The 130,382-nt window shown below is 64.2% G+C and overlaps 11 protein-coding genes across 18 annotated transcripts; 2 read left to right on the top strand and 9 right to left on the bottom strand.

The window, feature by feature from the left end:
* Nucleotides 1-25,414: 25,414 nt before the first annotated feature.
* Nucleotides 25,415-28,682, bottom strand: LCN12 (lipocalin 12). Its single transcript, XM_052649720.1, has 6 exons — nucleotides 28,566-28,682; nucleotides 28,126-28,262; nucleotides 26,804-26,883; nucleotides 26,608-26,724; nucleotides 26,397-26,498; nucleotides 25,415-25,443 (listed from the first exon to the last, which is right to left on the bottom strand). The coding sequence occupies exons 1-6, from the start codon at nucleotides 28,680-28,682 to the stop codon at nucleotides 25,415-25,417; spliced, it is 582 nt and encodes a 193-aa protein (XP_052505680.1).
* A 4,971-nt stretch (nucleotides 28,683-33,653) lies between these two features.
* On the bottom strand, nucleotides 33,654-35,490 carry C8G (complement C8 gamma chain). 5 transcript variants are annotated; one of them, XM_052649347.1, is made up of 9 exons: nucleotides 35,373-35,490; nucleotides 35,194-35,292; nucleotides 34,876-34,963; nucleotides 34,650-34,786; nucleotides 34,476-34,546; nucleotides 34,301-34,408; nucleotides 33,997-34,098; nucleotides 33,872-33,910; nucleotides 33,654-33,791 (listed from the first exon to the last, which is right to left on the bottom strand). In XM_052649347.1, exons 1-9 carry the CDS (start codon nucleotides 35,420-35,422, stop codon nucleotides 33,778-33,780), a joined length of 708 nt encoding a protein of 235 aa, XP_052505307.1. In that variant the 5' UTR covers nucleotides 35,423-35,490; the 3' UTR covers nucleotides 33,654-33,777. The 5 variants fall into 5 exon arrangements, with proteins under 5 accessions (XP_052505307.1, XP_052505305.1, XP_052505306.1 ...); XM_052649345.1 differs by having other exon boundaries at nucleotides 33,786-33,910; nucleotides 34,876-34,966; nucleotides 35,180-35,292; XM_052649346.1 differs by having other exon boundaries at nucleotides 33,786-33,910; nucleotides 35,180-35,292.
* Nucleotides 35,491-36,738: 1,248 nt separating this feature from the next.
* Nucleotides 36,739-40,105, top strand: FBXW5 (F-box and WD repeat domain containing 5). The gene is given in 9 exon segments (XM_052648089.1): nucleotides 36,739-36,894; nucleotides 36,897-37,122; nucleotides 37,273-37,430; nucleotides 37,696-37,870; nucleotides 38,008-38,156; nucleotides 38,229-38,646; nucleotides 38,860-39,007; nucleotides 39,079-39,291; nucleotides 39,374-40,105. Coding segments are annotated over 9 exon segments (1,872 nt in total). The 5' UTR covers nucleotides 36,739-36,753; the 3' UTR covers nucleotides 39,618-40,105.
* A 5,014-nt stretch (nucleotides 40,106-45,119) lies between these two features.
* On the bottom strand, nucleotides 45,120-62,297 carry TRAF2 (TNF receptor associated factor 2). Of its 3 annotated transcripts, none has more exons than XM_052648044.1 (11): nucleotides 62,252-62,297; nucleotides 56,413-56,629; nucleotides 55,964-56,042; nucleotides 55,718-55,816; nucleotides 51,869-52,030; nucleotides 51,657-51,731; nucleotides 50,414-50,488; nucleotides 48,855-49,181; nucleotides 47,207-47,384; nucleotides 46,677-46,825; nucleotides 45,120-46,276 (listed from the first exon to the last, which is right to left on the bottom strand). In XM_052648044.1, exons 2-11 carry the CDS (start codon nucleotides 56,598-56,600, stop codon nucleotides 46,058-46,060), a joined length of 1,551 nt encoding a protein of 516 aa, XP_052504004.1. In that variant the 5' UTR covers nucleotides 56,601-56,629; nucleotides 62,252-62,297; the 3' UTR covers nucleotides 45,120-46,057. The 3 variants fall into 3 exon arrangements, with proteins under 3 accessions (XP_052504004.1, XP_052504005.1, XP_052504006.1); XM_052648045.1 differs by lacking the exon at nucleotides 62,252-62,297 and adding an exon at nucleotides 62,065-62,172; XM_052648046.1 differs by lacking the exon at nucleotides 62,252-62,297 and adding an exon at nucleotides 60,595-61,515.
* Nucleotides 62,298-71,392: 9,095 nt separating this feature from the next.
* Nucleotides 71,393-74,735, top strand: EDF1 (endothelial differentiation related factor 1). The gene is made up of 5 exons (XM_052648664.1): nucleotides 71,393-71,575; nucleotides 73,184-73,235; nucleotides 73,568-73,728; nucleotides 73,993-74,086; nucleotides 74,499-74,735. Exons 1-5 carry the CDS (start codon nucleotides 71,498-71,500, stop codon nucleotides 74,558-74,560), a joined length of 447 nt encoding a protein of 148 aa, XP_052504624.1. The 5' UTR covers nucleotides 71,393-71,497; the 3' UTR covers nucleotides 74,561-74,735.
* A 1,253-nt stretch (nucleotides 74,736-75,988) lies between these two features.
* On the bottom strand, nucleotides 75,989-83,475 carry MAMDC4 (MAM domain containing 4). The gene is made up of 27 exons (XM_052649331.1): nucleotides 83,430-83,475; nucleotides 82,823-82,930; nucleotides 82,579-82,752; nucleotides 82,374-82,499; nucleotides 82,084-82,214; nucleotides 81,924-82,008; nucleotides 81,682-81,807; nucleotides 81,392-81,529; nucleotides 81,224-81,312; nucleotides 80,967-81,140; nucleotides 80,629-80,713; nucleotides 80,362-80,541; nucleotides 80,141-80,266; nucleotides 79,893-80,024; nucleotides 79,208-79,324; nucleotides 78,956-79,090; nucleotides 78,681-78,817; nucleotides 78,406-78,613; nucleotides 78,182-78,319; nucleotides 77,940-78,058; nucleotides 77,770-77,860; nucleotides 77,483-77,629; nucleotides 77,206-77,340; nucleotides 76,994-77,121; nucleotides 76,801-76,909; nucleotides 76,148-76,320; nucleotides 75,989-76,039 (listed from the first exon to the last, which is right to left on the bottom strand). The coding sequence occupies exons 1-27, from the start codon at nucleotides 83,473-83,475 to the stop codon at nucleotides 75,998-76,000; spliced, it is 3,399 nt and encodes a 1,132-aa protein (XP_052505291.1). The 3' UTR covers nucleotides 75,989-75,997.
* A 1,317-nt stretch (nucleotides 83,476-84,792) lies between these two features.
* PHPT1 (phosphohistidine phosphatase 1) lies at nucleotides 84,793-86,227 on the bottom strand. Its single transcript, XM_052649034.1, has 3 exons — nucleotides 86,007-86,227; nucleotides 85,548-85,672; nucleotides 84,793-85,066 (listed from the first exon to the last, which is right to left on the bottom strand). The coding sequence occupies exons 1-3, from the start codon at nucleotides 86,164-86,166 to the stop codon at nucleotides 84,974-84,976; spliced, it is 378 nt and encodes a 125-aa protein (XP_052504994.1). The 5' UTR covers nucleotides 86,167-86,227; the 3' UTR covers nucleotides 84,793-84,973.
* Nucleotides 86,228-88,051: 1,824 nt separating this feature from the next.
* On the bottom strand, nucleotides 88,052-93,545 carry AJM1 (apical junction component 1 homolog). Of its 2 annotated transcripts, none has more exons than XM_052649088.1 (3): nucleotides 93,465-93,545; nucleotides 91,740-91,885; nucleotides 88,052-91,664 (listed from the first exon to the last, which is right to left on the bottom strand). In XM_052649088.1, the coding sequence occupies exon 3, from the start codon at nucleotides 91,610-91,612 to the stop codon at nucleotides 88,697-88,699; it is 2,916 nt and encodes a 971-aa protein (XP_052505048.1). In that variant the 5' UTR covers nucleotides 91,613-91,664; nucleotides 91,740-91,885; nucleotides 93,465-93,545; the 3' UTR covers nucleotides 88,052-88,696. The 2 variants fall into 2 exon arrangements, with proteins under 2 accessions (XP_052505048.1, XP_052505049.1); XM_052649089.1 differs by having other exon boundaries at nucleotides 91,740-91,888; nucleotides 93,465-93,543.
* Nucleotides 93,546-94,826: 1,281 nt separating this feature from the next.
* RABL6 (RAB, member RAS oncogene family like 6) lies at nucleotides 94,827-113,524 on the bottom strand. Its single transcript, XM_052648586.1, has 15 exons — nucleotides 113,214-113,524; nucleotides 106,152-106,286; nucleotides 104,695-104,742; nucleotides 104,361-104,413; nucleotides 103,446-103,537; nucleotides 101,563-101,703; nucleotides 100,954-101,059; nucleotides 99,786-99,889; nucleotides 98,207-98,487; nucleotides 97,805-97,955; nucleotides 97,024-97,239; nucleotides 96,695-96,929; nucleotides 96,186-96,357; nucleotides 95,541-95,599; nucleotides 94,827-95,466 (listed from the first exon to the last, which is right to left on the bottom strand). Exons 1-15 carry the CDS (start codon nucleotides 113,341-113,343, stop codon nucleotides 95,272-95,274), a joined length of 2,118 nt encoding a protein of 705 aa, XP_052504546.1. The 5' UTR covers nucleotides 113,344-113,524; the 3' UTR covers nucleotides 94,827-95,271.
* Nucleotides 113,525-114,260: 736 nt separating this feature from the next.
* CCDC183 (coiled-coil domain containing 183) lies at nucleotides 114,261-122,358 on the bottom strand. Its single transcript, XM_052649598.1, has 14 exons — nucleotides 122,289-122,358; nucleotides 121,675-121,796; nucleotides 121,214-121,291; nucleotides 120,879-121,046; nucleotides 120,591-120,695; nucleotides 118,837-118,959; nucleotides 117,234-117,359; nucleotides 117,083-117,137; nucleotides 116,478-116,578; nucleotides 115,712-115,872; nucleotides 115,349-115,517; nucleotides 115,153-115,263; nucleotides 114,988-115,084; nucleotides 114,261-114,379 (listed from the first exon to the last, which is right to left on the bottom strand). Exons 1-14 carry the CDS (start codon nucleotides 122,356-122,358, stop codon nucleotides 114,261-114,263), a joined length of 1,605 nt encoding a protein of 534 aa, XP_052505558.1.
* A 2,283-nt stretch (nucleotides 122,359-124,641) lies between these two features.
* TMEM141 (transmembrane protein 141) lies at nucleotides 124,642-127,012 on the bottom strand. The gene is made up of 5 exons (XM_052649206.1): nucleotides 126,910-127,012; nucleotides 126,556-126,622; nucleotides 126,294-126,377; nucleotides 126,048-126,155; nucleotides 124,642-125,634 (listed from the first exon to the last, which is right to left on the bottom strand). The coding sequence occupies exons 1-5, from the start codon at nucleotides 126,961-126,963 to the stop codon at nucleotides 125,621-125,623; spliced, it is 327 nt and encodes a 108-aa protein (XP_052505166.1). The 5' UTR covers nucleotides 126,964-127,012; the 3' UTR covers nucleotides 124,642-125,620.
* Between the last annotated feature and the right edge of the window lie 3,370 nt (nucleotides 127,013-130,382).

The following is a 130,382-nucleotide window of genomic DNA, read 5'->3' as shown; positions in this document are numbered from 1 at the left end:
CCCGAGGACGCTCCAGACCAGCAGGGCCCAGGGCTGCTCCGCTGCCCCCAGAGAGGCCGAGGTGCTGCAGCGCTCTGCCCCAGGGAGGGGTGGGCAGGGCTCCGGGAGAGTGGCCTGCCCCTCACGCCCCTGCCTGTCCCGGCCTCCCTGAGCTGTGACACCCAGTGTTCGGACTTCCAGAAGCATCCAGCCTGGTGGAGGGTGGTCGGAGCTAAACTTGTCTTCTCCCCTGTGGAAGGCCGCTTGGGTGGTCTCTGGGAAGGCGGGGCCTGTGGGCACCACATCCCCTGGGGCATGCGCTGTGGCCAGGCTGGGCACCCCTGAAAGGGCCCCAAAGCCGAGACTGCTCGTGGGGTCTTGCACCTCCAGGACCTCAGGGGAGTCTCTGGATTATGGCATTTTTCTCTCCTCCATAACTTGACCGTGTCAGGCCGGCCTGAGGGTGCGCAGGGTCCCCTGGTGCCCTCAGGGGCCAGAAGGCTGCCACTCGGGTCTGGGCCCGGGGCCCTGGGCTGGGCACGCTCCTGCGGTGGGCGCTCCTGCCGCTCAGGGCCCCAGGGGTGGAAGCCCAGCGTCGAGCAGGGCCTGCAGCAGGGGGACCCTGGGGGGGCACTGGGCTCTGTCTGGGTTCCCCTGGCTCCTTGCTCCCCAGGCCCCTGCTGGGTGCTGGCGACGGCGGCCTGTGTGTGAGGAGGGGCCCAGCTCTCCTGGTCCCGAGAGCCCAGGACGGCCGGGAGTGTGCCCAGCCGTGGGGTGGGGGCCAGAGAAGAAAGCCTGACAACGGCAGAGAGGGCGCTCTGGCTCTGGGTGCCCCCGCAGTTTGCCCTGCGGCCAGAGCCACCCCGGCATCAGCCGTCGGGTGGTCCTGCCCCCTCCTCCCCGCACCAAACGCTCACTCCTGGTGAGGGTGGGTGTGGGCACCGATGGCTTCGAAGGACAAGACACCAGCAGGGCCTCGACCAATGACCAGCAGTGAGAGCGGGCAGCCCTGGGCAGGGCGGGCTCAGAGGCAGGGCACAGCGTCTCAGGAGAGGGCGGGCCTGGGCCATCTGGGAGCAGATACCCCGCAGAAACAGAGGCAGGAAAGAGACGGGGTGGGCAGACAGGCCCCAGAGGGCACAGGAGGCCTGGGGGGCGGGGGCCTCCGCGGGGAGGGCGCGGGGCAGGGGGACCTGAGTGGGGAGGGGGTTCTGGGTCTCTTCCGGGTCTGGGGGCAGAGTGCTGCAGGCGTCCTGGGGCTCCTCACCCCGCCCCACGTCCCTGATGTACTCAGTGAGGCCTGGTCAGGCCCTCTCTCACTTGCTGGGTTTCTTCTGAGGCCCTGAAGCTAATCTTGCGTTTGTAGCTTTAACCTTTCATCTTGAGAGTGCCCCCTGCCCAGTCCCCCAGCACACGTCCCCTGGGCCTGGGCCCTCCCTCTTCCAGTCACACAGATGGGCCCCTCGAGTCCAGTCCTTTCTGCCCTCGGGCTGACCCTCCCCTGACCTGGCCTCCTCCACCTGATGAGCTGCTCCTCCCGCGTCCCCTGCCCCCTGCCCCAGCCCCCTGCCCCCTGCCCCAGCCCCCACCCTCAGCCCCCTGCCCCCAGCCCCCACCCCCTGCCCCTGCCCCACCCCCTGCCCCACCCCTGCCCCACCCCCAGGTGCCCTTTCTGTGCTTGACTCTGGGGCCCCGGTGGCCCCAGTCCTGCCCTGGACCCTCTTCCAGAGCCACTGCACCCAGTCTGGCTGCCTGGGTCCTGATGGCCTCCTTACCAGGGGGCCTGGGCCAGGACACAGGGGCCTGGGGTCCAGTGTCGGTCCCTCCCCAGAGGACCCCACCCCACCCCACCCGAGCGCCTCAGCCCCTCGGGGCTCCTAGGCCCCCACCCTGCCCACCTCGGCCTCTCGGGGCAGGGTTTGGGCAGGAAGGCAACATGGTTACAGGTGATGCCCAGGCTCTGGACAAACCTGATGAATTTTCCCCTCAAGTTTGTTCAGCTCTTCCCTCTGCCCTGTGAGCAGGAGAGGTGAGCCCTGGGAGGACCCTCCCTCCAGAGCCCACCTTCTGCCCTCGGGGACCTGCCGCGACCTCCACACAGAGCGCCTGGCTGATGCCGACCACGTCTCCCCTCTGCCTCCTCCTACCGGTGAGGCTGCTCACCGCAGCCCACCTCTGGGTGCCCCCAGGCCTCCCCTGGCTGCCCTGTGACTGGGGGAGCCGCTCTGTATCCTTCCTGGGCGGGGGACCCACCTTTCAGGCCCCTGGGGACAGGGTGTGGGCTCAGTGCTTGCAGGATGGGGCCGGTGGGGAGAGGTAGGCAGAGGGAAGGGTGTGAGGCTGCAGCGCCTCAGGAAGGATCCTGCACCCACACGTTACCCAAGGGGCTGCACCCCTCAGGGGGGCATGGTGGGCCCTGAACTTGGGGTGTCCTGGATGAACTCAAGGTGTCCTGGGTGAAGTTGGAGTGGGAAGCCTGGTGGGTGCTGAAATCAGGGTGTCCTGGATGAAGTCTAGGTGCCCTGGGTGAAGTCGGGGTGCCCTGGGTGAAGTCAGGGTGGGAAGCTTGGTGGGTGTTGAAGTCAGGTGTCCTGGGTGAAGTCTGGGTGCCCTGGGTGAAGTCGGGGTGTCCTGGGGAAGTCAGGGTGGGAAGCCTGGTGGGTGCTGAAGTCAGGGTGCCCTGGGTGAAGTCTGCGCACCCTGGGTGAAGTCAGGGTGTCCTGGGTGAAGTTGGGGTGCCCTGGGTGAAGTCTGGGCGCCCTAGGTGAAGTCAGGGCATCCTGGGTGAAGTCGGGGTGCCCTGGGTGAAGTCGGGGTGTCCTGGGTGAAGTCAGGGTGTCCTGGGTGAAGTCGGGGCACCCTGGGTGAAGTCAGGGTGGGAAGCCTGGTGGGTGCTGAAGTCAGGGTGTCCTGGGTGAAGTCAGGGTGTCCTGGGTGAAGTCGGGGTGTCCTGGGTGAAGTCACGGTGTCCTGGGTGAAGTTGGGGCACCCTGGGTGAAGTCGGGGTGCCCTGGGTGAAGTCCCTGTGCCCCTGGACCCAACCCTCTGCCACCAGCCCGGGCCTGGGCGCCTCATCCCCCCATGGAGCTCTGGCTGCAGCTGCCTGGCCCCTCCCCACCGGGGGCTGTCGACCTTCCCACCCGTCTGTACGGCGGTCACCCCAGGCTGTCCTGCCCCCCAGCCACCCCCGAGCAGAGCCCGGTGATGGGAAAGTGATGGTCATCCTTGAGCTTGAAGATGGTCGAGGTCATCCTGAATCACGCTCGGTCCACCGTGAAGGAGCTGCCCACCGGGCCAAGGGGGGACCATTGGCTTTGAAACCATGGGGGCTGGGGCTGGGCCAGGTCCCGGGACCCCCGTCCATCCCGCCTGGGCGTCCCGGAGCCAGGGACCCTCTCAGCCGGCAGAGCCTGTGCTGGGGCTGCCCTGAGGCACCGGCCGGGGCCAGAGGCTCCCCGGGGTTGACAGGACAGGCTGACCCTGGCCTCCCAGAGCCACGGTCTCTCCCTACACGAGGAGGCGTGGAGATGTTCCTGCCTCCCCAGGGCTCAGACCCCACCTGCCTGCCCTGACCCTCTTCCTTCCATCCTGGCGGCTCCAGGACCCTCAGGCTGGGTGCCCTCTCGCCCCATCCTCCTCAGCTTGTGCCCGGGACAGACCTGGAGAGGCCCGCTGTGGCCCCGGGGTGACCGAAGCGCTGGAGCTGGTTGGGGCCCGGGCCCGGCTCTGAGTGCTCCCGGCAGGATGATGCCACCCACCGGAGCCCCAGGCTCCTTTCCTGAGAGGCCTGGGCAGCGGCTGCCCTGGTGGGGGGCCATGGGTCCCTCTGCCCAGCTTGCCCCGTTCTGGGTTCTGGTCCCAGATGGAGTGGGCGGGGCCCCTGCTGAGACCGCCAGCTCGTGTGAGGGTCTCCGGCCTGGTCTCTTGACATTCTGGTTCCCCCGCCCCCATACCCACGGTCTGAGTCAGGCACGCCATCCTGGACATCTGGGTCTCGTGGGCCAGGACAGCAGCTAGGAGCTCCCAGCCAGGCCTGGGGGCGTCACCACCAGCACCAGAGCTGAGGACACCCTGTGCCCAGCTGGATGGCCACCCTGGAACACGCGCCCGCCTGTCCTGGTCTGGCAGGCACAGCCGTGGCCCAGCCACCCCCACTGGGAGATGGCCCAGCCATGCTCTGGTCCTGGGGGCAGGTGGGTGGTGGAGACGGATGGTGTCGGGCCAGCTGGGCACTGACCCACTCTGCACCAAGGTTGGGTCTCAGCCAGAGCTGCCTGCGGCCACTGCCCTGCTCTCCAGCCCCGCCCCCAGGCCCAGTGGTGGCGGGGTCCAGCCCCGGTGGATCCAGGGTAATTTGAAGTGGGGACGGCGTCGGTGATTAGGAAAGAATTATTTAATTAGAGTTATAAAGAGAGATTAGGGAAGAATAGTGTAGTGAGAGAGAGGAGAGAAAATAGGGAAGAACAAGAGGCTGTATTCCTTGGTTTACATAGAAAGCCCATAAAGCCCCGAGACAAGGGACTTGCACCATCTACGTAGGCCACAGGCGCCCGCTTGAACAGCGGAGGGTGCCCTGCCATGGGCTCCCTCTCGCGTGGGTCTTAGAAGCCCAGGCAAATAAGTAGACACAGCGAGCCTCTATGCTCCAGACGGGAATTTAGCCTGAAAAGGAGAGAAAGAAAAGAACGACATGGGGGATCCAAGCATTGGTGCAAGACCCACAACTTTATTTTCAAAGGCAGCTTATATACCCCAAGTTGTACATAAAGAAATAATGGAATATGCAGAGTTATGCAGGGGCAGCAGTCCTGACCCTTATTGAGACCAGGCTTTCTTTTTGCATCAGTTTAGTTCAGTTCAGCCGCTCAGTCGTGTCCGACTTTTTGTGACCCCATGAATCGCAGCATGCCAGGCCTCCTTGTCCATCACCATCTCCCCATCTCCCGGAGTTCACTCAGACTCACATCCATCGAGCCCGTGATGCCATCCAACCATCTCATCCTCGGTCGTCCCCTTCTCCTACTGCCCCCAATCCCTCCCAGCATCAGAGTCTTTTCCAATGAGTCAGCTCTTCGCATGAGGTGGCCAAAGTACTGGAGTTTCAGCTTTAGCATCATTTCTTCCAAAGAACACCCAGGGCTGATCTCCTTCAGAATGGACTGGTTGGATCTCCTTGCAGTCCGAGGGACTCTCAAGAGTCTTCTCCAACACCACAATTCAAAAGCATCAATTCTTCAGCGCTCAGCTTTCTTCACAGTCCAACTCTCACATCCATACATGACCACAGGAAAAACCATAGCCTTGACTAGATGGACCTTAGTCGGCAAAGTAATGTCTCTGCTTTTGAATATACTATCTAGGTTGGTCATAACTTTCCTTCCAAGGAGTAAGCGTCTTTTAATTTCATGGCTGCAGTCACCATCTGAAGTGATTTTGGAGCCCCCCAAAATAAAGTCTGACACCATTTCCACTGTTTCCCCATCTATTTCCCATGAAGTGATGGGACCAGATGCCATGATCTTCGTTTTCTGAATGTTGAGCTTTAAGCCAACTTTTTCACTCTCCTCTTTCACTTTCATCAAGAGGCTTTTTAGCTCCTTTTCACTTTCTGCCATAAGGGTGGTGTCATCTGCATATCTGAGGTTATTGATATTTCTCCCAGCAATCTTGATTCCAGCGTGTGTTTCTTCCAACCCAGCGTTTCTCATGATGTACTCTGCATAGAAGTTAAATAAGCAGGGTGAAAATATACAGCCTTGACGTACTCCTTTTCCCATTTGGAACCAGTGTGTTGTTCCATGTCCAGTTCTAACTATGCTTCCTGACCTGCATACAGATTTCTCAAGAGGCAGGTGAGGTGGTCTGGTATTCCCATCTCTTTCAGAATTATCCACAGTTTATTGTGATCCACACAGTCAAAAGCTTTGGCATAGTCAATAAAGCAGAAATAGATGTTTTTCTGGAACTCTCTTGCTTTTTCCATGGTCCAGCGGATGTTGGCAATTTGATCTCTGGTTCCTCTGCCTTTTCTAAAACCAGCTTGAACATCAGGGAGTTCATGGTTCACATACTCTTGAAGCCTGGCTTGGAGAATTTTGAGCATTACTTTACTAGCATGTGAGATGAGTGCAATTGTGTGGTAGTTTGAGCATTCTTTGGCATTGCCTTTCTTTGGAATTGGAATGAAAACTGACCTTTTCCAGTCCTGTGGCCACTGCTGAGTTTTCCAAATTTGCTGGCATATTGAGTGCAGCACTTTCACAGCATCATCTTTCAGGATTTGAAACAGCTCAACTGGAATTCCATCACCTCCACTAGCTTTGTTCTTAGTGATGCTTTCTAAGGCCCACTTGACTTCACATTCCAGGATGTCTGGCTCTAGGTGAGTGATCACACCATCGTGATTATCTTGGTTGTGAAGATCTTTTTTGTACAGTTCTTCTGTGTATTCTTGCCACCTCTTCTTAATATCTTCTGCTTCTGTTAGGTCCAGACCATTTCTGTCCTTTATCGAGCCCATCTTTGCATGAAATGATCCCTTGGTATCTCTAATTTTCTTGAAGAGATCTCTAGTCTTTCCCATTCTGTTGTTTTCCTCTATTTCTTTGCGCTGATCACTGAAGAAGGCTTTCTTATCTCTTCTTGCTATTTGGAACTGCGAGCCGGCTCACTAAGCGCAGCCGAGAGGAGCTTCTTTTTGCATACCTTCCTGTATACAAAAGGTCTCAGGTGATTTACATTGTCTTCTGGCCAAGAGGCCTGTTAACATTTTTATGGCTCCTTTCCTAGGAAAACTCATTTTCCCTTGAAGTGTTTTTTTCTTTAATCTGCATCACCCTCAAAGTACTAAATAAAGTTACATCCCTGTAGAACAAAGGTGCAGTGGGTTATAACAAAGAAAGTGCTTAACTCAAAGGTCTGATGTTGCTAATGCCAGGGCTACTGCCTGTTATTTCTATATACCAACAAATAAAAGAGATGAAAACTTGGCAGCAAGTATTGGCTCAACAATGAAACCCTTAATCAGTTCTATTCTAATGATTTTGACTCCTCAGAAGTCCCTACATTCCTAGGATGTTTTAAGCTTCCTATGCCTCTCACGGAGGCTGTAAACAATCCCATGCATAGCTGTAAGAGTCTGGATAAACCTGTCAGGGAGCCTAGAAAGCCATCAGAGGGGTTTTTGGATTGAAACACTCTTATTATGCCCAGGAGACTTATTATCTAAAAGCTCTAAATTAACTTTTTCCAGGAAAAGGTGGTGAGGGGACAGCCCCCTATTAATGTCAGAGGAGTTGGTGAAAGGCATAATATAGTAAGGCAGACAGATTCTGGTTTGGGGGTAGATGCTCGAGTAGGTCCAGGGAGGTTCCCTCGAGATCCGACTCGCCTTTGCCTGTTGGGTCTCTTCCTCATGACCTTTGCCATGGGCGGGATTCCTCGTGCTGGCTCCCGGCACAGTGGAGTGGCAAGAGCCGCTGGCCCCACCCCACCCCCTGCCCCGTGGTGGCCGCTGCTGCCCATGGAGCCCCCTTCCCCTCCCCTAGTCCTGAAATGGGTGCCTCTGGTGAAGCAGACCCAGCTGGGGCCCCTGAGGGACCACAGACCCCTCTCTTGGCAGAGCACTGCTGTGGGCTGGGAGAAACCTGGGAGTTTCTGGGCTCAGGGCTTGGTGCCTGGACTCCAGGGCGCACCCTCACCTGTAGAGCTTGTCCCCCCACCGCCCCCGCCAGGCACAGCACCAGCTCTCAGTGGGCTGAGCCGTCTCAAGTGTTCCCGACTCCTGCCTGGTCTCTGCCTACATGCCCGAGGGCCCTGCCCTCAGCCGCCCACTCCCTGGCCTGCTCCAGAAACCTGGGGTCCCCTCAGGAGCAGGAGCCCCAGGCAGCCTGGCCTGTGAGGGGAGCTGCAGCCCCTCGGCTGGGGGCTGGGGGCTCAGCTGTGCCCCAGGCTGGCCAGTTGCCTGAGCTCAGGGCGCCCAGAGAGCTGGAAGAACCTTGTTCCTGGTGTGTCTGGGGGGCATTTGGGAGACAGCAGCCCCGAGGGCCCAAATAGAGCAGGAGGTGGGGGGGGGGGCGTCACTCGGCCAGCCTGAGCTGTGTCCCCCCTCCCCTGCCCACAGACACCCGTGCCCCCGGGTCTCAGGCACCCCCGAGTTCCCAGGCCTTAAAACTTGGGCTGAGTCACACCCCCACTCCCTCAGGCCCAGTGAGCAGACTGGGGAGCTTGTCCCTAGACTGGGTCTCCCTGCAGGCATCTAGACCATGTCCTGTGGGTCCTGTTCTCTGCAGAACACACCGGGGCTGTAGACAGCCCGGGAGTGGAGGGTTGGTGACTGACTTCTGGCCCTGGGGCTCTGGGCCAGCACAGAGGAGGAGCTGCTGCCCGGAGGGGTGGGCCTGGGGCGCGGGCAGTCGGGGCGCTCCGCGGGGCCGTGAGGACCAAGGACTAGTTAAACAGTAGAATATGAGAGCCAAATGTTGAGATTCAGGAAAGACTAAGAACAAGGTAGAAGCCCGGGATGATTGCTCAAGACACAGAGAGGAAGCGCAAATCAACAGGGCAGGAAGGGGCAAAAACGTCTATGGACACTCCAAGGAAAATGAGAGAAAACTTCCACGGAGAAACGGGGAATTTCCAGCAGACCCACTGAAAGGGATTCAAGCAGAAAAGCAAGCAGAGGCGGCCTCCGTCCACAAAGCCTCCTGCCGGCAGGCCTGGGGGCTCGCTGACTCGCGCCTCCTATGCCTGTTTGCAGTGTTTGAATGGTAAGATTTTAAAAAGTAAAAACTTTAGAATAGTTTTAGATTTACAGAAGACTCGTGGAGGTGGCACAGAGGGCTCTCTAAAGCCTCCAGGTCAGGTCAGGTCAGGTCAGGTCAGTTTGGTCGCTCAGTCGTGTCCGACTCTGTGACCCTGTGGACTGCAGCATGCCAGGCCGCCCTGTCCATCACCAACTCCCGGAGTTTACCCAAACTCTTGCCCATCGGGCCCCCAGCCCCTGTTATTAACATGTCATGTCAGTGCAGGGCGTCGGTCACAGGTAATGGATGAACGTTGACACACTGTTAACTGAGGTCCGTGCTTTATCCACGGCTTCCCCGATGGCCGAGTGTGAAGAATCGCCTGCTGTGCAAAGAGACGCAGGAGACTCGGCTCGACCCCTGGGCAGGGCGGTCCCCCGGAGGAGGGCTCGGCCCCCGGGCGGGGCGGTCCCCCGGAGGAGGGCACGGCAACCCGTGGGTCAGGACAGTCCCCTGGAGGGGGAGATGGCAGCCTGTGGGTCAGAACGGTCCCTTGGAGCAGGGCACGGCAGCCCGTGGGTCAGGATGGTCCCCTGGAGGGGGAAATGGCAACCCGCTCCAGTGTTCTTGCCTGGAGAATCCCACAGACAGAGGAGCCTGTGGGCTACAGTCCATGGGGTCCCAAAGGGCTGGACGCAGCTGAGCACGGACGTGGATACGGACGTGCCTATCCTACTTTCTCAGTTTTCCCCAGTCTTCCTTTGCTGTCCCATGTGACGGCTGACGATCACAGCTCCTCGGACGCTCTGGGCTGTGACTGTTCACACACTCGCCCCTGGCCTTCCCTGAGCTTGACGGTTGCAGGCTTGGGGAGGGGTCTTGCAGGCTGCCCCTCTGCTGGGATTGGGCAGAGAACCCAGCACGACTGTGGCTTAGACGAGACACGAGCCTGTTTCTCTCTGATGTAAAAGCCCGGAGGTGGTGGCCGTAGCCCACGAGCCTGGTGGCTCGCGGCCCCTCCCGCAGCTCGTCGCCTCTGTGGGTGGCCTCTGCTCCACGCTGCTGGCTCAGTCCTCCCCCCACCAGCGGCGAGGACAGGGGCCAGGGCGCGCCTCTCTCAGAAGCCTTCCGGGGAGGTGCAGAGGTCACCACACATCTCTGGTGCAGAGCTGCCATGTGGCCACGACCCGCTGCCCAGAAAGCCAGGAGCTGCAGCCTGCATCCTGTGGCCGTGTTGCCAGCTCCCTTGGGCCTCGCCAGGATGCGGCCGCGTTGACGGGGGCCCCAGGCCTAAGGGCCTAGCACCCCCCCTCTGGTCGGGCAGCCCCTAGTCCTGGAACCTATCCTCTGCGTTCTGTGGCCGACCTCCCCCAGCCCCCCCGGAGTCCAGACGCCACGCAGGCCTGGCGCTCAGGACACCCCTCCGCCCCTTGCACGTGCCTCAGCGTCCTCTGGGCTGTGACTCCGTGGCTCCCGGGTATCAGGCCCTCCAGGTGCACCCGGGCCCCTGGCGAGGCCATGCTGGGGGCGTGGCAGGCTTCCCCGTGCAGCGGCCAGCTGGGCTCCCACACTGGGCAGAGGTGAGGTGGGCCACTGTGGAAGGGTCTGCCAGGGCCTGCCTCAGGGGCACTCGGATGAGGTCCTCGGGGCACCCTAGGTTAGAGGGGCACAGTCACCGGATCCTGGGGGAGGTGAAGGGAGCTGTGGGGTGCTGGGGCTCCCTTGGCCTGCAGCAGGAGCAGAAAGGAGACAGCGGGGTCCCGGGGTGGATGTGAACCAGGCCCGGCGTCAGGACACATGGTGGCAGGGGTGCTGGGGGCCTGTGCCCGGGGCTCACCGGGCCCCAGCGTAGAGGAACAGGTTCTTTGGAGGCTGCAGAGAGGGGAGGCTGGGGTGGGCATGGGTCCTGGGGCCGGGAGGACCGCGGGCCGCGGGCCTTTAGGAAAAGACTGGGCCCTGGGATCCGAGGTCAAGGGAGGTCAGAGGTTACGGCCCAGAGCGGGGCGGTGGGAAGCAGGACCCAGGCCCTGCCCACTCCCGGGCAGGCGGCTCTTCTTGAGTGAGAAGCCTGGTCTCCGCCCCCAGCTGCCTCGGGGCCACCCGGACGGTCATGCCGGGACCCCGCCTGGCCGTGGGGGGAGGCTGAGACGCTGGCTCAGCCCTAAGGGAGGCTGGACCAGCTGGGGGGTCGGGCCAGCGGGAAGGCTGAGCGGTGGGCTTAGCGGGGTCTCACCACCAGGCTTGGTCCCAGTGGCCGAGATGTGGGTGCAGAGCTCTGGCCGGCTCGGCCACAGCTGGGCCCTCAGCGCTGAGGTCCTCTGACCTCAGGCAGGGCTGCGCGTGGTGGGGCCGTGGACAGGCCCTGCTGGAAGGATTCAGCTCTCAGTCCTGGACGCAGAGCAGCCTCCCCAGCCCACGGCTCCAGCCAAAGTCCTCGGTGCTGGCCCAGTTGCGGCCCTGCTGCAGGGGGAGGGACCCTGACCTGGGCTCCCCAGGGTGGGTTGGCGTGGGGAGCTCTGCCTACCCCTAGCTCCCTGTGGTTCGTCCTCAGCCCGGCCAGCAGCAGCCATGGGAAGGGCGAGGGAAGGCTTCGTCCCTTAGCACTGACCAGATGGACGCAGACACAGCTTCAGAACGTGGGGCCCTTTGAGGGCGACGGCCAGACCTCCCGGAGCCCAGGCGGAGCGAGACCCTCGTCTCTGCCCCGGGGGTGCTTCAGGGCTCAGGGGACGTCCTTGCTTCCCTTCTCCCGTTATCAGAACCAAGTCTGGGTCAGCCCCACCTCCTACTAGGTGTGGCCCCTTGCCCCCTTCCTGAGGAGACACACACATGCACACACCTACAAGCGTGCACACACACACACACCTGCTCACACACACCTAGGTGTGCACGGCCGCTCGTCCTGCACTCAGAGCTGCCGGGGTCTGCGATTCTGGGGTGCACATCCCTCAGCCCTTCCCCTGGGGGGCTGCAGGCCCCTCACCCTGCCCCTTTGCCTCCTCCCATCCTGGGAGCTGTGTGCGTGTGTGTCTGTGTGTGTGTGTAGGGTGCGTGTGTGTGCATGGGTGTGTGTGCCTCCTCACCACCAGGCTAGTTACCCTAGGGGATGACGTGGCCCCTCCCCCAACCAGCCAGGGGAGGGACTGGCGTGGGATGCCCCTACCCACTCCCAGAAACTGACAAGTCTGGGGTCTGGGCTCACAGCATCTTGGTCTGTGAAACTAGCAGGGGGTGAGAAGAGGGCAGCACCCACCCCCATGCCTGGTGCCCACGCCCCACCACGCCACGCCCATGCCCCGCCCCACCCACACCCCGCGCCTATGCCCCTCACGTCCCGCCCCTGCCCCACGCCCCGCCCCACGCCCACGCCGCTCTCACACCCTGCCCACGCCCCACCCTTGCCCTGCGCCCACACCATGCCCGGCCCGGCCCACGCCCCGCGCCCATGCCTCCCCCCACGCCCATCCCCTCGCCCCTCCGCCCACGCAACACTCACGCTCCGCCCCACGTCCATGCCACGCCCATGCCACGCCCACACCACGCAGCCCCGAGCCCATACCCTCCCACACCCAGCGCCCACGCCCTGCCCTCAGGGCTCAGCTGTCTCTGGAGGCCTGGCCCTGGGTGGGGGCAGCTCCCTGCCTCTGAGTCACCCTGTCCCCTCGGCCAGAGCAGGGTGGGCATGGATGCCACTTGGTGCTGTGGGATCCAGGGGCACACAGGCCTTGTGGGGGTGAGACGTGACCCAGGCTCAAGGACGCAGGGGAAGGAGGGTGTGGGATCCCCGAGACCAGGCCAGCTGGACACGCCAGAGTGGGGTCTGCTTCTGGGACCACCGCGGCCTCACACTGGTCTCCCCAGCCCACCCGCCCAGCCTTCCCCGGGGGGCGGCCAGGGGACCCCGCCATGGGCAGCGGCCTCATGGGACATCTGCTGTCCAGGGGCTCCAGTAGTTGCTAGAGTGGAAAAAACCCGACTCCCAGCTAATCCGCCCAGACCTAAGAAATACAGTAACTTCCTTCAAAACAAAACAGCTTCCCGCCAGAGCATTCCTGCCTGAGCCGCCCGAGCAGCCGCCCGCGGGGCGATCATCCCGAAGAGACACAAGAGACAGAGTGTCTGCAGGCGCGGGCATGCCAGTGCGCACGTGTGCACGCGTGTCTGCGTGCGTGGACTTGGTGGGAACGATGTGTGTGCCCTCCTACCCCCAGCACCCAGGAAACTGTGGCCTCCTCACCAGGGAAGGGAGGTGGGCCTCAGACCCCCCGGGATCCTGCCGGCAGTTCCCTGGGCCGGATCCGCGGTGCCCAGAGCCATGACCCTCCCCGAGCCCCACCCCCATTTCCCGTCTGGGAGAATGCTAGGGGGTCCCCAGATGGCTGCCCGGGAGGAGCCCTGCTGTGCGGGCAGCCATGGGTGATGGGTGACATTGGACACCTTGACGTCCAGCCGGGGACCCTGCTGGCTGAGCTCCAGCCGCCTGGCACCCTGGCCTTGCCAGCCTTCAGCAAGCCCCCTGGGGAGGAAAGAAGGGGTGTGATGGCTCCGGGGTACTCTGGGGCTGGGGTCAGGAGGGCTCTACCTGCTGAGTGGGGGCCTGTTCTCCCTCCCAGGGACTGTCTGTCCCTCTCGCTCCTGGGAACCGGTCAGCTTGCGTGGGGCGGGGGCAGGGGGTGGGGAGCCTGGCTTGTCAGCCCCGCACTTTCCTCCATGGTGGAGTCCAGGCCGCCCCGCCTGGCTCCCAGGTCAGGTCAAGGGTCTGCAAGGGGCCCCTTTCCAGGACAAGACTGGCCTGGAGGCCTCACCCAGCCCCTGTTCCTGGGGACCTGCCCCATGGCCACCCAGGGGTGCGCAGGCCCTTCACAAAGCCCCCCCTACACAGCCTGCCCCTTCTGTCTTCCCAGCAGAGGTGTCTGGAGGACTCCCTACATTCTCCCTGCCACACCTGGACGGGGTTCCCCCTCAGCCTGGACGGGGTTCCCCAGTCACATGGCACCATCCTCCTTGGGGGCCCTGTGTCCTCACTGTGTGTGTTGGGGGCCAAGGGGTGACTCCTGGGGAGTCAGGCAGCCAGGCCCAGGTTGCCCTTTGCTTGGGGGCAGCTACTGGGACAGATGCTTCCCTAGGGCCAGCATGGGCCAAGGAGGGCAGGCGGGGGTGGGGCTCCCGCTCAGTACTGCACCCACAGATCCAGTGCCCCAGGACCCCAAACACCCCAGCTTGCCCGCCCCCCTCTTCCTGTCTCAGAAAGCGGGCGGCATCAGCTCTGGGGGCCCCCAGGGTCTGGTCCCTGGCCAGCAGGCCCAGATGGTGCTGGGGGCTGTGGGGCCAGGATCAGGAGACTTGATCCGGCCGCCCACAGGGCCTGGGCCCACAGCGGGCCAGCTGCCCGGCTCCAGCCTACAGCCTCCCACGCCCCCCCAGGGCACAACATTCCAGGACTGGCCTTTCCTGGCCTGTTCTCCCCATCTCCCTGCCCCAGGGACCCGAGGGGGGGGCCAGCTTCACATAGCACCCCCCTGCGCCCAGGCCCACCCCACCTGACGCTTCCTCACTCTCGGCCTGGTCACGGGGTGGGGACCACACGAGGGGCAAGTGGGCCAGGCACCTGCCTCCCACCTTGTCCCAAGGTCACTTGGGTCCGGTGGTCCGGCCACGTTGAGCGGGCCCATATCCACCGTCGAGGCCCGCGGGGTGCCTACCCAGGCCCTGGCATCCTGCCCAGAAGGAAGCACGCAGGGCGGCCCTGCCGCGGATACCCGGTACACAGACCCTGTGCCTGGATCTGTGGGCTGGCTTCCCAGGGGGACCGAGGGCAGTGACCGCGGGGCAGCGCCCGGAGGACCCCTTCTGTCTCGAGGGACGCAGGGCTGTGTTCCACCCGGGAGCAAGCCTAAGGCGCCACCTCCCCGAGAGCCGGGGGACACGAACAGGGGTGCAGGGGTCCCGGTCATCAACACTTCCTGTGACCGCCTCCTGTCCAGGCAGCTTGCAGCCCGGCTCCCCTCCAGGGACACAGTAACTGAACTGGAGACTGTGGCAGCCCCCGGGCCAGGGATGCGGCTCTCGACCCAGTCGGGGGGGGGGGGGGGGGGGGCGGAAATGGGTTTCTGTAAGGGAGGGCCGGGAGGGCGGCGGGGAAGCACGGAGCTCCCAGAGGGCCTCCCGGGACGCCCACACCTGCAGAAGAGGCAGGCGGGACCACGGCCAGCACAGGCGCGGCTGCCTGCACACTGAGGGGCGGGTCCGTCCATCAGGTGCCGACCTGGGCCGATGGAGGGCAGGAGAAGTGGAGCCCCCGGGGTTGGCAGCCTCCCAGCCCAGACCCGGACCGAGGACCAGGCAGCCGGCCCTGGGGCCCTGCCCTTGCCGGGGTTTCCTTCGCGTTTTTCCTTCCTCCTTAGGGTTTTACATCTGTGTCCTTGATTAACTTTACAGGTTTATTTTTTTTTTTGAAACAGAGCCTTCAGTGGGCCTGTGGCTGAGCGCAGGAAGTAGGTGGTTCCACGGGGACCCGGCAGCCCCTCAGGTGAGGAGAAAGGGGCACCTCCTCAGCTGTGCGGCGACCCCGGTTTCCTACGGGGGAGACTGCCCTTCCCCACTGCCGTCGAAGTTCGCGTGTGCCTCGCAGGCAGCGGAAAGGCCCTGCACGGGCGCCCCGTTCATCAGTGTAGTGCCTCTCATGGACATCTGCCCTCCCCGCCCTTTATTCGGAGGAGCTTCTCCCCTCGAGCAGGTCTTCTCCGGTGCGGGCCTGACGTGGTTCGGGGGGCGGTGGAGGCTCTCCCTGGCGGGCCCCGACCCGGCCTGCCCTCGCAGCCTGGCCCCGCCGCAGCGGGGGTCCCGAGGAGCTGCCCCCCGCCCCCCGCCCCGCAGCCCCTCGAGTCCTGGCAAGTGCGGCAGCCGCGGGCTCAGGGGTCCGGTCTGCAGTTCCAGGGGACACAGCAGCCCTTCCCGCTTTCCGTGTCCTCGTGTGACAGTTTAGGAGGCATTTGTTTGGGACTTTTCTCATTTCATCTTGGGCGTGTGAAGGTGCCCGTGATGCCCTCTCGTGACCCTGGACGGTCTCGGGCAGGCTGTGCAGCCTGGCGGTGGGTACCGCCTCTCTCCTTCCTCCCTGCTTCCTCATCCCTTTCCCTCAGGCAGCCTTGCCTGTCGTCCGTCCACTTGACCGGCCGCTGCAGAAACGCCGGGGACGTTGCTGTCCGCGCCGCTGTTTTCCCGTTTGGGTCTTGGCCGGGCTATTTCCTCCTGAGGCGCCCTCGGGCGAGCTGCCCTTTTCTCCTCGTCCTGACCCAGGCGGCCAACCCCTCCGCCTTCCGGCCCGCTACCACACCACGCCCCACCCCGCCAGCCCCAGGGGCCCGGCGCTCGCTTTGACAGAAAGTGTTTCCTAATGTGTTTAGTGAAAAATACCTTCAGGGCCTCCCTCGTGCCTCAGTCAGTTCAGTTCAGTTCAGTCGCTCAGTCGTGTCCGACTCTTCGCGACCCCATGAACCGCAGCACGCCAGGCCTCCCTGTCCATCACCAACTCCCGGAGGTCACTCAGACGCACGTCCATCGAGTCGGTGAAGCCATCCAGCCATCTCATCCTCGGTCGTCCCCTTCTCCTCCTGCCCCCAATCCCTCCCAGCATCAGGGTCTTTTCCAATGAGTCAACTCTTCGCATGAGGTGGCCAAAGTACTGGAGCTTCAGCTTTAGCGCAGTCCTTCCAAAAAACACCCAGGGCTGGTCTCCCTCGGGGTGGACTGGTTGGATCTCCTTGCAGTCCAAGGGACTCTCAAGAGTCTTCTCCAACACCACAGTTCAAAAGCATCCATTCTTCGGCGCTCAGCCTTCTTCACAGTCCACCTCTCACAGCCATACATGACCACAGGAAAAACCATAGCCTTGACTAGACGGACCTTAGTTGGCAAAGTAACGTCTCTGCCTTTGAATATACTATCTAGGTTGGTCATAACTTTCCTTCCAAGGAGTAAGCGTCTTTTAATTTTACGGCTCAGTCACCATCTGCAGTGATTCTGGAGCCCAAAAAAATAAAGTCTGACACTGTTTCCACTGTTTCCCCATCTATTTCCCATGAAGTGATGGGACCAGATGCCATGATCTTCGTTTTCTGAATGTTGAGCTTTAAGCCAACTTTTTCACTCTCCTCTTTCACTTTCATGCCTCAGTGGTAAAAAGTCTGCCTGCCATCGCGGGAGACATGAGCTCGATCCCTGGTCCAGGAAGATCCCACCTGCTGCGGAGCAACCGAGCCGGGGAGCCGGAACTATTGACGCCAGGTGCCTAGAGCCCCTGCTCCACAACCAGAGGGAGCCCCCACACTCCACAGCCAAGGAAGCCTGGGTAGCAGCTGAAAGGTCAGGGCGAGGTCAGGATGAAAGGTCAGGGAAAGGTCAGGCGTGTTGAGGCATGCCCGGGCATGTCGGGACATGTCCCGACAGAGGGCGCTGCAGACAAGCCCCGGAGACGGGCCGGCAACCAAGCCGACCAATCAGGAGCCGACACGAAGCCCTCGCCGTCCAATCAGGAGCTGACACGGAGCCCTTGGACACCAATCACCGCTGAGCCCGCGTTTTCTTCCTTATATGGGAGCCCCGGCCTGGGCTATAAAACCCCTTCCCCACCCCTCACACCTCGCAGACTCCGCAGACTCCCTTTACCCCCGCTGACTCCCCTTGCTTCGCAGACCCCCCTCGCTCCCTTGCTTACCCGCCCCCGGGAGTTCTGCCCGAGAGCGACCGCCCAATAAAAGGCCCTGTTCAACGGTCCATAGGGGTGGTTCCTTCTTCCCGCGGCGTTTCTTACAGCAGCCAAGACCCAGCACAGCCAGAGATGAAGAAAGAAAGAAAGGCAGAAACCGATCTCTGATTGCCACCTCTATTTCCTCTTTAATTGCTCATCAAGTGTTTAGAACTTTCTTACCTCCTTTTTTCCTTTTTAAAAATTCAACTATAGATAATTTATAATGTCCTTAGAAGCACATTTCTTAATTACCAGAACTGCAGAGATTTGTTTTTAAAGAAGATTTGATTTACAGTATGTTTGTTTTGTGGTCAGATAACATTTATCACTCCATTTAAAAATTAAAAAAAATTTTCTTGACCATGCCGAATGTGGGATCTTAGTTTTCCCACCAGAGATTGAACCCCTTGCAGTGGAAACGTGGAGTCTTAGCCACTGGACCACCAGGGAAGGCCCCTACTCCTCCATTTTAATCTGTTTATGGAAACTCGCTTTGTGGTCCAGTAGTTGGTTAAATTTTGTAAATACCCACATAAACTAGACTTATTGGTCATAGTAAAAAATGTAACTGACCTGAGCTGAAGTGGAAAACTGTAAACACTTGAGACGCCCATCAGGGGGCAGATGTATGACCAGCTTTTGGTGCATCTGTGCAGTTAAGCACTCAGTTCAGTCCGACTCTTTTCGACCCCAGGGACTGTAGCATGCCAGGCTTCCCTGTCCATCACCAACACCCGAGGCTTGCTCAAACTCATGTCCATTGAGTCAGTGATGCCACCCAACCATCTCATCCTCTGCCGTCCCCTTCTCCTCCTGCCTTCAATCTTTTCCAGCAACAGGGTCTTTTCCAGTGAGTCAGTTCTTCCCATCAGGTGGCCAAAGTATTGGAGCTTCAGCATCGGTCCTTCCAATGACTACTCAGGACTGAGTCCCTTTACAGATTGACTGGTTGGATCTCCTTGCAGTCCAAGGGACTCTCAAGAGTCTTCTCCAACACCACAGTTCAAAAGCATCAATTCTTCAGCACTCAGCTTTCTTTATAGTTCAACTCTCACATCCATACATGACCACTGGCAAAAACATGACTTTGATTAGATGGACCTTTGTCAGCAAAGTAATGTCTCTGCTTTTTAACATGCTGTCTAGGTTGGTCATAGCTTTTCTTCCAAAGAGCAGGCGTCTTTTAATTTCATGGCTGCAGTCACCATCTGCAGCGATTTTAGAGCCCAAGAAAACAAACTCTATCACTGTTTCCATTGTTTCCCCATCTATTTGCATGAAGTGATGGGACCAGATGCCATGGATCTTCGTTTTCTGAATGTTGGGTTTTAAGCCAGCTTTTTCACTCTCCTCTTTCACTTTCATGAAGAGGCTCTTCAGTTCCTCTTTGCTTTCTGCCATAAGGGTGGTGTCACCTGCGTATCTGAGGTTATTGATATTTCTTCCAGCAATATTCCAATATTCCACAAGATTCCAGCTTGTGCTTCATCCAGCCCGGCATTTCACAAGATGTACTCTGCATATAAGTTAAATAAGCAGTGTGACAATATACAGCCTTAATGTATCCTTTACCAGTTTGGAACCAGTTTGTCGTTCCATGTCCAGTTCTAACTGTTGCTTCCTGACCTGCATACAGGTTTGTCGGGAGGCAGGGCAGGGGGTCTGGGAGGCCCGTCTCTCAGCAGCAAAAAGGAATGGACCATTGATTCAAGCAACAATATGGATGCATCACAAGCTTATTTTTTGTGAGTGAAAGAAGCCAATAGAAGTGTTTGCTCTGCACGTTTCCACTCAGATGAAACCAGAAGGTGCAAACTTACCTGTAATAACAGCAGTGGGTTGGGGGGGGGGGGGGCGGTTCAAGGAAGCTTTCAAGGTGACGCACTCACTTACTCGGCTCCATCGTGATGGTTGCATGGACGTACACGTTTACCAGCTTATCAGTGTGTCTCCCGAAATGTGTTCCGCTTGCTGCATGCCAGCTTCAGCTCAGTAAGGTTGTCGGGAAGACCTCCTTGTGTCCTTGGGGAGAGGGTATGGCGTTCGGCTGCTGAGCGCATTGCCCTCTGCACACCCGTGTTACTCAGACCTCCTGTCCTTAACGCCCCGAGCCAGCACTGCCATCTAGGGAGGGAGGTCCGGGAAGCTGTCCCTCGAGGATTGTGGGCTTGTGCCGCCTGTGGTTCTGTTATTTCTTGCTTTTGTTATTTTGAGGCCATGTGACTAACTTCATACAAATGGAAATTTCCTGTACGTTCTGGACTCTGCTGTCATCGTGAAATAACCCTTTAGTCCCTGGTAATTCTTCTGTCCTAAAGTCTTCTTTGTCTGGTATTATTATAGCTTTCACTGGACCTGCATTCACCTAGGGAATTTTTTTCCTTTACCTCCTAGCATTTTGTTGTTGTTGTTTCCCTTTTTCTTTTTTTTCCTCCTAACATTTATTTACCCTTTTGTCTTAAATGTTCCTCTCATAAAACAGCGTATGATGCATTAAAAAAACATCCTTGTCTGGGAGCTTCCCGGGTAAAGAATCCACCTGCCAGTGCAGGAGACATGAGTTTGGTCCCTGGTCCGTGGAGCAGCTAGGCTCATGCGCCAAAGCTCCTGAGCCTGCGCGCTGCAGAGCCCGTGCTCCGATCAAGAGCGCCACTGCAGCGAGAAGCCGGGCACCACCAGACGAGTAGCCCCTGCTCCCCGCAGCCAGAGGAGGGCCTGGGCAGCAACAGACTCGGTGCAGCCAGAAATAAATCAGTTAATTAAAAAAGTTTATCTGATGAGCCTTTTAAGACGTACTTAGTTAACTTTGTTTAATGTAATAACTTATATTGGGATTTAAATTTACTTTCTCACTTTGTGCTTTATATCTTTCCCACCTGTTTTTTCCGTGGGCTCACAAAGAGTCAAGACGACTGGGCAACTAAACAGCAATGTATTTGTGTGTGTGTGTGTGTGTGTGTGTGTAGTCGTGTGCATACATGCATGGGTTTTCCTGTATGTACACGTGTGTATATATGTGCATGTGCACACATGTACGTGTTTGTGGGCAGCGTCTATTAACTCTAGACATGGGATCCCTACGATGCAGCAGCCTCATTCCGAGCGCGCAGCTCTGAGCCACTTTTACAGACAGCACTCTGACAGCAAGCGGGGCGGTTTCCACCCCAGCCAGTTCTCTGGTTCTCGGCACCAGCTGGGGGTCCCACAGTTTGATTTTGACACTAACTCCCTGGTGTATGTGCAGACCCCACAGACCAAGGACTGCGTCCCACAGGGCTGTCCCCTCCCATCGGATGCCACCACCTCACCAGCTATAATCAGGGGCTCCCGTGACCCCTTCCTCGGCTCAGTACCAGCTGGGGCAGCCCACACAAGCAGGCCCACAGTTCACTTGCTATTTGAAATGTATCCTGAAGGTACAGGGTGGAATCGGCCGAGGGCCAGGGTGCACGGCCTTGCCGGCACCTCTGCGCGCTCACCGAGCAGCGGACCGCTCCAGGCCTCACAGGCGGGGTCTGGGGAGGCTGCATCAAGCAGGCAATCAAATGACTGGCTGTTAGTGATGTGCTCCCAGGAGGTCCGGCGGGGCCGGAAGCTCCCCCGCCCCGAGCCACGCCTTGGTCTTCCTGGATTCCAGCCCCCACTCTGAAGCTACTTAGGGTTCCCTAACCCCTCCGCCCCAGCCCCCAGCAACCGCCGCTCCACCGGCTGTCTGCGGATCTGCTTATTCTGGACGCTTCATGTAAACGGAACCACGCGCTCTGTGGCCTTTTGTATCTGGCCTCAGTGTCCTCGGGGTTCACGCTGGTGCAGCGAGTGTCAGACTCTTCTTTTTTGTGGCTGAACGTTGCGGGGCAGGTTCACAGCCCCTGGGGCTCTCCTGCTGAGGCTGGACCTAGCCCCGAACGTGGACAGGGAGGGCCATCCAGGTTGGCAGCTTTCACGAGCACGGGATCGTCCTCACGAGGCGTGTCTTGGGCCGCAAAGACGAGCTGCTCTCCACACCCGCCACCGAATCCGAAGGCTCACCTGGGGCCTGGCCACGCACCGGCAGGTGTGCAGCCCGGTGGTCCAACCACCCGACGCTCTCTCTAGGCTGCGTCGCAGAAGCGTGTGGGCATGGAGAGCAGAGCGCACACCCCGGGGCAGGAGGCGTGAGAGCCTTGATCGCCTGCTCAGCGGCTGGTACCTCCTCCCCTGACCTCCTCCGGCATTTCCAAGGCTGGGATCTTGTGTGTCCCTTCCTGGATGGCGGGCGCTGGGCTGGCCCTGTGTGGGGCTGCCGCGGGCCTCAGACTTCACAGCTAGTGCCCGCAAGTTACCAGGAACAAGAGCCTTGTGGGCGCGTGTGCAGGGGGCATGTGTGCGCCTGCATGTGCTGTGTGTGTGTGTGTGTGTGGTGTGCGTGTGACACGTGTGCGGGAGGCCTGGGCAAGGCCAAGGAGGTGGAGGCCGTGTTTCAGCATCGCCCCAGCCCTTCCCCACCACAGCGGGGAACTGTGGCTTCCTCACCAGGGAAGGGGATCGGGGTCAGCCGCCCATGGTCCCGCCCTCTCCACACCCGCCGGCCCTGCAGTGGCAGGAGCCGTGTGCCCTCTTCCCAGCCCCCAGGCGTGCAGCTGTCCCTCTAGCTGCCCTGCCCTGTCCCCCATCACATGGTCAGACCCAGCAAGCCCAGTCGCAGACATGGGGCCTCAAAGGGTCCTGAGGCCTCAAGGGCCCTCTCTCCCTGGTGGGGGCTGCTCTCCCTGAAATGGTCCCCCAGGGGCTGGGGTGGTCTCTCCTGCGCCGGGGCAGTCACTGCGGCCACCCAGAGCCAGACGCAGCTCCATCCTCCCAGTCATGTGTCCCCTCGGGGGCCCCCAGACCTGGGAGGAAACAGAGCTGCACTGACCCTCGGGTTCCCGGACTCTACACCCCCACCAACGTCACGGCCACAGCTCAGCTGGGCCCGTGTGTCCACCCGGCCAGCAGGATTAGAAACCCACGACCGGGACTGGGGCCTGGTCTGGGCCCTCGCCCACGTCTGGCCCTGCTGGCAGGCGGCCACCACACTGCCCTGCCTGCAAGGGGGCTTGGTTGAGAGAACCGCAGGGCTGAGCCCCCCAGGGGGCTGGGGTCTTCTGACGTCTTCATGCCTCTAAAGGCTCAGGTGCCAGTGAGTCTGCATCCAGGGACAGGCCCCCGCTTTCGACTTTACAGGGTTTCTGCTTGTCAGAGGGCAGAGGTGGGGTTCCAGGTGATACTGACCCGTCCTGGGGACAGGCTGGTAACCGAGCCACCCAGAGCCGTCCCAGGGAGGGACGTCCAGCCAGCCTCAGAGAGAGGCAGCAGGTGGCATGGGCCAAGGGCATGACCTGGACAGACGGCCAGTAGGACAGCCGTGGGAACACTCGGGCCAGCGGGGGTAGGGGGTGGGCGGCTGCAGTGACCCTGCGCAGCTACGCGATGACTTTAGCCAAAAGCAAGCCATCTGGGCCTGCCAGGCGGGGCCATTGCCCCACACCCTCCCATGGGGACAGGCAGAGACCCAGCCTGGAGGACAGGGCCGGGCCGGAGGGCGGGGCCAGGGAGGGGCGGGGCTGGGGACACCCTGCAGGCTCCGATCACTGATGGGCGGGGCGTGGAGGGCGGGGCCAGACTGGAGGGCGGGGCCATGGCGGGGCGGGGAGGGGCAGGCCGGAGGGCGGGGCTGCGGGACACCCCGAAGGCTCCCAGCGCTGCCGGTCACTCGTGGGCGGGGCCTGGCAGCTCAGAGTCAGAAACTGCTCTTCAGACGGTTAAACAGGCCCTTCTGTCTTCCCGCAGAGAAGGAAACGGCAACCCACTCCAGTGTTCTTGCCTGGAGAATCCCAGGGACGGGGGAGCCTGGTGGGCTGCCGTCTCTGGGGCAGAGTCGGACACGATTGAAGCGACTTAGTAGCAGCAGCAGCAGACTTTAAATATCAGAGAATGCGATGGCACCCCACTGCAGTACTCTTGCCTGGAAAATCCCATGGATGGAGGAGCCTGGTGGGCTGCAGTCCATAGGGTCGCAAAGAGTGGGACACGACTGAGCGACTTCACTTTCACTTATCACTTTCATGCACTGGAGAAGGAAATGGCAACCCACTCCAGTGTTCTTGCCTGGAGAATCTCAGGGATGGAGCCTGGTGGGCTGCCGTCTATGGGGTCTCTCACAGTCGGACACGACTGAAGTGACTTATTTTATTTTTTTCTGTCTTCCCACGGAGATCAGCGGGGCAGCCGCAGGCCAGACCACATCCTTCCAGCATCCGTCTCTGCCCAACCCCGGCTCAGTCCCCTCAGGACCAGAGGGCCTATCCATCCCCAACCCTCGCAGTGCTTCCAGGCCAGCTGACAGTGAACCTCAGGCCCACCCCACTGACCAGACAGGAGGGGCGTGCGGGTGGCCAGAGGTCTGGTGACTCTGCCAAGGGGTCGGGCAGCATCCTTGAACCTCAGTTTCCTCATTTGTGCAGAGGCACCAAGGAGCACCCCCCGCCCCTCACAGGGCTGTGCAGGGTTAAGAAGAAGGCTGGGGGCCGAGCGGGGCCCCTCCTCTCTGCCTGCGCCTGGGGTCCGGACCCCACCCAGCTGCTGTCCCCTGCCTGGCCCGCGCCCCAGGCCGGCGAAGGCTTAGACCTGCCTCTAAGGATGGCCCCTGTCCATGGAGAACACCATGGGTCAGCAGGGGAAGGACAGAGGAAGGAACACGGCGGGGCAGAGAAGAGACCACGGCAGAGGGTCCAGCCTGTGAACCACCACCCGGTGGCCAGTCCACAGAGGAGAGGCCCATCTTCACTCAGGAAGGATGCGCCCCACAACCACAAGCCCTCGGTCAAAAACACAGCCACCCTCATGCCCACCTTCTCCACTCGTCCTCCCACCAGCCACCCACCTGCACACCTTGAGCCCTCTGCTCACCCCCCCTCCCTCCATCCGTCCATCCGCTCAGGGCCCGCCCCCTGCCCCAGCAGGCAGGTCTTCACCGCCTCCTCTGTGTCCGCTGCCTTTCGGGGTCTGGGACACAGCGGCGGGCAGAGCAGGCTTGTGTCTGGACAGCCTGAGCTGTTGGAGAGTCAGATGCACACAGAGATAATCAAACCGTGACCACAGGAGGCCGTCACACGCTGTGCCCCTGGGGTCTATTACGGGGTCGATCTGGGTCATCAAGGAGGGCTTCTGTCCCAGAACCTGCCTGGTTTCTGCGACACCCTGCTCGGTGGACATGTCTGTGGGACCAGGCTCCACCGCCCAGGGATGCTGGAAGGGCTGCTTTCAGAGGAGTTTTAAACGAGCCCCACCCGGAGTTCTCCTGAGGGTAGATGCGCCTGGAGGCCAAGGTCAGGCACAGCAGGGGTCTCTCTGGATGCCTGTTGCCCTCTCCTGGGGCCAGTTCCACCCTGGCCCTGGGCGCACACTACACCTCCTGGGCGGTAGATCCGGGGGTACACCGGGAGGAGACTCAGGAAGGGGCAGTGCCCTGGTGCTCAGACTGGGGTTGGTGTCCTGGCTGGCAGGTCTCTGTCCTGCAGTGTCCCTGTCTCCGCACCCTCAGTGGCAGGAGGCCCAGCTCCCCTTCCCCAGCCTGGGGCCTCTGTGTCCGGTCCTCCGGGCCTTCTGGGGGCAGGGAGGGGCCTTTGAGGGCCCCCAGCAAGGAGCTGGAGGATGAAGGGCCTTGTCCTGGGAACCACCTAGTACTGCCCACAAGGACGTACAGACACACTCACGCTCTCGTGCGCACGCCCCTGGTGGGCAGGGGCTGGGCACGGGTGCTCCGAAAGCAGCCCCCACCCGGGTGCCTCCCCACCTACCCCAAGGTCACGGTCGCTCACACTCCTAGGCCCCAGCACAGCGCGTTTATTTCATGCTGGGAGTGGAGGTGGGGAGAGCGGGTCAGTGAGGCCGGGTTTGGCGGGGGGTGAGGTGACTTCATCTTTCAGCAGTTGTCAGGCAGGACTGACCAGTCTGATGGAGAGACAGAGCCTCGGGACAGAGGCCAGAGGGGACGGGGGCAGAGCTGGGAGGGAAGCTGAGGCAGACACAGACGCACGCACACACGCACACCCTGACACACGTGCACACACAGAGACACACGGACATACAGGAACACACATGCACACACACGTGATCGCGTACACACCAACATACGTGAACACACGTGCACACTGACACGTACACACAGCAAACACTGACACACTTGCACACGTGCACACATGTGTGCATGTGCGCGCAGTCGCTTTCAGGAGGGAAAGGGGAAGAGGCAGGTGGGAGGGAGTGGGCAGGGCTGGGGTGGGGGCCAAGGCACCTCGAGGGGCTGCCCTGCCGCCAGCCTGACCTCCAGGGGGGAGTGCCCATGGGGCCAGACTCATTGCAGACCTCGGTGGCCAGGCATGGTGGCTGTGCGGTGGGCGTGCACGTGCTTGTGAGCGAGTGTGTACCCGAGGGCATCCTCCCTGTGCACGTGTGTATGCATGCGTGCATGTGTAAGTGGTATATGTTCAAGCATGTGGCTATCACGTGTAAGGGCAGAGGCAAGAAACTCAGGGGTGATGGGAGGGGCACCTGGCAGGGGAGGGGGGGCCTGGGGGAGGGGGACCCAGGTGGGAAGGGTTGACCTGGCAGAGGGGGACCTGGGGGAGAGGGGTGACCCGGGGAAGGGGGACCCAGATGGGAGGGGGTGACCTGGGTGTAGAGGGGTGACCTGGGGGAAGGGAGACCCTGGGGGAGGGGGTGGCCCCGGGGAAGGGGACCCAGGTGGGGAGGAGACCAAGGAGCAGTGAGACCCCCCAGTACACACTCAGGCTGAACCCTGGGGTAGCTGGGACCCTACACTTGGGCCCCAAGTGTGGGCCGGGCTCCAGCAGGGCCCCACAGGGCTCCGAGGGCCCGGGCAGACCCCAGCCGGGGCAGAAGCCCACCTGTCAGGTCCGGGAAGATGATGTTGTCGTCCGAGAGGCCCTGAGCTCGGACCAGGCAGACAAACTTGTCCAGCAACTGAGTCTGAATGGCCCATATTCTGCCTGGGGGCCAAGGAGCACGGCCTGGCTTCAGCCACGAGGCGGGGGAGCACAGGCTGGCCTCCCCGCCCCCCACCCACCCTGACCGGCCGCGCTGGGGCGAGGGGCTCACACAGCAGGCTGACCCTGAGGACCCACTGCAGGCCCGACTGCTTCCTGGAGAGCAGGAGGGCAAAGGATGCGTAGTCCGTGTCGTGCACGTGGATCTCCTCGGGGTCCGCCCCGGGCTCTGGGGGTGCAGCCTCGTCAGGCCTCCCCACCAGCCCCCACAGGCTGCCCCCTCCTCCCCCCACCCCCCACCCCCTCACCTCCACTGTGATCCACTGAGAACACCCCAGGCTGGGACTGAGAAATAAGCTCGTACGACCAGGTGATACAGCGCTGGCCCCTGGGGAGGGGGACGGGCAGGAAGAAGGTTCCAGAACCTGGCCAGGCCTTTCCCAGGGGCTGCCCCCAGGTGGACCCACCGGGAGGGCCCACTCACGAGCCCTACGCAGACCTGGGGCTTTGCCCTGTGGAGGGGGACCTCAGCCTTGGGAGCTCTGATGCCGTGTGGCCCACCCACCTGTGGCCTCGGTCTGGACCATCCATTGACCATTCCTTGGCCTGGAATCAGACCTGAAATGCACCCGAGGCGCACGCTCGAGGGACGGTGTTTCTGGGCCGTGACGTGCCTGGGAGAGCTCTGGGTGGGCCCTGGACTTGAGCTGGGAGGCAGGACCTGGTGCCCTGACCCTGCCAGGCAAACGCACTCGACTGACAGCAACGGCGGAGGCTTCCGGAGGTGGCGTTGGCACTGGGTCCCAGCCCCCAGAGGGATCGGGAGCGGGTAAGGATTTGGAGACTCCCCGCTGGGGTCTGGCGTGGCTGGGCCTGCACAGAGCCGGGGCAGGGGGCTGCTGTGTGCCCTGGTGCTGGCCTCCGGGCTTCCTGTCTCATGCCGGGATCCAAGAGCCCCAAGCAAAAGAGATCTCTGGGTGGGTGGGTGGGCGAGGAAGGCCACAGGACCTGCTGGAGGAGCTGCCCGGGTAAGGAAGCCTTGTGGCTTCCCCATCTCCAGGGGGGGCTGTGCACCCCCAGGGGACCCCAGGGCTGTCCATCAAGCCTCCCCACTTCTCCCCAGCCAGTCATCCTGGCCGGTCCACCACAGTGCCTGTCACCCTGAACAACACAGCAACAGGTCCAGGGGAATGCAGGACTCAAGAAGAGCCGATCAGACACCATGGCCAGGCTGGCCTGGATGTTTCTTCTGTTCTGGAATTTTGATCCTGAGGAGGTCAGTGTAAGCCACCATCTTATCCCTGTGAGGGGAGAACCTGCCTGAACGGAAGTCTAGGGCAGGCAGAGCTGAGAGGAGAGGGAGGGGGGTGAGGAGCCTCTGATCACAGTGTCTGAGATCCTGGATCCCGTGGAACCTGGCATTACCAGCCCTGGGCTCTCCTGAGTCTGTGATCTAGTCCGTGCCTCCCCTCTTTTGAAGACGGCCCCCCAGACCCGGGTGAGGTTGTTAGCAGCTCGTGCTGGACATCCAGTTAGGAGGAAGGCCCTGGGAGAGTGCGGCCGGAGCCCTCGGCGGAGCGGCCACGGAAGCATCGGCCTCTGAGGGTTTGGGCCCCAGCCCCTCACTCACCGGAACATGGCGTACGCCACTTCTAAGCGGTTGTTCTTGTTTAGCGTGAAGGTCGCTGTGAAAGGGCTCAGCAGGGACCTGTCTGCTACCGTGTGGGTGTTGCCCGCCAGGCCGAGGACAAACCACTCCCCCTGGAACTGCAAGGGGCTGGGGGTAGGCAGGGGCCAGGCAACGGCTCCCGGTGTTCGTTCATGCCCGCAGGAGCCCGAGAGAGCCCGGGCCCAGCAGGGACTGTGACGCTGGCCCGGGGACCTCTCTGTGCAGGGGGACTGAGACGTTCCCCACAACTCTGCAGGGGGAGGTGGGGACTACGGGGGAGTCTAGGGTTCTCTGCTGCTGGAGGCCAGGGGTCTCCATGGCAGGGGTGCCCAGAGAGCTGGCTTGGCTGACTCCCCGCACCCGGGCCTGGTGGGCACCTCCCGTCCCTTCCTGGCCCTGACCTTGCTGTCCTCGAAACTGTGCAGAACGGAGCTGGGGGCTGCCCGGGTGTGTGGGTCCTGGCCCTGGAGGGCTCTCGGCAGGTACAGAAGCACCCACAGAGCCACCCACAGGCCCATCCCAGCAGGGACGGGGCAGGACGCGCCACTGGTGTTGCTGACCCCAGGCTCGCCCACCTCTTTATCGGCCGGCTGGGCGGGCGCCCCTCCCTAGGGGTGTGACCCCACGACGTCCTCCTCAGAACCAGGCTGGGGGTGGGCTCCAGGGGCGGGGCCCAATCAGGCCCTGCCCACCAGAGATGAGAGCATCTGGGTCACAGCCTGGACAGCGTGGGAAGCCAATGGGGCCGGTGGGGTGCCCACTGGGTCCAACCCTCCCAGGGAGGCCCCCGAGCCAGCCTCCCGGGCTCGGCCGCCCCTTGCCTCCTCCGGGTGCCTCCCCACACTGGCCCAGCTGCACCAGGCAGAGGACAGAATGCTCTGTTCCAGGCGGGAGCCCAGGGGTCGGGGTCAAGGCCAGGGTGTTCTCACTCTGGAACAGGCGGGGCAGCAGGAGGCTCCACAGCCCTGAGGCCAAAGCAGGGCCAGAACAGGGCTGGGGGAACCTGAGTCACCGCCCGGGAGGCGGGCAGAGGACGAGGGGGCAGGGAAGGCTGGCGGTGGTGGGGGGCGGCCCCACACACTGGTCCTGGGGGCTGGAGGGCAGCTGTGGAGGGCGTGGGTGGCCTCAGACACCCCTGGGGGAGGACAGAGCCGGGCACTGGGTGCTGGGCTCCGTCAGACATGGGAAGGACCTGTACTCGACCCCCGAGCTCGCCCTGGGCCACTTCCGTCCACCCTTGGCCTCCGGGCCCGAGGCTTCAGGCCTTGGCTCAGTCCCAGGCCGCCTCCTCTCCTCTGGGAAGGGCCTGGCCCTGGTTGGGTCCTTCCTCCCAGCTAGATGGGGTAGGACGGGGGATCTGCGGGCCCTGCCTTGACCTCCCTGGGCCTGGCCGGTTAGCACAGGTCTTCTGCTCAGGGACTCTGGCCTCAGTGACCTGGTGGTCAACCTCCCAAAGGACCCATCATGCTCCGCCTAAGCCGGGGGGCAGCCCCAGCCCCTCTGAAAGCTCCTATCCTACGCCCCTGACCCTACCGGACCCTAAACCCGGCCAAGGCAGCACCTGGCCTCCCGGGCTGGGGGCACTCTGCCGCGCCAGGCCCAGTTATCCTGCCACTGCCGCCCGGCCAACGGGGCCCTCCGGGGGGATGGGGCGGCGGTCAGCAGCGTGTCAGAATGGAACAGCCCGCCCCCCAAGTGCTGTGTGACCATCGGGCCTTCCGTGGTCAGCTCCTGCAGCGGCAGAGGCCAGGCGGGGGCTCCACCCCCAACCCAGGCCTGAGTGGAGCCCCAGGCCCAGGGCTCCCACCGGCCCCCCCGGCCCTGTCCCCCTACCACAGGCTCTATCCCCACTGCAGGCCCTGTCCCCCTCCAGGCCCTGCCTGACCCCGCAGGCCCTGTCCCCGCCACAGGCAGGGCGGCCTCCGCCACGTGTGCACCCAGCAGAGTAGGAACACTGCTGCAGGGGAGCGGGAAGGGTGAGTGAGCCCCCCTGAAGCCCTCTCACAAGCTGGGGGACTTGGAGGCCCCTCTCCCCACACGCAGGGGCCTGGCCCGCCGTCCACCGGAGCTCCTCGGGGGCAGGGGCAGCAGGTGCCCACCAGGAAGCGCCGAGCACAGGGCGTGCCCTGGTGGCCCAGTGGCTCGAATTCCCGGCTTTCACCGCCACAGCCCAGGTTCAGTCCCTGGTCTGGGAACTCCCGCCAGCTGCGTGGCCAGAAAACGCAGAGCGCCCGCTGGTGTTGCAGCCTCTGCGGGAGCGCGGCACTGGAGGCCGGGGCGCGGCAGCCTCATCCCTGTGGGGCTGGGGGGTCTGAGTCAGGCATGCACGGCCCTTCCAGGCTCCCTGACCAAGACTGCCAATCAAAGTCCCCTAAGGTTTTCAAGGTTTCTCTTCCTGATAAGATTCTCCGGGCAAGAGTGCTGGGGCGTGTTGCCATGCCCTGCTCCGGGGGATCCTCCCCCACCCCAGGCCTGAGCCGCAGGTTCTTTACCACCCCCGGGAAGCCCGATAAAAAGCCAACTCTTACAATTAAAAGGCAAAGCTCAACCATAGTCGATAAACACCTTTACACAAAACGACTCAGGGCTCCCCAAGTGGCGCGGTGGTGAAGACTCCACCTGCCGTTGTAGACGTGGGTCTGACCCCTTGGTCGAGAAGGCCCACTGAAGAAGGAAATGGCAACCCACTCCACCACTCTTGCCTGGAAAATACCAGGGGCAGAGGAGCCTGGAGGGCTGCAGTCTGTGGGGTCGCGCGTGTCCGCAGTCGGACGGGACTGAGGGTGCGCATAAAAACGACTCATCTAGAGCGACTGTCGCAACTGGATTCTGAAAACAGTTCTTTAAAAAAGCGTATTTGGCTATGCTGGGTCTCGTGGCCACCAGGATCTTCAGTTTTCACTGAGGCACGAGGGATCTTTAGTCTCAGCGTGTGGGATCTGGTCCTCCGACCCGGGATCAAACCTGGGCCTCCTACGTTGGGAGCAGTCTTAGCCACCGGAGCACCAGGAAAGCCCCTAGTTTTTTAAACTATAAAGGAGGAGAAGGGGGCGACAGAGGAGGAAATGGCTGGAGGGTGTCACAGACTCGAAGGCCACGAGCTGGAGCAAGCTCCGGGAGATGGTGGACAGGGAAGCCTGGTGTGCTGCGGTCCATGGGGTCGTAAAAAGTCGGGCACAACTGAGCGCGCGCCTAAAGATGACTCACCCAGAAGTACAGTTGCTGCACCTTGCAAGCGTAGCCAGAGCTCATCACACGTTTTAGTGAAAACAAAATACAGTGCGGTTGTAGCGCTCGCTCCGGTGTCCCCGGCCCTCAGCTCCGTTTTAACAGCTGGGGCTGGGCTGGGCTGCCCTCGAGAGGTCCTGGCGCAGCCCCCGGACCCCCAGCCCTGCTGGAAGCACCCTTCCTTGCCCAGAAGCCCGAAGAGGCTCTAGGGAGCCTGGCCTCCTGCCCGCAGCCGCCCACACTCAGGGCAGAGACCCTCCTTCCTGCCTGAGCACGTGCAGCCAGGCCTGCGGGGGCCTCTGGGCACTGCCAGCCCGGAGCCGCAGCCCGGGTGACGAGGTGCCCAGCTTGGCAGGGTCGTTGCCTTTCCCCTTCCCGCCAGCCCCGTCTGCCTGCCCAGCTGGGAGTCTAGCACTAAGGGACATGGTCCCTGCCCACTGTGGACACTGGGCCCTGCAGGGCTGTGGGCTCCTCCCAGCAACCGCACCCCCTGCCCAGGTCTGGACGGATCTGCAGGGGGAGGAGGAAGGTGGGCACACGGAGGTGGGCCCAGGGGTCTCCGACACTGCTCTCCAGGGACCAGATGGAGGTCCCTCCTGTTCGTGGCCTGCAGCTCCCCCAGGGTGCCTGGCCTCCCTGCAGCCCAGGTGGGGAGGTGGGGCGGCGTCCACCTCGCTGCACCGACTCTACTTCTCCAGTGTCGGGGAGTGGCAGGCCCTGGACTTCGGCTCCCAGGGGCAGGGGCCTGGCACGCAGTGGCCACTGGGCAGACACTGAGCCTCCCTGGACTAGGCAGCTTTGGCCAAGCTGAGGCCCACTCCCTGACCTCCTGCCCCGGCCTGGCCCCAGCCTGGGGGTTGCCATTTGCCCTCAAGCCTCCCCAAGTCCTCTTGAGGGGGACTGCCCCTCCTCCTCATGGGGGGCACAGTGGGACGGGGTAGGCTGGGCAGTGTGTGTCAGGCACAGCTGTCTGCAATGCCCCGGGGACGACTAGCAGACATCACATGGGCCAGGCTCTCACCTGTCATGGGGTGCTGTGCGGGGAAGAAAGCCAGCCTCCTGTGGGGGTGGGGCAGGGATCTGGGGGCCCATCAGAGCACGGGCGGGCGGGCCTGGGGCAGCTGGAACTGGCCCACATCCTCTGCGGCTTCACAGGATGGGCCAGGGGGCAAGCTCTCACCGGTGGGCTCGGAGCTGGGCGCCCCCCGCCACCAGTAAGCCTGGCAGGGGTGGGGCAGAGGCCCCATCAGAGCTCCTGCCCTTCCGTCTCTGCTTCTCGGGGGTCCGCACCACGGGTTTTTTCTTTGGTGTCCTCTCCGCCGTCAGGGACATGGATGAGGGTCCTGGGAAGCTTCCCGGGACCCACATGTGTGGAGGGCGCCGGGAGAGGCCCCATCCCCACACTTGACCTTCTGCCAACAGCCTGTGGTCGCACGGAGGAGCCCCTCCAGGCAGAGGCTGGGGGGCGTCCCCAGACCTCAGGGCTCCCACCTTCCAGAAAGTTCTCCCCTACAGACCAGAGATCATCTCGTGGTCCCTCGTGGCTGGTAACCTTGGGCAGACCCTGGGTGTGGGCTCCTGGGGGCCACACCATCTGTCCTGAGCCCCTCCCCCGGGCACTCTGGGCCCCCTGCCGGCCCACCCACGTGGTCTCCCCCAGGGGTGCCTGCTGCTCGCCGCCATGCACGGACTCGCCCCTGGGGGCAGTCCTGTGCCCTGCTGGCCTGGTCCACCCCTGGAGTGGCCATGAGGGCCATGCAGCCTCCCAGCTGCCCCAGATGGGCCCCAGACCCGGGAAGTTGGGGGGGGGGTTTCCCTGCCTGCTCCCCTGAAGCCACGTGCTCTTCCCCAGGAGCCCTTTCTGCCTCAGCCACGGGTCCCTGGGGCTCTGGGCCCTGCCTCCCAGGAGGAATCTCAGGAGGAGGCAAGCAGGAGCCCTGCAGGGAGGGCTCTGGAGAAGGCCGGGGTGTCTGACCAGCAGGGCGGCCCAGCGGGGTCACGGGGTAGGCCTGCTCAGAGCCAGGGGGCAGGAAACACAGGCGCCAACACAGCTCGGGGGCCAGAGCAGGGCACACTGGGGTCCGAGGGCAGGGTGCCAGGTGCCCTAGGCCATGGCCAGGAGCCGTTCCCCTCCCCCACCACCCTGGGGAGGGCTCGGCACCAGGAGGTGGGCCCCCGCCCTCCAGCCCATCAGGGAAGCAGAACAGGTGGGCACACGCCCCGGCAGGGTTCCGTCATGGAAAGGAAGAGGCAGCAGCTGAGGCTGCAGCGTTTAATGAGCCCACGGAGCTCCCGGGGGAGGGGCAGCTTCCGGGGGGCGGTGGACGAGGGGTGGCAGGTCCAGCTCCGGGCCGGCTCCTTCCTTGCACAGGGCAGCCGCCCGCCTCACCTCCGCACTTCTGCAGCACAGACGCGTCTCAGCCGGGAGGGGGCCCTGGGCACCTCCCCCCCACACTGCCCGCTGGAGCTGCCCGCTCACCGTCCAGGGTGTGGAACTGGTCCGCGGCCTCGCAGAAACCTGGGGGCCAGGCCAGGGGTCAGGGGCAGCTGAGGGTAGGGGGCGGGCGGCGAGCCGGGGGGACACGGGCAGGGAGGGACACTCACCGTACTTGGGGAAAAACAGGGTGTGGTCCTCGGTCAGGTTGGCCCCCTGGACCCGCTGCTCAAACACACTCAGGAAGGAATCGCCCACGGGCAGCGAGCGGACTGTGCGGGACACAAGGGCTCCTGGGCACCCAGGGGGCGGGGCCTGCGGGGCGCTCTGGGGGCTGCAATCCGCCCCTGCTCCCCCACTGCCCCGTCCCGTTCTGGCCCCACGTTTGGGCCGGAGGGCAGGGGCAGGGAGGAGGGAGGAGAGAGCCCACCCAACAGCCCTGCGGGCAGGCAGATCCAGGCCCCCGGAACGTACCGTACAGCTTCACTGACAGCTGCCGCGCCCGCTCCAGGTACAAGACGGCGAAGCCGTGGTAGTCCGTGTCCCCGACGACCACGTCCACCGGCCCGCGGGCGCCCCGGGCTGTGGGGAGCCGGTGGGTCAGCCCCACCGTCAGCGCTGTGCCCGCCCCCAGCAGCCACCGCCTCACCTTGGAGCAGGAAGCGCCCCGGGCGTCCCGTGTCTCCGTACAGCTGCCGCACTGCCCAGCAGATTCCATCCCTGGGAGCACGGCCGGCTTGGGAGGATGCCCAGCATGCTGGGGCACCCCGACCCGGGTGAGGCCGCAGCTGAGGGGGGCTCAGGGGTCCTCGCTGGGACTCACAGCTTTCGGAAGGTGCTGACAGTCATGGCTGAGCCCTGAGGAGCCGCGTGCAGAGTGGTGGCCTCAGCCCGATGGCCCTGCTCCTGCAGGTGGCGACACGGGGAGGCCACGGCCACCAGGAGCCAGGTCCCTGCGAACTAGGGAGGAGGCCGCGTGAGGGCATGCAGGGATGGGGGCGTCAGAGCCGGGTGGGCCCAGGCCCTGCCCCACCTCGGCCCAGCTCTACCTGCTGGGCGTCAAAGTTGGCCTTGGGCTGGATGGTGCTGATAGGGGATGGGGGCCGCAGGGGTCTCCGTGCCCGCTGACCCAGGGAGCTGCTGGCCAGGAGCAGAGTCAAGAGGGCTGCAATCCTGGGGGTTAGCATGGCGATGGCAGGGACAGGGCAGGACGGCCACGTCCCGGGTCGGAGTCCGCTGTCGGCTGCTGCCCAGCAGCCCCGCCCAGGAAGTCTGCCCACGCTCCCGCAGCCAGAAACCCCTGCCCTGGGCCAGACAACCCCCCGCTCAGGCTCCTCGTGAACTCAGCCTCACCCCGGACATCTGACCTCGGTCCTGCGCTTCCCGGCAGGGGCCCGTCGCCATGTCCGGGGTCCAAAGTCAAAGTTGACCTCTGGTCCTTGTCCACTGGGTGGCTCTGAGTCCACCTGCAACGCGGGAGAACCGGGTTGGAACCCTGGGTAGGGAAGATCCCCTGGAGGAGGAAGAGGCGAACCAGGATTCTCGCCTGGAGACACTCCATGAATGGACAGAGGAGCCTGGTGGGCTGCAGTTCATGGGGGTCGCAGGGTCGGACACGACTGAGCGACCTTCCCTTTTTTTCTCTTGTCCACAAACGCGGTGATTTCCACTGCGGCGGGTGCTCACCCCTTTGTACGTTCATCTCCCCACAGCGGAGCGAGGGCCTGTGAGGCCGCGGAACGCCGGAGCTCGGTCTCGAACCCGCGGCCCTGAGCCTCGCCCGCAGCCCCGCCCACGGCCGCCGCCCCTCCCGGCCGCCAGGGGCGATGTGCCAGGGGCGGCCGGGCGCGCACAGGCACCAGGAGGCGCGGCCCGGGCCGCGGGGCCCTAACGCGCAGGCGCAGTAACGGCCGACGCGGGCGGCGGCGCTCGGCCGGCGACGGTCATCGATGCCTCGGGGCTCGTGGCATCAGCCTGGCGGCCTCCGTCATAGAGACGCGGCGGCCGGAGCGTCGACGGAGGGCGGAAGAGGGTCCGTGGGCTGAGGCCGGGCGCCGGGGCGGGGGCCGCGCATCCGGGCGGAGGCGGCCGCGGTGAGTGCGCCGGCCCGGGGAACGTCGTCACGGCGGCGTCCGGACCCCGGCCCGGGCCCTCACGGCCTAGCCCGGAGAGCGTCGTCACCCCGCCCCGACCCCTGGCCCGGCCCCCCACCTCCCCGGACGCGTCCGTGGCCAATGAATGAATCGCCGAGGCCGCCGGGACCGCGGTCGGGGCGGGGGTCCCGAGCCACGGCCCCGCCCCCGGCGGCCCCTCGGAGGGAGGGTGGGGGGCGCTGGGCGGCCCCGCCCCGCCCCGCCCCGCCGCCGGCTCGCCCGGCTGCGTCCGCGCTGGCCTGTGGCCGACTGGCAGGGGTCCCGCAGGCCAGAGGGCAGAGGGCAGGGCCGGTTGGTGTTCCTGGCGGCGTCTGGGACGGGCGGCCGGGCCGGCCCTCGTCCCGCCGGCCCGGAGGCTCTCCTGGGAAGGACCTCTATCCCATGCTGACCGCTCCGAAGCCTGGGGCAGCAAGGTCAGAGATGGTGTGCAGGGGTCACCGACCCTTCCCTTCTGGGCCTCGGAGCGGTCACCAGCTCTGGCAACCAATATCTCCCCGGGCCCCTATGGGGGGAAGTCAGAGGGCCCCACCCGGAAAGCCTGTCCTCCTGAGGAGAGGAACTTTTGGGGTGACAGTCCCCCGAGCCCATGGCAACTCCAGCTCCAGCTGGACCAGGCCGGGAAGCTGCACGTTCAGGGAATCACTGGGCCTTGTGGGACCTCAGGAGTGCAGGGTCCGAGGAGCACGGCTGTCTAGGGGGGCTTGGGGAAGCTCTTGGCTCCTTGGCTGTGCAGGCAGTGCCAGCCGGCCCTCCGCACATGCTCAGTCCAGTGGAATGCCCAGCAGGGCAGTTGGTGGGGCAGGAGGAGCACCCGCTGGGCTGGCTCGGCTCCGCTCAGCCCCGGGCTCCTGTGCCTCTCTCCTTGGGCCTGGGGGCCAGTGTCTTCCCTGGTCCCACTGGCAGCCAAGGGGCCTGTGTGTGTTTCAGGGCCGCCTGGGCAGAATGTCACGATGGACGAGGGGGGCTCACCCCTGCTTCCAGACAGCCTGGTTTACCAGATCTTCCTGAGCCTGGGCCCGGCCGACGTGCTGGCCGCCGGGCTGGTGTGCCGCCAGTGGCAGGCCGTGTCCAGGGATGAGTTCCTGTGGAGGGAGCAGTTCTACCGCTACTTCCAGGTGGCCCGAGATGTGCCCCGGCACCCAGGTCAGCACCAGCCCTCAGCTGGCTGGGGACAGCCAGGCTGGGCCTCCCAGCACTGGGCCTGGGAGCGGGGCCAGAGGGTGGGCAGGGCGGCCCCCGGCTGCCAGGGCCCGGGCTCCGAGGCCTGCGGCCCCAGCATGACCCTCCCCACAGCGGCCACGTCCTGGTTCGAGGAGTTCCGCCGCCTCTATGACGCGGTGCCCTGCGTGGAGGTGCAGACGCTCCGGGAGCACACCGACCAGGTCCTGCACCTCAGCTTCTCTCACTCGGGCTACCAGTTTGCTTCCTGCTCCAAGGACTGCACGGTGAAGGTGAGGGCGGTGGCCCAAGGGGGAGGTTAGGGCTGATAGTGGCCCCCGGAGAGGGTCGGAACCTGGACGACCACCCGGGCTGGGAGGCCGGGGCTGGGCGGCCCTAACTGCCTACAAGACGAGCAGAGGGCCCTGTGCGCAGCTGCGCCAGAGCAGGCCGGAGCCCCACGCAGTCATAGGCCTCGGGTGGTCTGAAGGCCAGAGACGAGGGACCCCACCCGACGGCAGGCTCACCAGGCATGCCTACTGGGCGCCCCCTGCGCAGATTTGGAACAACGACCTGACCATCTCGCTGCTGCACAGCGCGGACATGCGGCCCTACAATTGGAGCTACGCCCAGTTCTCCCAGTTTAACCAGGACGACTCGCTGCTGCTGGCGTCCGGGGTGTTCCTGGGGCCCCACAGCTCCTCCTCAGGAGAGATCGCGGTCATCAGCCTAGGTGAGAGAGGGCTAACGCCCCTAACGCCCCGCCCCTAACGCCCCCGCCCGCCCCGCCCCTAACGTCCCACCCTCCGCCCAGACACCTGCGCCCCACCCGTCCAGCCCCCGCCCGCCCCTTCCTGCTGCTCCCCCCAGACACCTTCGCTCTGCTATCCCGGGTTCGAAACAAGCCCTACGATGTGTTCGGCTGCTGGCTCACGGACACCAGCTTGATCTCGGGAAACCTGCACCGCATCGGGGACATCACGTCCTGCTCGGTGCTCTGGCTCAACAACGCCTTCCAGGTGCGCGCGGGGGGCCCTGCGGCCGGCGCGGCCTCCCGCAGCCCGCGCCTACCTCCGCACTCCCGCCCCCAGGACGTGGAGTCGGAGAACGTGAACGTGGTAAAGCGGCTCTTCAAGATCCAGAACCTCAACGCCAGCACCATCCGCACCGTCATGGTGGCCGACTGCAGCCGCTTCGACAGCCCCGACCTCCTGCTGGACGCCGGCGCCCCCGGCACAGACTCCAGCCGCGTCTTTGACCTGGGCAGCGACGGCGAGGACGAGGAGAGCGACCCGGGCCCGGCCCGCGCCAAGGGCCTGCGGCGCCTCCTGGACGGGCTCCTGGAGGGCCGGGCACAGCCGCCGCTGCCGGAGAGCAAGCTGGAGACTAAGGTGGCCGAGCTGCTGGCCCAGGGCCACACCAAGCCCCCCGAGCAGGGCAGGGCCGCCGCCGGGAGCAAGCTCCTCATCTTCACCACCGGCTGCCTCACCTACTCGCCGCACCAGATCGGTGAGGGGCCTGGGGCGGGTCTGTCTGTAGGCGAAGTCCGTTCCTCCGCTTGTCTGGGGTTGGGGGGGTGGGGCACGCTGTAGTCCAGCACTGCCCCCCACTCACCCCTGGGCAGGCACACGTTCAGATCTGGGGGTGCAGGGCAGGCAGCACCCCAGCCATCTGGGAACTGCCAGGCACCGAGGCGCCGCCCCCACCCCCGCCCTCCTGCAGGCATCAAGCAGATCCTACCGCACCAGATGACCACAGCCGGGCCCGTGCTGGGCGAGGGCCGGGGCTCCGACGCCTTCTTCGATGCGCTGGACCACGTCATCGACGTGCATGGACACATCATCGGCATGGGGCTGTCCCCTGACAACAGGTGGGCCTCTGTGGGCGGCCCGGGGGCGGGCAGCGCTCCGTGGGCGCACACTGAGCCGTGTGCCGGCGCAGGTACCTGTACGTGAACAGCCGCGCCTGGCCCAGCGGCTCCGTGGTGGCCGACCCCATGCAGCCGCCACCCATCGCCGAGGAGATCGACCTGCTGGTTTTCGATCTCAAGACCATGCGGGAGGTGAAGCGGGCTCTGCGCGCGCACCGCGCCTACACGCCCAATGACGAGTGCTTCTTCATCTTCCTGGACGTCAGCAGGGACTTCGTGGCCAGGTGGCAGGGTGATGCCGGGGCGGGGCGGGGGCGGGGCGGGGCGGGGCCGGGGGCGGGGCTCACCGCACTGTCCGCTCGCCAGTGGGGCCGAGGACCGCCACGGCTACATCTGGGACCGCCACTACAACATCTGCCTGGCCAAGCTGCGGCACGAGGATGTGGTCAACTCGGTGGTCTTCAGCCCCCAGGAGCAAGAGCTCCTGCTGACGGCCAGCGACGACGCCACCATCAAAGCCTGGCGCTCGCCGCGCACCGTGCGCGTCCTCCAGGCCCCGCGCCCGCGCCCACGCCCCTTCTTCTCCTGGTTCCCCAGCCAGAAGCGCTGAGGCGCCGGTCCCGCCGAGCACGCCCGGGGCCCTTTCCCAGGGCTGAGCGCCGCCCAGACTGCACAGGGGCAGAGCAGCTCGCCACAGGAATGCCTTAGGAAGGGGGCCGGGAGGCCGCAGGGAGCGCGGCCTGGCCCCCACCACGCTAGCGCACACACACTGCCTCCCACAGCTGTGCTGCTCAGCGCCGGGCAGCCAGGGTCACCTCTGACTGGCCCGGGGTGCACAGGACACTGGGTCCCCCGCCCCTCACCCACCCCTTTCCCCTGGGCCTGGGCCCTGGGCCCGTCAGCACCATGTGTCCCCTGGCAGCCCCTGTGGGGCCTGGCACTGTTCATGGCCCAGCCTTGCCCAGGGAGCCGGGGCCCCCTCCTCTGGGAGCTGCCCAGCATCAGGGCTGCAAGGCAGTCAGGCCGTCATGAGCCCAGGGGACCTGCATGTCACTGGTCACCTGTTCAGGGTCTGAATAAACAGCTGGCAGGAGCACAGCACTGACCAGCCTCTGTGCAGGGAGGGGCGTGGTGTCTACTCGGGCCCTTGGTGTACTTGCTGGATGGGGTGGGGGGCCCCAGGCCACACGCTGGAGCTGCCCTGAGCCGGCCAGCGGGGACTCAAGTGCGCGTCCCCAGCTGTAGCCCCCACCGCGTCTAAGCAAGGCCCCCGGCACTGACTCCTGCACAGGTCCACTGTGTGCCTGCTCCCTGCCAGTAGGGGGCACAGGAGGAGTCTGACGGCAGGCCGGTGAGCCAGCCGGTTGGGAAACCGGAGCTCTGCCTGCCTGGGTGCCTGTGGAGCCACCGGCTCAGGGCTTGGAGTCCTCAAGGGGGCCTTGGCTGGGGCAGCGGCAGAGCCCTGTGGCGCCTGGCACGTGGCTGGACACAGCAGAGGGGCAGGGGTGGCCCCGGCCTCTCCCAGGGCTCGCCTGGCCCTTGTGTCGTCTGGGGGTGCTAGGAGCGGGGGCTCTGACGTGGCGGCAGGCCTGCTGAGCAGCCCCGCAGGGAGCGGCGGTGCTGGACTGTGGTCGGCCCCACACGGCACCTCAACACGATGGTCGAGAAAGGCGTGGACAGGCCCTAGGGGACCTCACATCCTTCCAGCCAGAGGCAGCAGTGAGCAGGGGCCGGCCCAGTCGCCTGCGGGGTCACAGTCAAGCCGGCAGCAGGGAGACGGGCCAGGCAGGGCCAGGCGCACACAGGCAAGCTAGCCTAGGAGGACTTCAGACCAAAGGGCAATGTGCCCGGAGGAGGCAGCCAGCAGCACAGCGGCTCCCCAAGGACAGACCCCAGTGCCGCGTCTTGGAAGCAGGGGCGCGCACAAATCACATCCCTTGATTTGTCTGCAAACCGCTGGACCCGTGAGAACAGGGGAGGGGCCCCAACAGCGGCGGAGCCGGGGTGCACCGCCCTGGAGCCAGCAGACCCCATGGACGCTACTGGCCCGGAGGAGCTGCAAGATGAAACAGTTTCTGGAAAAGACCGGGGATATGTTTAATTGAAAGCCGTCAAGGAAATAGGAAACCTGTGCAGCAGAAGCAGCAGAGCAGGAACAGGCAGGAACTGACGTTTAAAAGGGAGCTGGCAGGGAAGACGTGCAGTGACCGGGCTAAGCGCTTCACACAGAGGGGGCTGGGCCTGGCCCCGCGGCTGCAGAGTCAGACGGCAGAAAGCAGAGCAGCAGAAACCTGCCAGAACGGGAACGGGGCGCCTGGGAGTGGCTCTGCAGAGGAGACGGTCCCCAGGGTGCGAGCAGAGGTCTGACGGAGGGCAGGAGCCCCACTCGAGCCTCCAAGCTCAGTAGGGAGCAGCTCGAGGCCCCGCCCCTCCCAGGCAGAGCGCGGTGGGCCCACCGCCCAAGGCTCTGCAGAGGGGACCAGGGCAGCTGGGCCTCAGGACCGCAACTCTCCCCAGCGCCCACCTTCAATTGCCCGGCCTGCAGCACGGCCGCCAGCCCACCGAGGGGCGGGAAAGGGGGCTCATGAAGCGGACTGAGTCCTGAGAGGCGGGGTCACCCCTGAGGGCTCTGTGGCCCCAGGTGCGGCGCCTGAGGAGAGGCCTGACGGCCAGGCCACAGGCGCCAGATTTCAGGCTGGGGGCCAGACCGGGTGCTGGCAACCAGGCCAGAGGGAGCGGCTTGAGAAACAGCCCATGCAGGGCTTGTGAGGCCCAAGAGCCCCTCGACTGTGGGGCTGGTCCCGAGGATCTGACCCAAGGCCTGGTGAGCTCACAGAGCAGTGCCTGCATCCCCGCCCAGGGCTGGGGGTGCACACACAGGGGGCCTGTCCAGAGAGGAGTGTCTGTGTCCCCGCCCAGGGCTAGTGGAGCACACACGGGGCCTGTCCAGAGAGGAGGGTCTGCGTCCCCACTCAGGGCTGGGGGTGCACACGTGGCACATCGAGAGAGGAGGGCTTGGGGGGGACAGCAGATGTGGGGTCCAGTCCACAGGTTGCGGTGGGGCCATGAGCCTGAGCCTAACCAGACCCAGACCAGATGACGTCCACGTCGAGTCTAATGCACAGCAGCCCCCAGAGCTGGGAGAGATGCCCAGAGGTGCCAGGCATCCAGAACTGGGGAGAGACGCCCGGAGGTGCCAGCCACCCAGAACCGGGGGAAGAGACGCCTGGAGGTGCCAGGCACCCAGAGCCGGGGAGAGATGCCCGGAGGTGCCAGACATCCAGAGCCAGGGAGAGACGCCCGGAGGTGCCAGCCACCCAGAACCGGGGAGAGAGATGCCTGGAGTTGCCAGCCACCCAGAACGGGGGAGAGATGCCCGGAGGTGCCAGCCACCCAGAACCGGGGAGATACGCCTGGAGGTGCCAGCCACCCAGATCTGGGGGAAAGAGACGCCTGGAGGTGCCAGCCACCCAGAGCCAGGGAGAGACGCCCGGAGGTGCCAGCCACCCAGAACCGGGGAGAGAGACGCCCGGAGTTGCCAGCCACCCAGAACGGGGGAGAGACGCCCGGAGGTGCCAGCCACCCAGAACCGGGGAGAGAGACGCCCGGAGGTGCCAGCCACCCAGAACCGGGGAGAGAGACGCCCGGAGCTGCCAGCCACCCAGAACTGGGGAGAGAGACGCCCGGAGTTGCCAGCCACCCAGAACAGGGGAGAGACGCCTGGAGGTGCCAGCCACCCAGATCTGGGGGAAAGAGACGCCCGGAGGTGCCAGCCACCCAGAGCCAGGGAGAGACGCCCGGAGGTGCCAGCCACCCAGAACCGGGGAGAGACGCCCGGAGGTGCCAGCCACCCAGAACCGGGGAGAGAGACGCCCGGAGGTGCCAGCCACCCAGAGCCGGGGAGAGATGCCCGGAGGTGCCAGCCACCCAGAACCGGGGGAAAGAGACCCGGAGTTGCCAGCCACCTAGAACTGGGGGAAAGACACCTGGAGGTGCCAGCCACCTAGAACTGGGGGAAAGACGCTCGGAGGTGCCAGCCACCCAGAACCGGGGAGAGATGCCCGGAGGTGCCAGCCACCCAGAACCGGGGGAAAGAGACGCCCGGAGGTGCCAGCCACCCAGAACTGGGGAGAGAGACGCCTGGGGTTGCCAGCCACCCAGAACGGGAGAAAGAGATGCCCGGAGTTGCCAGCCACCTAGAACTGGGGGGGAAAGACACCTGGTGGTGCCAGCCACCTAGAACTGGGGAAAGACACCCGGAGGTGCCAGCCACCTAGAACCGGGGAAAGAGACGCCCGGAGGTGCCGAGCGTGTCCGCGTGAGCAGACGGGGCTGTGGCGGCTGCTCAGACACCTAAGCGAGCATCACGCGCCGTGCCACAGACGTTAGGGCAGATACATCTCAGCAAAGAAACAAACTCAGTAGACAGACTCAACAGCAGGATGAAGTCAGAGGAGAGCCAGCGAACGTGACTGAGGACAGAGGGCGGAGAGGAGAGCAGGTGAGGGCGAGTGCAGGTCTGAGGGCTGTGGGCAGAAGGAAGCGGTTCCAAGAAGTAGCGGCTGACAACGTCCGCAGATTCGGTGGAAGACACAAACCTACAGGTTGAAGAAGCTGAGCAGGACTCGGGGACAGCACACATGCCCAGACACAAGCAATCAGAGGCGAGAGTGAAGACAGGATGCTGACTGCGGAGTGGAGACGCAGCTTGCCCAGGGGACGGCGCGTGGGGCCATGCGGCCCTCCCAGAGGCCCAGGGCTGCAGGAAGCAGCACCCTGGGTGGGCACGCCTTGGCTTGCGGGACCTCCACTTCCAACCGGGGACTGAACTCAGGCTGTGGCGGTGAAAGCCCGGAGCCCTAGCTGCTGGCCCGCCAGGGAGGCCCAGAAGCAGCCAGTCTTCCGAGTGCTGGGGAAAGGTGGACAGCCCGCAACTCGGTCTGCAGTGGGAAGGCCCCGCTCTGTTGGGCCTGGTGGAGGCGCTCTCCCGACAGGACACGACGTGAGCAGGAGGCGGCAGCAGCAGCAACGGGAAACCCTCTCCCGGGCTCTCCAAGCAGGTGTGGCGACCGACCAGGGAGAGGCCAGCGCCGCCGCCTGGCGAGGCAGCCGGCCCATCAAGCAGAGAGCCGTCCCACACGTGTGTGCAGCGAACAGTAGAGCCTCAAAACACACGCGGCAGAAAGAGACGCATTAGAAGTGACCGCCGCAGAGGCCAGCGCTCCTCTCTCAGCGAAAGGCGAAGCCAGTCGGCAGAGGCCGCGAAGACACAGCTGAGCCCTCCCCGGCGGCTTCCTATGCGGCCAGACAGGGAGTCGCACGCCGGGAAGTTTAGAATGGAGAACTGATCCTCTCTGAGTCCTGGAGGCTCAGGTCGGAACTCACGGGGCTGGCAGGGCCGCTCCTGGGGAGGCGCCCTCCCGGGCTCTTCCTGGGCTCGCCTGCTGTCTCCGGGGCTCTGGACGCAGCGCGCACCGAGCCTGCGCGTGCGCTCCCCTCTGCTTGTCCACAGGCTCTGGGCATGCTCGGTTGTACCCAGCCTAGCGCCTCCCTTTAACTTCTCTCTGTAAAGGCTGTCGTTCCAAAGGAGGTCACATTCTAAGAAGTACCGAGAAACGGCACTTTGTAGCTTTGGGGGAACACAGTTCGACCCATGACGGCCGTCAGCCACGGGTCTGCCACATCCAGGACGTGCCCCTCACTGACCGCAGCAGCACAAACAGGCACGGGGCTCCAGGCACTTCCCCCAGCCAGGACGGGTCCTGCCGCAGCTGCGCGCCTGTGCGCAGGGCTGGGCGGGACGCAGGGCAGCAGGGACGCCCTGCCAGCCCCAGAGACAGGCGCGGGCAGGTGTGTGTCTGTGGGAGCAGAGTGGGGAGGCGACAGACGGGGGGGCTGGTGTTCACACCCCGCCGTGCTCAGCACGCCAGGCTCTCCACCCTGGGACAGACGACAGGGCCCCGCGGGGGACGCGGTGCACACGTCTCACACGTGGGAGACCACACAGAGACGGAAATTACACGCACAGCAGAGGGCCCGAATCGGCGAGGGCAGCGCCTTGGCTAGCTGAGGCGGCGCAAGGGGGAGGAAGCAGGACTCTGCTTTTCTGCAACGGCTCTTTTTAATTAAAATATGTAATTCAAAACGTGCGCATGGTTAACTCTGGGCACGGAGTTGGTAACTCTCCATGCCTTGCTGCTGTTTAATGTCTCAACCAGAGCAGTGAGGGTGGCGGTGCTGAGGGAGCCTCCCCATCCCGCCTGTCACGGGGTCTCTGAGGACCTGGCCCTCGAGTCTCCCAGTCGCGGTCACGAGCACAGCCGGGTGTGGACAGCCAGCGGCCAGGACCTGTGCCTGGCTGGAGGCCCCAGGACTGAGGCCCCGACAGGGCCCACCAGCTGCATCCCGTGCTCAGGCCGCCCGGGCTCTGCCACTGTCAAGGGGACCCCCAGGGTGGGCGAGGCTGCTCCTGGGGCGACTCCACATCAGGCCCCCACTGGAGACAAAGCCACCAGCACTTTTCAGGTCTGGGGCCCTGCTCTCCACGCAGCCCCTGGTGAGACCTGAGGGAGGGAAGCTGCCCAGCAAGCAGTCTCCCAGGAGAATAGCCAACTTCCCCTGAGGTCCACGGTGTCCGGGAGCCACGGGCACTCAGGGTCACTGCCCCCAGGGCCGGAGCCAGGACAGCACTCAGCACAGAGAGCTGAGAGTTTGCCAACGCCTCCCCGCACGGATGGGGAAGTTGACGTGTCTCTTGGCAGGGCTGGGCCCCCCCACACCCTGCAGGGCAGGGGACACGGGCCACCCCCCACATGCAGCCTGTCAGGCTGGCCCAGCAGGGATCTCCTCCGAGCGGCAGCCAGGCCCGAGGCCGACCCTCCTCTCCCGGGCTCCTTGCGGCCGCCCTGCTGCGGGCTGAGGGCTCCAGGCCTGCGGGGCACACCTGCCAGGGACACACAGCCCGCAGCCCGGCCCCGCTCAGGACGGGCTCTTCAGGACTGAGCTCAGCAGGCGCGCAGCCAGCGCAGGGCCACGCTGCGCGCGAGGCGGCTAGAGCCCGGTCAGGTCCACGATGGCCTTGATGAAAATGGCGTCGTCACGCACATAGGAGCTCTTGGCCTCCATCTTGGAGACAGGGCAGAAAAGCGGGCAGCCGCTGGCAATGTTCATGTCGGTGACCGGCCTCTGGAAGGAGGACGAGGCCACGTCGGGCCTGAAGGCGTCGATTACGTGCTCTCGGTTGTTCTGGTCCAGCAGCATCAAGGTCACCTGGGAGGAGAGCGCCCGGGGGCGACAGGGAGTCACGGCTCCGCGGTCGGCTGGGCTTGTCCGTCCGTGCCCGTCCCGGCCCGTCCACTGACGGAGGCCCGAGGCTGGCGCCGGCGTGTGGCCTGCGGGCCGTGGGGCTCCTCTCTGAGAACACCTGTCTCACGGGCATTTTCTCAGCAGGAGCTCCCAGCTGCCCCGGCCCGGGGAATAAGCACGACCAGCTCCCCGGGAAGAAGCGCGACCCCGCCCTGCACGCCGGGACGCCACATCCTCCGTGAGGGACACGGGGCTGTGCGTCCCCTCACTTCCGTCTTGACCTAGACCCAGACCTGGGTCCCTGGCTCAGCCCGGCTGCCTGCCGCCCTGGCACACAAGCTCTCTGAGGCAGCCCTCCACGCACCTTCTGGTTGAAGGGCCAGCGCAGGAGGGCGTCGTGCGGGCCACGCATCAGCACGAAGAAGAGAGACAGGTGGGTGCCGCGACCCGTGCCGTCCCCGTTGAGGTAGGCGCGCAGGCACATCTTGTAGCCGTACCTGCTGGTGTAGAAGGCTGCGGGGCAGGGGGGTGAGCCGGGCCAGCCGCGCAGCCTCCCCACAGCGCCTGCCACCCAGCCCGGGCTCGAGGAGAGGTCAGCCACCGGTGCAGACAGACACAGAGCGCTCAGAAACAGGGCCTGAGCGTGAGCCCTGCTGGCCCGGATGCCAGCCGGGGGGCTCGGGCTGGGTCAACATGCAGCTCACAGGGCTCTGGGCAGAGGGCCAAGGTCAGCCACCCCCGGTCTGGACGAGCCTCCCGTCCAGCGAGGAGTGGAGGGCTGAGCACTGGACGCAGCGGGGGCGGACGTGTAAGAGCGAGGAGGGTGAGGAGCAGGGAGCAAGCCTGCGGCAGACCCCAGCCTGGGGGTGGGGGCGGGAAGGCCCAGCGGAGCACCTGGGGAGAAGATGGCGGGCGTGCGGCCGGCCACGGCTTCCTGGCGCTTCCTGGAGAAGTCCGAGATCTTCCAGACGAACACGCCGTCGAAGGTGGACGCCTCCATCTCGAGGACCTTCTGCTCCAGGTCGGCCATGGCCAGGTCCTTCAGGCCGATGCTCCTCTCTAGCTGCTGCACCTGGGGTGCGGGGCCGTGAGGACGGGCCTCCACCAGGCCCTCGGGGACCAGCTTCCGCCCGGCACGCACCAGCTCGTGGCAGACCTCCATGCCTGTCCCCATCTCCAGGAGGACAGCCCCTCGCCCAGCGCCTCAGCCTTCCTGGGGTCAGCTGCCGCAGGTGGGTTCCGTGCCCCGGAGACCCCCACCCAGGAGGAACGGCCACCTCTGCCCCGTCGGGCGAGGGGCCCAGAGGAGCGATGCCGGGAGCCAGCACGGGAGATCCCACCCACGACAAGGTCACGCGGACGAGACCTGACAGGCAAGGCGGACCAGCACTCGGTCTCCCTGGACCTGCTCGAGCATCCGCCCCAAACCAGAATCTGTCTGCCTGTTAACTATCGTACGCCTCTCACCAACTCTTCTGGTATTAGCAGGGGGCTATCCCCGCCACCCTTCTCTGGAGAAAATCAACTTAGGGCTCTAAGTTGGTAAGTCTCCTGGGCATGAAAGGAGTATTCCAATTCAAACCCCCGTTAGCATTCTAGCTTTCTTGACAGGTTTTTCCTTACTCTTACAACTAACACGTATGATTGTTCACAAACTTCCCAACCATGAAAGGCACGGGAAGCCTAAACATTCTACAAGTCCTAATGGGCACAGAGCCCTTTAAGGGGTGAAAACCATCAGCAGAGTCCCGGTAAAGGGCTTCATTGTTGAGCCAGTGCTTGCTGCCGAGTTTCCATATCCCTTCCCCACTGTGCACCTGGGAGTGCGTTAGCTAACGGGTTGGAATGTAAGAAAAACAAGGAGTAGCCTTGGTATTAACCACATCAGACCTCTGAGCCAGTAAGTTCTTTCTTTGCTGTAACCCAGTGCACCTTTGCTCCATGAGAATGTAACTCTGCTTAGTATTTTCTGAGGCTGACACAGGGTAGAAACATAAAGAAAAAAAACATTTCAAGGGAAAACAAGTTTTCTGGTTGATCAACCTTTTATCAAAAAAGGGTCATAAAATGTCAACAGGCCTCCAGGCCAGAAGATAATGTACATAAGACCCTTGTTTATGGAAAGGCATACAGAAAAAATCCTGGTTTCGATAAGGGCAAAACTGCTAGAGTGTTGGGCTGATCCTCCGTGACCTTGCATCTGTCATTTCCCTTTATGTACAAGTCAGGGTATAAAAGCTCCTTTTGAAAATAAAGTTACGGGCCTTGCTCACCGAAGCTTGGTCTCCCCATCTCTCTCTCTCTCTCTCACCAATGCCATCCATCCTGAGGGCACCCCTGGATCCTGCTGCGGCTGGACCCCGGCAGAGCTCTGCCCCGTCGGGTGAGGGGCCCAGGGGGGCTCTGCACAGGCACTGGTGGAGCAGGGAGCCTGCCGGACACCCAGGCGCCACCCTCCAGCCCTGGCTTGGGCACCCCGTGGCCCCCGGCCCGTCTGAGGAGGCCTGGGCACTGCGGGCCGCACCCCGCCCCCAGCACGGACCTTGTTGCTCAGTGCCTCGATCCTGTCTTGGTCCAGCCGGTGCTGCCGGCCACAGGCCTCGGCCGTCACGGCCACCCGCTCCACTTCCCGGTTCAGCACACAGACGATGTTCTCGAAGGTGGCTGTCTTCCGCTCCAGGGCCTCGCACCTCTGCAGCAGCTCCGCCGCCCTGGAGGGTGTGCTGGCCTCCCAGGCGCCCTCGGCCTGGCCGGGGCGCGGGTGGCCGCCCCCTGGGGGCCGCGCAGCACCCAGCAGGGCGCCCAGAAGCAGGGCCAGGTGCTCCTGGAGCCGCTGTGCCTCGTGCTCCTGCCGCCGCGCGCTCTCCACCTGCCGGGACGGCAGCGTCAGCCCCGCCAGGCCCCGGGCTGCAGGCCTCGGCAGGCGCTGGCGCCCGAGTGCGGGGCGGCAGGGGGGCGAGTCCCGACACTGAGCTGCCAGCGCGGCGCCACCCACCCTGGCCTCGGGACACAGATCTCCCCGCAGGCCGCCCTCACGCGTGAGGTGCCGGAGGAGCCGTCAAAGACGCTGCCACACGGCGGGGGGTGGGGGTGAAGTTCACTTTCAGGCAGCCCCCCGCACAGGCCTGACTTTGCAGCCACGGTCCTTGCAGAGCTCCACAGTGAGTGTGGAGGGTCGGAAAGGCCAAGGAGTCTAGAGCACAGATACAGGACGGAGCTGCACGGGAGGCCTTGCGCCCGGGAGCCTGGGGCGCCCGGCGTGGAGGCTGCACCGAGGCCGCTGCTGGAGCCACGAGGCCAACGGGCCGGGACCCTCCATAGGCCGAGAAGAGGCCCTTCACGCCCCGGGCCCCTCCGCTGACCACTGACCGCCCTCGGGCCCGCGTGGGCAACACCCAGCACTGCACTGCCCAGAAGCAGCAGGGCACACGCAGACCCAGGGGGCGGAGAGGGCCCCACCCCCATTCCACCTCAGAAACAAGGCAGGTGCTGAGGCCCGGCGCCGCCAGCAGGCCGCCCCCGCCGAGCACAGAGGCCTGGGCTGCCCAGCCCTCGGGGCCACGGAACCGGTGAGAGAGGAGGGCCAGGGCCATGCGGCCAGGGAGCTGCCCAGGCCCAAGGGAGCTGCAGAGGAGCTGGCAGGCGCGGCCACAGACAGGAGGCGGGTTCAAGGTCCCGAGAGAGCTGCGGCGCTGGGGGCAGCTGGGCCAGTGGCTGGAGCGAGACCTCACAGCAGACCACGCAGGCCACAGAAGCGAGGCGGGGAGGGCTAGGGGCCGCCTGGGAAGAATGGATGCTCATCCAGAGGCTGGACATGACGATAGTCAGGGGCAGGTCCAGGGTGACCACGGGGGCTTTTGCCCGGAATAGCCAGGTGAAGCGAGGTGAGCGAAAGGGCAGAGGGCGTGGCCAGACCTCGGGGGGTGCAACATGCTGGGCATCCTTCCCACTGGGTGGCCAAGGCTGGGCACTGGGGTCACTGGGAGGACAATGGGCACAGCCAGGACACGCATGGGCTGGGCTGGGGCAAGAGCAGAGGCGCATCCAGGAGGGCCTCTGCTGGGGAACGAGGAGCTGGGCCGCCTGCAGAGCTGGACTCACCATCTCGGGGCAGCCGACAGCGTGGAATCGGCACGGGACCCGGCATCTGCCACATGCCCGGACGTGGTCCTGAAACTGACGGGCCTGGGGTCAACACCGCTCCGCCTCTGCTCCGGCCGCTCACCCCTGCGGCCCCGACCAGGTCAGAGTCCGAGCAAAAGTCCCCGGACCCACCCCACCGGTTTCTGCACACTCAGGCCAGACGAGGCCCAGCAAGGTGCTCCCGAAGCTGCAGTGCACACTCGCGCACACACACGCTCACGTTCACACACATGCGTGCAAACTCGGCCACGTGTGTGCTTGAAGCCAGCACAGGCTAAGGACATCTCAGATTATCCACGGAGCCTCTATTCCTCACGCAGGCCCCCAAGTCCCAGAAAGCAGCCCCGCCGTCTCCCCCCTAAGCCCATTTATGGCCCCGGGGCTCTAAGGCTGGCGGTGAGTTAGCTAGCGGGAGTCGCTTACTCGTGTCTGACCCTTTGCGACCCCACGGACTGTAGCCTGCCAGGCTCCCCTGTCCATGAGATTCTCCAGGCAAGAATACTGGAGTGGGGTGCCATGCCTTCCTCCAGGGATCAAACTACACCCCAATATAAAAAGAGGGGGGGAATGCTGGTGAAACTCAAGGCAGAAAAGCTTTTGGCCACGTTCACAACCCGAGCACTGCCACCTGAAACCAGCCGGGACGCAGTTCTCACCCCTTGTGCGGCCAGGTCTGAGGGACCAAGGCTGGCAGGGAGGGTCAGGATGGGCCCCCTCCCGGCCTGGGAGGGACTCGAGCCCCCATGTGCCCAGAAAGCACCCACCGCCCAGTCCTCGCCCTGGAGCACCATGACAGCTCAACACAGCTACGAACACGTTCTCTCCACAGAGTGACCCCAGAAGCTCGAAGGAAAAGACGGACGGACTCTGTCAGACACACCACAGCTGCCTCCCCGAAAACAGGCCACAGGGCTCTTGTCCTCCCCCCAGAGCAGAGGGCTGGAGAGACAGCCAGCCACACAGGTCAGCTCCCCGCACAGCCAGCAGGGGAGACCACGCACTGCAGGAGCAGACGAGAGCCGCTGCCTGCCCCGCCCGCCCTCAGAGACAGAGCCCCCGGGGCACAGGGGGCCCCGCCAGCGCGGGCACCCAAGCACCAGGTCCCCGCCCCCGCGGGCCCAGGGCGCAGACACCGGGCAGTGCCGTGGGGGGTGGGGGGCGGGAGAGACATGGAGCCCACCCTCGGGCCCAGAGCGCCCACCTTCTCACGGGCGATCTTCTTCTTGCCGCAGCCGTCACACGTCAGCGGGAACTTGGGGCAGATCTGGTGGTGCGCCTGCAAGGGGCGCGGCGGCCGTCAGAGCCTTGGCCCGGCGTGCGGGGGGCGTCCGCAGGCTCGGGGCCGGGCCCGTCTGGACGCCAGGGGGCCGAGGGCGGGAGGCGCGGGCCTGCGTGCTGTCTCGGCACGCTCACCTTCATGTCGGCCGGGCAGCAGGGCGCCCTGCAGTGCCGGCAGCTGAGGCTCCGCTCCGGGCACTGGTGCTCCAGGTGGTGCTCCTTCTCGCCCAGGCGCACGAGGCCTTTACACGCCGGGCACTCGGTCAGCATGAACGGGCAGTGTCCTTCATGGCAGCTCTGGCAATAAGGGGAGCGGGTGTTGGCAGGGCAGTGGCAGGATTCTGGCTGTGTCCAGGCCACGGGACCCCCGTGCTCACTCCAGCGCCCCTGCTCCAGGGCAGAGATCAGGACCCAGGTCCAGCTGGCGAAGCCCCGCCTTCTGGACACAGAGGGGACGGTGAGGGGGCCATGGACGCAGAGAGACAGGCTCCTAGAGGACGAAAGGCAGAGGAGAGCCGCCGCGACCCAGGCGACAGCCATACCGAGGCCCCCACTCGCCCTCCTGGAGCCGAGGCCATGGGTGATGCGGCCAGGGACGCGGACTCCCAGCCTGGGCTCCGAACGATCAGCCAGGCCCAGGCTGTCCCAGGAGAGGCAACGACGCAGGTGGCTGTGCTGCGGCCGTGAGAGCCAGGCCTGCCGGGCACTGGGGTGGCCATGGGGTGAGCGAGGAGGGGGAGGCGGCTGGAGCGGTGAGAAAGGGTGGGCCGGGAAATGGGCGGGGTGGCAGGCGCAGGGGACAGGCGGAGACCGGGAGAGCCGTCAGGAAACCTGGCCGGAAGGGGCACAGGAGGCGGCAATAAGCAGAAAACGGGACACGATGCTTTGTGTGCGGCTGTTTTATAAAAACTGCAGTCAAATCCACATCACGTGAACATGACCACTCGTAGGAGCACAGCTGGGCGCCAAGCACACCACCCCACAGGGCCAGAGCCTCCGTGGAGATGCAGGCTGGGCCCCCGCCAAGTGGGGGCCGCTTGGGGCTGCAGGGCCGGGTGCCCCAAAGGTCAGCCACAGTGACCCTGGAGGAGGAGGAGCCTGCCTCGGGCCGTCTCCACGTGCCCACAGTCCGGGGTGGTGTGCACACACGGCCTCCACCTCACGTGGCAGGCTTGGCTGCGGGGAAAGCAGAACCCCAGGAGCACCCCAGAGGCTCAGCACGGGAGGGGGCCCTCCAGGCAGCCAGGGAGCCCCCAGGACCCCAGCTCCAGGCCGCCCCAGGGGTACACATCAGATGGGATGCAGCCCCCAGGCAGCCCCACATGGCCGGGGGGGGGGGTGTCAGGGACGCTGCTGCGGAGGCCGGGTCCTAGGACACAGACGGGGTATGCAACGGGTGGGCAGGATGATACGGGGTGCAGGGAGCAGAGTGGAGGGACCCCTGCCCCAGGGGTTGCCGCTCCATGGAGAGCGCCTCAAAGACTGCCCTGCAGTTATACCCGGGGGGCACGGCCCTGAACCCCCAGAGGGCTCTGGTCTGACCACACTGGGCGCAGGACAAACCACCACACGGAGGCCGAGGGGAGCCCGAGACGCCCATGGCTCCTGAAGCACAAACAAGGGGCACCTGGGTTTGATCAAAGCAAAGGAAATGCTGGAGGCTGGGCGCGGGGCAGCTTGACCAAGCCTGGAGAGGAAGGCCTGTCCTGGTCGAGCCCGGCCCCACTCCACAGCGGCCGTCCCCAGGCTCAGGGTCCCGGTCCAGAGCAGGGGCCCACTCAGGGGCCGGGCCAGCTCCGTCAGCTCCCATTCCCCTCAGACGGCATGGAGAAATCAACACACATGCCGTCAGCCGAAGTTCAAATCAAATGCTCAGGCGTTTCAACTTTAGATGCCCAGGCAGGGCCCAGCAGCCCCTCTCTGCGCCCCTCTCAGCTGCGACGGCCCTATAGCCTGGCCCCCCCAGGTCCGTCCAGACCCTCCTCTGAAGCCCGAGGTCCTTTCTCCCTGCTGTCCCCTCCGCCGTTCCCTACCTCTCCCTTCCAGGGAGCCACCCCACCCTGCATTTGGCAGGCGCTCCACCACCTTCTGACTGAACTGGAACATTATCTCACTGGATTCTTAGAAAACGCTAGACATCACTGCAAGGGAAAAGCTTATTCAAAGGCTACACAGGATTTTCCCCATCTTTCCAGACTCTCCGGAGCTCAGCTGCAGCCCCAGCATTTCCCAGCACGGCCCCAGTTCTGAAGTTCTGAGCACCCAAGGGGGCACATGTCTTGGTGCAGGGCTGAGGGCGGGACCACCACGCAGCAAGGTGGCTGCCCGCACACCGAGGCGGGCCTCGCCCGCTGTGGCCTCTCAAGCCAGTGACAGGTTAAGCCTGCACCAAAGGCTGCAGTCAGAGACCAGGCAGGCCCGCCTCCCACATGGCCACCCCCTCGGGGACTTTCCTGAGCTCCCAGGCCCAGCCAGGGACTTTCCAGCCTGCGTGCCTGCAGAACTGGCGGGCCCACGGCTGGCTGTGGTCCCAGGCTCTCAGCCAGAGGCCCTCGAAGCTGGCCCCGCACTGCCAGCCGGATGCAGAAGAGACCCCCGAGGACTCGGGAGCTGGGGTTACTCCACTTGTCCCCAGGGACCTTTGGTCCCCTCAAAAAGCATCACAGCGTCCCCCACCCTCCCAGGGAGACCCTGCCCCAAGGCCTTCTCTCTGGACAGCCCCGGGCAGCAACAGTGCAGGCCCATCCACAGATGGGACCCATCCATGCCCCTGCCCCACGGTGGCCCATGGACCGGAGTCCTGCTCCCGGGAGGGGCGCAGAGAGACCTGTGCGTCCAGGCCTGGCGCCTGATCAGAGCAGAGCATGCGTGCTGTCCACCTGACCCCAGGCTCCTCCACAGCCGTGGACAAGCTATTCTGGCAAAAGGCAGACCCCGAGAGCCTGAAGCCCACAACGTCGAGTCGGGCAGGAGAACAGGGAACACCGCTGGACAGGGCCCAGGGCCGGGGGCAGGAAGAGAGGAGCCGCGGGGACCCAGGGTCCCAACTCTAGAGCTGACGGGCCCCGCCCTCAGGCGGAAACTCAGGACAGCCCGCACTTGCCCCCTGGCTGGGAGGCTGTTCTGAGGGGTCTGGGCGGCCCTGGGCAGAGAGCAGGTGCCCTGCAGACAGCCTTGCAGCCTCGCCAGGGGGCTGTGCAGGCGCCGAGGCCTCGTCCGAGGCCCAGCCTGGGGACACGGACACGCACACGCACACGCACACGCACGCCCCGGCCCCTCGGGCTAGGCCCAGCCACTCTGCCCTGTTGCGCTCCCCTCCCCCAGATCCCGCGTCACAGACCCCATGGCTGAGACTGGCCTCGGCGTGACAGCCCAAGGCCCCTCCCCCTGCAGCCTGGGGCGGGCTCCCCTGTTCTCAAGATTAGGCGTAGCCCGGGGTATGACCCGCCATGGCGTGGGCACCCCGTCCTCTGCGGGGAGCACCCAGCCACCGGAAAGTGCTGTGGGCACAGCTCGTGCGGGCGCCCCGCAGAGGAAACCATCCAGCGGCACTCGAGCCCCAGGAAGAGCACCGGCCCAGCTCCCAAGGAGGCGGCAGGGTGGCAGGCCCGGCTGCCAGAGGGCGGCTGGCACACAGGTGCCCCAACCTGCCAGACGGGCCCACAAGAGACACACCCGGGCACTGCCCTTGTCCCTGGCGCCTTGTCAAGACGCCTTCCTGTGACCCCAGGACTGACAAGCAGGCGACTCCTGCACCCTCCAGCGTGAACACGCTCAGCGAGGAGACAACACAACCCCGGCAGTGAGAAAGCTGACTTCTTGCTCGCGTGGCGCTCGGGCCGGACCCGGGCCCTGAACACGCTGCTGCTCCCCGTCCCTCGGCCACCCCAGGAGCGGGCACAGATGGCGAGCTCCCCAGCCCCAGGCGCGCGGCTCCATGCGGCCACCCCAGCGGCGGCTGCTCTCCCCCGTGGAGGCCCCTACCTCGTAGTCCTTCAGGGTCCCCTTCCAGGAGCAGCCCTCGCTGGGGCAGACGGCCGGCAGGCTCTCCACCTCCCTGCGGGCAGCATTGTCCGGGAACGCCTGGGGAGACAGCGGCCCTCGGGTGAGCCCCCCGCCGCCCGCCTCAGGCCCAGGCCGAGGCTTGGGAAAGGCCGCCTCTCCCGTGCAGCGGCTGCCCCCAGGCCCCATCTCGCGGCGCAGCCGGCGCAGCCCCGACGGCTCACTCACCGAGCTGCTCTCCAGGATTGAAACGCCCTCCTCGTAAATGCCCTCGTGCACACAGGCGGCACAGCTCTGGGGCCCGGAGCTGGAGGGGGGAGAGGCCCTGTGAGTCCGCTGCGGAGGCGGGCAGCCCCCGGACCTGCCCCACGGCCCTGGCGCTCCCACAGCCACCAAGTGGGGTGGCCGGCAGGCACAAGGCAGTGCGTGCCAGGGCACCCCTCAGACGGCCGCGGGGACCAGGGACACTGTCCTGAGGACTGGCCCCTGCCCCGCCTCCCAGCCCCTCGGGGATGTGGGCACCCGGCGCAAAGGGGCTGTGAGCCTGCGGCTCCGTCAGACTGCAGTTCCCACTCAAGACAGGAGGAGCGGGAAGACTGGCCCCAGGAGACGACCGCCTCTCCCCCACCGCGGCCCCACCCCAGGAGACGACCGCCTCTCCCCCGCCACGGCCCCACCTCAGGATGCTGCTCAGGCAAAAGGAGCAGTAGCGATGCCCACACTGAGCCTGGAAGGGTCTGCGCAGCACGTTCTTGCAGGCCGAGCACAGGTACTTGTCCTCTAGCTTCGTCCCCAGGAGGGTCTTGGAGAAGCCGGGCTGCAGCAGGTCCAGGGAGCCGGGAGGGGTCACGCTGGCTGCAGCCATGAGCGCCGCAGCCCCGCCAAGCCCACGCCCTAAGGGAGAGCACAGTGTGCCAGGCTGGGTCCGGGGACGCGCGGCCACCAGGGGCGGAGGCTGAGGCAGCGGGCACCCCCCGCCGAGGGGTGGCCCCTCTCCCAGGCCAGCCGGCCCAGCCCGCGTCTGACTGAGACCGCAGCCCTCAACCCTGGGCCTGGCATCTCCTCGAGGCGGCGATCGTGAAGAGTGCTCGGCAAACACCGGATGGTTCTCACAGACCCTCCTGCAGGAGGTCCCCCGGGCAGCCCAGGAGCCGGCCACTCGGACCCCAGCCTCAAGACAGCCGGTCTCCCCGTGGCGGCTTTCCACCCAAACGCGGCTGGCTGACCACACCTCCTGTGGCAGATTGAGCCCATTCCATTAATCCATGGACTTTTATTCCTGTTGGACGCTAAAGAACCACAGAAACAGTCTCTCTTTTGAGCAATAAAGAGGGAAAATGCCCCAACACATTGCAGGCCTCGACCTCCCCCTCAGCAGTCACAGCTCCCTGGCCCAGAGCAAGGGCGCCCTGGGAGATCTCAGTGCTTAAAGCCTTAAATACTTTGTTCCAGTCACATCTATAAATGCACTTTAACCCTTAATCGTAAGGGAGTGAAGAATGAAATGGCAACCCACTCCAGTATCTTGCCTGGAAAAATCCACAGCGTGGCCTGGCGGGCCGCAGTCCGTGGGTCACCTGACTGAGCACGCGTGGAGGGGGGGGGGGGATGATAAACTGGTGGAAAAGGACTGTAACGGGGCACCACAGGGGCTCCGCCCGGACACCTGCGGCCGCGTCGGCCCCCGGGCTGCACTGCACCTCCCGCGTGGGCAGGCGGGTGGCCGGCCGCCTTTGTACTCAGGGTGACAGATGTGAGGGGTCAAGTGTCAGGAACCTCCAACCAGGAACCAAACCCCTCCTGGGCCTTCCAAGCTTCCAGTTTGTTTTCCAAATCCTCACTTCTCTCGAGCAAGGTGGTAAAAAACAAGGAGCGCTCCACGTGCCCAGCCCTGGCCTCGCACTTAACTCACACCCTAAAACATGCTCCAGACGGGAATGCACCAACTTTACACAACAAAGTGACATTCTGTTAAATGGCATTTCTACTAGACAAAAAAAAAATAACTTATAGAATAACTCCAGTTACAGGGAGTTGGAGGACAGGCAAAGCTAACAGGAGACGAAGGAGCTGGGAGGCGGCTGCCCCGGGGCAATTCTGAGGCAGCAGGAGCTGGGGCTTCCCCCTGCCGGCAGCACCCAGAACCCCCAGGGCTTCCTGCGCGATGGGGCCGGATCTTCCCTTCACCACCACTCCCATCTCCTGGAGGGTGAGGGGAACTAGAGAAGATTTACTGATGATTTATCAAGCGTGCCTTCACAGTGGAGCCCTCTAGAAAACTCTAAACCAGGGGGTTTGGGGAGCTTCTAGTTGGACATGGCAAGTGCACCGAGGGGGTCTGGCCGCCCTCCCCACCCCCATACCTGGCCCTGGGTGTCTCTCCCAGCGGGCCAACACTTGAGAGTCTCTGAGTTTTTGGAGCTCTGCTAGCAAATCATTGACCCCAAGGAGGGGTCATGAAAAACCTCCATTTACAGTCAGCGGATCTGAAGCACAGGAGGCCTCGCCCACCTGCTGCCATCGGAGGTGGGGTGGGGGCAGCCGTGTGGGGCCAAGCCCTGGACATGAGGGGCCTGTGCTGACTCCAGGCGGCCAGGACACCGGTCGGTGTCCATCAAGAAACAGGGCTTCCCTGGTGGCTCAACGGCGAAGAACCGGCCTGTCAATGCAGGAGACGGATTCAGTCCCTGGTCTGCGAAGATCCCAGCATGCCGTGGGGCAGCAAAGCCTGAGCCACAGCCACTGAGCTCGCGCGCCTGGAGCGGCCCCCGCCTCCGCAGCCGGAGAAGAGCCCCTCAGCAACAAAGACCAGGCAGAGCCAGAGAGACAGGAGTCAATAAAAAAAGGGAGGAGTGGAGAATTGCTCGGTGTGGAAAAACCACGCTTTTGGGCTCAGAACCCTTGGGAGTGCTGGGCAGAGCTTTCCACGCAGGAGGGTCAGCGCTACAGGAGGGGAGGGCTTCCAGAAGGCGAGCGTGGCTGTGTGCGTGGACACAGGTGTCTGGCTGTGCACTCAGGACTTGTACACTTTGCTGTATAAGTATTTCATTTTAAGAATAAAGAGACAGAGCTTGTATTCCCAGAGAATCCAAAAAAGATAGTGAAATCCCTAATTACGGTACACTCGTGCACTTTTACCCAGAACCACCCTGCTTCATAACGTCAGCGATGGCAGGGCAATCTTAGAAATGGGTTTTAACACAAAAGAAGCCCCCAGGTGGGCTGCAGCCCCTAGGAGGGTGGGGGCGCCTGGCACCTACTGCTTCTTGCCATTTCCTTCACTGCAGGCCTCCTTCGCAAGCCCAGGTCCCACCTGCGTGCAGAGCGGGAGGACCAGTGGAAAGGGCCGTCCCTGCGGGAGATCGCACAGACCCCGGAGACTGAGCCCGAGGCCCCTGGGCAGCTGGGCCCCACCATCCTCGCCCGCTGCACGGGTGTCAGTGAGTCATCTCAAAAGGGTGAGCTGCTGCCCAAACCAACGTCACATCAAGAGTTGAACAGGTGGCTGCTGGGGGGCCACCTGTCGCCAGCAGACACACGGGTTCGACTCAGAAGCCTCCCTCTGGGACGCCCCAGTGAGGCACTGAGCTCCCCCAAACCCACGCTCCCACCGACAGCCGCCCCTGCTGCTTGCAACGCTTGGGCTTCCACCCCCGGGTGTAAGCCGCCCGCACAGCCAACCTCCCGAGGCCACAGTCAAGGACCGACATCTGCACCCGGTGCGCGTGCGGCCCCCAGGACCAGAGCCCCAAGTGAGCAGTGCCGTCCACACGACGGCCGCCTTCCTTCAAGCGCAACGTGATGCCGAGTGATCGGGGACCCACTCAGCGCCCGGCGACTGTGGGCATGAGTGCTCAGGAGCAGGCACTGTGCCCACCCTTCTCGCAGCGCCCGCTCGCAGCTACTCGTGCTGATACGCACCCAGAATCTTATTAGAAACCGGGGCCGTCGACAGGGAGACGCTAACGACGGTGCAGCAACTCTGCCCCTTCGGGGCCTCAGCCTCCCCTCCAGCGGGTCAGGAAACCCACTGCCTCTGCTGCTGCCCACATCCAGAAGCGGGATTCCCTGGTGTCCAATGGTTAGGGTCCACCTGCCAGGGCGGGGGGCACGGCTCAGCTGAGCCCGGGCCTAGCAGAGGAGCCGCCGCAGCCAGAAGCCCACACACCGGAGCCCACAGCTCGAGCGGCCCTGCTGGCCGCACCCAGAGAAAGCCCACTTGCAGAAGGGAAGACCCAGCAACCCCTCCCCCCGAAAAAAGCCAGCATCCAGAACCTGACCACACTGCTACCGCTAGGCCAGGCCACCGTCCACCGCGGTGTGACTTACCGCAGGGCCTCCCCAGGCCCTTAAACACATGATGGCACCCGGCTCCTCCCTCAGACCCCCAGGCTGCCCAAGCAGGCTCTCAGAGTCCCAGAGAGCCCTCACCTGCTCTCCTCAGCGAAGGGGCCTCACAGGCCTGGAGGCAGGGAGGAGGGGCCCGGGCATGCGCAGGGGGTTATGACTGCCCTCCCTGCTCCCCAGGCTCCCGCTGGCCACCGACTCCCACGCCTGGGTCCGGCCCTTCCTCTCTGCTGCCCCACCCCCGACACACACTAGCCCAGCCATGCCCTACCCCGTTCCAAAGCAGGGCACCCCAATCCTGGAACCCACACCACATCACCCCTGCTACTCACCCCCACCACCGCTGCTGTGTACCCACCTCCCTAAACCACGGCCAGTCCACAAGAACACCTGCCCCGAACGCCTCTCCACCACCTGCGGGCCTGCCCTGCTGCTCGGAGCCTGCCTCGGTCCCTCCCTCGAGACACGCCCTCCCCCTGGACACACGGAGACCTTTGGGGGGCGGTCCTCACCCGTCTCCAGGAAGGAGCAGTCCTAGCACCCCTCGAGGATGGGGCATCGAGCCCAAGTCTGGACTCGAGGACAGACGGAATGTGTGCACCCCATTCCTGGCGTGATCCGTGGAGCCTGCAGGTCGTCTTTTTCTGGGTTTTCTTCTCTTGATCTTCCTCCCCTTGCCTGTGTGTGTGCCCTCCTGCCACGGAAACCCACCTGCCAGGCTGTGCCCAGTCCACACTGGTGCGCTGACCGTGTTGGCAGGTAGGCTGGCCTTTCCCACTGCTGAGAGGGGCCCACACCGGGCTCAAGTCAAAAGGTCTGTTCTTCCCCCAAAACCTCCCCCTGCACCAGGGATGGCTGTGACTTCTCCGCTCCAGCCCCAGGTCACAAGCGCTGTTGAAACAGCCTATTCCTTCAGCTCCCCAGAGTGACCGAGTCCGTGACGCTCACACGCGACCTTCACTTTGTCCTGCCGTGAGCCACGTGGGGCGCTGGGCACACTGAGTGGCACCACCACCACCGGTGCAGCCGACAGGCCGGGGCCACAGGGCACAACGCAGCCTGGGACAGCAGAGGTCTGGGACGCAGGGGGATGCCCGAAGGGCCTGTGGCGCAGCCTGGGTGTCTCAGGAGGTGCCCACGCAGCTGTCCCCCGCCACAGGACCGGAGTGCGCAGAGGCTCCGCTCCCAGCGCCGGCCTTTGCGGGCTGCAGCCTCAGGGGGGCGGGGCTTCGGTCCCCGGAGGGCGGGCTGAGGTGGGAGCTGGGCCAGGCTGGGGGGCTGGAATCGGAGAGTCAGACGCCCGAACGCGTGAAGAGGCTACTGCCCCTCAGCAAAGGCTTTACACAAGCACTTCTTAGAGGAGTTTGTTTGAAATTCAACAATAAGGAGTTTTACGGTATGCAAACTACACCGCAATAAAACTGTTAAAAAATACAGAAACTCAAGCCTTTTGGGCGGCTGGGACCGCCACCTAGAGCCAGTGACTGAGCTGCTGAAGGCTGTCGCCGGCCCCACCGCCGGGGACATGTGGCCCCTGAGTCACGCACGGCCAGGCGCGAGGCCCGGCACGCCCCCTGCCCTGCCAGACTCGGGATCGGCCGAGCGGCGGCCGTCCCGGGCGCAGCCGTGCCCGCTCCCGCTGTCCCCACCGCCGGGTCCACCGGGAGCCCGCTCGGCGTCCACTGAACCTGGGGCCCCGCACACACGGCAGAGCAGGGTCCCCGGGCTCCGCCCGCCGCGGCAGCTGCCTCCGCTCTGGACCCCCGCACCCGCCGGGGCCCGGGTCACCGCTGGGCAAGGCCAAAGCGCAGCGGGGCCGGGGCCGGCGGAGGGCCCGCGGCCGGCGGGGCCGGGGAGCCCGTCCGCACCCCAAGCCGGGCAGGAAGGGGTGGGGGCCGCGGCCGAAGCTCGCGGGCGGCGCGAGGCGCGGGGGCCCCACCGGGCCCGGGCCCGCCCCCGCGGACGCCCCGCCGTTCGCGAACCTTCCTGCGTGGGGCCCGCTCCGACTTTCGGTTTCCGGCCCCGAGAAATCCCCTCAGGCGCGCGCGCCGCGCCGTCCGCGCCTCCCGCCGGGCCTCCCGGGTCCGCGCGCCCCGCCACCCCGCGTCCCCGCCCCTAGACCTCGACCCCCGACCCCACCGCGACCCCGACCCGGACGTCAGGACTCACCAACGGTCGCCTCGCGCCCGGAACTGCCTGCCAGCCGGCCGCCGCGGCTGCCGCCGACCCGCCCCCGAGCCCGCCTGACGGACCGCTGTGGGGGCCTACCAGAGGCGCCCAGGAAGCCATAGCGAGCACCGATTGGCTACATTTCTCTCCGCCCCCTAATTAGGGCCCGCCCACCTGACGGACTGACACAAAAGCCTACCAAGGGCCTGCGGAGAGCCACGCGGGGCCCGATTGGCCGGCCCTGTCCCCGCCCCTCCCGCCTCCTGACGGACTGACACTGGAGCCTACCAGAAGCGCGCAGGGAGCCTCAGCGGGCGCCGATTGGGCGGGGCTGCGGCGCCTTGGGTACTTAAGTCTCCGGTGGGCTCTCTCCTGGAAGGACTCCGCGGCTCCTTGTGCCGGTGATACCTGTCCACCCACGGAGGGTCAACTCCAGGCCCAGGGTGCCGGCGCAGAGCTGGGCCCGAGGGTGGGTTACATTCATGAGAAAAAGTGCAAACGGACCCCGCCTATCTAAAGGGCGCTTGTGCTGAGTCGCTCAGTCGTGTCCGACTCTGCGACCCCATGGAGTGAAGCCCACCAGGCTCCTCTGTCCCTGGGATTCTCCAGGCAAGAATGTTGGAGTGGGTTGCCATGCCCTTCTCCTCCTTCCCGTCTAAAGGGTAGGAAGACCTAAAGGGAGGTCTCCTTTCCGAGTAGTGAAATGTTCTCTATCCAGTAGCGGCGACGGTTGCCAGACCTTGCAAAAGTACAGATGAGGCTAAAATGTTAGCTTGAAAGTGGTGAATTTTATACTATGTGAATTTTACCACCAAACAAAACCAAATATACATACCATTGGCATACAAACACACAAGTGGAAACATTTAGAAAGGAGGCCGCAGTCTTGACCAGAACAAGAGGACCGCCCCGGGAGGGGCAGGGCACTGCCTCTGAGTGTGGGACCCCAGGACCAGCGTTTCTTATCTGCTGAAGGAGGGTGGGGGCGATTCGGATTCTCTCCCGTGGGACACATCTTTCTAAATACCTGAGAACAGTCTCCTCTGACACCAGCACGGGGGAAAGGGCTGGCTCTCCCCATCTTGCAGGAAGGGACAGGCAAGATTGCTTTGGCAGGTCACACAGAACGCTGGGCACCCCTGCTCCAGGGAGCTTCGGAAGCCAAGCAAAGTGCTCAAGGACGGAGTGAATGAAACCAGGCAGGCTGTGAAGCCACGTAATGTAAACGATCCTGCTGGCATCCAGAAGTACTCTCATCACACTGCATAAGTCGTGACTGGGAGTCGGAATTCCCCAGTCCCAAACACCACAGCCCTGCACCAGCAGCGGGGCCACCCTGTGTCCAGCACCAGTTCTGTGAACCTCAAGGCTGAGTTTGCCATTTCCCTGGTGGCTCAGACTCAGTAAAGGATCTGCCCGCAATGCGGGGGACCTGGGTTCAATCCCTGGGTCGAGAAGGTCCCCTGGAAGAGGGCATAACAACCCACGCCAGTTGTCTTGCCTGGAGAATCCCATGGACAGAGGAGCCTGGCAGTCTACAGTCCTGGGGTTGCAGAGAGTCAGACGGCACTTGAGCAACTAATACTTGCCTCAAGCATCCCTGCCCCCCGCTCCCCACCCTGTCCCCTCTTATGGGTTCCATGAGCCTTTCTTTCAAGGCTCATAACTCGTGGAGCTCTCAGGGGTAAGGAGGTCTCTTCTCCTAGGGTCTGGGGGCCGAGGTTGTCATGTGAACCCACGGGCAGCGAAGGGAGGAGGTTCCCCACAGCAGCACCTCTCTTTTTTCAGGGTGAAATCTGGGAGTCATTCACCTGCCTCTGCAGTAAGTCCCCAGGGAGGCTCAGACCTCACTCACCCTTCCAGCATCGGGACAGCACGAAGGCGCTGGGCTCAGGGCCCCGTCAGCCCACCCTGCCTCCCGAGGAGGCTTCCTGGACAAAAGTCCTGCTTCCCCAGAAGGTGGCTGCCTGCAGCCCTTGGCACTGACGGGGCTGAGCTAATCTTGAAGGTCCTGGAGAGGCTTCCAGCATGAGAATGCTTTCATGTCTTCCAGACTGCCAGTTCAGAGGGTCTCCCTGCATACACTGATCAGTACGTAGAGTGCGTGCGTGCGTGCGTGCGTGCGTGCGTGTGTGTGTGTGTGTGTGTGTGTGTGGTTCTGGCAGCAGGCCCTGGAGAGACGGGGAGGGGAGACAGAGCCTTGGCAGGGAGGGGCTGCTGACGGAGAAGTGGCCGGCCCACACCCACCACCAGCTCAGAAGGTGACACCTCGGTCCTGGCAGGCTGGGAAGGGATGACTCACTCCGGTCGTCGGGCAGCGTGGGGGATTCCCATGCAGGTTCCTTCCTGCCAAAAAGAAAGCAAAAGTCAGTCTCCGAGGCAGCCATCCGGGAGGTGACTGGGACAGCCGCAGCAGACCCTGCCGGGGCCTGCGTCATCTGCCTGCTCCCTGAGGGCTGGGGCCTGGGGCCTGGGGCCTCTATCCCCCACCTCGGTGCCCCCCAGAGAGCTGTGGGCCCGGCTACAGACTCCTAGCTTTTCTCAGCTCTCCCAAGCAGGCAGGTCAGGCCCCATCTGCCGTTCACTGGGCCTGCAGACCCCAGGGGATGGTGCGACTGCCGCCTCCTACTCTGCCTGAGGCCCCGTCCCCGGCCCCTGGCACCTGCTCAGCCGCCTGGGGTCTCCTCTCCCAGGCCCTCATCGGTGCCCCAGGACACTTCCTAATGCCCAGGGCACCTCCACTCCTCACTGGCACGGCCGGTCCCCTCGGACATCTCACCTCCTGTCCTTTACACCCAGGCTTCAGGGAGAACAGCACTCAGCCCTGAGGCAGGAGGGTCAACGTGGGCCCCCACTTGGGACCCTGGATGTGGGCTGCCCCCCTGCGCCTGAAGCTGTCCCCGGAGTAGAGGCTGGAGCTGGTAGAGCCAGCCTCCTGACACAACCCACTTCCTGTCCTGAGAGCTCGGCCCTGAAGGTCACTCTGGGGCTGCAGCTTCTGAAAGGGGCCAGTTTCACTCTCACTGTGTAGTCACCTGATGGAGGGGGTTCCAGAAAGGCCAGCCTCCAGTCCTGCCCAGAATTCCCCTGCCCCAGCGCCAGCCACAAGGGGCTCCCCCGCTCCCCTGCCTGGAAGCACACTGCCCACGCTGTCCCTCCTCCAAAAAAGGAGAAAGAAGGGGGTGGTGAGGTCCGGCAGCTGACTTCACAGCTGCCAGTCACTCCCGCCCACGCCCAGGTGCGGACGAGGTGCAGAGAGCAAGGAGGTGACAGTGTGCGCGGCGTCCTCCGAAAGCCAAGGTGGGAGAGAAGGGTCTCCACGTCCGTTTGTATTTTGTATTCTCTGCAGACTTGGGAAAGACGCAGGAGGAAGTAATTGACGTGGTGGGAAGCGGGGAGGGGCCAATTTCTCTGAACACCTACTGTTTTTAAAGCACTTCATGGTACCATCTATTCAAAAACATTTGGTTTTAAACAACAGAATATCATTTCGGAAGCTCTGGAAAACACATAAAGTTGCCAAGAAGGCAAAGATCACCCCCAATTCGCCCAATTAGAGACAAGCTCTGCCCAGATTCTTAGAAAATGGACCCCACCCCACATGCAGAACCACAGACCTGGGAGACGACCTCACGTGCAGAATCGCAGGTGCTGGGGCCGCCCTTGACCATCCACGGCCTCCCGTCACCACGCCAATCTGGCCCCAGGGCCTTTGCACCAGCCCACAGGTGGCCGGGAAGAGCTACCTTCCCCCTCAGGTGCTGGACACAGCCTGGGCCCTCTAGGGTCTCAAGATAGAGAAGGTCTCTCTCCCGCCTGCCCTGTGTTAAGTGGGCCTCTCCCCCACGCCTGGTGGGACTCGCCTCGTGTGCTCCTGTCCTCCCGCTGACGGGGGTCCTTGGAGGGCAGAGGCCCCTTCGGGCTCACTGGGGAGCAGCGGTCGGTCCGCGCGCGCCCTCTGCCGGCCTCATCCGGAACTGCGGCCGTGGCCCCTTGACGCCGGCGGGACCTCCCGCCTAGGACCCACACTTGCTTGCTATCTGTGGGGAGCTTGCTGCACTGCCTCAGTTCGAACCCGGAAACCCTAAGATGGCTCTGCTCACGCTCAGACCCACCAGCTCCGTGTCGCAGAGGCTGGGGTTGGCCCTCGGGGATCTCCCAGGACCCCTCCACAGCAGACATTTCCCACCCCACCACGGCCACCCTCCTCCATGGGGCTCCCTCCTGTCCAGGACCCAGCAGTCTACAACCTGGCTGGGACCTGTGACCCTGGTTCTGCCAGCTGTCCACCACCCCTCCTAGCTTCCACAGACCCCAGGCCCATCCCTGGCAGCCCCACCCTCTCCTGCTGGGCCCCTCCCCTCCCCTGACCACCTGCAGAGGCCCTGTACCTGGCTCAGTCTAATTGGGGCTAGGTTCTGCAACTGAAAGAGGTGGCCGCCAGTGCTCTGGAGAAGCGAGTGGCCTCGTCCACTCCTGGTCCAGCCACTCGCCCCCCAGAGACCACAGCCCACCCTCTCCTCCCACATACCTGGCCTTTGCAGTCCTCACTGGGGATGCCCAATGGATCTTTCAGCTCCCCTCTCTGGCGGACCGAGAGTATTCAGTGATGACAGTGGCCTGGAAAGAAGAGCTGGTGGTGGGAATGCTGTCTTGCTGAACTTGCTGTACACGGTCATGTAAAAAGTGAAAAGTAAGTACACTCAATAAACAGCACAGAAAAGGGGGAACTGAGGGATCAAAACTTTCTTTATATTAACGTGTTTTCTCAAAAAAGAGGGGAGTGCATATTCCAACACGGCCGTTTTTCACAGTAATAAATAACATCATAGACCAGCTTCTGTCTGCGAGTCTTCGTATCTGCAAATTTGACAACGTTTTCGTCAATCAACCTTTCTCGTCTTGTCCGATTGTTGACTGTCATGTTCAATAGACAATCCAGCCACATCTGTCCATCTATTCTCACTCAGAGGTGACCAACACAAATGGCCTTTATGCACCTTAACAGACTTATGGTAATTTTCTTTCACTTCTCTAGTATTTTTGCCTGGAGAATCCCATGGACAGAGGAGCCTGCCAGGCTACAGTCCATGGGGTCACAAGAGTCAGACATGACTTAGCAACTAAGCCACCACCGCTGCTGCCAGCCAGAGCTGGAGCGGGGACTGGGCTGGAGGAGAAGCCTTTGTGCCCGTCATGGATGCCAATTACCCCGAAGGAGAAGAGGGCTCCACCTACGCCTTGGACAGGAAGGTGCCTCTACTTACCATCAGGCAGGAGGAACTGCCCTAGGCACCCTCAACCACCCCCACAGCCCAGCCAATAAAAAAGGGGCCCAGCCAACGGGAAGCCTCCATTGGAACCCCTGCCAACCCCCTCCTTTCCCTATAAAAGCAAGTTCCCCTCCTTGTTCTCTGCATTTGCCTATGGTCGGTCACACTTCTAACCCCCTGAATTGCAACTCCTCGGCTTTCCCACATAGACTCTCTTCTGCTGATAACATAATTACTAACGTGGACAGCGACAACCTGTTTGACACTTGGCTGAGTAACGTCAGTGCCTCTGAGCCAGTGAAGGAATTCACAGATTCCACCCCTCGTGTGGGAGCTTTATGTACATACGCCCCCCGTGTGCACCTTCACATGTGGAAGCTTGGGGAAAGGCTGCTATGCTCGGGCAGGCTCCTGTCTGGATGGTCGGAGAAGACAGGACAGTGTGCCTGCTGCATTCGCCGTCCTGTTCTCCCTGCGTGACTGAAGAGAAGCCACGTGGATCGGTCCCACGGAACCTCTTTAACAGCCTTATGTGAGAATTTTGCAGAAGGCGTTGAGTTTCCGGCTTTGCCTCTGTAGGAAGACCCTTCCACCCATGGATGGGAGTGAGCGCCAGCGAACCTGTGATCACTACGTGCTGAGCAAGCAGGTGTCTGCTATAGCAAACTCCTCTTCCTCCAGTGGTTAAAAGCCTCTGGGGAAGTAGAGACCCAGGGACAGAAAGTTAAACAGCCAGCACGTTGGCGACAGCACCGTCACCTGATAAGCAGCTGTCTTGTTTGTTTGTTCGGCTGGATACCTGCAGTTCTGGGCCCCTGATTTGGAACCGTCTTGCAAATTGGGTTTATTGTATCCTTCTTTAAAAAATAATTTCTCTCTGGGTGGTGGTGCTGGGTCTCTGTTACTGAGCGTGGGATTTCTCTAGCTGCCGTGAGCAGGGCCGCTCTTGGTTGGGGTGCCCGGGGTTCTCACTGCGGTGGCTCGTCTGGCTGCTGAGCACAGGCCCGAGGGCTCAGGAGCTGCTCTGCGGCACGTGGAATCTTCCTAGACCGGGGATTGAACCCGTGTCCTCTGCACTGGGAGGCAGACTCTTATCCACTGAGTCACCACGGATGCCCCTATTATGTGGTTTTCAATTCTGCTCAATATACTTAAGTTCTGCACCGATTGTTTGCTGAAACTTTATAAAAAAAAAATGACACTTCGAAGAAGACGGTGGCTTCCCTGATAGCTCAGTTGGTAAACAATCCGTCTGCAATGCGGGAGACCTGGGTTCAACCCCTGGGTTGGGAAGATCCCCTGGAGAAGGGATAGGAAACCCACTCCAGCATTCTTGGGCTTCCCATGTGTCTCAGCTGGTAAAGAATCTGCCTGCAATGCGGGAGACCTGGGTTTGATCCCTGGGTTGGGAAGATCCCGTGGAGAAGGGAAAGGCCACCCACTCCAGTATTCTGGCCTGGAGAATCCCATGGACAGTCCATGGGGTCGCCAAGAGTCAGACACAATCGAGTGACTTTCACGTTCAAGAAGCTGCCAGCTCAGCACTTGGAGATAATTCCTAGTGCTCATGGCCTTGACTAAGCATGGACTTGTGAAAGGAACGCTGAGAGCTCTCCCTACTATGCCTTCCTTACTCGGACGCCATCTGTCTCATTTTATTACTTTCCCTCCAAGACGGGAAGTAATGTGGGGCTTTCTAGGTGACTCAGCTGGTAAAGAGCCCGCCTGTAATGCAGGAGACCCGGGTTCAACCCCTGGGTCGGGAAATTCCCCTGGAGAAGGAATGGCCACCCACTCCAGAATTCTTGCCTGGAAAGTCCCATGGACAGAGGAGCCTGGTGGGGGACAGTCCATGGGGTCGTGAAAGTCAGACACGACTGAGCAACTAAACCACCACCAATGTGGGGGGGACGTGCCGTCCAGGGAAGGCCCTTTGCACTGAGGGAGAAAACACCACTGTACAGAGACCCTCTTCTTTTTATTGTTGAATATCCTTTTATTTGGCTATGCCGGTGTTAGCTGCAGCATGAGACTGCCTCGCTGTGGCATGTGGGATCCAGCTGCCAGACTGGGGTTTGAACCCGAGCTCCCTGCCTTAGAAGAACGGAGTCTTAGCCACTGGGCCGCCAGGGAGGTCCTCTCATCTTTTTTCAATTTCTCTGGCTGTACTGGGTCTTATAGTTGAGGCATGTGGGATCTACTTCCCTCGTCAGGGACCCAATCTGGGCACTTTGTACTGGTAACTCGGTCTTAGGCACAGGATGGTCGGGGAAGTCCCGAGATCCCAACTCATCACTGATACTTTGACAAAAGATCTTCGTGAGAGGGGGAAACGTGGAATTAATCACAGAAACCACACCTGAAGGTGGATTCAGGCTGGGGAAGCGCTCACCCCCACCAGGCGGGTCAGTTACTCTAAACAGGAAGAGGTCTCTGTCTACATGTCCCACTGGGGAGGCGCCTCTGCTCCCCATCAGGAGGGAGGAAGGAGACTTCCGTCGGCCCCCCACCCCACGCACAGCCCAGTCTGTCAGAGATTGCAGCAGTCCCGCCAATGGGAAGCCTGCACTGGACCCCCGGTGCCCCCCGACTGCCCCTTGTCCCCATGAAAGTGGGTTCCTCCCATGCTCTCCATCTGCCTGTGGTCTGCCACAGTGGAGTCTACACGCGTATTAGAATTCCTCTGTTGTGGCGCATAAACCTACAGGAATGCTTCAAACAGAGCTCGTCTATGCATAGCCAGGAGTGCTGCCCAAACCAAGGTCAACATTAACTTTAACCCAACAGGTTAAAGAAACGTCTGAACTGTTCTTTCCAGAAAACAATTCTGCAAAGTCATGATGTGGCATTCAATGAGAATACAGCTGAAAATGCAAGCAAAAGCATTAAAGATGCATTCAGTAACTCGCACAAAGGTCATTTTTCTGAATTTTGTGATGCTCGTGGCATTTGTCAATTTTTGACTTATTTTCTCATGATCCAAGATTACCATAAAATAAAGGTATTCGTTATCGTAAAATAGCATTCATTACATTATGTATATTCATATTATACTGTAAAATCATGTATACATTATCCAAAATATACGTTACACAAAAACGTATTGTGTAACTAATTTTGTTTTTATAATTTTACATATTTCCTTGCATCCTCCCACAAAATATATTTGCTTCAGGCCCCACTAACCTGCATCCACCCTGGCCCCCACCATCTTTGTATCGCTTGATAATAACTCCAGAGAAACAGAACTTCAGTTGGCGTGCAAGGTGACCAAAAAAGGCAGGAAAGAGAAACTAACATCAACGACAGAGAGAGATCGACGAGGCCACCTTTCCCCTGCGTCAAGCTCGCGCGCGCACCCTGCCCGCGAGGGGCCAGGCCGCGTCCCCGCCAACCGGGCGCAAGAGGCCAGGAGCGGGCTCCCGTCTCCTTCCTTCCCGCCGCCTCCGCCCCCTCCCCGCTTCCCGCACAGAAGCCCCGCTCGCCTTTCCCCTTCCCCGCCCAGCGCCCCTCCTCTCGGCCCGGCCCCCGCCTGGTGCAGGGCCCCGCTGCACCGCCTCCCCGAGCAGCGGTGCCCCGCGCCCGCGGGCCCGGCCGCGCCCCCCCCAGCGGCGCCCGCGGGCCCGGCAGCGCCCCCCCCAGCGGCGCCCGCGGCCCCGGCCGCGCCCCCCCCAGCGGCGCCCGCGGCCCCGGCCGCGCCCCCCCCAGCGGCGCCCCCCAGCGGCCACGCGTCCGGGCCGCGCCGTCCCCCGCCCCACGTCGCGCACAGCGGGGGCTCGCTTAGACGAGCCGGGCGCGGATTGGCTCCGAGCCGAGGGAAGTACCCGCCCCCCGAGTCGCCGGCCAATGGGAGGAGGGGCGGGCCCGCGGCGGGCGCCGGAAGCGGCCCAGCGCCGAGGGGACGTCGCGTCGCCGGGCCTCGAGCCGCTGCCGCGGAGCCGCCGGACGGACGGCCTTCCCTGCCCGCCCCGCCATGGCTGAGAGCGACTGGGACACGGTGACGGTGCTGCGCAAAAAGGGCCCCACGGCCGCCCAGGCCAAGTCCAAGCAGGTGCGGGCGCGGCGCGGGCCTCGGGACGCAAGGGCGGCCGGGGGCGGGCAGCGGGCCCGGCCCGGATCGGGCACCGGGCGGGCACGGAGAGGGGCCCGGGGGCGTCTTGGCGGTTTCGGGCAGTGACACAGGCCCGCGGGACAGGGACTGCGGGACCCGGGCGGAGGAGGGGAGCGGGCCGAGGCTGTCAGCGAGCGCGGTCAGTGGCGGGCCCCGGGCAGCGATCGGACGCGGGCAGGGCTGGCGGGCGCCGCCGCCCCGGCGTGTTCCTCCCCCGTCCGCCGGCTGCCCGGAGCCCGGCCAGTCCGAGGCCGCCCGCGGAGCCCGCTGGAGCACACTGCCGGCTGAAGGGAGCCCCTGGCCCCGGGCTGAGTGGCCTAGGACTCAGCATGCTGGTGGCCCTGGTGTCCCCATCTTGCCAGAGTAGCCGGCATGCCCTGCGGGGCACTTGGGGCAGACGGTTCTCCGGGAATCCATCGGGTTCCCCTGTGAGTCGCTGTAAGGGAAGGGGGGAAGGGCAGGTCAGTCTCCAGCCCCGCTGGGTTCTACTCTGAGCAGCCTTGGGCTGGCCTTAGACACGGTGCCAGGTCTGGGCCACGGCTGGCTTTGGCCCTGCTGACTAGTCTTCATTGACCTGCCCAGGACCTTTCAGTTGGTCAAAACCAAGTTCACTCTCTCTTTTTTTTTTTTTCAAAGGAACCTTAATAGCTACAAGCTAGGAATCACGTGAACAGCTCTAGAAAACATTTGTGAACATGTCACACTTAGAATGCCCCACAGCCAGGTCTCTAAGGTGTCAGAGACTTTAAGAAATATGTTACATTCGTGTTCTGCCCCGTGGATCAAGGGGTAGCGCTGTCTTTGCCAGCGTTTGGGGCGAGGGCTCCAGACTTTGTGTGATGTGCTGTACTTTATTAGGAGCCAGTTTGGCTGAGGAAGGCCAAACCAGGCCCTCATTTGACCTTCTGGCTTTTGCAGGAGAGTCTTGTAGAGAAGTGTATTTCACGTGTGGGTTTCTAAGAGGACCCACTTGCCCGTCTTTTTCAACAGTGAAGTCATGAGCTCTTTCTGTTTCCTTGACCAGAAGTTTATTGAGAGTTGCCTGGACAGTTGGACGTAGAGGGCTTTGTATGGCAAGCTTTGGCCTAAACCCAGCGTTTGCTTGTCGGTCCTTGAAAAAACATCAGGTACTAGGCACATAGCAGGGCGCTTCAGGGCGTGAGTTCAGAGCCTGACTGCCAGGGCTCGAAAGCCTGAGGCGTTATCAGTTGGCTGACAGTGGCCTAAACTGCGGAGAAGGCAGTGGCACCCCACTCCTGTGCTCCTGCCTGGAAAATCCCATGGACAGAGGAGCCTGGTGGGCTGCAGTCCATGGGGTCGCTAAGAGTCGGACATGACTGAGCGACTTCACTTTCACTTTCACTGTCATGCATTGGAGAGGGAAATGGCAACCCACTCCAGTGTTCTTGCCTGGAGAATCCCAGGGACGGGAGAGCCTGGTGGGCTCCATGACTGAAGCAACTTAGCAGCAGCAGCAGCAGCCTAAACTGGGGTTGGCCAGGTACCGGAAAGCGAATTTTGACCAAAAAACACTTTCTAACTTTCTAGGCCATCTTAGCAGCTCAGAGACGAGGAGAAGATGTGGAGACTTCTAAGAAATGTAGGTACTCATATGTCCACTTGAGGGATCGGGGAGTGTCCGGGTTCCCTGGGCGTTAGGGTGGCTGCAGAGCTGGGGGGTGTGAGGGTCCTCTCGGAGCAGCGGTGGTTGGCATGAGTTCGGGGGGGGGGTTCCTCCCACCCACTTCCTGTCGCTGGGAGGGAGGCCTGGGCTCAGTGCTCCTGGGTCTGTGGGGTGTCCCCACTTTGGGTGGCCTGGCTGAGCCTGTCTTCCAGGCTCAGGGCGCCTGTGGGGCCGGGCTCCATTCCAAACCGGCTCACCTGTGGGATTGTTGCCGACCCTCTCCTTTGCTCTTGCCTTGCACGGTCCAGGGGCCGCTGGCCAGAACAAGCAGCACTCGGTCACCAAGAACACGGCGAAGCTGGACCGGGAGACCGAGGAGCTGCACCACGACCGGGTGCCCCTGGAGGTCGGCAAGGCGATCCAGCAGGGCCGGCAGGGCCAGGGGCTGACGCAGAGGGACCTGGCCACGGTGAGCGTGCGGGCCCTCCTCCAGGCCGTGGCCAGGCAGGCGGGGTGCGGGCCCTGCTCGCCCAGTGGCTTGGGGCTTCAGTTCACTCCGGCCCTGGGAGCCCTGAGACCTCTGAGGGGCCGTACGAGTCAGCTGTGACTTGCCGAGCTGCGTCTGCTCCGGCCCTGGGCCCGCATGCGGCCGTGCAGAGCCCAAGGCCCTCCCCTGGCTGTGTCCGTCTCCCACCACGCCTGGAGCTGACGGGCAAACACACGTTCTCCCTAGAAAATCAACGAGAAGCCGCAAGTCATTGCGGACTACGAGAGTGGCCGGGCCATTCCCAACAACCAGGTTCTGGGCAAGATCGAGAGAGCTATTGGTAAGTGTCCTGCTGACCTCTGCTGCCTGGCCAGGCGCAGGGTGGCCGCCCCTCCTGGCTGCAGTTGGTGAGGAAGGTGCAGGAAGGCCCCGAGGAATGCCAGGGCCACCCGGCATTGGCAGCAGCGTGGCTCGGAGCGGAAGCCTAGTCCTGGGAGGGGCTGTCCTCTCCCCTCGAGGAGGGGCAGGCACATGCTCTTTAGATTCAGACGTGAGAGCTAGTCCTGGGGTGGGTGAGAACCCAGGGCCGGGATGGCGCTCCCTGCTCCCTCCAGAGGAAGGGAGCCAGTGCCCCAGGGACTGGGGGCGCTGCCCTCTGCGAGGTGGTGGGTTCGGAGGCTGAGGAACTGCCCTGTGCCTTGAAGTCCAGAGTGGGAGCTCCAGTGGTTAGTGGCGGCCCATGGCTCTTTCAGGCCTGAAGCTCCGGGGGAAGGACATTGGGAAGCCGATCGAGAAGGGGCCAAGGGCGAAATGAACATAAAGCCTCGAAATCAGTGCGTTCCGGCTGATCTCGTCCGGCTGGTCCCCTTGACCACCGGCGCCAGCACGGCTCTCTCCATGCGGCTGAGCGGAACACGGGCGGGATCCCCACCCGGGAACCCCTCTCCTCGTACCTGCTGTCTAACTAACAAACAAAACCTTGCAAAGTGTTTGCTTCTGATTTTTTCCTCCCCACCCCCCGCCCTCAGTGGGGTGCGAACGCTGCCTCCCTCTCCCCCGGGGCCCAGCCTGCTGCGGGGATGGCTCCCGGGAGCTGGCGGGGGTGGGCGGTCACGTCTGGGAGAGGAGCTGTGTGTCCAGCCTGGCTCGTAGAGAAGCTAATAAAGTTTGTGCCCTCCCTGCTGGTGGTGGGTCCTTGCCCCCAACTCTCCGCTGTCGTGCCCGCAGCGCCCCCTTCCCTCCGGCCCCCAGTGCGGCAAAGCGCTATCTTCATGAGGCGCCGCGAGGGAGCCTGAGGGGCTGCGATGGTCCCTCTGCAGGCTGTGTCTCGTCACCTCTGCTGGGACGGTTAGTGGGCATCGGTCAGCCTCTGGGCATCAGACCTTGGTGCCCCGGTGCCAACTCCCCAGTCACGTCCTTGTCTGTGGACCCCAGTGCGCTCGGGTGGCAAGGTGGCACTGCCTGGGCTGGAGGGGGCACCTGGCTGTGCAGGGGTGGCTGTCACGCCCTCCGGGACAGCCAAGCCTGGGGTCCTCCGTAGACTTGGGTGGGTGGTATCTGAATCTCCTGTGTGTAAGATCAGAACCGGGGACTGTCCCTGGGTCAGAAAGACTCTGCTCCATTTTATTACGTGAGGGTGGCTTGTGGGTAGGGATTTTGACCGGGGAAGGGTGCGCTTGGGGACCTTGACCCTGGCAGGGCGGGCCTGGGGGCCTTCCTTTGGGACTCTGGACAGATGAGAGCACTCCCCCGCCAGTCCGGCTCCGTGCCACCGTGGACCCTGACGAGTGTCTGCTACTGTCTGTTGCCTGAACCTGTGGGGGTTTCCATCTTTCATCAGATACGGAATCGCCCAGTGAGGTGGGGCCCTGCGGGGGGCCCCTCTGGCCTGGGCTGGGGCAGTGGCCTCCTGGGGCCCCACTGCACCTGCCTCCAGGCGCCTCGAGCCCTTGGCTGTCTCCTGAGCCACTGAGGCCCGCGGGAGGGGCCCCCAAGCATGTCCTCTCGGGTAGGTTGGATCGGGTCTGGGGAACTGCCCTTCCTGCTGACGGGCAGACCCCGGCCGGCAGGGCTGGGGCACTTACTGCTGGGGTAAGGACCGCACTTGGGTCTGTGGGTACAGCCCCTGTGAGGGTGATGGATGCAGGGTCTCAATGTTTTGGGGGGGGGGGGCGGGGGGGTGTTGGTCCCTGGGCCAGGGTCCCGGTGGCGGGTGCGCTCGTGTGAGGAGCTGAGGTCTTCTCTGGGTCATCTACTGGTCGTTGGTGACTGATGCTGGCAGGGTGACGCGGTCCTAGGGGGAAGGGGAGGAGCTTAGTGACCGCTGGAGTCCCGTGCACCATCAGGCTCAGCACAGGGCAACCCCCGGCTCCCGCCCTCCACCCCCACCCAGGGCTCCTACCGCGCTGAAGAGAATGTTCTCGAAGCCAGGGGCCATGGCGTCCACCTCGCCCCGGGAGGGGCAGCCTGCCTTCTGCAGCCAGCGCCGGCCTGCGACGCCCAGCAGCAGCAGCAGCAGCAGGAGGAGGGCGCCACCGACCGCGGCCGGCACCGCTGCGGCCGCCGCCCCGTCCCCTGTGGGCCGCAGGGCACGTGACCCGGGATGCCAGTCCCATCTCATCCCCACCCAGGCTCGAGGAGGGTGCCCGGCATGGCTGTCCCCACGGCCTGGGGTTTCCAGGTCCCCTCTGAAGTCACCGGTCACGGGCTGAGGCTGGGCCCTGGCGGACAGGGGGCTGCAGATCCAGGGGTCACGGCCCCAGGCTGGAGCTCCCTTTATTGTGAAGTCAGCCACAGGCGCGTGCCTCAGCAGGAGGGGGCCCACGGTCTCTGGCCTGATTGGGAGCTGGAGCACCGTGGGCAGAGGCGGGGGCACCCTGCGCCCGGGGGCCCAGAGACCCAGGACGGCCCAGCCCCAGGCTGGGGCCCTGCAGCGAGGGCAGCCGGCCTGTGGCTCTCCTGGTCCCTCAGGCAAGGGCGTGACCCCCACCCCCGCCCCTGGGGCTGGCAGAGGCCCTGCCCTGGAGCAGAGCCGGCCACCTGGGCAGGGCTTACCCTGGCTGGGTATGGGCAGCTGGCACCGCTGCCCAGCCAGATACTCAACGTCATCCAGGGCGATGGGCCCCAAGGCCGGCTGGCCACCCAGCGTGGCTTCAAACACAATCTGACGGGAGGGAGAGGAGGCTGCGTGGGCCGGGGAGGGGGCCAGAGCCGCCCGAAGCCTCCCGGGTCAGCGCGCCCACCTCACCTGGAACTCCGCGGCGCTGGCCACGTCCACCTGGCCCTCCAGCCACTGGTGCCGGCGGCGCCCACCCGCGCCCCACACGGCCAGCTGCCCCTGCGCACTGCTCAGGACGACCCTCAGCTCGCCCTGGTCTGGGAGCAGGGTGTCAGGATGGTCAGGCAGAATGGGGTGGCCCCCGTGCCCCCGGCCCCGCCCCGGGGCTCTGGCCCACTCACAGAAGTGCTCCGGGAAGCCCACGTGGTACCAGAACCGCAGGCAAGAGGCCGCGGTGGGGGGCAGAGGCTGGCTGATGAGCCCGGCCGCTCGGCCCCCCGGGCCCAGCATGCTGGTCTCAAAGAGGGCAAAGTGGCCTGGAAACGAGAAGGGGGGTGCCTGACAGACCCGATGGAGCTGGCACCCTGACCTGCGGCCTCTGACCCCTCTGGGTGCTGGGTGGGCCAGGCTGGGGTGAGGCGTGCGTGGCTCTGGGGCCCCTTCCCGCCTCGGACCCACCTGCCTCTGTGCCCAACGTGTGGTCCACGGGGGGCTGCGGGTAGCGGGAGGGCGAGGCTCCGCTGCTCCAGTCCCAGCTGTACCCGCCCAGGCCGGGCCTGGGCACGTGGTTCCAGCCACACAGACCAGCCTCGAAGTCACAGGAAGCTGCAAGGGGCTGGCTGTGAGGGTGCTGCCCCGCGCCCTCCACCCCTGGGGCACCACTGCCGCGGGGCATGGCGGTCAGGCCGGGCGTTGTAGGGTGGCAGGGAGCCGGGACCACCAGGAGCCAGGCCACAGACGCCCACCTGGGAGGGGGCAGGGCCCGTCCTGGAGGAGCAGGTCGTCCAGAGCCATGTAGGAGCGCTCCACACCAGCGGCCACTGCCTCGAACACCACCTGGGGGGCACCGGGCGGAGGTCGTGCCTGCTGTGCCCTGGACAGCCCTTGGGGTAAGGAGGGCCCCCGCTCCGCTTACCCTCCAGGCCTGCCTGGCCTGCAGGTCCACGCTCCCCAGGCGCCAGGTGGCCCCTCCATGGGAGCTGACGCTGAGTACTTGCTGCCTGCCAGCCTCCTCCACGTGGACCCTCAGAGTGCCTGCCGTCGAGCAGCCAGCCCCATCAGCGCGGCGGGGGCTGCCAGCTCGGGCCCTGCGGTGGGGGGGGCTCCCAAGGGCCTCCTGAGGGGACCCCACGGCCCCGGCTCCCAGCAACCCCTCACCTGGGTTGCGGAGGCTCAGGTGGTACCAGAAGCTCAGGCAGGTAGGCTGCACCAGGGGCCGCTGCTCCTCCGAGGTCAGCAAGGCCGCGTGGCCACGGGGCAGGGCCTGCGGGCTCGTGTCCACGACCATGTAGTGCCCTGGGGGGTGGCAGGGTCAGCCCGCTGGCCGCCACCCCGCTCTCCCCGCCCCACCTGTCTGCCCACTGCCCCACCCCAGCAGGCACCCTGAGCTGTCTCCGTGGTGTGGTCAGCATGGGGCCCCCACGAGGCGTTAGCCTGGCGTGTCCAGAGGCCCCGGCCCCCCACGGAGAAGCCACAGGCCGAGTCCTCGAAGGAGCAGCGCCTGGGGGCCCAGCAGGGCCCGGGTCGGAGGGTCACATCGTCCAGCGCCATGCTGCCGTGGTACCCGTCCCGGAGGCCCTCAAACAGCAGCTGGGGGGCAGAGAGGGGTCAGTGGCCGGCCTTGCCTCGCCCACCGCGCCCGCGCCCTGGGCCTCACCTGGTACTTGGCGCCCGTGTCCGGCTGGTGGTGGAGGGTGGCCCAGGCTTCGTGCCAGCGGTTGCCATGGGTGCCAGACCGCGACCACAAGTGTGTTTCTGCCTCCCCTTCTCGCCTCATCACCAGGCGCAGGGTCCCTAGAGGGAGGGGGTTGAGAGGGGACGAGGCCTTAACCCCTGCCTCTCATCCACTCCCGGGACCCCCGAGGGAGCAAGAGGCAGGACTCGGGGCCCCTGTGAGGCTTCCCTGAGGCCCTGCCCAGCTACGGGCCTCACCGATTTGGGGCCCGAAGAGGTGGAACCAGAAGGAGAGGCACTCCTGAGGGGCTGAGGGCACCCGAGGCTGGGTGAGCAGGTGGGCAGCGGGGCCCCGGGCCGGGGGATCCGTAGGGTCCAGGAGCACGAAGTGACCTGCGGGGGCACAAGGGGCTGGGCTGCGGGGCCCCAGGCTGCAGGGCTCAGCCCTGCCCTCCCCTCTGCCCCTGGGAGTTGAGGTCTAGCAGCCGCCCCCCAGGCACCCCACCTTACCTTGGCCCGTGGTGTGGTCGTACCTTGGGCCACGGCTCTCCACCCGGTGCCAGTGGGCATCTGTGAGGTGGTCGGTGTGCCAGCCGCAGGCTCCCCGCTCAAAGTTACAGGAGACTTCTGGGGGCGGGCAGAGGCGGGTCAGCACCCCCGACACCCCTCCCGAGTGCCGAGAGGCTGGGGGAGACTGGCTCCTAGAGAGGGGGCTCGTGGGGGCCCCTGGAGGAGGACTGGGTGGGGGGCCAAGCACCCAGGGGAAGCACCTGAGTCTTCCTCAGTGGCTGCTGTGGGGCTGCAGCCCATCAGGGTCACGTCGTCCACCCCTGCGCTCTGCTGCCCGGGGCCGTCCACGTCCACCAGCCCGACCAACTCCAGCTTCACAGGGCACGAAGGAGGAGGCTGTCAGCCAGGGCTGGCCCCGCGGGGGCCCCTCTCCGCCCCAGGCTGCTCTCCTCACCCGGAACGGCCGGCGGCGAGCCCCGAGAAGGACCCTGTCCACCTTCCAGGCCCCAGCGGTGCTGCCTAGGGCCTGCCACACCAGCTCGCGGTGGCTGCCCTCCACCACAACCAGCTCCAGGAAGCCTGGCGAGGGGTCACTGTGGGCGGCCCGTCCTGCCCCTGCCCCTCGCCCGGGGGCTCCGACTCCCCACCCCAGGACGGGGCAGAGGGTGCGAAGGGATGGTGGTACCTTGGGGGTGACTCTGAAGATAGTAAACCAGGCGGAGCTCGCAGTGGGGGCCCGAGGGGCCGAGGGTGGGTGTGAGCACCCGGGCCTCCTCGGCCAGCTGCCCCCAGGCCCTCTGCACGGCCAGGAAGTGCCCTGGGGAGAGCAGGCCCCCAGAGCCGGTTCCTCCCAGGGACCCCGACCCAGAGCCCTCCCTAGGGAGAGGGGGCAGCTGGAAGGCAGGCCTCAGGCCACCCCGGGCGGAGCCTCACCAGCAGCCCTGCGGGCATCCGGGCCGGGCCCCCCTCTGTCCGGGGCTGGGAGGCGCGCCCACTGCAGCCGCCCCACGCTGGCGTCTTCCCAGCCCCCGCCGGAGGGTGACTCGAAGTCCGTGGTGCCTGCAAGGGCAGGGGGCATGAGTGGGCCTGGGCCTCGCCAGCCACTCCCAGAGGGGAGGCCGGGGGAAGGGAGGGGAGGCCCCTGGCCCGCTCACCGCACTGCTGCTCGTCCTCGCCCCCCGGGCACTGCTGCTGGAAGTCACACAGCTGCTCTGGGGGGACACACAGGTCCCCACAGAAGAAGTGTCCGGGCTCGCAGAAGCTCCGAGGCCGCAGGCTGGATGGCTGGGGCCAGGGGCCTGGGGCCCAGCACCCTGGAGGTGGACTGGCCAGCTCTGTGGGCCGGCGCGGGGGTCAGGTGGGCTGGCGGGGGCTGTGCTTCTCCCGGGGTGGGACGGGGTGGGAGGGCCCAGCAGGCTCACCTGGGACTGGCTTGCAGTGGTCAGACAGGATGAGGTCGTCCAGGCCCACGACGCCCCCTGGGCCTGTCTGCCCAGCCAAGAGGATCTGGGGACAGACGGGGTCGGGGTGCCCCAGCACCCCGCTGTGATCCCCAGGCTGGTCTGCCCCCGAATCCTCTCCCCAGAATCCACACCTCATCCTTGGCTCTTGCTGGACACCCAGCCCTTCAGAGGGCATCTCTGCAGGGAGCCCTCCCGTCCTCTGGCCTGCCCTCCTCCTGAGACGGTGGAGGGGCCCACATGGGGCTCCCTGAGGGGCCCCGGCCCTCCGCACACGATGCTGCCCTCGCCAGCCTTACCCAAAAGGGGTGCCTGCTCTGGATGTCAACACGGTCTCGGACCCAGGCTGCCCCCAGCTCCCCGTGGCGCCTGCGCAGCAGGATGGGGGTCTGGGGGGCCGCAGGGCTCGCCGTCTGCAGGAACACCTGGAGGCAGCCAGCCTCTGACCCATGCAAGTAGTGATAGAAGACGAGCTGGGAGGGGCCGAGCACAGTCAGCGGACAGCCGCAGGGCCGGGGCAGGCAGGGCCCGCGCCCTGCGACTCCCACCCACTCACCGAGCAGTTGTGGGGGGCTGAGGCTTGGAACTTGGGGCTGGAGAGGACTGCTGGGGCGCTGGGCTCAGCCACGGACGCGAGGAAGGAGCCTGGGGAGATGGCAGGCGTGGGCTGGGGTGGCTGGTGGGGCGGGGGTCCAGGGGTGGGGCGGGGGTCCCTGGGCCTCACCCTGCGCGCTGTTCCACGTGTGGTCACCGCGTGGCCAGGCGGGGAGCCCGGGGCTGCCGGCACTGCGGTTCCGGGTCCAGCCCTCTGAGTGGTTCCACAGGCCGAGGCCCATCTCAAAATCGGTGGCTACATAGTGTCCTGGGGGGCAAGGGGGCTCCGGCTGTTGAGCGGGGCCTCCTGCCTGGCCCCCCCGCCGCCCAGGCCTGTGCTCATGGCCCCAGCTCTGGCAGACATCAGCTGTCTCAGCCCCCAAGGGATGGTGCCAAAGGCCAGCCCCCGGTCCCACTCACTGCAGAGGGCCGCGTCCTCGTCCGAGCGGTCCCCACAGTTGTCTTCCCCGTCACACAGCTGGGGGTGCTCCACACAAGCCTCGTTCCGGCAACGGTGGTGCCCCAGGGGGCAGTGCGCCTGGGAGGCTGGGGGCAGGGTTAACCCATCACCCGCCCCAAGTCCCTGGGCGGGGCCACTGACCAGGGCCTCCTGCTGACCCCCTCCCCGCTCCAGGGGTGAGCCCACGGCCGGGGGACCTTACTGGGCAGCCCGCAGCGCCAGAAGGCCACGTCGTCCAAGGCCACAGTGCCCCTGTGGGTGGCATTTCGTGTGGCAGAGAAGGTCACCTGGAGAGAGTGAGGTCCCTAAGTCAGGGCCCAGACCCTCCCCGCCATCCCCACCGTCCAGAGTGCCCATCTCACCCTGAAGGCACCCCGGATGCGGCCAGTGGGCACCACCAGCTCCTGCCAGTCTGGGCCCCAGGGCCCTGGGCTCCGCCACAGGGTCAGCGTCTCTGCACCATGGGTCAGCTCCAGCCGCAGCTCAGCCACATCTGCAGTGAGGGGTCCGGGGGCAGCTCAGGCCCCAGGCCTCCCCCAGGCCCGTGGCTGTGTCCACCCCAGGACCCCTGCCCACCCTGGGGGCGCCTTCCCATCTCTGTGCCCCTTGTCTCAGGCCACCTGGCCTGGGTCGCAGGGTACAGGGTGCACACCTCCTGAGGCCGCGTGGTACCAGAGCCTGAGCTCGCAGGTGGGGGCGGCCTCGTGCAGGACAGGGGAGCGCAGGGCCGCGGTGGCCGTCTCCCTCCCGCGGTGTGTGCCGACTGCCACATACCAGCCTAGTCAGCCGAGAGGTCAGGAGATGGGGTGGGAGGCACAGAGGGCTGGGGACAGCGTGGAGCCCCGCCCAGGCCTCACCGAGGTCGGTGCCCAGAGTGTGGTCCGAGCGCAGCCGCGGCCCCTGCGGCGAGGCCCCTGCGCGGTCTCGGAGCCAGCGGTAGCCCGCGGTGCTGATGTCCTGCCAGCCGCAGGAGTCCCGCTCGAAGTCACAGGTGAAGGGGGCGCCCAGGCTGGGCGAGACCCCATGGTAACCTGGGGGGGCAGGGGGTCAGGGGGGGCGGCTGCGAGGGCGGCCCCGCTGCTGCCCCCGGCCCCGGCTCACCGCACTGCGCCTCGTCGGGGCAGCCCCTGCAGTCACACACGAAGTTGCACTCGGCCTCACGGGGGGTCCTGCAGTGGTTGGGGACCCAGGCCCAGCCGGAGGACCCTGCTGCCAGCAGAGACAGCCAGGTGGCCAGGGGTAGGGAGGCCCCACTGTTCCTCAGCCCAGAGACCCCCGAGTCAGGCATCCTGGGACATTTGGGCACCAGGCCAAGAGACTGTGCAGGGAGGGGGCCAGAAACCCACGGAGAACTGCCCCCGGGGGTCCCTGTCAGGGCCCAGGAGGGCATGTCCGGCCCTGGAGAGGCTGGCTGTCAGGATGGGGTGCCTGGGTGTGCGAGGGGCCAAGCATCACCGATGCAGGTCCCTCCCCGGGGAGGACCGGAGCCCAGCGCAACTCAGGAGGGTCTGCGGCCCAGGTCCCCCAGCCTGCACCCAGCGCGGGCTGGACTCGGATCCCTACCCCAGCGAGGCCGTCCCCAGGACCCTGAGGGCTCACTCAGCATCCCCACTGCAGGCCGTCCCGGGCCCACGTCCCTCCTTCCCTGCACACCCAGCGGCCGGGCCCCCGGACGGTCCTGCTTCAGGAGCCGGGCACGGCGACTCACCCAGGAGCATGACCACTGCGGGCAGGAGGTGGCCGCACAGCGGCATGGTCAGGCCTGAGGCAGAGAGGCCTGGGGTGCTGTGTGCCCTGGCCAGCCTGGTGGGGACTCTGCCTGGCTGTCAGCCCGAGGCCCCGCAGGCCGACTCTGCTCTGACCGCGGGCCCGGCTCAGGCCTTTCTGTATCTGCAGTGGGCCCGGCTCAGCCCCTGTATCTGCACCGCTGGCCCCACCCCGCGCTGACAAGGATGATCACCTGGCTGTAAGTGCATCCAGGAGAGGCCCCAGCCCGGGGGGCTCCCATCTGCCCGGCCCCCTTTTGGCCAAAGGTCGGGCCTCAGCCGTGGTGCCCACTGCGGCCCAGCCGTCTGGTGGAGGCCCCGCTGGAGACAGGGCCGAGTGGCACAGGCCTCAGCTGCTCCTCCTGGGGCCCCTGGTCCCGCAGAGTTCAACTCAGCCGGGCAGGAACTCAGCTTGTGCAAACTGTGCACCTGGCTTGAGTTCCCTGCACGGGGAGGGGGCAACCCTGGCAACCAGGAACGTCATCCCTCCCCGTAACTCAGCCTGTGGGCTCCTCTTCGCTTGCTTGCTTAAAAACGATGACTGTTTTCTCATCAACAAGTGTCTGAGCCGTGTGGTGTGGGCTGGGCGCGGCCAGGCACAGGGTCCAGAGGAGCCGAGGGGCTCTGGGCCTCGTGGCACTGACCTCAGCGGAGGACCTGGAGCCAGGCGCTGCCCAGTTTATCACCGTCCGGCCTTGGGAGCTTGTCTAACCTGAGCCTGTTTCCTCATCTTTAAAAGTGTAACAATGGCACCTCTGTGGAAAGGCTCCTGTGAGGGCCCTGGAGTCCAGAGGAGGCGGGTGCAGCGTGATGGAGGCCTCTGCTCCCCACAGCGCCAGGAGAAGGGTCCTGGGAGAGGGGCTCCACGCCTGACACCCGGTTTACTTGAAGCAGGAGTCTGAGGCAGCGGCCCCGATTCTGGAGTCGAGGGGCCACAGACCACCCTACTCGAGACCTCAGTCAGCAGCGGCCGAGGTGGTGGTTGCTGGTGCCCTCCCCATACCAGGAGGGGCCCGCCTCCGCAGGCTGGAGGGACTTGGCCCTAGCTCCTTGCGTAACGGCTTGTCAGGCCTCTTCCCAGATGACTGTGGGGACAGCAGGTGCATGGAGAAGCAATCAGGCCATAAACGGGGGCAGCGGCCAGGGCCCCCTTATCAGACCCCAAAGGGCTGAGTGTGCCCTGCCCCTCCCTGGGCCCCTGGGGCAGGTTGGGTGAGGGGCAGCCTCCAGCTCTTGGCCACCCACCCACACCAGCTGGAAGTACAGCGAGGTGCGCTGAGAACAGAGACGCCAAGCACACAGCGCTCACAGAGCAGCAGAGCTGACGGTGCTTTTAATTCTCCCGAGAGGGAGCCCCAGGCCCCGAGACCTGGCCAGGGTGGCAAAGTGCCCGGGGGTGCAGTCCGGCCCCTTGGGAGGGGCCTTCAGGGTGGAGTTCTGAGTGGGCTGCTGGACGGAGCGGGCCTCGAGTGGGCCTCAGTGGGCCTCAGTAGCCGTCGTCAGCCCACGTGACTTCGTAGTCTGGATACTTGGCTTTGATCTTCTCAGTGGAGACAGAGTGCTGGGCGCGACCATAACCCTGAGGGAAGGAGGTGGCTCTCACACACCAGGTCCTGGCTCCGGGGGCCCCCAGGCAGCAGGGACACCAAGAGCCAGGCGGGGAGGCTGTCATCCCCCTAGCCACTCAAGCCACTCTCCTGGGGAAGTGTAGCCTCCAGAGTGAGCCGACCTGGAGGGAGGGCCCTCCAGCTAGAGGCCGAGCCGGCTCTGGGTGCCCTGTGACCCTGCAGGCAGAGCAGTGAAGGGAGAGGCAGGCATCCGAGCTCCAACGCAGCGCTGGCAGCCTCCAAGCGCTGGAGGACAGAGGCCTGGCCAGGCCTTCGGGGCAGGAATAGCACACAGCCCACTGCGGGCAAGCAGTGGCTCCCTCCCTCCCCCTGTGTTTCCTGGGTCATGCCGCGTGGAAACTGGGAGGCTGCGGTCCCTGGAGGCAGGGTTCTGTCGGCGAGAAGGGCCGGGTGTTCCCCAGCCAGGACTGGGGTCCCCAGCTGCGGGCTCACCATGGAGTAGCCGTACACGTGGATCTTCCTGTCCTGGCTCTGGTGGGAAATGCGCCCGCCCCCCAGGCACTCGCAGTCATAGCCCTTCTTCTGTATCTCGCCTGATACCTTGTCGTAGATGTCGGCTGGAATGGGAGGGGAGCTCAGCACCAGCCAGGGCGGAGGGGGTCTGAGGCCCTCCCCCCGCAGCCCCCGCCCCCAGGACAGGAGACCTTCTGGACCGGAGAAAAGGGAGGAGAGGGTGCGCCCGGGCAGAGGCCCTGGACTAGGAGTGGGGGTCGGGCCACGGCAGCCCCTCGTCTCCAGGACAGTCTGGATGCCTCCCTGCCTCGCAAGCCGGGCGGCGAGGAGACCCGGCACAGTCTACCTAACCCCGCCCCGCCCTCGACCCGCTCCAGCCGCGCTGGCCCCGCCCACAGCGCCCGAGGCCCCGCCCCCGGCCCGCCGCCCCGCCCTCACCGTGGTACTCGGCCCACTTGTAGCCGCGCACGATCTCTTTGGTCTCCCCGGCCGGGTCCCCGGAGGGCGGCGCCGCATAGACTCGAATCAGCACATACTTGAAGACGCCGTCGGAGTCGATGTCCACGTCGGGGATCTGGGCGAGGCCCGCCGCCGCCATGTTCCCGGAGCGCGCTCGCCCTACGGCCCGCGGCCCTGCCCCACGCGACCCCTGGCTGCGCGGACCGCGGCGGGGCGGGGCCTGGAGGCTGCTGGCCAATCCCGCGGGGGCATGCTGCTCGGGCCCAGCGCCTCAGCCAACCGTGCGGCCGACCGGCGGCACAGACGAACCAATCGCGGCCCAGCTCCTTGCAGCGCGGTGACCGCGCCAGCTCCCCTTAAAGGGGAACAAGGAGCGAGGAGTGGGCGTGGGTTCCTTTCAGCCCACGGAGAAGCCCCTGCGCGCGGGTCGGGGGCGGCTGACGGGCCCCTCTGGGGGACTGGGCGGCCCACGAGGCGCAGGGGGCGCGCGCTGGCCCTGACTCCCTCCGCAGACCATGCGCGCTGCCCTCGGCTTCCGCCCGGGTCCTCGCAGTGTATCTGAGGGCCTCCCGCCCGGGTACTCCCCATGCTGTCCCGCGGCCTCCCGGCCCCGTCCGCGCCGAGTCCCGCGGCCTCCCGGCCCCGTCCGCGCCGAGTCCCGCGGCCTCCCGGCCCCGTCCCCACCGAGTACCACGGCCTCCCGGCCCCGTCCCCGCCGAGTCCCGCGGCCTCCCGGCCCCGTCCGCGCCGAGTCCCGCGGCCTCCCGGCCCCGTCCCCGCCGAGTCCCGCGGCCTCCCGGCCCCGTCCGCGCCGAGTCCCGCGGCCTCCCGGCCCCGTCCGCGCCGAGTCCCGCGGCCTCCCGGCCCCGTCCCCGCCGAGTCCCGCGGCCTCCCGGCCCCGTCCCCGCCGAGTCCGAGCCCGCCTCTCTCCGGCCTCCCGGCCCCGTCCCCGCCGAGTCCCGCGGCCTCCCGGCCCCGTCCCCGCCGAGTCCGAGCCCGCCTCTCTCCGGCCTCCCACTCCACGTTGTTCAGTGGTTTCCCACCGCTGTTTCCGAAGGCCCGCCCCCCACGGCTCCGAAAATCTTGAACGTCGCACCCACTCCGAACAAAAAACGAGGCAGCAGTGGCTACATTCGAGTTATATTTTCCTTGGTTCGAAAGCGCTCCCCCTCTGGAAGTAACCCCAGTCCAGGGTCCTTCCTGGGCGGCGCGTAGGGCCGAAGGCGGAGGCCCCTGGGCAGGGGGTGCCGCGGCCAGTTTGTGAGGCCGCGAAGGCGGGAGGGGCTAAGCGGGGCGCGTGGCCGGTGCGAATGCGCGGAGCCGAGGCAGGCGCGCAGGCAGGTGGAGAAGGAACGAGAGGAGATGGGCGCGGGTGCGCGGGCGGGGGTGAGGGCAGCGATCGGAGGTGGGAGGTGGGGCCCCACAGTTTAATTGAATCGATGCCTCCCACCACCTGGCCCTGACGGGGGCCTGGGGCTTCAGGAGGGCCCTTCTGGGCGCCGGGCCTCGCTCTCAGCGGGCAGCCCCCGACGAGAGCGGAGATAACGGACTGGACCGTCCACGCCAGCCTCGAGCGTCCATCCCGCACCACAAGGCGGGGCCAGAGCGAGCTAGAGCGCGGGCCTTCGCGCAGTTGCGCCCTTCACGCCGCCCTGTGGAAGTAGCTCGCTCCCGCCCCTGCTCCAGACGGGACGAACCTCCTCCTCGGTCCTCACTAGGACTACTGATAGGGTCCCAGCTGGAGGGCCTCCTGGGCCGCTCGCGTTCACCCAGCCTCTGCACCTGCTCCCGCCCGTGAGGTTAGGGCTGCTCTGGCGCACGCCTGGGGCCATCGACCAGGTGGGAGCAGGCAGCCCAACCCACGCCCTGCCGGGTCTGAGCTCTGGCCAGCGCCCCTCCCCTCTGCTTCCCGGACCCGGGCCCAGGACCTCCTCCCTCTGGCTAGGTGTCTTGTGCCTTGGTTGAGGATGCCCCCACCCCCACCCCTAGTACCCCTTCACTGCTGCTTGCCCCAACCCCTGCGGCCCGGCGGGCAGCGCCGTCAGTGTATCGAGGTCCGACCCAGTAGGGGCGAGGGCCCCACGCAGGTCCCCGCCGGCCCTGCCTGCCCACCAGGCCAGGAAGTGCTCGGGATGCGGACACACCGAGACCAATTAGCGTGTCTGTCCTCTAGAGAGGAAAAGCCTCTGAGCAGGGTGCATCCCAGACCACAGGAAGCGGGTGGGGAGGGGGTGTTTAAAGGGACAGGACTAGGCTTTGGTCAACTCGGGCTCCTGGACCACGGCGAGCCACGGTTGGAGAGGCTCCAGGGGGGCCCTGCAGATGGGGAGTAGACGGATGAGTCGCATACGCGCGGTCGGGTCTGCAGTAGTGACCCCTCCGCGCAAAGGCAGGGCGGGCTGGTCCTCAGACCCACCCCGCCTCCCAGCGGGGAGCACCGAGCGGCCGAGGACCTGCCTCTAGGGAGCCCCGAGGGCGAACTGGGAGAGAGGGAGCCCGGCGGGACTGGGAGGGTTGCGGCCGGAAAGAGGGGAAAGGCGGCGCTTCGGCAGACCGCGACGGGGCGGAGCTTGCGGCGATGTGGGCGGGGCCTGGTGGACCGGGTGGGGCTTGGGTGGACCTGATGGGGTTCAGGGTGGGTGGGCCCTGGGTGGACGCTCCAGCGCGGCTCACATGATGTCGTCCAAGAGGTTCGCGCTGGCCACCCAGTCGAGCGCGCGCGGCTCGGACGCAGCCATGATCATGCACATGAAGGGGCGGCCGGTGCGCCGGTCCGTGGGGTAGATGGTGGTGGGCGTGAAGCGCCGGTTGGCTTCCACAAACTCGCAGAGCTGCTCGTAGACGCGCGGGAACTCGTGGCGCAGGAAGACGCCGCGCAGCCGCAGCTCTCGCTGAATGTGAATGAAGGCCACCTCGCGTGCTCGCCGGCCCGCCTCGCCGTCCTGGTCTAGGCCCGCAGTGCCGGGCGGCGGCGTCAGGATCAACGTCTCCATGTCGGGTTCGCGGCCCCGCGCGGGGGGCGGCCGTGCTGGGCTGCCGGCCGCCAGCGCCACTTTGGCGAACTTGCGCACCGTGGGTCCCGGGCTGCGAGGCGCGGGCGCTGGCCGGGCAGGGGCGCCGGGCGGGGTGGCCCCGGGGCCGACAGCCACCGACACGCTGAGCAGGAAGCACTCGGCTGGTTCGTAGAGGCGCCCGGCGGCCGCCAGCTCCCGAGCATAGCTGCCCAGTGGGGCCGCGTGCGTGGCCAGCTCGCGCAGCGACAGGTAGGTGGGCGACAGCAGCAGCCCCTCGAGGCCGAAGCGCAGGAAGTTGTCCGCGGAGCCGGGGCTCGGGAAGCCCAGGAAGAGCACCCCGCGGCCGCGGGACAAGAAGCCGACGCGCGCGATGCGCGAGAAGGCGCGGTGCACCGGGCCGCTGTCGCGGCAGAACTGCAGCACGTGGCGGCACACGCTGCCCACGCGGCCGTACACGCAGCGCGCCTTGTGCGCGTCCCAGTCCTCGCGGCGGCACAGGCGCGAGCAGTAGTAGGTGTAGCAGCTGTGGCAGGACTTGAAGTAAAGGCAGGCGTTGAACATGGTCTCGGTGCGCCCGCAGCGCGCGTTGGAGCACGTCATCAGGTCGTCCTCGTCGGCGCTGGGCTCAGGGGAGGCGTCGGCCGCCTGCCCCTGTCCCGCGGGCTCTTCGGCGCTACCTGCGGACGCAGGTGGCGAGCGCGGCGCAAGCGCCGGGCCCCCGGGCCCCGAGGGCCGCGAGTCGAGCAGGCGCCGTAGCTGGCGGCCCAGGCCGTCGGACGCGGGCTCGAGCGCCTGGCCGGCTGGTGACCGCGAGTCGATGACCAGGTCAGTGATGAGCTCGTCCAGCTGTTCGAGGCTGCGCTGGCGGCCAGAGGCGGGGCCGTCGGGGGCTGCAGGCTGAGACTGGCGGGGGCGGCTCCCCGGCATCTCCCAGCTCCTGGCGGCTGGACGCTCGGCGGCGCGCAGGTCGTTGTCGGTGATGGTGATCTCCGGTGTTACGTACCAGTTTCGGCCGGGGCCCTCCCCCACACGGCCCTTCTCGGATAGTGACGTCTCGGACAAGGACAGCGCCGCGTAGCGTCGGGGCGAGGTGGACAGGTTCACGACGACAGGCGGGCGCCGGCCTTCGGGGGACGTGCCCCGCGGCTCCCGCGCCTCGTGGCCCAGCAGGTTCTCGTAGCTACGGCCACGGCCCAAGGGGTCTTCGCGGCGCGGCCCTGGTGCCAGGATGTTGTCCCAGGAGCGCGAGTAGTGGCGGCTGTCGGTCGCTAGCCGGGGTGGACTGGTGCCCGTGCCGCCATGCCAGGAGGCGAGCAGCGGGCCGGGGTCCGGCGGGGGCGCCACCTGCAGGGTGCGGTAAGGCCGCGGGCCCCAGTCGCCCCAGGCCGGGCTGCCTCGCGGGTGTGGGTAAGTCCGCGTCAGGGCTTCTCGATTGCGGTACCGCCCGAAGTCCTCAGTGTAAAACGCGCGGGCGGCGGGGCGGGCTCGAGGCTCCTCGGGGGCATAACGCGGGCCGTAGGCGCGGGGGGCCTCCCCGTAGTAGGAGCGGGAGGGTGCTTCCTGGACCGGGAAGGTGCGAACTTCCCCCGCGTAGTAGCCGCTCCCGCTTCTTGGACTGGGCCCTGGGGGCTCTTCGGGCAGAAAGGGCCTGGGATAGTAGCCGTCGAAGGGCGGGCCAGGGCTGGCCATGAAGCCCCCAGGGTGGCCCTCGGGTTCCTCCGTGTAGAAGAACTGGGTGGGCCCCGGCGGGGTGGTGAAGGGCACACTCCGGCGCTCCGCGTAGTCCCGGGGCCCAGGGAGCGGCCCGTCGCAGTACAGCGCCCGGGGGTCGGTGCAGTACGAGTCACTGGGGGTGGGGGTGCGGGAGAGGGCCACGTGGCGAGGCCCGGGCACCGTGAGGCCGTGGAGCGGCGGGGCGGCGCGGGGCCAGGGCGCGGTCTCGGGGGGCCCGCAGGGCCGTGAGCCCCGGGCGGCGTGCTGCAGCACCGCCTCGTCCGGCTTGATGTCCAGGCGGCAGCGGACGTGGGGGGCGGGCCCCGCGGGTGGCTCGGCTGGCGCGCAGCGGTTGGCTGCAGCACAGAGGGGCGCGATGCGGCCAGGGCCGCCCCGCTGCGGCTGTAACTTGATGGGGTGCAGCTCGTTGGCGAGCGCGCGCAGCGCGGGGTACGCGGGCTCCCGGCGGGGCGACGCGTCGGCCCGCACCGTTCGCTGCGCTTCTCGGCCTCGGCGCGGCAGCACGGGTGGTGAGGCGGGCGCGGGCGCCAGGCTCGGGGGCGCGCGGGGGGCGCTCTTGGAGCGGGCGCGGCGCCGGGTCTCGCCGTCGCGGGATCGTGCGCGCGGCGCGGCGGGCTCCGCGGGGGGCGCCTCCGGGCGGGCCTCCATGGCCACCCCGTCCAGCGCCTCCAGGAAATCGAAGCTTCGACAGTGGCGCTTATTGAAAGGCGCGGGCGCTGCAGGCCGGGCCATGGGGCCCTCACATGGCGGGGGCCTCGACACGGGCCCCGGGGCCGCCACCTTGATGTCCTGGTACACGGTCGACACCAGCAGATCCGGCGGGTCGGTGCGGGTCATCTTAAAAGAAGTCTCCAGGCGTCAGCTCACTCGGCCTTTCGGGGCTTTCGCCCTGAGGGGAGACGCGGGTCAGGGCGGCCCCTCTGCAGCCCAGGCCCCGCTAACCCCCAGCGCTGGCCCAGCTTACCTGGGGCACGGCCCGGGAGGCAGCCAAGGCCTGCGGCCACAGGCCTGTGTTCCATGCCGGCGTCCCAGGCACCTGCAGGGGGCGCCCAGCTGTCCAGCCACTCGGGTCCTGCCCCCTCCTCCACACCATCCTTTCCGGGCCACTTTCTGCTGGGAGGAGGTGAGTGACCAGAAAGGGGACGTCACTGCGGCAATCCCTGAGCTCCTGTGCTCACTAGTGACCACTGGCAGGCTGGGGTAGACCCCCTTTTCAGGGACAGGCCAGCAGTGGGGTAGGAAGAGAGTGCCCCAGGACCACCCTACTGGTGCCCACAGGTGGGACAACTGTGTGCTCATTGGGGGCCTTCAGACTGCTTTAAGGGGCTGGCTCCTATAAAGCAGGTGATGAAGCCCCCTCCTAACGCCTGGTGCAGAGCAATCCCCCCATGCTGCAGTCTGAAGCCCCTGGCCCCAGCCTTAAGCAACCTTAACCAGCCTCCTGCACCCCCCGCCCCCACAACTGGCGCAGCTGGACATGCAGCGGTCCTCCAGCGCTGTGTCAAGGCCCAGCGCAGAGGCCCCTGTGGGCCCTGAAGTGGCCCCGTCAGGCCCAGGCATGGCACGGAGGCTCACGGGCTTGCTGCCCTGCCCTCAGTCTACATGTGGCCCTAGCCACAGCTGTGCTTCTGGAGCATACCTGGGCCCAAAGCTCCTCTTGCTTTGCAGGAACCGCCTCTGACTCTCCCCCTTTTTGGAGTGGTTGAAACCCACCAAGCTCTTTGGGGCTATCATGACAAGGCCAGGAGAGCGACCCCTCCATCTTTACAGTGAGCGCACGGCAGCAGAAACCAGGCGCTGGCTGCCGGACCACGTGGGGGTGTGTGAGCTCAAGGAGCTCAAGGCTGCCTCCAGGTCCCTGAGCGGCGCAGCAGGCCAGGAGGCCGCCAGCAGGGGAGGCAGGGCGGTGGGTGGATCGAGCCCCTGCCACCCGCAATTCTCAGGCAGGCCCTCCCCACAGCATCACAGGAGAGCTCCATGGAAACCTGAGGCTCCATGCCCCCGCATGCAGGCTGAGCTGGGGTCCACCCCTCTGTACCAGGCCCACGTTCAGACTTGGGCCAGCGGCTTCTCTGGGTGCCCAGTCTGGAGAGGCTAGGGGTGGAGGGGGGGGTGGCTCAGACAGTGGTACAGGGTCTCCACCTCCTCACAGGCTGGGGGAGCATGCTCCAAGGTGAGCTTGGAAAAGCAGGGAGCTGGGCGCTCACCTGGCAGGACCTCTGGTCTGGCTGACCCTCTGTGTCCCCAGTGTGCCAGGGCTTTCCTGCCAGCAGAGCTGCCCCCCTGGGTCAGGGCCACCAGGCCATGCTTGTCCCCATCTCAGCACCCTCCCCCCACCTGTCCCTGGTTTGCAGGCCCATCCCCCTCCCATCCTGAAGCCAGGCCAGGACTGGGGGCTGGATGACAGGGTATGAGGCTCCGCCCCAGGGAGGTGACAGCCTGGCCTTGGCGCTGCCGCGGCCCCGAGGAGCCAGACTGGGCGACACCCCTTCCCTTGGGGATGGGACGGTCCGCCCCCGCCGGGGTCCCAGGCCTGAGGAGCCCGGCGGGTGGCCCTCCCCGGCGCGCAGCCCGGCCCAGCCCCGAGCCCCCGGGGGTGGGGACCGCTGTCCTCCAAGGCGCAGCGTCCCTGTCCTTGTGGGCGCCGCACTCACGGAAGATCCGCGGGGCAGCGGCCTGGACCCCTTACCTGGGCGGTGCTCCCGCACCGCGCCCGGCGATCTGCGCAGGCCCGCGCGCGCTCCGCCGTCCCCCGCGCCGCCGCGGCCCCGGCACCGGCAGAAGCTTCGAGGCAGCGGCGTGAGGCTGCCGGGCCGCTCGGTGCTGCCCCCGATGGCGGCCGGCGGGACTGCACTTAAAGGGACAGCGCGATGGGCCGGGGACCTGCGTGGCGCGCTGGCTCCTGCTTGGGGCCGAGCTGGGTGCGCAGTGAGGGCTCTTTGCGCCCTCAAGGTACAGGCCTGGGGTCCAGCGAGAAGACCTCGGGCTGAGGAGCACCTGGCCCATCTTGCCCGCCCCCACCTCCCGGACACCTGCTGGAGGGCAGCTGGCAGCCTGGCCGGCCTTGGAGGCAGCCCAAGTCCTGGCCGCGCTGCGGACAGCTCCCGGAATTCACGCCTGCGGCCAGCCTAGGCAGGAGCAGATGGGCAGCCCCACGCCCTGCTGGCCTTTGTGCTGCAGCCCTGTCTTCGCCAAGCTGTCCCTGGGCACGTGGGCACCCCCAAGGGCCCTGCTGCTTCCTGTCCCCCCACTGTGCGGCCTCCCTGGGAGGACAGGCTCCTCTGCCCCCCCCCGTGTCCAGCGTCCAGGCAGGCGGAGGCCCCACTGCCCTGGACAGGTGTCCACACCCTGGAACTGCATGGTGACACCCCACCTCCAGCCCCTCACACGAGGCTGAACCAGGGAACAGTCCAGGCTGGCAGATGGGCAGGGCGCTGGTGCTTGCGGCTCCCAAGGCCGGGGTCGGCCACGTCCAGGCCGGTCAGCTGAGGGGGCCTTGGGCCATTTCCAGGTCAGTCTCGTCTTCATGCTAGTGGGCACTACAAGGACAGCCAGCCTCACACACTGGGCTACAGGCAGCCCCTATGGGTCAGTGTGGTGCCCAGCCCCCAACCAGTCGTGGCTGAACACCTGTGTCCTGGGTGTGGGGCTCTGGGCACCTGAATTGGGGAGAGGGCGGCCTGCCAACCAGCCCCTCTTCGGCCTTAGAAGGCACTCTGTACGCCTTTGGAAGGGACAGTTCTCGGGCAACTGTGGGTGGTGCAGGGCCCTGCTGACAGCCAGAGCCTGCAGGGCTGAGGTCGGTGCCAGGTGAGAGCAGGGGTGCATGGCCACCCTCAAGGGTGGGACCAGGTCTGCGGAGGGCAGCTGCGCTGGCCAGCCTGGACAGCACGGCGCAAGTGGGGCTGGGCCTGCCTGAGGCTTCCTACCCCGAGAGCAGTCACCTCGCGGGGAGAAGGGCCCCATGGCCCGTAGGCAGGGGGCTCGGGCCCCTCCTGCCCACCCACGCTGACCTGGGCAGGGCCCCTGGCAGCAGCAGCACACACAGACGCGCAGTAAAACAGGAGAGCTTTATGGTCCAAGTGGTGCGGAAGGACAGTGAGGGACACAAGTGTTGAGGGCCTCCTGCTCGGTCCGCGCATGCCCGAGCTCAGGTGCAAAGCCAGACGCCGTGCCTGGAAAGAACCGCCCCCGCAGGGGCGCCAGCACTGCCTGGCCTCGGCGCGCAGGGGTCTCGGGGTCCGAGGCCTGCAGCGCCGGCCGAGCCGCAGCGGGAAACGGGGGCAGCCGGCATGCAGCAGGCCAGGTGAGCGCGTGCGGCAGGCCGGGGGCGAGCAGGGGCCGGCGGGGACGCAGCCCCCCTGTAAACAGCCTCACGGGCCTCCTCGGCCTGACCCATCCCTGAGAAGCGCGGGGGGCCGGCTGCCCGCCGCCCCTCCCTGCAGGGCAGGCCCAGCCCCCAGCGCACTGGGCGCCCGAGGTCCGCGGGGCGGGGCCTAGAGCGCCTCGTAGTCGCCGCCGCCGCGGAGGGGGCCGCCGGGCGCGCCGCCGCCCAGGAAGGCCTCCAGCTCGTCCAGGGCGGTCCTCTGCGGGCCCCGGGGCCGCCGCCGCCGCTCGTCCCTGCCCTTGTCGTCCGCCCGCTCCCGGCTCTTCTTCTGCTTGCTCCTCCTCTTTGCCGCCTTGTCTTCCTCCTGCAGGGGCACACCGCGGCGTCAGGGCGGCTGGGCGAGCGCGGCCACCCCAGGGCACACCAGGGTTCGGGTACCTCTCTGCCCTTTTTCTTCTTCTTTTTCTTCTCCTTCGCGGGGGGCCTGCCCTCCTTATCTGCAGAGGAGAGGCGGCATCAGTGCCCCGGCCCAAGGCCAGGCCCAGGCCCGCCCTGGGCCTGGCAGGGGACTGCAGCCTGGGTTAAGCCAGGGGTGGGCAGGTCCTGTCTGAGCCGGGGTCCCTGGGTCCTCAGCGTGAGCACAGCCTCTGCCCTGGCCACTCCTGCAGACAGACGTCCTTTCCCCTCTGCTCTGGGGACGAGGCGGGGCCTCAGGTGGGTTTCTAGGCTCCAGCGGCCCAGAGACTGGGACGACGCCGGCAGCCGGCAGCCAGAGACGGTGGGTCCCCGCGGGCCCAGAGACCAGGCCCTCTCTCTGCAGAAGGCCAGAAAGGCAGGGCGGGACTGCGGCCCGAAAGCGCTCCCGCCCACCGCCTGCACCTGCAAAGGCCTCCCGTGTGGCCGCAGGTCAGGTGCCTGGGGAGCTGGGAGGCGTTCAGAGAACAGCGGGGCCACGCAGAGCGCGGCTGGGGCCCATTGGGGGCCTGCCTGCGGCCCCCTTGCCCCTGCTCCGGAGCCCCGGGTTCAGGGCGAGCGCAAGGTCAGCTGGCACCTGGCAGGAGGGGGCGGGCCCAATGCAGCTACCTTGCTCACTGCTGTCCCCGCGGCCAGGCTCTTCCAGCCCCAGCCCGAAGAGGTCGGAGTCGTCCTTCAGTTTGAAGGAGGGGACCAAGGGCTTGGGGGGCGCGGGGGGCTGCACGGGGCCAGCGTCCTCATCAGTCAGGTCAGAGAGGTCCTCTCGCACGGGGAACTCGCCCTGAACAGGGAGCAGGCGGGTCAGCCGCAGACCCCTACATCCCCCTGGCTGTCATGTGACCCCCAGAGGCTACCGTTACTCCCCCACCCCAGGCCAGGGGCCCCCCCAGTGACGGCCCACGTGTGGCGGCTGTGACGCGGCAGCCACCCAGCCGTCCCCAGAGCAGGGTCAGCTGGGCCTGTTGTACACGGCGCCCCGTGGGGCAGCCCTGCAGTCCCCATGGGCCTGACCGTGCCCTGGGAGCCCCCACGTCTCGTGCAGCACGTCCACCGCCGCCACTGCCCCCCTCTAGCTGTCCTGGGCTCGCAGGGGGCAGGGGCGCAAGGCTGGTCCTCACCGCTCTCCGCTGAGCATCTGAGTCGCTCTCAAAGTCCGGGTCGTCCATGACGAAGGACAGCATCTGGGCGGCAATGGGCCCCTCGGCATCGCTCTCTGACGACACTGGCTTGTCCGTGCCCTCCTCCAGCCCGCCAGAGGGGCCCTCGGGGTGGGGCTTGGTGCTGCCTGGCTGGCGGGGCTCTGCCGCCCTGGGAGCCGTGTCCCGGGGTGGCCCCGAGGCCTTTGTGGAGGACCTGGGGACACCGAGGAGTGTCAGGGAGCCGAGGCCGCCTTCCGCCTTCCCTCTCCCGGGGGCCCCTGCACCTCTTCCCTTCTGCCCCAACACACCTCCTGGTCTCTGGCTCAGGGCACTTCTGGGGGGCCAGGACTGCGGTCTTGGGGTGCCCTGCCCCCTCCTCTGACTCCTCCTCGCTAGACAGAGTGATGTCCTTGCTGGCGACGGGGCCTGTGAGTGGCAGGGGCCTGCCGAGAGGCTTATCTTCAAGGTCCACGTCGTCCTGGAAGCCTGCCACCATCGGGTTCCCTGCCAGGGTCTCCCCGTCGCTGCAGGGAGGGCAGGGCAGTCAGAGGTCACAAGGAGGGCCCAGAGCACCCACTCTGGCCTTCAGGTCTGGGCCTGTGGGCCTGCTCCGCCCTGCATAGGCATGGCCGAGGGGCACCGGCTGCCACGGCGGCCTGGAGGCGGCCCTGTGGGGGGTGGAGGGCACACGTGTGAGAAAGGCAGGGGTGGGGGGGTGGGTCTGAAGGGGACAGGGTGCTGGGAAGAGTACGCAGAGGGGCTGCAGGTGGCCACAAGCCCAAGCCTCCCGTGCGCACCTGCCCTGCCCGCAGGGAGAGGCACACAACGGCTCTTTGGCCCCGGGCTCCGTCCACCAGGCCCAGCCCGTGCCCTCAAGCAGCAGCAGCCCAGGGTCAGGTAAGGGGGACGCCTGCTGAGTCGAGACACCGAGTCAGGCTGTGGCCTGAAGCTGCTCTCCCTTCCTCCTCCACGCACCTCTGCTGTCCCAGCGCCCAGGTGGTTGTGTGTTCCCGGAGTCCACGCCTGATGGACAGAGGGCCAGGCTGAGGATGACCCCAGCTGCCCATTGCCTCCGGGCCCTGCCCTCACCTGTCGCTGTCTGGGGGTCCCCTGGCTCCCAGTCTCTTCTCATCCTTGGTGGGGGCCGTGTCCTCCAGGAAGCTGCGGTCCAGGCTGTCTTCAGGAACGAAGTCCTCCACGTTCTGGACTTTTGCGGAGGCCTCTGCAGCTGGGGCCGGCTCTGGGGACAGCAGGTGCCAGCTTGTGCTCAGCGACCCCCTCCCACTGGGCTGTGAGTGGGATGGTGTGGCTGGGCTGCAGGGCCGCCTGCCCAGGAGGATGGGGGACCTTGTCCCTCCCAGGGCCGGGGAGACAGACAGGGCCGCTCCCCCTCAGGAAGCCTGGGCCTGCCTCCGGGCCTCCCCTGGGGTTGGGGTCGTCCCTGAAGGTGGGGCCTACCTGGGCGTGGTTGTCCCAGGGGGTGGGGCCTACCTGGGGGCGGGGGGGCCACCTCTGTTGCAGGTGAGGCCCCGAACAGCCGAGCGATGATGCTGCGTCGGGGAGGTGCGGCTGGTGGGGGCGGGGCTTCAGCGGGGGCAGGGGGTGCCGGGGGGGCCTGGAAGGGCGGCTGGGGCGTGCTGGGGCTGGAGCTCCCGGTGGACACTGTGCTCGGAGGCACCACAGGGGACTGGGAGCCGGAGGACGGGCTCTGCCCACTGGTGGTCAGCGGGGACGCGTGGCCACGGCTGCGTGCCTCCATCATCTCCAGAAAGCTGCGGGAACGGGCCATGTGAGCGCTGCCCGCCCCGTGTGAGCACACCGCCTGCCCTGACATGGCCCGCCCCGAGTGTGAGTGCTCCGCCCGCCCCGTGCAGGCACACGGGGTCTTGGGCACCACCTCCCCCTGGCTGAGGACGCCGGTGGCACAGAAGCCTGAGCAGGGCCTTCCTCTGGGGGGACGAGTTTTCAAACAGAAGGTGTGCAATGGAGAGCCAGCGTCCTTGCCTCTAGGCTGGCATGTGGAGACATGTCTTGGCAGGGGCTGGGGTGGGGTCTGCCCCCAACCTTGGCGGTCCTCCAGCAGCTCAGGGCAGGTCACAGGGACACCACTGCTGAGCCCCCAGGGTGCCGCCTTCTCCAGGGACCGTCCTAGGGGCTGGCGGGAGGTGGGCACCATGGGGGGGCTCCAGCTGCCACCTTCCCAGGGAACCTGGTGCCCACGTTCGGTTGGGGACCTGGCAGGAGCTGGTCAGCCTTGGGGGGGGCGGGGCGGGCGTCCGCTGCAAGGCCAGCCTGACAGGGTGGGTGGAAACACCTCGCCCTGATGAGCCCTGCCGCCCCCTCACCGTGTCAGAGCCAGTGGCTGGATCTGCTTCCAGGGAGACCCCAAAGTCCCTCCCTGAGGCCCTGGGGGGCCAAGGAGACAAGGGTCCCGCCCGAGGGACCCACCCGGCTGCCCCACCCCCCGAACACCCAACAGAGCGCAGGACACGGTTTAGGGGGAATTTGGGGCCAGGCCTTCCCCAGAGAGACACACCCCAGGAGCTAACCTGACCCTCAGGCAAACAGGGCTGCCACGCGCTCTGGGCGCCCACGACCCACCCTGTCGCGGGTCAGAGGCATGCCTGCCAGGCCTGCTCCCCACGGGTCACCCATCCCACTGGACTCGCTCAGACAACACCTTCTGCTATCAGGGGCCAGGAGGTTTGGGTTTCCCTCCTGCGCCCTCCCAGGGGCAAGGAGCTGCCTCCACAGGAGTCACCCGGGAACACCAACATCGAAACGGGGACGGGACCTCAACTGACAAACAGGGCCGCTGGGCGTGCAGGAGCCTGGGGTGGACCCGGGGCCAGTCAGCGGCGCCTCAGGCTGCACACCAGGTGGCCAGCAGCTCGGCCGGTCTGGACAGAGGCAGTGGGGGCCAGGCAGCCGGTGCCCACAGCTGCACCAGGCCTGAACACCCCCACCCCCGCCCTCACCCCCGAGACAGGCGGCCACTCCATGCGCCCATCACACCCAGCGAACCCTAACCCTAACCCTGACCCTGAGCGCGCGCGGCCGCCGCACGCACATGCCGTAGTTCTGGTCCTCGGTCTCCTGCTGCACGGACAGCTCCTCCAGCGTGGCGTCGATGTCCAGCTGGTTCGTCTCCAGCTGCCGCAGCAGCGTCTCCCTCTGCAGACAGGAAGCGGGAGGCTGAGTCGGGGCCGTCCCGGGATGATCCACGGCCCCTCGGCCTGGCGGCCCCCGATGGACAAGGCCGCCGCGGAGCCGGGAGCCCGCAGGGCCATGCCCAGGGGCCGGTGAGGTGCCTCGGTGGCTCCGTGAGGCTCGAGGGGCAGAGGTCGCGACGTGCGCGAAGCACCTGAGACAGCGCCCCGTTCACACAGGTGCCCTGAGGTTCGACAAGCTCCGGCACTTGCTGAGACACGCGCTTCCTGCCAGCCCAGTGCTCCGCGGCAGGGCGGCTCCCACCTTCCGCTCCGCCCGCCTCCGCCCTTCAGTCCGCACTGGGGGTGTTTCCTTGCGACTTCGTGCACGCTGCGCTCTGACAGGAAGCTCAAGGCACCCCTAAGGTGACGCAGATCAACCCCCAGGGTCCCCAGGGAAAGGGCAGGTGAAGGGCGAGTGCCCGCATCCAGGCCTTCAGGGGCCTCGTCTCTTCAGAAGGCGAGAGGGGAGGAAAGATGGCCACTCTCAATGGTGAGCTCTGCACCCTTTCAGAGGAAGGGAGGGGCCTCTGTGGCGGCAAGAGCCACAGGCCAGCACCCCAGGGACGGAACGAGCAGGGCTGTCACCTCCCGGGTCTCGCCTTGAAAGCCGATCACTTATCTAAGATCAGACACTGAGGCAGACACATCTGAAGGGCCACTGCAGCCTGCAGAGCTGTGACTGCGACGTGTGGGGCTACCGTTGGGGCGGGGTGGGGGCGAGCTGAGCCAGGGCACAGAAACCCTCTGCCTTTCCTATAAATCTAAGAGCATCCCCCAACAAAAGGGAGAGCGAGACTCCAGGGAGGACGGCTGGCCAGGTGGGGGAGGGCGGGGGCTTCTCAGCCCCTGCAGCTGTTGGCAGAGTGCCCAGGCCCACAGCGGGGCGCCCACAAGGGCTGGTCACTGCCGCAGGCCCTGGCACCAAGAAGGACCCGTGCAGACATGTGAGGGAGGGCCCAGCTCCCCAAACAGCCTGGGGCACCCCCCCTGGTGGCTCCAAGCCCCGCACCTGCCGGCAGCGCTCACCTGAAGCTGCAGGAAGGGGATGTTGAAGAACCTGTGCAGGTACTTGAGGCCGAAGCTGTTCTTCATGGAGGATTCAGCGTAGCGGAAGTAAGAGGATCCTGGAGGCCTGTTCACAGGAGAGCAGAGATGGAGAGCCTGAGGCGGCCGGGACAGCGGGGCGCAGGCCCTCTGGGCCGAGGACACACCCGGGCCAGGCCGTCTTGGGTTCGGTGCCCCGGGGCGCTGCGTCGGCCAGCAAGTGATGGGCCCACCGTCCCAGGTGGAGACGTGAGGTTCAGACGGCTCTGCTCAGCAGGGTGCCCTCCGGTGGACTCCCAGACCAGCCGCTGGGGCCGTCTGGCCCTGTAGGGCCTCTCTGTGCACCCGACCCATGCTGGCCCCAGGGACGGGGGTGACATTCCCGCCGCACGCTGGGGCTGCTCAGTCCTGACCCTGCCCAAGTCAGTCTCCAGGAGGGCCAGGGGCCCTGCAGCTGGGGGGGGGGGGGGGGTGGGGTGGCCAGGGGCAGTGCAGCAGACCCATCCAAGGGGACAGGTGCATCCCAGGGGGGTGGACAGGAGCGTCCTGGTGGGGGGGCACGGGTGTGTCTGGGGGCAGGCATGGGCCCACCTGTCCAGGCGGTCCAGGACGTCGCGCACATCGTCGGGCAGGATGACGCGGTGCTCGCCCATGTCGCGGTAGTTCCCAAGCACGCACACGGGGACGTGTGTTGGCACTTTGGGCAGCTCCCGCAGGATGTAGTTGAAGGTCCTTGGGGGCACATGGGGGGAAGAGGCCTGCCTGAGCCTCCACTCAAGGGTGTGGGCGCAGCGTCACAGGACCCCCAGGGTGTACAACACACACCCCGCAAGCCACCTGAGGGGTCGTCCTGTACCCACATGTCCCCAGACCCGTCCACACCCCCTGCTGGCACCATGTGCCTGGGCGGCTTTCGGTGGGGGGGGCGGGGGCCCTGGCTGGCCTGGCATGGGGCCCACACTCCTGTCTCCTGAGTGATGAGCAAGGAAGTGCACCCCCCGCCCAGATCCAGGGTGCTCTGACCAGGAGCCCGCCGCCTCTGGCTGCTGTGTGCACGCTCTGTGCACAGAGCCATCTGACTGGAAACGCTGCCGTGTCCCAGTGCCCTCTTCTGGTGACGGGGACAGGCCCAGTGCCGTGGGAGCCGAGCAGAGCCATGCTCCCTGGTGCTCTGGGTCCGCGAACCCTCCCACCCGCACCGGGTCTCCTGGGTGGGCTCAGCCTCCCTGCCGCCCCCTCCCCGGCCGGCAGCCTGAGGTGCAGGGATGTCCGTCCCGCCCACCCAGCTCCCCACGGGGACCTCCTGGCCTCCGGTCACAGCTCATCCAGCTGCAGCCAGGCACTTCGGCAGTGGTGACGGGGCACACGAGGCCCGAGGGGCTGTGCCAGCAGCCGTGCTGCTCCCAGGATGGGACAGCACCCCTGGCCCCAGGCTGGGCCCCCTGCCTGGCGGTGCCCGGAGGCGGAGCTGCTGCTCCTGCAGGGGGTCCGGCCTCGAGCTCCCGGCATGCAGCTCCTCCCCCTGCTGAGTGCCCTGCCGCCACTGGAGGCCGCTGACATGTGGACTGGTGCCCCGTCCTCTGTGGGCGTTGAGCTGTCTGTTCCTGCAGGTGGGAGGCCGGGTCCCGAGAGTGCTGGCCGAGGTTGGAATGTGTTGGATGCCAGGCACCCCAGTCACTGACAGGCACCCCGGGGTGAGCGGGTGAAGCCTGGGAGACTGTCCAGCCGTGATGCGGGGGGCCCATGGTAAAGGAGCACCCACACTGGGAGGGGCCGTGTGCCGGCAGGTCTCAGCGGCAGCTGCGGGCAAGGCCGGCCTGCTCCGAGTGTCCCCAGCTGGGCAGCCACCGGAGCTCCCCCTCGTCTCCTCTCCGGGCAGCGTGCAGACTCGAGGCCACCAGCCTGGCAAGGCCTCTGGCAAGGCCGGCCCGAGTCACACGGGGAGGACGCTCCTGTCGGCCACCAGCCTCCCCCCAGAGCTGGGGTGCCGGGCGTCGGGAGGGCCTGGCGCTGGGCCGCCCCCACGGGTGGTGCTGTCACAGCTCAGAGCCAAGGGGCGAGGCCCCTCCTACAAGAACCCACAGGGACACGACCCTCGGGGCAGGCGGAGGGTGCCCCCACACCTCTGCACGTCCCTCTTTGCTCATCTTGCTCCTGAGCCTTGGTTGTGATGAGCCACAGCGGTGTGGCCCCCCCCCGCAGCGAGCCCAGGAACGTGGGATCTGGGGACCCCAACACCAACGACCACTCAAAGCTGTGCATCTGAGACGGTGTCTTCAGCAAGGGCTGCACAGCTGGGGGGGGCGTGTGCCTCCCCGACCCTGGCCTGCCGTCCAGTGCGGACATGAGCACGCCACCCGGCCCACTTCCAGACTCTCGAGTGCCAAGGCCCCCAGGCCGGCGGCGCTCCCAGCCCAGGCTGGCCCTGGAGCAGCGCTGGGCGTCACAGTGCCCTCGCAGGCCAGTGTCCTCACCACTGCTTGGTAATGTCAAACATCATGACCACCCCGTTGCAGTTCTTGTACACGTCCAGGAACTCCGCGTCCAGGGCCATCTCGGACTCCGCCTGCAGACAGGGAACCAAACCTCAGAGACGGGCCATGACCCATGTGCCACCTCCTGGCGAGGGCTGAATATGTCTTTTAAATTGAAAAGACATCAGCTGTTTTTGTTTTTTTGGGAAAAAAACGTCTACGCAAGGCTAACTGGTACAGCCACACGGAGCCTGCCCTCAGACGAGGGTGTGTGCGCTGCCTGCTGGCAGGGTCCTATGCGCCGGGCTCACAGGTGCCGCCGCGGGGCCTCGTGAGCTGAAGTGCGTCCCAGACCTGAGGACGCAGACCCAGAGAACTTTCCACAACTCACACCAGGGAAGCTTGTGGTGCTGGGGCAGTACAACAACGTGCCCATGAAGGTCAGGGACCTGGGCTGGAGCTCACGGAACCTTCCAGCCCGCTGTCAGACAGGAGGCCGTGAACAGAAGGTCCTCGAAGCTAGCAGAGACCGTCAGGTCAGGAGCACTGCCAGTCGTGGGGGGTCCTCGTGGAGCCACAGGCGGCCCACATGTGCCCGGCTCCACCCGCGGCGCGCCTGTGCCTTTACGGGCCCGGGCCTCTGTGCCAGGAGTGAAATGTGAGCTCTCCACCTGAACACCTCCCAGGCCACTAGCCCCAAGTGGGTGTGGCAGGGGTCACAGACGTGAGCAGCAGCTCGGGTTGGTCCACCACCGCACGCGACCCCAGGCTGCACGGGAGTGGCCGCTGCGTCCCTCCAGCGCCAGCAGATGCAGTTCTCGGGAGGGCCGGGCCGGGCGGGCAGAGGGGCTGAAGCGCAGACGCCCGCTCACGACCGCCACGTGAAGTGGGGCCGTGCGGAATGGACCAGCTCACCTCCTGGGGGTCGTTCTCCATCTTCAGCCCGTCACCTCGCTTCTTGCATTTTCCTTAAGGACAGACGGACACAGTCACGGCTGGAGGCGCTGGCGCCTGAGGACGGCGCGAGCAGGGCGGCCTCTCCCTGTGTCCCGCCCCCCAGCAGGGGCCTCGCACCCACGGGCAGCAGAGGCCGTGGCGCCCGGCCTCCGGCCAGCCGGCCTGCTCCTGGAGCCAGGAGCGAGTCTGCCCGGGAGCTGGGTCAAGGGGGCGGCAGAGGGGCCACTCAGACAGCTGCAGGGTGAAGAGAGCCCGGAAGAGACAGAGCAGGCCCCCGTCGGACACGACTCACCTTTGTCAACGACGTCCCAGACTTCCACTTTCACGATGTCGTCAGTGGCTGAAACGGGGGACAACAGCAGGGTCAGCGCCCAGTGTCGACCTGCGGTTTCAAAGTCGGGCCTCCAGGCCGTGCAGACGCCACAGCCCCCCGGGCGCCGCCCCCAGGGCTCCCGCACAGGGCTCCTGCACAGGGCTCCTTCCTGGAAGGCGGGGAGCGATCTGGACGTGTGCTCAGGTGACAGGACCCTGGGTCCTAAAGGTGCCTCTGGGGCCGGCTTGCGCCCAGCCAGTGCCCTGCGCCCCCGGCTGCTGCGGGAAGGCCTGATCCCAGTGACTCCACAGCTGCTCTTTGGCAGCGGTGTCGAGGGGTCGCCAGTCTGGGGTGAGGTCTGGGGCACGTCCCCAGGTGGTCGGGGGGCTACCCACCTCCCCAGGATCCTGTGGGGAAAGGGGAGAGACACGCGTGCCACCCAGAGGAGGGATAGAGCTTCACCCTGAACTGAGAAGAGGCACCCTGGGGGTGGGGCCTGGTGCAGCCGGGGCAGGGTGACACCGAGCCTGCAAGGCTGCCCAGACGGTGCCTGGCGGGCGCCAGGAGGGAGGCGGAAGGCCTGCCAAGGCCAGGGTGTCCTGCTGTGGGCTCACGGGACCTGGTTTTTCGATGACAGGAAATGTTTAAAACGGCTCAAAGGCCTTTTACTGTCATGATTCCTGAGCACGCAGAGCAGCTCCCCTGCCTCCCCACAGGGTCCCAGCAGTCACCGACCCCCACAAGGGGAGGGGACCCGCCATCCTGGTCATGCCCGGGTGGCCACAAGGGGTGCTCTGCCCACCAGGTGATCCTTCCAGCAAACCCCTCCCGGGACCCTGCGGGGGATGGGGCTTCCCAAGCAAGGACCGAGGAGCCTGTGTGCTGAGGCCAGTGCAAGCCACGGCTGGAACCGGCTCGACCCGGCCTGGCCGGTCTGCACCAACGGCCAGGGTCCAGCCCCTCGCACTATTTCCCACGTGGATGAGTCTCCTACAGGAGCGGGGACTTAAGGGCGACCCCAAAGCAACACGTGTGGCGTCCCAGGGCTGACTCCAGGCTGGGGGGACGGGAGAGTCCCCCCTCCCTGCAGGCTGCGCCTGCCCAACCCCAGACTGGGGGGTCATAGGATAGCCCCCTCCTTCCCCACAGGCCGAGCCTGCCTGACCCCAGGCTGGGGGGCGGTCACAGGAGGAGAGTCCCCCTCCTCCTGGCAGGCCACACCCACCAGGCCCCAGGCTGGTGGGGGACACAGGGGAGCCGACTCCTTCCCCACAGGCCGAGCCTTCCTGACCCCAGGCTGGGGGGTTGTCACAGGAGGAGAGGCCCCCCTCCCCTGCAGGCCACACCCACCCGACCCCAGGCTGGGGGTATCACAGGGTAGCCGACTCCTTCCCCACAGGCCACACCCACCCGGCCCCCCGCAGGCCGCGCCCCACCTTTGTAGCTCCAGTGGATGCTGGTGACCTGGATCTCCTGCGTGGGGATGTACTCCTCCACGAACTTCTTGCCCTGCAGGCGGTGCCACAGGGCCGTCTTGCCCGTGTTCCTGTCCCCGCGGATCACGATCTTCACTGGGAGAGAGCACAGGTCAGGCAAACAATCAGAGCAAGGCAAACTCGCTCCCCCGCAGGCATCCATGCACACCTGCCGCACACGCGCACCTGCGTGCCCGCGAGCAGGGAGCCCAGGGGAAGAGGCAGCGGGCGCAGGCTGGAGAGCGGGCAGCCCTGCTCCGCCCCAGGCCCCCAGGGCAGCTGACTGACACCCGGGAGTCTGCACTCAGGAAGGCAGCCTCTGGAACAGGCAGGGCCGGGCGCTCACCTCCGCAGCCGTGTGTGTCCCATGGCTGCCCTTAACCCGCTTTCCCGCAGCCCTGGCTGGGCGCAGGACCCAGGGCTCCTCACGACCACACGCAGGTGACGGCAGGAAGCCTGGATTCTACTTTGCTGCCCAGCCACTATTTAGGAGAGGCATGCTCACGCACATGCCCAGGAAGACAGGGCGGGCTGGGGACAAGGTGGGGAGGGGGACAAGGTCCCAAGGTGCCGCAGAGAAGTGGGCTTCCTGCCACCTGCAGAGAAGGCAGGGGCTTGGCCTAAGAGTGCTCCAGAGAGCTGAGGAGCTCGGCAGAACCAGCGGGTCGGGGTGGAGCTGATGGCCTTGGGTGGGCGGCTGGGCTTCTGGGGGGGAAGCTGGGCAGCCTGCAGGGAGGTGCTCTGGAGGCCAAATGCCGGGCCGGGGCCGAATCTCTCCGGCCAGCTCCGAGCGCCCAGCAGGGCTGGGCCTGGGGACACAGATGCCGTGTTTCTCGCCCAGTCATTCTCTAGGGGGCTGTCTTCTAAGTTTCCAACGAAGTCACCGTAGCATGTTTTGTTCCAGGACTGCGTGGCTGCAGCTGTGGCCTCTTTATCCGTCATGATACTGGTCTTGTCTTTTTAATTAATCTTGCCAGGGGTTCATCAACTTGGCCAGTCATGGGCACACAGCCTGTCTGGTTGGCTGGACGCCTCTGTTGGTTCTTCTTAAAAATCACTTGCTTCTGTTTTCCCTTGTTACTTACTTCCTTTTACTTGGGGTTCATCCTGCTCTTTTTCCTGGGTTTAGGTTGTATTCTCAGGTCGATGACCACCCCAAGTATGTGGGACATTCGTTATCAGGGAATTACAGATGCTGCTTCAGCCCGTAGGTTACTTACAGATGTTGTCACGTTTCCCCTCAGAGCTGTGCTTGCTGTTGTTCCTAACCAGCTCTGTTCACTGTGGCCACAGACATGGTCTTTATGGTACACACTCCCAGCTGTCTGTGGGGACCGCCGGGGTTAGGGACGCGCCTGGGTTTGGGGGGCTGGGTGCAGGCGCCTGCTGTGCCACCGGGTCTTCCACCCGCCGGGCCGGTTGTGGGCCCTGCACCCAGTCTCAGCGCCCACGGCTCCAGCACGAGGGACGCCATGGCTCAGCTTCCCTGTGGCCGATGCCTACCCACTGCTCGGTCCCACATCCCCGCTTCCGGCCTCTCTGTGCCCCCGTGAGCTGGGCGTCTCTCTCGCGCGTCCCACCGTAAGGAAAGCACACCAGTCTTCCTTCGCTGCTGAGTCTGCATGCTCGCCTCCCCTGGTGGCTGACAGTCCCCAGTCCCTGCAGAGGTTCCCTCCCCTTTTTTCTGCCTTTTCATGATGGGCAAGGTTTTTAAATTCCTGTTTTTGCCTGGTATTTACTTGGAAGATTTGCAGTTTATTTCTGTTCTTAAATTTCTGACACACACTTTTGCCACAGTAAGTCTGAAGCTAGTGTCCTTGGCTCCCACTCAGACGTCATTCACCACTGGTTGGCTCGGGGTTGTGTGCTGGCTGCGAGCGTTCCGGCCTCTTCTGTGCCCCCCATGGCAGCCTTGGGGCCTGTTCACCATCTCTGTGCCCTGCAGACCTCCTGCATCTCCCGAGCTCGCTGCCTGGAGCGCACAGCCCAGGATTCATCTTGGTAGGAGCCTTGGCACAGCCTGGCACCCGCAGACAGGAGGGCTGATCATCGGGTGCATGTCTAGGCCAACGGGGCTTCCCCTCAGAGCCGTCACTGCCAGCGTGTGGTCAGGCTCTCAGCTGTCCCTCTGAAGGCAGTCTGTTTGCTCTCTCCCTCTTCACTTTCGCTGTCCTGAGATTTCCACGATGCGTCCAGCTCTGGGGGTGTGAATGCCCCAGCCTCAGGCTTCTTGGCGTTCCATGTGCTCTGTGAGCTGCAGGAAAGCCTGGCCTGAATTTCTGCAGTGGCCGCCTCTCCACCTGCTCTTTCCTTCTGAGACTCCAATGACACGTGTGCAGGTCCGGCCCCATTCTGAGCCTGCATCTCCCCGTTAGTGCAAGCTCCATCTTCAGTTGGAATATTATGCTGCGTCACCTGTCAGCCGGCTTCTTGTTTTACTGACCGTGCTTTTTCGTTTCTGGAGGGTCTCTTTGGTTCTTTTTCAAACACAACCTTTCTGTTCTGATTCTTGATATAATCTTACAACCATTTCCTTCTTTGATATGTTTCCGGTCCCATCACTTCGTGGCAAACAGTGGAAACAGTGACAGAATTTATTTTTGGGGCTCCAGAATCACTGCAGATGGTGATTGCAGCCATGAAATTAAAAGACGCTTGCTCCTTGGAAGAAAAGCTATGACCAACCTAGACAGCGCATTAAAAAGCAGAGACATTACTTTGCTGACAAAGGTCCGCTAGTCAAACCTATGGTTTTTCCAGGAGTCATGTATGGATGTGAGAGTTGGACTATAAAGAAGGCTGAGAGCTGAAGAATTGATGCTTTTGAACTGTGGTGTTGGAGAAGATTCTTGAGAGTCCCTTGGACTGCAAGGAGATCCAACCAGTCCATCCTCAAGGAAATCAGTCCTGAATATTCATTGGAAGAACTGATGCTGAAGCTCCAATACTTTGGCCACTTGATGCGAAGAACGGACTCATTGGAAAAGACCCTGATGCTGGGAAAGATTGAAGGCAGAAGGAGAAGGGGACAACGGAGGATGAGATGGTTGGATGGCATCACTGACTCAACGGACACGAGTTTGGGTAAACTCTAGGAGTTGGTGATGGACAGGGAGGCCTGGCATGCTGTAGTCCATGGGGTTGCAAAGAGTCGGACACAACTGAGCAACTGAACTGAACAACTTTAACATGTATTTGTTTTCTATTCTGTTTTGAGAATGAAAAGTCTTAATTTTCTCTCCAACTGAAATCCTTTAAAAATTTGAAATCTATTCTTCAAAAAGCTAATTAGAAGAAAGTGTATAATACCAGAAATAAACAAACAGACCTGGTTTCATCTGGTTAAAAAAAGTAACTGATCTCTACTTCTAAGTAAAAAAGTCAAATCAATCTTAGAAACTTAGACATCACTCAAATAAATCAAGTGATTCACTGGAAAACCTTTAAGACTCACCCCAGAAGCGGCGAGAAGCTCTTACCTGAGAAGTGCGCGGGCGTTTTCCTAAGCAGAACAGCTGCATTCCTATCCTGTCCCTTTTATTCTAAGGAAAGAACACTGCAGACAGGATCGGCTAAGGCCGCAGAGTCTCTTCTACTCCCTGATTCTATACTAACTCACTCAGACTGCCACACACTGCAAGCGAAACAGGGAACCTTTTTTCCAAAATACAAAAGAAAGCTTCCGGTTTACCCTGGATGGGAACGATGCGTTCCTCTGCAGGAGGCAGGACTGAAACCCGACGGTGCCCTTCGGTGGCGCCGCCAGCAGGGGTCGCTGGACAGCCGGCCCCTCCTTCCGGCAGCGCCTCCCAACACAGCCTCCAGGGTCTCTCTTCGCGGAGCCCCTGGGATGGGGGATGGCGCGAAAGCCTTGGCCCCACGCTTCTCTCCTGACCTCACCGCACTGTGACCCGCCCTCGGCCCTCCTCCGTGGGGCCGGCGCTAACCTTCCGCTTAACAGTCCCAACTTCAGTGCTCAGCCAGTCAGGCCACGTGCTTAATTCCTCAGCGCGTCTTGTACCCGCTGCCTGCCTTCCACTCCCCCCTGAAAGGTAAGCCCCGAAATGCAGAGACTGCGGTCTGGGTTTTCACTGATGAACGCTCGGTAAATATCTGCTAAGCAGATGAATGCCAGGGAAGGAAAACCTAGGAAGGAAAGCGTGGCGCACGCCACAGGCAGCAAATGCTCAGGGATCTGCGGGTCAGCCCTGCTGGGGCAGGCCCAACAGTCTGCCAGACACAGCTGCTTATTTCTGAAAGGAAACGCTCTCTCATCCAGTGACCAACCTGTCAAAGCGTTCTTGAGTTCTAGCACTGAAATCTGACTGGCCAGGACTCTGAATGCAGCCCCGAGCGAGGGCGCAGGACCCACAAGGCCAGTGCACCCTCACCCCACCAAGCACAGCTGACCGCCCGGGCCCACCAGGGGCAGAAAGGGCAGACAGCTCAGGGAGCACCCTGCCACTTTACATGCGAATGGCTTCTGACCCGCAGATGCGGTCCCGTGTCTCACCTGGGTTTCGATTCTAAATGTGATGTGTATGCTGGGACTGTGCATCTGAGTCACTCCTCACCATCACAGCAATCTGCATGAAACGACTTATCTGCTGCACGAGAACAAAGTTCTATAAGAGCTCTTTACCCATAAAAATCCTGAGTCCGTAGTTATCATATGGCTGGTGTGCTTCCTTAAGTAAGATGTTTCGGAAAACACATGCTAGAAATGTTCTTTTCTGCTGACTAATAAAGGAAATTAAAAAAAGTTTGAAAAGTGCCTACTGGCCCACGACAGGGGCAGCATCAGCCTGAAATGTCACACGGGCACAGGGCTCGGTTTCTCTCAACCACTCTACATTTCACTCATTTTGCTCCACATCAGAATCTGCTGCCACGCACCCCCCAATACCTGAAGTGGGGACTCTTCTCTGGAAGGACGCCAGTGTCCTTCCTGCTTCTGACCCACCCCCCAACCCCAACCAGGGGGCATGTCCACCAGGGAGGGCTTTTCAGGTGAACACTTTCCAGGCCAGTTTCCAAAGGAGTAAGATTAAGTTTTAACAAATAAGACCATAACTAATAAAATTAAGCAGCGACATTACTTTGTCAATAAAGGTCCGTCTAGTCAAGGCTATGGTTTTTCCAGTGGTCATGTATGGATGTGAGAGTTGGACTATAAAGAAAGCTGAGCGCCGAAGAATGGATGCTTTTGAACTGTGGTGTTGGAGAAGACTGCTGAGAGTCCCTTGGACTGCAAGGAGATGCAACCAGTCCATCCTAAAGGAGATCAGTCCTGAATATTCATTGGAAGGACTGATGTTGAAGCTGAAGCTCCAATACTTTGGCCACTTGATGCGAAGAGATGACTTATTTGAAAAGACCCTGATGCTGGGAAAGATTGAAGGCGGGAGGAGAAGGGGACGACAGAGGATGAGATGGTTGGATGGCATCCCTGACTCAATGGACATGAGTCTGAGTGAACTCCGGGAGTTGGTGATGGACAGGGAGGCCTGGCGTGCGGGAGTCCATGGGGTTGCAAAGAGTCGGACACGACTGAGCGACTGAACTGAACTGAATAAAATTAAATAACAGGAACCAAATGTGAATTATAAGACGTGAAAATGAGGTGTTTTTTTAAAAAAATATTTATTTACTTTTGGCTGTGTCGGTCCTAACTATGGCCCATAGGCTGTCTTTGTGGCACAGGCCTCTCTCTGGCTGGGGTGTGGGGGCTCACTGGTGGTGGCCGTGGGCTTAGCTGCTCCTGGGCATGTGGGATCTGAGTTCCCCGACCAGGGGTCGAACCTGTGTCCCCTGCACTGGAAGGTGGAAGCTTAATCCAATGAACCACCAGGGAAGTCCCTGAAAAGGAGTATTTTGATTTACTATTCTCTTCTGGAAATGTGAGAGAATCACACACAAAATTGGGTAGAATACGTGCAAAACGATTCCTCTTTTAAATTCAAAGTCTTTCCAATCAGTTTCTTAATATGGCACATTGTTAACTGAAATACAGGGGTCATCACAGACACTGGCAGGCTCCCCTGAAAGTCGGAAATGGGGGAATGTCCGATATCTTGTAGCAATATACAGAAATACTTAAGAGGGAAAGATTTAGAAGCAGAGAACACATTAAAACAAAGAAACAAACACCTTCAAATACCGCTACCGAAAAGCCAGCAAGATGGAAAAACTTTAAAGAGGTCAAGAGGGCAGTCAGCGTCTAGGAGCTAAACAGTTTTACATAATTTATAGCTGAGGACTGGAAACGATCTGGGCTTTCAGGCCATCGGGTAAGTAACTCCTTCCCACAGGAGAAGAGAAGTCTCCGCAGTAACAAGAGTCTGTTCCTTCTGGAGCCCTTCTAAATATATCTCTTACAAATGCTTCTTTTTTATAAAAGGGGAGCAAGAACGAGCGGCGCAGCTGACATTCTCTCTTCAAACCGAATACCAAGTCTACACAGAAGAACCCCGTAGGTCAAACTAGCAGGCCAGCGGAATCCCCCGCTCCGTCCTCCTGCGGGTGGCCACACGGCTCGCGGGTGGAGAGCCCGCCACCCCTTTAAGAGCCGGTCACGGGCCACAGCCTCGCCCGCGTTACGTAAGAACTCCTCTCAGACGGGGTCCCCTGGGCCAGTCAGGGTGCCGCAGCCGCGCCAGGGGCCGCCTGGACCAACCGCACCGTGCACACGGGCCAGCCTTCCCGGGGAGTGACCCACAGGCCAGACGGCAGAGCCGCGGGCGAGGCCCCCGGCCCCCGGTCCTGCGGTGCTCTGGGCCCTCCTCGGCGGTGCGCGTCAGCTCCCGACCCCAGGGGAGCGCCCCGGGGCCCCCGCCATGCGCGCGGGCACAGGCCAGGGCTCAGCTCGCCGGGACGCAGACCGCAAGGCCCTCGCGGTGCGACGAGCGCCCGAGCGCTTCCCGGGCCGGACGCTACGCGGCTTCGGCGAGTCCTGGGCGGCGCGGCCGGGCCCCCTCCCACCCCACACGCCCCGCAGGCGCCCCCGCGCCGGGCCGCACTCACTGTTGTACTGCACCCCCTTGGCGAAGCGCCTCTGCAGCGCCTGGTTCATGGACTGCAGCCCGGCCGGGATGTTCCTGTCGCGGCCCGCGGCCTGCTCCGACCCCACCAGCTTCTTGAGCGCGGAGAACATCTTCCTGCTCCCACGTCCGAGCCCGGTACGGCCCGCGAGCTCAGCGGCGGCGGTGGCGCGGCGCTAGTCGCACCATGTCCCGGGTTCCGGCGGGCGGACGCCGGCCGGCAGGGCAGCTCGGGGGCTCAGCTGCGGAGGCTCCGCTCCGGCCCCCACGGCCCCCGGCGCGGCCGCTCTGTGCTCGTCAGCGCCGCCATCTTGGCGCCGGCTCAGCGGGGCGCGCACTACGGGGCGCCGCGAGGGCCAGGGGAGTGCAGCGCGCGTGCGTAGAGCGTCGCGGGCGCGGGGCGCGCACTACGGGGCGCCGCGAGGGCCACGGGAGTGCAGCGCGCGTGCGTAGAGCGTCGCGGGCGCGGGGCGCGCACTACGGGGCGCCGCGAGGGCCAGGGGAGTGCAGCGCGCGTGCGTAGAGCGTCGCGGGCGCGGGGCGTGCGGCTACGGGGCGCCGCGAGGGCCACGGGAGTGCAGCGCGCGTGCGTAGAGCGTCGCGGGCGCGGGGCGTGCGGCTACGGGGCGCCGCGAGGGCCACGGGAGTGCGGCTCGCGAGGTGCGGATGCGCAGAATGCTGCGGGCGCGGGGCGCGCGGGTACCGGGCACCGCGAGGGTTACGGGAGGGCGGCGCGGTGCAGGCAAAGGGCCTCAGACTCTGCAGTTCCGCCTTACGAGTTTGTCCCCCGGATTTCAGCTCAGTCCGGATCCCCGTCCGTGCCCCAGCCTGGACCCCCCTACTCACCCGCGCCCCTGAATCCCAGAGCCCAGACCCACACCGAGCATCCCACTCTCCTGCACACTTCCGCACGTGATGCCCTGCATCCGCGTCCCCTCGGCGCCCCGAAGTCCTGGAAAAATGTTTATTTGTGTAGCCAATGCAAGCGTGGGGGCGGGGTGTGGGGCAGGGCGGCCTCCTCCTCCTCCGGTCACTTCTTCTTCTTCTTGGCCACCTTGAGCTTCTCCTCCATCAGCCGCTGACCCTGCCTCTTGATCTCGGCCCGCGAGGGCACGTAACTGTGGTCCACGTCGGCGAACTGGAAGGTCTCTGCAAGGAAGGAGGGGGAGGGCAGCCGCGCCCGTAGCCCCTCTGCCCCGCCTGTGTCCCCAGATCCTGGGCTGTCCTCCGGCGCCCTTTTACGGCAGGGCCCGTTGTACCAACGACGTGTATTTCTTACTCTCTGTCTGGCGTTTGGGGTCTCGCACACCCGGGGAGAGAGACAGCCCAGGGTTCCCCCAGTCCTTCCGGAGCCCACACTCGACTGCTAATATCTACCCTATACGCCAAGCCTGAATCCCTTAGGGCCAGGTGCCAGACAAGAGGAGGACAGCCCGGAGGCCCCAAACGCGCCAGAATTTTTAGAATGGAAGGGTCTTAAACTGTGTGCCCTGCCCTGCCCTTCCCACACAGACCCCCGTAGGGGCCCTGGCCTAGGCCCCCCTGCCTGCCTACTGGCACTGGTGGCCTTGTCATCACCTCCATCGGTTAAAATCCCGTGGGTGCAGCTGGCGCAGCCTCCCCATTGCTTTCGCCCCCACTGTCCCTCCAGGCCACCCTGGTCGTATGCAGCTAGTGCCACCCCTAGCCCCTGCCTCTGCACAGCTCAGACCAGCCACCTGCCCCCGCCTCCTCTCCAGCTGCTGGGCCTCCTGTACCTATGACGTCCTCCTCCGTCTCCTCAAAGCTGATCCTGGTGTTCTGCTTCTCCTTCAGGGTAGAGGACTCCAGCACATCCCTCACCTTGTTGTTGACCTGCAGGGCACGGGGCCGGTGAGCCTTGGGGCAGGTGGGGCGTGCAGGCACCCCTGGCCCAGGGCTACCTCCTCCGTTCCAGCCAGCGTCTGCACTCGGTCAGCCAGGTATAGCAGCCTCCCCTCGCAGTACGCCAGCTTGCTGTACATGTCCAGGGTGGTCGAGGGCGCTGCTTCCTTCTGTAGCGGGGAGGAACCAGTTGTCTCGCCCTGGCCCCTCCCAGGGACCCTCTGTGCTGGGGGCTCCTCCCAGCTCTGCTGGTACCTGGCCTGTGGGCAGGGGGATGCCAATCAGGCGGATGTAGAGGTTGTCGATGCCGGTCTGGATGGTCAGCAGCAGCTTCTGACTCTTGGTCATCTTGCTGTGAGCCAGCTGCAGCCGCTCTTCCTCCTCCTTCAGCATATCGTTCATTTTCTTCTCGACAGACTTAAAGCTGTTGAGGATGAGGGTGGGAGGTGGCAGACCGAGGGCGCAGCGGCGGGGTCCTGAGCAAGTGCTGTGCTAATTTGGGCTCAAGAGCTAAGACGTGGGCGCGGGGGGCGCCCTTGCCAGGCCCTGAGGCAGCGAGCCTGCTCAGCTCCAAGCCTGGTGCTGTCAGTGCGGAGAGAGGCGGGACCACCCGCGTACCTGACGGAGCTGGGCGTCTGGCGGAACTTGAGCGTGGCCTCCTCTATCTCCAGCTTCTTCATCAAGGCCTCCAGCTGCGCCCGCCTCTCCTCACAGTCCTCCTTCTGCAGCTCCAGGTCCTCCTCCGTGCCCTTCTGAGCCAGGAACCGGCCGGCAACGTCCTGGCAGGGCCAGTGGGGTGAGCAGCAGCTGTGAGCCAGGAGGCAGCTGGTTCTTCTGGCCCCCAGTGGTCAGTAGCGTCGACCACGGCAGTGTGTTGAGGGCCTGCGAGGCCCTCGGTGTGTGTTCTTGCATGCCACCCTCACGACAGGCAGAGCGGGCAGACGACCCCAACGGAGAGCCGGAGAGACCACCGCCAAGAGGCCGAGTGGCTCTGAGTCGCTTGTCCGAGGGGGGACAAGCTTATGTCAGGACCATGGACAGGAGCTCAAGGTTTGCTAATAATAATCTCAGAGCGGATTAAAGTAAAAGAGGGGTCAGGTGGAGAGGCAGCTGCTGTTGGTTTGGGAAGGGGAAGGAGTCGGAGGTGGAGGCCACCCCCTCGGGGTTTAATCCTCAATTTCCCGTGGGCTCTGTGTGACCCTGGACCGCAGCTCAGGTTTGCTGGCTGCGTCCCAGGAGGCCCTCCACTCTGATCTGTGGCTGCTTTGTGTGTCCATTCAGGCAAAGGTGTCTGCAGAGCCTGGCCGGGCTCAGCCGGGCCTTGGGCTGGGGACGGGTCCCTCCCCTGCCCCTCTGCCCACACCCAGGAGTCAGGGAGTAGTACCCAGAGGTGGGAGCACTGCACGGCAGTCTTGACCTTCTCCACCAGAGCAGTCACATTCGTTTCGTATTCGACGTCAGCCTTGGAGGCCTCTCTCTTCCTCACTGGGTGCAGCAGAGGGGAAGGGTAGCCAGCGTGCAGGGAGGGCATGGGAGCTCTGTGCGGGCCGTCAGATGCCCCCCACGTCCTCAGGGGAGGTCACCCAAGAGCTGGGTACCCTTCAGAGTCGCCTCTGTCTTAACTGGCTCCCTCCTCGGCCAGCCCTCGAGTGGCTCCATCCAGAGGAGAACCAGAAGCGGCTGGTGCAGCAGGGCTTAGTGGAGCTTCTCAGAGGGGCTTGGGTTCCGGGGGGGCCATTGCTGAGTGCATTTTACAGCTGAGAGGCGGGGTGCGGGGGTGGGGTTAGCCACACCTGACCGAGAGCCCAGAGCCAGTAGCAGCAGCTTGAAGCGAGTGCTGTGGCCATTGGTGTGCGCCTGTGCGGGTCCCGCCAGGGAGGGGTTGGGGTTTATCAGTCTCCCTCACCCTGGCCACTGCAGGTGATGCCCAGCCTCATGGTGACTGACCTCTCCGGACCTTGGCTGGGGCGGTGGGAGCTGAGCTCTTACCTTTCAGAGTTTCCGGACCCATCAGGTTGGAGGGGAAGTCCAAGTCCCGCCGGCCCTGGAGACAGGGAGGAGGTGGCGTGGTGAGGGGTGTCCTTGGCGGGGCTGAGGAGCTGGGGGCCCCGGAGGGCGGTGCCCAGACGGCCTGGCTCACCCGGCGGTACTTCTCGCTGGTCTCCTTGGTGTGGATCTTGTCGATCAGCTTCTTCTGCTGGTTCAGCCGGTTCTCTCGTGCCCGGCGCTCCTCGATGAAGGTGGCCTCCCCTTGCCTCATGTTCATCTGGGGACACGGGGAAGGGGTGGGGGTCTGTCCCACTAAGGCCTGTGGGCTGCTAAGCCAGTGTCTTCCTGATTTGAGATGCTCCACCTGTGTCCCCTCTCCTGGCCTCTGAGCCCTCCCTTGTATTACACTTCTCCACCTGGGATCTCTCTGTCGCCTCTGCCAGCTCCCCTTCAGGTCAGTTCAGTCCTCAGTCGTGTCTGACTCTGTGACTCCACGGACTGCAGCACGCCAGGCCTTCCTGTCGATCACCAACTCCCGGAGCTTGCTCAAACTCATGTCCACTGAGTTGGTGATGCCATCCAACCGTCTCATCCTCTGTCACCCCCTTCTCCTCCCGCCTTCAGTCTTTCCTAGCATCAGAGTCTTTTCCAGTGAGTCGGTTCTTTGCATCAAGTAGCCAGAGTATCAGAGCTTCAGCCTCAGCATCAGTCCTTCCAATGAATATTCAGGATTGATTTCCTTTAGGATTGATTGGTGTGATCTCCTCGCAGTCCAAGGGACTCTCAAGTGTCTTCTCCAACACCACAGTTCATAAGCATCAATTCTTCTGTGCTCAGCTTTCTTTATAGTCCAACTCTCACATCCATACATGACTACTGGGAAAACCATAGCTTTGACCAGACGGACCTTTGGCTCACATCCTTCTACTCTGCCATCTTGTAGACCTTGCTAGCTCCCCTTAGAACTCACTAAAGTGGACTCCATGTGTCTAAACAAAAGCTCATCATCTTTCCCCAAACCACCTGTCTCCCAGCACGCCCGGCTCTGGTGGCTCCATCTACTGGCCTTCCGCCCCCGCCTGCTCACGCGTCCCGGATGCTGCGCCCTCCCTTGGCCTGCACATCTAACTCGCCCCACCCCTCATCAGGGCAACTTCTTAAAGGCCTCAAGTTCCTCTCCACCACGTGGAGTCTGGCCCCCACGACCAGCGTCTCGACCCTGGCCCTCTGGTCTCTGCAGTCACAGCGCACCGTTTGGGAACACGAATCTGATCCTTTGTCCCCTCCATCTCCTCCCAGGCCTCCAGGTTCCCCGGGGGCCACCTGCTGTCCCACATGGGGGCTCCAGCCCCCGTGGCTCCTTTTGGTCCTGTTACACCCCAAGACTGTGCTGCCCAATCTCCACCCCCAGAACCCACTTGTGCACTGGCCCTCCCATCAGGTCTGCACCCTAGGGCGGCCCTGCTTCATGAAGAGGGGGGTACAAAGGCCTTTCGGGGCCTCAGCACAGACGGGGTGAAGGGGTGACACCTGCCCTGGCCAGGCCAAATCTCTGCCTCCTCCGTCTGCTTTCTGGATTCTGTGTCTGGTGGGACTCCATCTGCCCAGACTCATGGGGGATGAGGAGAGCAGGCTGGCAGGGTAGCCACTGGACTCCTCCAGTGATGGCAAGGTGTGGGCAGGGGTGTCCAGGTGGGCCCTGGGCCAGACAGGTTTGCAAGACAGCCCTGCAGGGCCCCAGCCTGGGAGCTGACCTTGACCTCATCCGTAATCATCATGGCGTCCTGGGACATGACCGTCATGTCCGACAGCTCCAAGCAGTAGTTGCTCACGAGATTCTGCAGCTTGTCCAGCTCTGTGGGGTATCCTGCCAGCTTCTGCAGCACAGGGGCAAGGGCAGGGGAGCAGAGTGCCTGGCGGCCCAGGAGCCGCAGGCCCGTCCCAGGCCGGCTCCCCTGGCCCCTTCCTGATTCTCCTCTGTCCCCCAGAGCGGACCATGCCTGCTTTCTACTCCTCACCCCAGACTGTGTGAGCCCAGAGGACAAGTGGGGCCTGGCCTTCGGCCCCAGCCAGGCCCAAAGCAGGTTAAAGGAAGGTTTTGAGAGGGAAAACGGCCTCCTGCTGGTGGACTTGCTCCCTGCCCAGGGCCAGAATCCAGAGACACTTCACTTCCTAAGAAGTTGTGATGGGGAGTCTGGCTGCCTGAGAGGTGCCCCTGGAGCCCCAGGAGGCTGACTGCTCTCTGAAGTGAAGTAGATGGTGTGGGGTCAGACTCAGGACTCAGGGCCAAGGCTAACCTGACCAGCTAGTGCAGGACCGTAGGAAAGCCACTTAGCCTGAGTTTCCCCGTGTGAAACAAGGTAATAATGGCTGTTTCAAGGGGTTGCTGTCAGGATGGATTGAGACGGTAGAGTGATGTATTATTTAACACGGGGTCAGGTCCCCAAATGTCCAAGACATCTTAGCTTTTAGTATTTTGTTGTTGATAACTACTATGTAGACTCTCTACTATTTTAAAAAAATTATTTTTAAAGAATATATAGTGTTTTTAATGTCTACTTTTTTGGGGGGGTTGTGTCACGTGGCATGTGGGGTCTTAGTTCCCTGGCCAGGGATCGAACAGGTGCCCCTGAGTTGGGAGCGTGGAGTCCTAACCACTGGGCTCCCAGAAAGTTGGTTTTTTATTTTAATGGATGTGGGGACTACCCTGGCGGTCCAGTGGCCCACTGGAATAGGCACCGGTTTGATCCCTAGTCAAGGAACTAAGAACGCAAATGCTTTGCCATGCAACCAACAAAAAATGCGGGTGATGACCGGAGTTATTGTTTTTAACGCATATGTTCTAAAAAGGCAAGAAGGGACCGCTGGGAGGAGAGAATGCATCCAGATGACAGAGGGGCCCTATCCTCCCGTCTTCTGGCCGTCTGGCCTGTGGCAGGTGCCTGGGCTCTGCTCTATGGGCATCTGGGGGGGCCTCCAGTGAAGGGGGGTTGCCTCTTAGGAGGGCTCAAGGCCCCTGGGGCTTCCCCCTGTCTCCTCGGCAGGGAGCCTGGGGGCTGGCTTGGAAGAAGCCTGGCAGCAAGCCCAGGCTACTGGCCTGTGCAGAGGTGGCTAGCCCTGGATGGTGTGAGGGGACCTCCTGCGGGTGCTGGATTCGTCTCTTGCCCCCAGAAGCTGGGCCATGAAAAATGATGGGGCAAAGTAAAAATTCTGACATAATACATGACCCGCCTTTTAGAGCAGAAAATAAATTCTTTCCACCTACAAGGTGCCACTGCTCCGCTGACGCCCAAAGCACGGCTCACTCTTTCTAGGGGTCACTCAGGCGCGAGGAGAGGTGTAAGGCTGTGGGGGGGCGGGGGGGTGCCCTGCCCTGGAGGACCCCGCCCCCAAGGAGATCCCAGTCGCACACAGCCTGGGGCCTGAGATTCCCGCCCTTCACGCCCGGTTAGGCTCCCTGGAACCCGGATGCGGCGGCAGGTGTTGGGATGCGGGGTGAGGCGCTCACCTTCTTCAGGTGGTCCAGCAGGCCCATATACAGGAGGTGGATATTTTGGCTTGTGGTGATCTTGATCGTCGTCTTTTCTATGTTGTTCTCCAGCTGACGGATGACCTGGGGTTGGGGGGTGGAGGGCACATTGACAGTGCCTTGGGGACAGGCCACCTGGGAGCCCAGAGGCTCACGGGGGCGGGGCTGGCCTCTCTTCCAAGGGGAGGGGTCTCACCTAGCCCCGCCCCACGCAGCCCCGGGCCGGCACGAGCCCCGCCTCCCCGGGGCCCCGCCCCTCGGCCCCACCTGCTGCAGGCGCAGCTCCTCCTTGGTGGCGTCCGGCTGGCTCTTCAGGCCGGCCAGTTCCAGCCGCATACTCTCCAGCTTCCGCCCGCGCCGCCGCACCAAGTGGATCAGCACGTTGTGCACGTTCACGCGGTCGAAAACATACTTGCGCAGCTTCTCCCGCGCCACCTGCGTCGGGGAGGGCACGACCCGCGAGTGGGTGCGCCGGGGGCCACGGAGCCCGTGGGGGCCCAAAAGGGCCCCTGGAGCTGGGCGCTCGCTCCGCTGCCCACCGGCTCCACCTCCGAGTGAAGTGCACCGGCTGGGCGGCGCGGAGGGGCCGTCCCGCCACCTACCTCCATGGTGCAGCGGCTGTTGGCCAGCCTCATGGGCACGTCCTTCCCGCAGGCCCTGGAGATGGCCCACTGGTCGTACTGTGGAGCGGCGGCGGCTGAGCTGGGGGCCCGTCCCCTCTGCGTTCACCCGGCCGCCGGCCCCTCCAGGCCCTCTCCCCGGGCCCCTTCTGCGCAGCAAGACCCAGCTCCTGGGGCCACAAAGGGCAGAGTGCTGCAGGCGCCATCGGGTCATCCCCGCTCGGATGTGATGGGGTCCAGAGAGGAGGGTTCCCGTGTCCGCTCAGTGGGTGCCATAGCGGGTAGCCCCAGAAAGGGCCCCGAGTTGGGCCCCCTGAGGTGGGTGGTGGGGTCAGCATGGGGAAAGCAGGGGCCGGCTGTCCACTTGTGCTAAGGGGAGAGGCTATTACAGCGCGCGCCCCCCGCCCCCAGCCATCAGGCAGCAGGAGGGGCCCCGAGTTCACCTTCTTGGCCAAAGCCCACTCCTGGGACCTGCGGCGGATGTTGCTGCGCAGGAGAGCCAGCGTGGCCTTGTTCTTGACTGTCTTCTCCTTCACTGACTGGATCTGCAGCGCCCGACATTGTTCTGTGGGCGGGGGAGGGGCAGGGCAGGGCAGGGCAGTGGGATGTTGGCAGAGGGCCGGGCCTGGATTCCCGGGTGGCCGAGGCGGCCCGGAGTGGGGTCATGGGTTTGCTGCCTCTAAGCCCATGCAGCTTCCTCCCAGCCTGCATGGGGGCCCGCTTTGCTGTCCAGCGGTGCTCATCTGGACAGCGTTCAGGGTACAGTGTTGCTGGGTGGTGGGGTGGGTGGGGCAGGTGGAAGCCAGGATGGGCAGGCCTGTCATCACTCCCAGACGCTCCTGTCCCCTCTGGCTTTGGGCCCACTATACTCACAAAGCTCTCTGAAGCCCCCAGCTTCTCCAGCCCCTCCCCATGGCAGACCCTGCCCATCCATTCTCCCAGCTCTGCTTGCGGATGAGCAGTGGCCTGGCCCCTAGCCAGTCTGCCCTGGGCCGCCTCTGCGTTAGGACCGACAGTCCTGCACCTGGAGCCCCGAGTCACCCGGTGGCAGGCGCACCCTGGAGCCGAGTGATGGTCTTCAGCTCTTGGATCTGCTCCTCCATCTCCGCCTCGTTGCGGATCTTCATGGTGGCCCTGGGGGTCCTCCAGAACCCCTCCGCACCTCCCGCCCTCTCTGTGCTGAGCCTGCTCCACAGAACCTCAGTTTAGATGGCCCTGGAATCCTGGCCCATTGTGACAGGGACCGAGGTCCTCAATGCCCAGGGAACCCAGGAATTCCCGGCCCTCCCTGGTGACCCCACCCTCTGCCCCCAGCCAGCCTCAGGGTTGATTCCCCAGACACGAGTCTCCCCGGTGCTCTCTGCTCAGGAGTGCTGCCCTGGTCAGCGTCGCTGTCTTCCGCAGGGTGACCTGTGGTTTCACACTGCACCCTCCCCGTCCTCCCCACACCCCCATGGTCCTCCATGGAGCCTCGAAACACTGCCAACCTCTCACTGCCTACAGGGCTCCATTCCCTCACCCCACCCCCAAACCACACCCTGGGGACCCGGCTCATGACACCCCCAACCTCAGCCCTCACTACCCCTCATCTCTCAGTGACCTTCTCTGCTCGACCCCTACTTCTCTGGCGATGTCCTGAATCTGGCTTTAGCTCTCACGTACTCCAGAAATAAATTTGGCCTCCCAAGTGGCTCAGATGGTAAAGAATCAGCCTGCAATGCGGGAGACCTGGGTTCGATCCCTGGGTGGGGATGATCCCCTGGAGGAGGGCATGGCAACTCACTCCAGTATTCTTGCCTGAAGAATCCCCATGGACAGAGGAGCCTGGTGGGCTACAGTCCGTGGGGTTGCAAAGAGTTGGACGTAACAGAGTGAGTTTCAACAACTTCAGCTAACTACAGGAGGGGCCAGTGCCCTCCCTCTGCACCCCAGTTCAAGCCTGCCTTACAGCCACGTGGCTCAAGCCTGGGGTTCCAGGGGGTGCGCACCAGCTGGGGTACTTTTCCCAACCTGCGTGAGTTTGCCAGGGCTGCCGAAACAAAGCACCACAGTCCCGGCAGCTAAAACACAGGGATTTATTGTCGTGCGACCTGGAGGCTGGCAGTCTGAGATCAAGGTGTTGCAGGCCTGGCTTCTGCTGAGGCCTCTCCCCCAGGCTGGCAGATGCCGCCTTCCTGCTGTGTCCTTATGGGGTCCTTACCCTGGACTCTCTGGGTCCTAATCTGCTCTGATAAGCACACCAGTCTGATGGGATGAGGGCCCATCCCCGTTTAATTTAGTTACCTCTTTAAAGAAGGCTGAGCACCAAAGAAAGCTTTCGAACTGTGGTGCTGGAGAAAACTCTTGAGAGTCCCTTGGACAGCAAGGAGATCAAACCAGTCCATCCTAAAGGAAATCAACCCTGAATATTCGCTGGAAGGACTGATGCTGAAGCTGAAGCTCCAGTACCTTGGCAACCTGATGCAAAGAGCCGACTCATTAGAAAAGACCCTGATGCTGGGAAAGGTTGAGGGCAAGAGGAAAAGGGTGGTGACAGAGGATGAGATGGGTGGATGGCATCACCAACTCATTGAACATGAGTTTGAGGAAACACTGGGAGACGGTGAAGGACAGGGAGGCCTGGCGTGCTACAGTCCACGGTGTCGCAAAGAGCCGGACACGACTGAGTGATCAACAGCATCCCCTCCAAAGGCCCTGTCTAGATGCAGCCACAGCCTGAGGTCCTGGGCGTCAGGGCTGCACACTGTGAACCTGGGGGAGACAATTCAGCCACGGCAATGGCCTTCACCCATGTGCTGTTACAGCGCGCACCTTTTTCTGTGACCGCTCACACAGACCCTTTTCCTTTCCGCTCACTCTTGGTTTTCAGTCCCATCTGAAACTCCAAGTCCATCCTCTGCCCTCCCTCAGAGCGCAGGTCTTCCCCTCAGGAAGGACCTGCCACGGGCACCGTCTACTCCTTCGCTGCCCCTCTTCCCCCAGGTGTGATGCAGAGCCTGTTCCCTGATACTAGCCCTCTCCTCTTCAGATAGAGATCACGGGGACACGTGGCTGCCCGGAGCAAGGCCGCCCTCCCAGGCGCCTTTGCACCAGGCACCCCTCCTGACTTAGTTCTGGCCAATGGAGTGAATGCAGCAGTGGTGAGCGAATCCCTCTCCTCCTCTCCCTTTCTCCTTCCTCTTCACAGGGATGAAGACGTGATGGCTGGAGCTGGTACAGCTGCCTGGCACCATGAGGTAGATTTGGAAGGGGGGCCCTTACAGGATAGAGCACAGTAAAAGAAGCCTGGGTTCCTGACTCCTTGTTGGCCCCAGGCCACGCACTTGGACTTCTACATGAAAGAAAACGCCAACTCTAGCTGACATGCCACGGTTACCATTTGCCTCCCTACACACAGATTCCTTGGTGCACGTAAGTGTGCAATAGATGTTCTTTTGAGTGATGGGCCAGGCCAGCAGGGCGGGGCTGGGCCTGGAGCAGCGAGGCCCTGGGAGGTGCACCCTCAGTGTTCCGGAGGAGCCTGCTGGAAAGGACGATGGCTCTGCCCGGGTGTCGGGTCTTGTCTTCCGCTCCCTCTCCCTCTGTGGGCTGTGGCTGAGCTGGACAGTCCTACCCACTCAGGAGCCTTCCTCCATGTGGACGGAGCTCCAGTCAGCTGGCTCTGGTCCCCTGCACCCCTCACTTCCTCCTCCCCCAGAGAGAAGTGACTTAATCTCATAGGTGGGTTGGAATGGTCGGTGGGTGGGCGTGGCCACTTCCGGCCCGCCTCTCCTGAGAGCAGGTGCTATTTGGCTGCACACATCTGCTCTGTGCCTCCCCCCACCCCCAGCCCGTGTGGAGAGCACGTGGGGCCCGCCAGATGTCTAATTCTGGGGTTCAGATTCAGAGCTGCCCTGGTGCCTCCTCCCTTCAGTGGTGTGGTTCCAAGGAGACGTTTCTCTCATCTTCTTACTGCTCCGACTTGTTCCCCGACTGCTTTGGAACTTAGGTGGGAAACAGGGCAAGGTGTTTATTAGTTCCCCAGCCCCCAGGGGAACTGTCATCTCTGGGGTGGGTGGGAAATGCAGGGGCCAGAAAGGGAGTGTCAGCAGCCGAGTGCAGAAGCCCCCTCCATGCTCCAGGGCTGCCCCCAAAGGTGCATGAGGCATGCTGGTCCTCTCTAGCGCTGTGTCCACCTGCAGGACAGCCACCCCAGGAACGGAGTCTCCTGGCTTGAGCTCCCAGGCGGCCAGGCTGGGCAGGAGCAGTCTGCACAGGTTCAACAGACTTGGTCATGCCTGTGTGTGGGGGCCACAGGTGTGGGGAGGGCCAACCTGGGGTGCAGAGGTGCCAAGGGCTGTGTTCTAGAGTTGTCTGGCCCCAGGTCTTCTGTGCCCGGCTGGAGCGCTCCTAGCTGCGCCGATCTGTAGGAGGCAGAGAAGACAGCTAGAACCACACCCCAAAGCTGTTTCCAGTCCCTGTGCCCATTTTCTGGAGGCAAACACTGAGGCTTGGAACAGGAGGGGTGCAGGCCGTGGAGGCCAGACCTGAGATCAGCCAGCCTGGTGTCCGATGCAGGGCCTTTCCATCCAGCTGCTCTTCCTGGGGTGTCTGCCCTCCTCCCTCTGCACTCACTCCCCCAGGGCCACCCAGCCCCTCCTGCATCTTCCTCCTGTGTCTTCCTCCCGCACACGGGCCCTCTCCTTCCCGCCCCGCCCCTCGTGTGCATGTCACAGGGACAGGCCCGTGCAGTCCACACCTTGGGCCTGGGCTTGCTGCCTCCAACTCTGGGCACTGCAGCCTTGGTTCTGCCTCCTGCTGCCCTGGGGGCTCTCACCTGTGCCCATGTCTTTGGGGAGCTGCCCTGTCTCCAGGAAGAGCCAGAGTTTGCTGCACTTCTGCGACTCCACACGCGTCACCCAGTAGCTGGCTACTGAGCCTGCGACTGGGGAGCAGGGGGCAGGGGTCAGGGGGCTGGGCATGCCCAGAACCACAGCCACCCACCCCCAGTGGGAACCCACTTCTGCGGAAGAGCCAGTGGCAACTGGGGTGCATTTCAGGGGTCCCAGGCTGGAGTACCCACCCACAGCCAGCAGCACCTTCCACTGAAAGGGGTATGGAAGCTTCCTCTGAACCAGCATCTGCAGGCCGAAGGTCGTGCCGGTGCCTGCCAAGAGCCACGGTCCCCATCAGCCAGCTTGTCCTCGGGGCCGGCCAGGGGACCACCGCGGCAGAGTCCACGTGCCCGCAGCACCTGCCAGCCTCCCAGCACTGCGGGCTGGTGACCTGGCGCCACTTGCTGGGGAGTCAGGGTGCGACCTCCTCACACCCCGGACCCAGCCTACCTGTGACAAAGGCGGAAACGCCCTTCACGAAAGCATTCGACTGGCACGCGGTGTACTCGCCTAGTCCCTGGGAGGGGGAAGGGGTTGAAGGTTCAGTTCCCTGCCCCTCCTGTCCCTCCCTAGGGCGCACTCCGGCCCCGGGGGAGGGGACCACTCATCGTGAGGCCCTGGGGGCCCAGACACACCCCGCCTGCCCCCGTGCCCACCCAGGCAGGAGGCCTCCACCGCAACTGCAAGAGGGTCCCACACCTCTGTCCCTCTTCGCTTCCCTGATGAGGGTACTCCCATCAAGGCCCCCGCCCCGCTCAGGTCAGCTTCTGAGGTCGGGGCCCGCGTCCAGGCCGGCCTTCTCACCGGGTGCTTGCTGGCCACGGCGTCGTCCACCCGGGACAGGCCCAGGTTCACCATGGCTGGCGCGGCGCGGGGAGCCGGCGGGCTGACCTACACCGGGCCGGCGGAGGGCGGGGCCGGATGGGAAGGGGCGGGGCGCTGGGCGGGGGCTGGGCGGGCCGGAGCGGAGGGGCGGGGCCGGACAGAGGGAGGGCCGGCTGGAGAGGGGCGGGGCCTGCTCCGGCCGGAGCGCGCGGCGGGGCCAGCGCGGAGGGGCTGGGCCTGCGCGCGCTCCTGGCGCCGGGCTCCGCGGGGGACGCAGGCGGGGGGCGCAGGCGGGGGGCGCAGGCGGGGGGCGCAGGCGGGGGGCGCAGGCGGGGGGCGCGCGCTCCTCGCCGCGAGCCTGGCCTGGGTCGCCTGCATTATGTCCAAGCTCTTAGAGACCTGATTACTGTTAGTAATTTGTTGGGGTGGGCTTCGCTTAAGGGATTACCTGTACTGGAGACGACCACGGAATATGAGGTGGCTTAGTGAGTTAACTCCCCAAGTACTGTGAACGCATACTTGGTGTTGGTCCTGTGCTCGGAGCTGGCGGTCCCACGGAGGAGTCAGAGCCCCTACCCCTGACAGAGCCGTTGGTTAACAGACCTAGGGGGCGGTCAGGAAGACAAAATGGGGGCGGGGATGGAGAGGGTCAAGCAGAGGACCCTCAAGCACGTGGGCCTGAGCCCTGGCCTATTTGATAAGCTTCAGGAGGCCCAAGTGGCTGGATCTGAGGGTCAGGCAAGGGTGGGGCTGTAAGTTAGGGTCTCCAGCCACAGCCTTCTCTGCCTTGAAGCCTGGCGGGAGCTTCAGTGCGGATTGCACTGGGAGGGCCTGGGCAAGGATGTCAGCGCAGTGGGCACACGGCCTTCCTGCTTGGTTGGGAGCCAGCCTTCCAGGAGAGCGTCTGCTAAGGTTTAGAGGGTGTTTCAGTGACGGAACAGGCAGGGGTGCTGTGGCTGCATTTGGAGGGTGCGCTGGTACGCTTTGGCACTGGGTTGGTGGTGCCAGTGAAAGGTTGCGGTGGTAAGCCGTGTGCCACGCCGGGATTCGTGACCTCCAGAGGAGAGGATTTCGATCCAGGGCTTGACTACTCAGAGCTTTTCGTGTAGCACAGTTTTATTAAAGGGTAATAGAGATACACTCTTGACAAGAGAATTACAGAAAAACATCTATTTCTGCTTTATTGACTATGCCAAAGCCTTTGACTGTGTGGATCACAATAAACTGTGGAAAATTCTGAAACAGATGGGAATACCAGATGACCTGACCTGCCTCTTGAGAAACCTGTATGCAGGTCAGGAAGCAACAGGTAGAACTGTTGGTGTCAGGGTCCCCACCTGACCACCAGCCTCCCAGATGCCTGATGGGAGAAAACGACGGCGAAAGACAAAAGCATCATCCCAACCTTCACATTAACCTTGTTCATTAATTTTTCAAGCAGGATTTCCTGAAAAACACCTGGGAGATGAAGACTAGGTGAGTGAGACAGCAGAAACAAGCAGTTGCTGGAAGCAGACCCACTGGGCTTCCCTGGTGGCTTAGTCGGTAAAGAGACCGCCTGCAATGCAGGAGACCCAGGTTCAAGCCCTGTGTTGGGAAGATCCCCTGGAGAAGGAAATAGCAACCCACTCCAGGATTCTGGTCTGGAAAATCCCATGGGGAGAGGAGCCTGGTGGGCTAAGGTCCATGGGGTCACAGAGTCCAACATGACTTAGCAACTAAACCATCAAACCACCATTCCCATCATGAGGCTCCACCCTCACCACCTAATCTCCTCCCAAAGGCCCCACCCCTCAGTCCCATCACATCAGGGTGTCAGCTGCAATGCGGGAGACCTGGGTTCGATCCCTGGGTAGGGAAGATCCCCTAGAAAAGGGAAAAACTACCCCCTCCAGTATTCTGGCCTGGAGAATCCCATGGACTATACCAAGTCTGGTTCACAAACAGACAGGCATGACTGAGTGACTTTCAGACGTATAGGTCCAATGACTACCCTGGTGATGGTAGAGAATCAGCCTGCAATGCAGGAGACCCAGGTTGGATCTCTGAATTAGGAAGATCCCCTGGAGAAGGGAGTAGAACCCACTCCAGTAATCTGGCCTGGAGGATTCCATGCACTGTATAGTCCGCTGGGTCTCAGAGTCAGACAGGACTAAGTTACTTTCACTTTATGACTTTTTACTTTTTTATTTTAATGATTTTACTGAAATATAGTTGATTTACAGTGTTAATTACTGCTATACAAAAAGCGATTCAGTTTTATATATTTATGTGTATCAGTTCAGTTCAGTTCAGTTGCTCAGTCGTGTCCGACTCTTTGCGACCCCATGGACTGCAGCACACCAGGCCTCCCTGTCCATCACCAATTCCCAGAGCTTACTCAGACTCATGTCCATTGAGTCTGTGATGCCATCCAGCCATTTGTCGTCCCCTTCTCCTCCCGCCTTCAATCTTTCCCAGCATCAGGGTCTTTTCTAATGAGTCAGTTCTTCATATCAGGTGGCCAAAGAATTAGAGCTTCTTATATATATATATATGTGTGGAAAATTCTGGAAGAGATGGGAATACCAGACCACCTAACCTGCCTCTTGAGAAATCTGTATGCAGGTCAGGAAGCAACAGTTAGAACTGGACATGGAACAACAGACTGGTTCCAAATAGGAAAAGGAGTACATCAAGGCTGTATATTGTCACCCTGCTTATTTAACTTCTATGCAGAGTACATCATGACAAACGCTGGACTGGAAGAAACACAAGCTGGAATCAAGATTGCTGGGAGAAATATCAATAACTGCAGATATGCAGATGACACCACCCTTATGGCAGAAAGTGAAGAGGAACTAAAGAGCCTCTTGATGAAAGTGAAAGAGGAGAGTGAAAAAGTTGGCTTAAAGTTCAACATTCAGAAAATGAAGATCATGGCATCCAGTCCTATCACTTCATGGGAAATAGATGGGGAAACTGTTTATTTTTTTGGGCTCCAAAATCACTGCAGATGGTGACTGCAGCCATGAAATTAAAAGACGCTTACTCCTTGGAAGAAAAGTTATGACCAACCTAAATAGTATATTCAAAAGCAGAGACATTACTTTGCTGACTAAAGTCCGTCTAGTCAAGGCTATGGTTTTTCCAGTGGTCATGTATGGATGTGAGAGTTGGACTGTGAAGAAGGCTGAGCACCGAAGAATTGATGCTTTTGAACTGTGGTGTTGGAGAAGACTCTTGAGAGTCCCTTGGACTGCAAGGAGATCCAATCAGTCCATTCTGAAGGAGATCAACCCTGGGTGTTCTTTGGAAGGAATGATGCTAAAGCTGAAGCTCCAGTACTTTGGCCACCTCATGTGAAGAGTTGACTCATTGGAAAAGACTCTGATGCTGGGAGGGATTGGTGGCAGGAGGAGAAAGGGACTACAGAGATGGCTGGATGGCATCATGGACTCGATGGACGTGAG

This window comes from Budorcas taxicolor, chromosome 11, assembly GCF_023091745.1.
Source record: "Budorcas taxicolor isolate Tak-1 chromosome 11, Takin1.1, whole genome shotgun sequence".
In the NCBI taxonomy this organism is placed as follows: Eukaryota; Metazoa; Chordata; class Mammalia; order Artiodactyla; family Bovidae; genus Budorcas; species Budorcas taxicolor.
The sequence above is the reverse complement of the archived record's forward strand: the minus strand, read 5'-3'. Positions and strand labels throughout refer to the sequence as shown.

Bases quoted from the DNA above. Each gene is read 5' to 3' on its own strand.
- TMEM141 (XM_052649206.1), bottom strand. From the start codon at position 126,963: ATGGTGAACCTGGGCCTGTCCCGGGTGGACGACGCCGTGGCCAGCAAG. The intron at 126,623-126,909 runs GTGAGAAGGCCG...TCCCCCTCCCAG, and splicing joins CCGTGGCCAGCAAGCACCCG to GGACTAGGCGAGTACACCGC. The intron at 126,156-126,293 runs GTGGGTACTCCA...CCTGCTCCCCAG, and splicing joins GAAGGTGCTGCTGGCTGTGG to TCGCAGGCTCAGTAGCCAGC.
- EDF1 (XM_052648664.1), top strand. From the start codon at position 71,498: ATGGCTGAGAGCGACTGGGACACGGTGACGGTGCTGCGCAAAAAGGGC. The intron at 71,576-73,183 runs GTGCGGGCGCGG...CTAACTTTCTAG, and splicing joins CCCAGGCCAAGTCCAAGCAG to GCCATCTTAGCAGCTCAGAG. The intron at 74,087-74,498 runs GTAAGTGTCCTG...TGGCTCTTTCAG, and splicing joins CAAGATCGAGAGAGCTATTG to GCCTGAAGCTCCGGGGGAAG.
- CCDC183 (XM_052649598.1), bottom strand. From the start codon at position 122,358: ATGAAGATCCGCAACGAGGCGGAGATGGAGGAGCAGATCCAAGAGCTG. The intron at 116,579-117,082 runs GTAAGAGCTCAG...TGCTGCACCCAG, and splicing joins GGGTCCGGAAACTCTGAAAG to TGAGGAAGAGAGAGGCCTCC. The intron at 115,264-115,348 runs GTACCAGCAGAG...TCCCCGCTACAG, and splicing joins TCCCCCTGCCCACAGGCCAG to AAGGAAGCAGCGCCCTCGAC.
- AJM1 (XM_052649088.1), bottom strand. From the start codon at position 91,612: ATGACCCGCACCGACCCGCCGGATCTGCTGGTGTCGACCGTGTACCAG.
- PHPT1 (XM_052649034.1), bottom strand. From the start codon at position 86,166: ATGGCGGCGGCGGGCCTCGCCCAGATCCCCGACGTGGACATCGACTCC. The intron at 85,673-86,006 runs GTGAGGGCGGGG...CTCCCATTCCAG, and splicing joins CAAGTGGGCCGAGTACCACG to CCGACATCTACGACAAGGTA. The intron at 85,067-85,547 runs GTGAGCCCGCAG...TCCTTCCCTCAG, and splicing joins ACGTGTACGGCTACTCCATG to GGTTATGGTCGCGCCCAGCA.
- RABL6 (XM_052648586.1), bottom strand. From the start codon at position 113,343: ATGTTCTCCGCGCTCAAGAAGCTGGTGGGGTCGGAGCAGGCCGCGGGC. The intron at 99,890-100,953 runs GTGAGCGCTGCC...TCCTGTCTGCAG, and splicing joins TCCCCTTCCTGCAGCTTCAG to AGGGAGACGCTGCTGCGGCA. The intron at 96,930-97,023 runs GTGTGTTGGGGC...CGGTGTCCCCAG, and splicing joins CCTGAGCCAGAGACCAGGAG to GTCCTCCACAAAGGCCTCGG.
- LCN12 (XM_052649720.1), bottom strand. From the start codon at position 28,682: ATGGGCCTGTGGGTGGCTCTGTGGGTGCTTCTGTACCTGCCGAGAGCC. The intron at 26,884-28,125 runs GTGAGTGAGGGG...CCCCCTCCCCAG, and splicing joins GTGGCGTACGCCATGTTCCG to GGGCCAGCGCTGTATCACCT. The intron at 26,725-26,803 runs GTGAGGGGGTGG...CTGCACCCCCAG, and splicing joins CTCAGTGGATCACAGTGGAG to AGCCCGGGGCGGACCCCGAG.
- MAMDC4 (XM_052649331.1), bottom strand. From the start codon at position 83,475: ATGCCGCTGTGCGGCCACCTCCTGCCCGCAGTGGTCATGCTCCTGG. The intron at 81,141-81,223 runs GTGAGTGGGTGG...GGCCCCTCCCAG, and splicing joins CAGCCCCCCACAACTGCTCG to CTCGTCTTCTATCACTACTT. The intron at 76,040-76,147 runs GTAGGAGCCCTG...CCTTCCCCCTAG, and splicing joins AGAACATTCTCTTCAGCGCG to GACCGCGTCACCCTGCCAGC.
- C8G (XM_052649344.1), bottom strand. From the start codon at position 35,422: ATGAACTGCAGCCCACCAGGCTCCTCTGTCCATTCATGGAGTGTCTCC. The intron at 34,547-34,649 runs GTGAGTCCCAGC...CCGTGCTCCCAG, and splicing joins GTCAGCACCTTCCGAAAGCT to GGATGGAATCTGCTGGGCAG. The intron at 34,409-34,475 runs GTGAGGCGGTGG...GGCTCCCCACAG, and splicing joins GGGGCGCTTCCTGCTCCAAG to CCCGGGGCGCCCGCGGGCCG.
- TRAF2 (XM_052648044.1), bottom strand. From the start codon at position 56,600: ATGGCTGCAGCCAGCGTGACCCCTCCCGGCTCCCTGGACCTGCTGCAG. The intron at 51,732-51,868 runs GTGAGCGTGCCG...CGCCCCTTGCAG, and splicing joins GCTGCCCGGCCGACATGAAG to GCGCACCACCAGATCTGCCC. The intron at 49,182-50,413 runs GTGAGTCCAGCT...CCGTCCCGGCAG, and splicing joins CTGTCGGCTGCCCCGAGATG to GTGGAGAGCGCGCGGCGGCA.